Genomic DNA, 121,896 nt, shown 5'->3' with positions numbered 1-121,896 from the left:
AAATATTAGAGAAATGCAAATCAAAACTACGAGGTACCACCTCACACCAGTCAGAATGGCCATCATTAAAAAGTCTACAAATAACAAATGCTGGAGAGGATGTGGAGAAAAGGGAACCTTCCTGCACTGTTGGTGGGAATGTAAGTTGGTGCAGCCACTGTGGAAAACAGTATGGAGGTTCCTCAGAAAACTAAAAATATAATTACCATATGATCCAGCAGTCCCACTCCTGAGCATATATTTGGACAAAACTATAATTCAAAAAGATACATGTACCCCTATGTTCATAGCAGCACTATTCACAATAGCCAAGACATGGAAACAACCTAAATGTCCATCAACAGATAAATGGATAAAAAGATGTGGTACATATATACAAAGGAATACTACTCAGCCATAACAAAGAATGAAATAATGCCATTTGCAGCAACATGGATGCAACCAGAGATTATCATACTAAGTGAAGTAAGTCAGAAAGAGAAAGACAAATACCATATGGTATCACTTATATGTGGAATCTAAAGTATGACACAAATGAACCCATCTATGAAACAATCATGGACATACACAACAGACTCTGCCAAGGGGGAGGGGGTGTGTGGGAGGTTGGGGTGAGCAGATGTAAGCTTTTATGTATAGAATGGATAAACAACAAGGTTCTGCTGTATAGCACAGGGAACTATATTCTATATCCTATGATAAACCATAGTGGAAAAGAATATTTTTAAAAAGAATGTATATATATGTATAACTGAATCACTTTGCTGTACAGCAGTAATTATCACATTGTCAATCAACTATACTTCAAAAAAAAAGATGTTATTATTGGGGGGAAAGTAGTAAAGGGTACACAAGGAGTTTTCTGGATTATTTTTTACTGCTTGTCAATCTACAATCATCTCAAAATAAAAGGTTACTCCGTAAAAGGTACACACACCATTGTTCCAGCCCCAGCCCCAGGGATTCTCATTTCATTGGTCTATGGTGGAGCCTGGGCACAGGCAGTTTTTTGGGGTCCCCAGGTGAGTACAGTGGGCAGCCAGGGCAGAGAGCTGCTGTCGACTTTGGCTCCAGGGTAGATGGGGCTGGATGAGCCCTGATCAGGCCAACCTGCGGGTTGCTGTGTCCTCTTGGGTCTGGGGTGATCGGGCATTTTCTCCTCCCAGAGAGCAGAGGGGGGTCTAAACTCAATTCCACGTGGCCACTGATGACCCCGGGTCACTGTGTCTCCAGGGCCTGGCAGACTCTCCGGGTTGGTGGGGAGGGAGGAGGATCCAGGGGCTGGGCTCAGACCAGGCCTGATTCCTGCGCCAGCCTGTAAAACAGGCCCCTCTGGGCCAGCAGCTGGGCCGGGCTGCCGCTCTCTGCCACCTGCCCCTCGTCCATGACCAGCACCCTGCAAGGGAGAGGGACACAGCCAGCTCTTTGGATCCCAGCCCAGGGTCTTGGCTGCTCTGAATGCCCAGCGTGTCTGCTCTGAGCGAGTCTGGCCTTCCACGCGGTTTCCTGACCCTGACAGCCCAGTTGGAAGCATCTGCTGGGCATGTGTCTTCGGGTTTATCCTTCCCCTGTGGGCATCAGTCTTGCCACCTGTACAACGGGCACTTCATAATCTATTCCAGTGCCCTTCCAGCTCTAAACCCTGATGCCTTCCTCTGCCTGCAGGGGTGCCCTGGGGGCCAGCTGCGTGAGGTGGGGTAGGGGGGCTTACCTGGCACAGTCCAGCACGGAGCGCAGGCGGTGGGCGATGAGTAGTACCGTGCACTGCTCAAACCAGCTCCCCAGGGCAGCCTGCATCTGGCGCTCCGTCCCCGGGTCCACAGCAGCCGTGGCCTCATCCAGGATGAGGATCTGGGTTTTCCGGAGAAGGGCACGTGCCAGACACAGGAGCTGCTTCTGGCCCAGGCTGGGAATGAGGGGGACGGGCCAGATGTTTGCACATCAGGACTGACCTGCAGGGGGTGCCCACAAATGTGTCCTCATGGCAGCTGCGGGAGTGGGGGATGTGTGCCTGTGGGTCCCTAGTCTACAGAGCTGGTAGGAATTCCCATCCTGCCATTTTTGAGCAGAGTGACATTAGGCAAGTCATTGAAACCCTCTGGGCCTCAGTTTCCCCATCTGTGCAATGGCTATCTCTGTTTCTATTCTATGGTCTTCACCATGTGCCAGACACATCCTATATGCTTATGTATATTAACTCATCTCATAAAGACCACAAAGGTAGGTATTGTGTCAATGAGTCCTTACTGGGTTGTGAGGATAAGAAAAATCATTTAAAAGCTATTCATGTCACAGAGTAAGCCCTTCTTTTACTCCAGTTACAGATAAGGAAGTTGAGGGTCAAGGTCACACAGTGAGCCCCCAGAACCTGGAGACTCAAGGGTGTTTGGGGCTGTTTCCTGCCATGTCCAGCTTCCTCTCAGAGTAAACCCTTTAGGGAACCAGGACCTACTACGGCCATGTGGGTGTCAGGTGCCTGGGCTTTGCTCCAGACTCGCCACTTATGGGCTGGGTGAGTTGGCAAATCTCAAGCCTCAGATTCCAACTCTGTGAAATGGGATTAGTGAAAGTGCAGCTTTGAGGATTAAAATGAATATTGAAATGAATATTTCTTACATGCCAGGCACTGTTTCAACAACTTTACACATAGCACTCATTTAATCCTTGCACAGATAGGCAGGTTCTAACTATTATTCCCATTTTACAGATAAGGAAACTGAGGCACTGAAGATTAAATAACCTGCCCAAGATCCTACAACTATGTCTATGCTCCTGGCTACCAAGCCCTGCTGCCCCTCTAGTGCCATTACCACCCACGGTCTCTTACCCTAACATCTTCTGGGTCAGGTGGGTTTTAGAATCCAGAATGTCTTGACTTTTAAAAAGGCACACACCTGTACATCTATGTTCACAGCAGCACTATTCACAATAGCCAAAAGGTAGAAACAACCCAAGCATCCATCAATGGATGAACGGATAAGAAAAATGTGGTCTATCCATACAATGGAATATTAGTCAGCCTTAAAAATGGAGGAAATTCTGGCGCATGTTACATCATGGATGAACATGGAGGACATTATGCTGTGTGAGATAAGCCAGTCACAAAAAGACAAATACTATAATATTCCACCTAAATGAAGTACCTAGAGAAACAAAGTGAAATGGGGGCTGGTGGGAGGGAAGAACAGAGAATTATTGTTTAATGGCTACAGAGTTTAGGTCTCACAAAATGAAAAAGTTCTGGAGGTTTATTGCACAATGATGTGAATGTACTTAACACTGTGGAATTGAACACTAAAAAATGGTTAAGATGATATGTGTATTTTACTACAATTTCTTAAAGCTTTTAAAGGCATACACCCTATGTTACTTGACAACCCCAGTGAGCGAGGGGTTAGCGCCCAATATCAAACACAATATTTTTGCAGCAAAATAAATGCTGAGTAAGATAAATACAGACCAGAAGTAGCCTCGTGTCAGTAGAGGTTGAGTTTTGCCACCAAATAAATTTAGAAACAAATTTAGGAAAAAGAATATCTCTTGATATTCAGAGATGGTGTTGGAGTTTGGAATGGATGATGAGGGATGGGATTTGTACTGTGATTAGGAATAGGATGGGGTTGATCATCCTATGTGGGGAGGTGACTTCCAGGGCATATTACCCTGGGGGGGACCTTGGCCACACCTGCCTCTCCCCCAGCACCTCACAGGGTCTGGCTGGGGTGCGGCGACCCTACCTCAGGTTGTCGCCTTGGTCGGCACACTCGTAGTGCAGCTGGCCGGGCAGGCTGGCCACCGCGGCTCTGAGCTGCACCGTCTCCAGGGCCGCCCAGATGGCTTCGTCCGAGTGCTCGTGTAGCATGTCGAGGTTCATTCGCAGAGAGCCGGGGAACAGGATGGGGTCCTGGCCAGGAGGGACAGTGGGTCAGAGCCGGGCCAGCCATGCCTCCCACCTCTCCCCCTCCCTCCACCTCTCCCCCTCCCCCCACCTCTGCCCACCCCTCCCCAGGCCTCACCTGGGGGATGATGGTGATCCTGGACCGAAGTGTGTGCAGCCCCACTTGGGCGATGGGGACCCCGTCGATCCAGATCCCGCCCTCAGCTGCCTCTAGGAGCCGCAGCAGGCCCCCGGCCAGGGAGGACTTTCCTGCCCCTGTCCTGCCAACGATGCCCACCTGCCGGGGGATGGGGAAGTGAGGCCCATTCCGACCAGGCCTGGCCAGAAGAAGGCAGGCCATAGCCCACAGGGTTCCTGGGCATGTCTTTGCTAGGTGTTTCCCCTGCACCCAAGACCCATCCATCTATCCATCATCCTTTGAGCATCCATCCTTCTATCTGTCCATCTGTCCACCTGTCCATATATCCATTCATCAGTCCATCCAACCTTATGTCTGTGCATTCTTCTCTATCGTCCCCTCATCCTGATCCACCTCTCCCATCTTTTCATCCACTTCCCTACCCTTCCTTCTATTCCTTCATCCTTCCCCTTCCTTCCATCCACACCCCCTCCTTCCATCCACACCCCCTCCATCATCCTCATCTTCCCTTCCATCCTGTTTATGTCCCATCCTTCTATTAATCCCCCTTCCTTCTACCCATCCCTCCCTCACACTTCCTTCCATCCCCCTCCTTCCATCCATACCCTCATCCTTCCCTCTGTCCTTCATCCTTCCTTCCACACACCATCCTTCCATCCATATTCCTATCCTGCCTTCCATCTCTCATTCTTTCTTCCACTCCATCCTATCCATCCATTCATCCTTCCATCCATGCCTCTTTCTCCTTTCCATCCAGCCCGCAATCCCAGCCATCCATCCTTCATCCTTCCATCTATCTGCCCATCTTTCTATCCACCCCCCATCCTTCCTTGACACTTGGTGGGGGTTCAACACTCTTTGTTTAATAAGTGAACGAAGCATGTGTGTCGCCCATTGTATGACAGGCACTCTTTTAGGCACCAGGAATACAGAAATTAAGGAGTCCTTGCTCCAAAGGGCTCACCATCTGGTCTTGGAAATAGTGCACCTGATTAAACTTAAATACAGTGTGATGAACAAGCACTCTCTATAATCAGGCTCTGGCCCTGCAGCAATGGAGGTAAGCATGGAGGTGCTGCTGTTCATGTTGCCTGGGATGGGGGTTGATGGGGTAATCAGAGAAGGCTTCATGGAGGAGGAGATACTTGAGTGGAATCTTGAAGGATGACTAGGAGTTCAGGGAGGGGGAAGATTCCAGGTGAACCACACCAACTGCTAGCCTGTAAGCTCTTCGAGGGCAGCACCATGTACCCACCTGGCCCAGAGGCTGCTGCTCCACAAATGTTGGATAAGCCCTGGCAGGGCAATGAATGAAGTGGAGAAAGGGCCTTGAATGCCAAGCTCAGGAGTTTGGGCTTTACCAGAAGGAAGCTGGGAGAGGGAGGAAAGTCTGGAGCAGGGAAATGACATGCTCAAATCAAGATCACAGGAGAATAGATTGGAGGGGTTGAAACAGGAAGCTGAGGGCCTGGAGCAGTGGAGGGGAGGGCAGGGAGGAAGTGTCGCCAGGTGGGGAGGGCAGAGAAGGATTCAATGAAGCAGCCTGACTAATCATCCGTAAATGAGGTGATATTAGGGGTGTTGTCAGAATGAAAATGCAAATAACAATGAATAAAAGCATTGGTGAGCACTTCTGTAGCATTTGCTATGTGCCAGGCACTGTTCCAGGCAGTTTCTATGTATTAACCCAGGTAAACTTCTCAACAACTCTATGAGGTTGACATTATTATTCCCATTTTACAGATGGGAAACTGAGACCAAGGCATGCAGTGACTTGTCCAAGGTCAGCCATGGCAAAGCAAGGAACTGAGCCCATGCAAACTGGATAAGTATGTGGAACATTCAGCACCTCACCCAGCACATAGTAGGTGTTCAACTAATGACAGAGAAAGAAGAAAGAAGTTGGGGTGATGCCTCCCCATCTGGGACACCAAGGTGGGTGGGTTTCACCAAGATGGAAGCAGGTTTGGGGAAGATGATAAGTTCCATTTAGGGTGTGGTGGGTCTGAAGACTGGGGGACCTGAGGTAAGGACGTGGAGCAGGCAGCTGTGCTCAGGATCCGGACCCTGGGTGATGCCCAGCCTGGCCATGGCCCTGAGGCCTCTCCAGCCGCCCTGTGCCCTGGCCACCACAAGGAGGAAGTTGTAGGTGAGCCGCTCACCTTCTCTCCCGCGTGGATCTTGAAGGACACTCCCCGCACGGCCAGCGGGAGCTCCGGTCGGTATCTCAGCCCAAAGTCCCGGAACTCGATCTGCCCCCCGCGAGGCCAGGGGGGCTGGGCCGCACAGGTGGCCGGCCTCCAGGGTGCCTAGGGCAGGAGGGGACACTGGGTCAGAGGAGCCTTTCTCCAGGCTTCTCACAAAAGGGCCTGCCTCTCTGACCCTCGGTTTCCTCTTCTGTAAAGTGGGCTTATTTACTGCTATTTTACAGGGTTGTTATGGGGCATGGAATGCAGCAAGGCTAAAAACAAATAATATTTGGTATAGTGAAAATAAAAAAATAATGGTGTTGGCTACTCTTTATCTATTGTTGTTAGCCATTATTAATTTTCAAATAACATTCTCTCTTTCGCTAGAGGTAGACACTCTCCTTCTAGTGAAAAGGGCAAGTCTGTGCAGTGGGGAGACCAATGCTGCCATTTGCTATTCCTGTGACCTTGAACAGGTCACTCCACTCCCTTGAGCCTTGGTTTCCCCATCTGGGAAATGGGGCTAATTAGAGTGGTGGACATGTGTTGAGTGTTTGTGGTGTGCCAGACACTGTATGAAGTCCTTTATTGTGGGATGACCTCCTAGTACACCCCGCACTGTTATGTTGCCGCTATGTTTCTCTGCTGTTCCTGCTATTATGTTTCAGTAGTGCTATCATGTTACTGTTGTGCTGCTGTTATGTTTCTATAATGTTGCTATCAAGCTGCTGTTATGTTACCGTCATGTTGCTGTTACTCATGGTCCCCTGTCACTCAGAGTGCCCTGCCTTGCCATTCAGAGGAACCAGGATTTGACCTCGTCTCAGACCCTACCCCTTAACCATTACTGCCACCTTGGCTGTGACTCCAGTCTGCAGTGGTGGGGACTCTAAAGCTGGTGGCAGATGTCAACATGGGTCCACCGTCCTCTGCTGTAAGTCCTGGATGGTGCCCGCCCCCCCTCCATCTCTTGCCCATCACCTCCTTGGGCGTCTGGGCGTAGTCCTTCAATCGTTCCACCGACACGATGCTGCTCTCCAGGTCTGTCCAGCTGCGAACAGCCCACTGCAGTGTCTGGGTCACCTGGTTCGAGAAGACACCTCAGGACAGCTTCAGCAAGGCCACCCCACAGGTGAGGCAGGGGCTGGGAGGCGGGACCCGGGCAGCAGACAAGGGGGCAGAATTTGGCTGTAGCCACAAGGATCCCTCTTTTCTTTTAGTTGAACTGGAGTACATGGACCAGAAAGGAGCCCTCGGACATCAGCTTATCCAGCCCTTCTTGAAACAGGTAGGGAGACAGGACCAGAGAAGGTGTGTGGCCCTCTCAAGGACACCCAGCAGGATCCAGCCCAATGACGTCCATTCAGAGAGGTTTCCCTCCACTTAACACTGATTTCCCACTTGGAGCCACGCCAAGCTCCTCCCCAGGGCCTGCCCGGCCTGCCTGCTCCAGCCCTGCCCCCACCCCTTCCCAACCTCATTTCCCTCCAGTTTTGTCCTCACACTCTCTACAGCCACACCGCTTTCTTGTTGTTCCTCTAACACACCAGTCGCGCCCCTCCCGCCATCCCAGGGCCTTTCCTCCTGCTGTGCCCTCCACCAGGACTGCTCCTCCCCTTCCCCTCCCCTATTCCCCCACTTCCTTTAGGCCACAGATCTCAAGCCCCTTCTCAGAGAGGTCTTCCGGGCCATGCGAAAGAAAAGCACCCTCCCCTCAATCATGTTCCATCCTGTTACTTGCTTTATTCTTAAGCTTAGTTGGCTCAACAGTAAAATGAGGACAGTAATAGTACCCCTGGTGGGGTTGTGGGCAGGATTAAATGAGCTAATATTTATAAAGCTCTTAGAACAATGTCTCATTCATAATGAATGCTACTTACATATATGTATATATATATTTTTTTCCTTTACAGATGTCATAACCTGACGTTAAATAGTTATTAATAGTTAACAAAACGTTAACAATGCACTGGAAATGGACTCTGTCTACTTCATCTCAGTGAGTCTTTATAGTATCCGAAGTGAAGGGATTACTGCCCATTTTTCAGAGAAGGACACCGAGGCTCCGAGAGGGAAGAAGAGTCTCGCCCGAGGGCCAGCCCAGGCTCTTGCAGAGCCGTGTCTTCCTCACTGGTTGGTAGTTTGGACTCAGGTCCTTGAAGGTCCCACTGGCAGAGGTCTGTGTCCATTCTGCCCGCACCCCAGAGCCCAGGTTGGGGTGTCGGAAGTACCTGCAGGGCGGCCGAGACAGAGAAGCCCACGAGGCCGGGGCTGAGGTGGGCCTTGCTCAGGACTGCACATAGGGCGGCCGCGAACACCAGCCCGTTCCCCACGAGCTCCAGGTTGGAAGCGAGCCACCTGCGAGGGGACAAGTAAGAGTTGGATCAGTGGGGCCTCTGCGGTACCTGCTTCCCTGGGCACAAGGCCTGGACAGCATGCCGGCTCGAGTGACCTTGGGGTCCCGGCAACGGTCTCCTCCACACCCAGGCCCCACCTGAGCTCGGAGGGGTGGGGAGGGCGCCGACGCTGTCCCGTCTCACCTGTGCCCAGCTCAGGGCCTGGCACACAGTAGGTGCTCAAGTAAGCTCTGCTGTGCTGCCACTTTTCTGTCCCCAGGCTATGCCAAGCCATGTCCCCTGTGTTCCCCCTGCCTGAATCTGACCTCCATCTTCACGTGGCCAACATCTTACCCTCACACAAGGCAGCTCAAGCATCACCTCCTCAGAGAGCCCTCAGGACGACTCCTCCCTTTTATCACTCTGTATAACTAAACTAGTTAATCAGTCCTTGACTGTCGGTCTCCATCAGCAGGCTCATGAGCTCCATGAGTGCAGCAACTTTGTCTTTTTTTTTTTATTAATTAATATTTCATTTTTGGCTGCGTTGGGTCTTCGTTGCTGTGCTCGGGCTTTCTCTAGTTGCAGCGAGTGGGTCCCACTCTTCATTGCGATGCTCGGGCTTCTCATTGCGGTGGCTTCTCTTGTTGCGGAGCACGGGCTCTAGGCACACGGGCTTCAGTAGTTGTGGTGCACGGGCTTCAGTAGTTGTGGCTCGCGGGCTCTAGAGCACAGGCTCAGTAGTTGTGGTGCATGGGCTTAGCTGGTCTGCGGCATGTGGGATCTTCCCGGACCAGGGCTCGAACCTGTGTCCCCTGCACTGGCATGCGGATTCTTAACTACTGCGCCACCAGGGAAGTCCAGCAACTTTCTTTGTCTTGTTCATGGCTCTGTCCCTAGGACCCAGCATAGGACTGAGCACGTAGTAGGTTCTCAAGAAATATATATTGAATGGATGAGGACATTGAATTCCTACTTCTTTTTCCTTTTATTGAATTCCTACTTGACCACTCATTCATGCATTCATTCAGCAGCTATGTATTCAGCACCTACTGTGTGCCATGCATGCTGGAGATGCTGGGGACACAGCCGCAAACCTAACAGATAAAAATCCCTGTCTTCAGGGAACTCTGGGCTTCACTGCATATGACACCTAGTCCTCTTAACAACCCCACGATGGGAGGACTGTTGTCCCCATTTGACAGATGAGGACACCGGGACTCAGAAGGGTTAGGTACTTGCCCAAGTCCACACACATAACAAACGCCGGGATTTGAAGCCACATCTGCCTGACTGAGGGTCTGCCACTTCCTAGATGGCTGACCTTGCGGGAGTCCCTTCACTTCTCCGAACCCCAGTTTACCCATCTGTGGGATGAAGTAACGTCTGGCTCATTAGAGTTGTGAGGATTAAATGAGATACACCCACCATATATGGCGCAGAAATCATTGACCCTTCCACAAAGTAGGTGCTTCCTAAATGTTTGTAAGGTCCCTCCTCCCTAGGCTAGGACCCCAGGAAGGGGCAGGGCAGGTCACCCAGAAGGCATATGGCGTTGAGACACTGCCCACAGCTACAGGGCCTCATAGCCCCAGCTGGCTGGGGATCTGGGCAGAAAGAAGGAAGGAATTGACATTTATTGAATTCACACCTACTGTGTGCTTGACCCTCTCCATCCTCTGGCACCAGACTGACTGGATTCAAATCCTCACTCCACCATGTATTTGCAGTGTGGCCCTGGGCAAGTTCCTAAATCTCTCTGTGCCTAAGATTCATCATCTATAAGAGTCTCTGCCTGGTGGAGTTGTTAGTAGGATTAAATAAATTAATCCACAGAGGATGCTGAGGACTGTGCTGGGCATGTGGTAAGCACATTACAAGGATTAGCTATGAGTGTATTTGTTTAATCTCAGCAGCCACTCCATGAGCGCAAACTCACTTTGACAAATGAGGCTCAGAGAGGTTATGTGACTTGCCCAAGATCATCCAGCTAGTTAAGTTGCAGAGCTGGGATTTGCACCTGTGTCTGTCTGTGCTCAAAGCTTGTGTTCTTATTCTTGCTTAGTACCGAAAGGAGGCTGAGGATGCTTATGTAGCTCCTTTGTCACCAAGGCAACAGAGGCTGGTCTAGTGGCCTGGCAACAGAGGCTTCTTCCCTTTTGCTGACACCTGTACTTCCTGCCCACCTGCTGTTGGGGATCCCTCAGGCCAAGTTCCATCTGCTCACAGTGTGAGCCATGTGCACCCGTGGGATCTAGGCTCTGCTTTACCCTCGACTCACTGTGTGACCTTGAGCAGGCCACTTGACCTCTCTGACCACACAGTATGACCTTAGGTCTCATCCTCTGGGGACGCAGATGGATTATAGGTTCTCCTCTGCCCCCTTCCTACCTGTCAGCCACCAGCCGCGGGAAACTGACTCTCTGACTTTCATCCATGTGTGCGTCGTTCTGAGCCACAAAGCGGCCCTGGACCTGGAAGGCCCTGACCACTGCTCCGCCCTGGAACGTCTCGGCCACATGGGAACACACGGATGAGTACCTGGCTGATTCCAGGCGTCTGAGCTGGCATGAGCTGGCCACATACAGGCTCTGAAGTGGGACAGTGGGGAGCAGAGAGATTACAAACACAGAGAGACAGTTTGAGAAGCATTGACATTTACCAAACTATTCCTTTGGTCACAGTGATGAGCTCAGGGATGACACATGCCTCATGAATGGCCAATCAGAATCTTCCCTGGGATGGATGTATGAATGCTGAGCTGGAGAAAAGGTTGCTTTGTGTTGGGGGTTGCTGAGGTGGGAGGCTGTGAGTACAGGGTTGCAAGGGGGCCATCAGACCTGCCCCCTGGAAAAGGAGTGTGTGCAAAATTAAGCCAAGCAGAGCTGAGCCAGTGATTCTTAAATGTCAGCATGGATCAGAATTACCTGGAAGGTTCATTAAAACCCAGATTTCTGGGCCTCAGCTCCATAGTATCTGAGTCAGTAGGTCTTGAATTGGGCCTGAGAATATGCATTTCTAACTAGTTCCCAGGTGAAACTGATGCTGCTGGTCTGATACCACACTTCAAGAACCACTGAGGGAAGATATGGAAAGAGTGGCAGCGTCCTAGTCAGAGCTGACCCCCTGCACCCTGGAAGCATAAGCCATTAAATTCTGTTCTTGTGTTTAAGCTAATTTAAGTTGGTCTCTGGTTCTGGCAACTGAAAGAGTCGAGCCTAATACAATGGTCTTTGAGAGCTTGCAATGCCTTCTTGGTTTCCAGATCATTGGAGAAGAGAAAGCTGATTTCAGCAACAGCAGTAGGATAAACTGTTAGATGTTAAGAACTTTGATGTGAACATTTGGGAGACAGAGATGAGAGTAAGTGTTAGAAACAGACTGTGGTGTCTCTGTCTCTGAGAATTCTTCTAGGGGCAGCTCTTAGATATCCAGCTGGGCAGAACCTCTTACACTGAGTCCTGCCCAGGGACAGGGGACTGGTGGAGGTGACCTCGGCTGGCCCCAGGAGCCTCTCCAACCTCCCCTTACCTGAAACCCGGCATAGAGGAACAGCAGCGGCAGGATGGCCACGACAGCCAGCGGGGTGGTCACCGTCACCACCAGGCCAACTTCCAGGAGTCCGAAGGCGTACATCAGCAGAGACCGGACTTTGTCTGGGATGTCCACATCTACTATGTCTGTCTCTTTGGAGAAGCGGTTCAGCAGGTTCCCAATGGGCGTCCGCTCAAAGAAGCCAATAGGAGACTGTGCTACGTCCCACAGGAGCCCCCGGAAGAGCAGGCTGGATGCCCGGATCCCGCCTAGGAGCACTGTGGCCATGGAGGCAAAGAGCCCGATTGCTGGGGAGAGAGAAGGGGGTCAGGGCATAAGGGCTGGAGACCCCCATCACCCTGTGGTGGCTATCTTATGAACTGGCCACCCTGATTTATCCTTTGATGGGACCACCATGCAGTGGGTTGAATAGTGTCTCCCCCCAAATTCGTGTCCACCAGGAACCTCAAAATGTGACCTTATTTGGAAAGAGGGCCTTTGAAGATGTTATTAGTGAAAGAGCTTGAGGTGAAATCCTGGATTTAGGGCGGCTTCTAAATCCAATAACTAGTGTCCTTATAAGGAGAGGAGAGGACACACAGAGACACAGAGAAGAAGATGATGTGAAGATGGAGACAGAGACTGAAGTGATACACCACAAGCCCAGGAATGCCAAGGATGGCTGGCAACCAGCAGAAGCTAGGAGAAAGGCATGGGACAGTTTCTCCTTCAGAGCCTCCAAGAGGGACCAATTTTTGCTGACACCTTGATTTTGGACTTCTGGCTTCAGAACTGTGAGAGAATAAAAATTTCTGTTGTTCTAAGCTACCAAGTTTGTGGTAATCCGTTTTATGGCAGCCCTAGGAAACTAGTACACCCCCTTCCTCCCAGTGCCAATCTGTGTGCTTGGAATGGAGCTAACTTCACTCTCTGTTTCTGGGGTGGGGCAAATTTCATCCCTAGCCAATCCGAACCACTGCAGTTGGTTCAGGGGTGAACACATGACCCAAGTCAGGCCAATGAGACCTGGGACTTTGCTGGGACTTTTGGGAAGAGGTACTCACTTTGTGGGATACTATGTTAGCACCAGGGGAAGTAGCCTGCCTGGGCAGGAAGCTATCATAGAGGAAGAAAATGAAGCTAATCTTCCAGCATTTGCTGGACCCCTGGATCCAGCCATACCTCAAGCTAGTTACCTATGGATTCCAGTCCCACAAGCCAATAAATTCTCTTGTTGCTTAAGCTAGTTTGAGACATATAGTTTTAAATAGTATATTATACCTATATAGTTTGTAGTTATATTAACCTCAAATAGAGCAGACTTTAGAGTAAGCAAAGTTATCAGGGATAAAGAGGGGCATTACATAATGATAAAGGGGTCAGTTACTCAAGAAGACATAACAATCCTTAATGTGTATTGCCTAACAACAGGGCATCAAAATATGTGAGGCAAAAACTGATAGAACTGCAAGGAGAAATAAATGAATCCATTATCATAGTTGGAGACTTCAACACCCCTCTATCAGAAAAGGCAGAAAATCCAGCAGGCAGAAAATCAGTAAGGACAGAGATGAACTCAACAACACCATCAATCAACTGGATATAATGGACATCAACAGACCACTTCATCCAACAGCAGCAGAACACAAATTCCTAAGCTCACATGAAACATTCACTAAGATAGACCACATTCTGGACTATAGAATACACCGTAACAAATTTAAAAGAAGAGAAATTATACAATGTCTGTTCTCAGACCACAGTGGAATTATACTAGAAATAACAAATACCTGGAAAATCCCCAATACTTGAATATTAACACATTTCTAAGTAACACGTGGGTCAAAGAAGAAACCTCATGAGAAATTTTAAAATATTTTGAACTAAATGAAAATAAAAACACAACTTACCAAATTTTGGGCATGTAGTGAAAGCAGTACTTAGAGGGAAATGTATTGCATTGAATAAATATATATTAGAAAAAAGAAAGCTCTAAAATCCATCGTCTAAGATTCTACTTTAGGAAACTAGAAAAAGAAGAGAAAATTGAATCCAAAGTGAGCAGAAGAAAAGAAACAATAAAAATTACAGTAGAAATCAGTGAAATTGAAAACAGGAAATCAATGAAACCAAAGCTTAGTTCTTTGAAAAGATCAAAAAATTGATAAGCTTCTAGCCAGGCTAAGAAGAAAGAGAGAAGACACAAATTACTAATATCTGAAAAATTTTTTAAAGGAACATCACTACAGATCCCATGGATATTAAAAGTATAAAAAAGGAATACCACGAACAACTCTATGCCCATAAATTTGATAACCTAGGAGAAATGGACCAGTTCCTTGATAGACACAATCTACTAAAACTTATGCAAGAAGAAATAGACAATCTGAATAGGCCTATAACTATTAAAGAAATTGAATTGACAATTAATAACTTTCCAAAACAGGAACTGCCAGGCCCAGATGAGTTCACTAACAAATATTTAAGGAGAAATTATACCAATTCTCTACACTCTCTTTCAGAGGGTTGAAGCAGAGGGAATACTTCCTAACTTATTCTATGAGGGCAACATTCCCTAATACCAAAATCAGACAGACAGTACAAGAAAACTGTATAGACCAATATCTCTCAAGAACGTACATGTAAAAATCTTCAACAAAATATTAGCAAATTAAATCCAACAATGTATGAAAAGAATCATACATCATGACCAAGTGGAATTTATCCCAGATATGCAAGGCTGCTTCAACATTTGAAAAATTGGGACTTCCCTGGTGGTCCAGTTGTTAAGACTCTGCACTCCCAATGCAGGGGGCCTGGGTTTGATCCCTGGTCAGGGAACTAGATCCTGCATGCCACAGCTAAAGATCCTGCATGCCACAACTAAAGATCCCACATGCGACAATGAAGATCTTGCACGCGGCAATGAAGATCCTGCGTGTGACAACTAAGACCCAGTGCAGCCAAATAAATAAATAAATATTTTAAAAATCTGAAAAATCAATTAATGTAATCTATCACATCAATAGGCTAAAAAAGAAAAATCACCTGATCATATCAATAGATGCAGAAAAAGATTAGACAAAATCCAGTACCTATTCATGATAAAACAAATAAATAAACAAAAACAACCCCCCCCCCAAACAAAACCCAAAACCTCTCTCAGTAAAATAGGAATAGAGAACTTCCTCAACTTGATAAAGAATATCTATTAAAAACCTAATGGTGAGAAGCTAACTTAATGGTGAGAAGCTTGGTGCTTTCCCAATAAGATCTGGAACAAGGCAAGAATGTCCCCTCTTACCACTCGTCTTCAACACCCTGCTAGGAGTCCTAGTTAATGCAATAAGATAAGGAAATAAAAGGTATGCAGATTGCCAAGGAAGAAATAAAGCTGTATTTGTTTGCAGATCACATGATCATCTATGCAGAAAATCTGAAAGAACTGACCAAAACCTCCTGAAACTCATAGGTGATTATAGCAACATTCCAGGATGCAAGGTTAGTATGAAAAATTCAATCACTTTCCTATATGCCAGCAATGACCAAGTGGAATTTGAAGTTAAAAACACAATACCATTTACCGCAATACCAATTAGCACCCCCTAAAATGAAATATCGAGGTACAAATCTAACAAAATAAGTATAAGATCTATATGAGGAAAACTCCAAAACTCCAATGAACAAATTCAAAGAACTAAATAGAGGTATATTCCATGTTCATAGACAGGAAGAGTCACTATTGTCAAGATGTCAGTTCTTCCCAACTTGATCTAAAATTCAAAGCAATCTCTATCAAAATCCCAGCAAGTTATTTTGTGGACATTGAAAAATTAATTATAAAGTTTATTTGGAGAGGCAAAAGATCCAGAATAGTCAACTCCATATTGAAGGAGAAGAATACAGTTGGAAGACTGACACTATCTAAATTCCAGACTCTGCTAAAAAAATAAAAACCACAATAATCAAGACTGTGGGGTATATTATGGGGGTAGTAGCCAAGATGGTGGAGTAGGAAGACCCTGAGCTCACCTCCTCCCACAGGCACACCAAAATTAAAACTATTTACACAGCAACCACTGATGAGAAAAACCAGAAGACTAGCAGAAAGATCTTCTGGAACTAAAGATATAAAGAATGAACCACAATGAGATGGGTAGGAGGGGCAGAGACGCAGTATAGTCAAGACCCACACCCCTGGGTGGGTGACTCATAAATGGGTCAATTGCAGAGATTCTCCCCAAAGAGCATGCTGTCTGAGCCCCACATAAGGCTCCCCAGGAAGATGAGCTCTTATGGGAAGATGAGCCCCAGAACATTCGGTTTTGAAGACTAGACTTTCAGGAAAGCCAGGGGGCTGTAGGAAATAAAAACTGCATTCTTAAAGGGTGCATAAAAAAAATGAATGTTCCGAGACCCAGGGCAGAAGCAGTAACTTGAAAGGAGCCTGGGTCAGACATACCTGTTGATCTTGGAGAGATCCTGGAGAGCCTTCTGGATAGGCAGGAGGCAACTGGAGTTCACCCTGGGGATACAGATGCCGGCAGCAGCCACTTTGGGTAGCTTGTTTTACCACAAGGACACTGGTGCTGCCAAGTGCCATTTTGGAACACTTCCTTGAGCTTATTAGCCTTGGGACCTGGCCCTGCCCACTAGCCTGTCATCACCAGTAGTGGGATGCCTCAGGCCAAGCAGCTATCCAGGTGAGGACAGCAGGCTGGCTGCCTTAGGACTGCCTGAGTGTCCAGCCACCCCAGGACCCAGCCCCACATACCAGTGCACTGGCACTAGCCCTAGGAACCCTGGGACCCTTCAGTCAGCTGTTAGGACCCAGCCCCACCCACTGGCAGGCCAACACCAACTCTGAGACACCCAGGTCCCTGAATCCAGAGATCCCAGGACCCAGCTCCACCCACAAGCAGTCTCACAGCAGCTTTGGGATACCCCGGACCCCACAGCCAGTCCTGTCAGCAACTGACCTCACCCAGCAGCAGGCCAACATTAGATCTGGGACACCAGCCCTGCAACCAGCCACCCTGGGACCCAGCTCCACCCACCAGTGGGCCAGCACTGCCCTTGGAACCCCTGGGGCTCTGCAGCCAGCTACCTTGTGACCTGGCCCCACCACCAGTGGCTAGTAGCCTCTGCACAAGGCAGGGCCTGGCAACCAACCAGACTAGGGATCAGCCATGACTATCAGACCACCCACAGTAGTCAGCCCACTACAACAGAAGGGCCCATGCAACCCACATAGGGGCAGTCCTAGAGCATATAGCTCTGGTGACAAGAGGGGAGTGTGCAGCTGGGAAATATAGGATGTCTCCTACAAAAAAGCCACTTCTCCAAGATTGGGAAACATAACCAACCTACCAAATACATAGATATAAAAAGAGTGAATTAGGCAAAATGAGGTGACAGAGGAATATGTTCTTAATGAAAGAACAAGATAAAACCCCAGAAGAAGAACTAAGTGAAGTGGAGATAAGCCCCAGTAAAGAGTTCAAGGTAATGATCATAAAGATGCTCAAAGAACTTGGGAGAAGAATAGATGAACACAGTGGGAAGCTAGAAGTTTTTAACAAAGAGTTAGAAAATAAAAAGAAGAACCAAACAGAGCTGAAAAATACAATAACCAAAATAAAAAATTCACTAGGAGGAATCAACAGTAGATTAGATGATACAGAGGAATAGATCAGTGAACTGGAAGACAGAGTAGTGGAAATCACTCAAACTGAACAGGAAAAAGGAAAAAAAAATTATTTAGGAGATCTTTGGAACAACAACCAAGGGTACAAACACTCACATTATAGGGGTCGCAGGAGGAGAAGAGAGAGAAAGGGGCAGGGAACATATTTGAAGACATAAGAGCTGAAAACTTCCCTTACCTGGGAATAAAAGCAGACATCCAGGTCCAGGAGTACAGACAGTCACAATAGGATCAACCCAAAGAGGACCACACCAAGACACATTGTAATTAAAATGGCAAAAAATAATGATAAAGAGACAATATTAAAAGCAGCGAGGGAAAAGCTACAAATTATGTGTGAGGGAACTCCCATAAGGCTATCAGCTGACTTTTCAGCAGAAACTGTGCAGGTCAGAAGGGAGTGGCACAATATATTAAAGTAATGAAAGGAAAAAAACTACAACCACTTTCATTCAGATTTGAAGGAGAGATCAAATGTTTTACATACAAGCAAAAGCTAAAAGAGTTCAGCACCAAAAAAACAGCTTGACAAGAAATGTTAAAGGTAATTCACTAAGCAAAAAAGGAAAGCCCACAACTAGAAATACAAACAGTACAAAAGGAAAAATCTCATTGGTAAAAGAAAATATACAGTAAAAGTGCTAAACCAACCACATATAACGCTAATAGAAAGATTAAAAGATGAAAGTCATAAAATCATCTATATCTACAATAAGTAGTTAAGGGATACACAAAACAAAAAGATGTAAAATATGATGTCAAAAACAGTAAATGTGGCAGGGAGAGAGAAAAAAAAGCAAGGTTGTTAAATGCATTCGAACTTAAGATATCAACAACTTAAAAAAACCACACATATATGGATTGCTATATTTACACCACATGCTAACCACAAACCAAAAATCTATAATAGACACACACACAAAAAAAGAGAAATTCAAAAATAACACCAAAGATAGTCATCAAATCACATGGGAAGAGAACAAAAGAAGAAGAAAGGAACAGAAAAGAACTATAAAAACAACCCCAAAATAATGAACAAAATGGCAGTAAGTACATTAAATGTAAATGGACTAAATGCTCCAATCAAAAGACATAGAGTGGCTGAATGGATATAAAAAAAAGGCCCACATGTATGCTGCCTACAAGAGACTCATTTTAGACCTAAAGACACACAGAGATTGAAAGTGAGGGGATGGAAAAAGCTACTCCATGCAAATGGAAATGATTATGATAGATGACTATGAACAATTATATGCCAATAAAATGGCCAACCTAGAAGAAATGGACAAATTCCTGGAAACATACAACCTCCCAAGACTGAACAGGAAGAAATAGAAAATATGAACAGACCAATTACCAGGAATGAAATTGAATAAGTAATAAAAAAAAAAAACCGCAACAAACAAAAGTCCAGGACCAGATGGTCCAGACTCTTTAGAGACGAGTTAACATATATCCTTATCAAACTATTCAAAAAATTGCAGAGGAAGGAACACTTCCAAAATCATTCTACAAGGCCAGCATCATCCAGATACCAAAATCAGATAAAGATAAAACAAAAAAAGAAAATTACAGACCAATATCACTGGTGAACATAAATGCAAAAATTCTCAACAAAATATTCACAAACCAAATTCAACAATACATTAAAAGGACCATACACCATGATCAAGTGGGATTTATCCCAGGGATGCAAAGATGGTTTAATATTCACAAAGCAAGCAATGTGATACACCACATTAACAAACTGAAGAATAAAAATCACACGATCATCTCAATAGATATGGAAAAACCATTTGACAAACTACAACATCCATTTATGATAAAAATTCTCAACAAAGCAGAGGGAATACACCTCAACATAATAAAGGCCATATACAACAAGCCCACAGCTAACATCATACACAGTGGTGAAAAGCTCAAAGCATTTACTCTAGGGTCAGGAACAAGACAAGGATGCCCATTATCACCATTTTTATTCAATATAATATTGGAAGTCTTAACCACAGCAATCAGACAAGAAAAAGAAATAAAAGGAGTCCAAATTGGAAAGGAAGAAGTAAAACTCACCATTTAGAGATGACATGATACTATACATAGAAAATCCTAAAGATGCCACCAAAAAACTACTAGAACCCAACAATGAATTCAGTAAATTTGCAGAATACAAACTTAATATACAGAAATATGTTGCATTTCTATACACTAACAGTGAACTATTAGAAAGGAACTTAACAATCCCATTTACAGTTGCATCAAAAAGAATAAAATATCTTGGAATAAATCTAGCTAAGGAGGTAAAAGACCTTTACTTGGAAAACTGTAAGACACTGTTGAAAGAAATTGAAGATGACACAGATGGAAAGATATACCATACTCATGGATTGGAAGAATTAATATTGTTAAAATCCTCATACTACCCAAGGTAATCAACAGGTTCAGTGCAATCCCTATCAAAATACCAATGGCATTTTTCACAGAATTAGAAAAAAATAATTCTAAAATTTGTATGGAAACACAGAAGATCCTCAATGGCCAAAACAATCTTGAGAAAGAAGAACAAAGCTGGAGGTATCACACTCCCTGATTTCAAACTATACTATGAAGCTACAGTCATCAAAACAGTATGGTACTGGCACAAAAACAGACACACAGATCAATGGAACAGAATAGAGAGTCCAGAAATAAACCCACATTATATGGGCAATTAATCTACAAAAAAATATGCAAGAATATACAATGGGGAAAAGACAGCCTCTTCAATATTACTCAGCCCTAAAAAGGAAGGAAACTGGGTCATTTGTAGAGACATGGATGGACCTAGAGGCTGTCATACAGAGTGAAGTAAGACAGAAAGAGAAAAACAAATATCGTATATTAACACATATATGTGGAATCTAGAAAAATGGTACAGGTGAACTGGTTTGCAAGGCAGAAATAGAGACACAGATGTAGAGAACAAACGTATGGACACCAAGGGGGGAAAGCGGGGGGTGGGGGTGGGATGAATTGGGAGATTGGGATTGACATATATACACTAATATGTATAAAATAGATAACTAATAAGAACTTGCTGTATAGCACAGGGAACTCCACTTCATTGTACAGGAGAAACTAACACAACATTGTAAAACAACTATACCCCAAGTTAAAAAAAAAAAAAAAAAAAAAAAAAGACATAAGGTTGGATTGGATTAAAAAAAAAAAAAAAGACAGCCTCTTCAATAAATGGTACTGGGAAACGTGGACACTACATGCAAAAGAATCAAACTGGTACATGCAAAAAAATCAAACTGGACTACTTTCTTATACCATATACAAAAATAAATTCAAAATGGATTAAAGGCTTAAACATAAGACCTGAAACCGTAAAACTTTTAGAAGAAAACAGGCAGTATGCTCTTTGACATTGGCCTTAGTGATATTTTTTTGGATATTTTCCCTCAGGCAAGAAAACAAAAGCAAAAATAAATAAATGGGACTACATTAAACTAAAAGGCTTTTGCACAGTGACGTAAACTATCAAGAAAATGAAAAAATCAGCCTACTGAATGGGAGAAGTTATTTGCAAATGATATATCTGATAAGGGGTTAATATCCAAAATATACAAATAACTCATACAACTCAACATCCAAAAATCAAACAACCCAATTAAAAAATGGGCAGAGGGGGCTTCCCTGGTGGCACAGTGGTTAAGAATCTGCCTGCCAATGCAGGGGACACAGGTTCGAGCCCTGGCCTGGGAAGATCCCACATGCCGCGGAGCAACTAAGCCCGTGAGCCACAACTACTGAGCCTGCGCGTCTGGAGCCTGTGCTCCGCAACGGGTGAGGCCGCAACAGTGAGAGACCCGCGCACCGCGATGAAGAGTGGCCCTCGCTTGCCGCAACGAGAGAAAGCCCTCACACAGAAACGAAGACCCAACACAGCCAAAAATAAATAAATTAATTTAAAAAAAAATGGGCAGAGGATCTGAATGGACATTTTTTCAAAGATGACATACAGATGGTCAACAGGTACATGAAAGGATACTCGACATCACTAGTCATCAGGGAAATGTAAATCAAACCACAATGAGATATCATCTCACACCTGTCAGAATGGCTATTATCAAAAAGACAACAAATAACAAGTGTTGGTGAGGATGTGGAGAAAAGAGAACCCTCGTGCACTGTTGGTGAGAATGTAAACTAGGGCAGCCACTATGGAAAGCTGTATGGGGATTCCTCAAAAAATTAAAAATAGAACTACCATACAATCCAGCAATTCCACTTCTGGATATTTATCCAAAGAAAATGAAAACACTAACTTGAAAAGATATATGCACCCGTATGTTCATTGCAGCAGTATTTACAGTAGCTAAAATATGGAAGAAACATAAGTGCCCACTGACAGATAAATGGATATAGAAGAGGTGGTATATATACAATGGAATATTCCTCAGCCATAAAAAAGAAATGAAATATTGCCATTTGTGACAACATGGGTGGACCTAGAAGGTATTATGCTAAGTGAAATAAGTCAGAGAAACACAAATACTGTATAATTTCACTTATACGTAGAATCTAAAAAACAAATGAACAAGCATAACTAAACAGAAACAGAGTCATAGATACAGAGAAAAAACATGTGGTTGCCAGAGGGGAGGAGCAAAATAGGTGAGGGAGACTAAAAGGTACAAATTTCCATTTGCAAAATAAATGGGTCAGATGTATGAAATATATAGTGTGGGGGAATATAGTGAGTAATTATATAATATCTTTTCATGGTGACAGATCGTAACTAGACTTAGGTGGTCATCATCTTGAAATGTAGAGAAATATCGAATTGCTATGTTGTGTAACAGGAACTAACATTGTGTTGTATGTCAATTATACTTCAAAAACAAACAAACTCATAGATCAGATTTGTGATTACCAGAAGCGGGGGAATGGGGCGAGGGGGAACTGGATGAAGGCTGTCAAAAGGTACAAACTTGCAGTTATAAGATAACTAAGCACTAGGGGTGTAATGCATAACATGATAAATATAATAAACACTGCTGTGTGTTATGTATGAAAGTTGTTAAGAGAGTAAATCCTAAGAGTTCTCATCACAAGGAAATGTTTTTTCTGTTTCTTTAATTTGGTATTTATATGAGATGACGGATGTTCACTAAACTCACTGTGGTCGTCATTTCATGATGTGTGTAAGCCAAATCATTATGCTCTACATCTTAAACTTACACAGTGCTGTAAGTCAACTACATCAACAAAACTGGGAAAAAATATTATGGTATAGAACTCAGGAAAAAAAGACTCTGTGGTATTGGTGAAAGAATAGACAACTAGATCAATGAGACGGAGATGAACAGGTGGAGTACAGAGAATTTTAGGGCAGTGAAACTATTCTGTATGATACTGTAACAGTGGATATATTATACATTGGTCCATCCCATGGAATGTACAACACCAAGAGTGAACCCTGATGAAAACTGCAGACTTTGGCTAACTAGGATGTGTGGATATAGGTTCATTTGTAACAAAGGCACCTCTCTGGTGGGGGGATGTTGGTAATGACGGAGGTTATAGATGAGTGGGGAAGTCTCTGTACCTTCTGCTCAATTTTGCTGTGTATGTAAAACTGCTCTAAAAAAATAAATCTATTTTTTAAAAAGGAAGAGAAGATGGGAGGAGATGATGGTGGGGATGTGATGCAGGGCTCTACCTCCTCTGGGGGATGGGGGTGGGGCAGTGGCAGCAGCGTGGGATTGGGGTGGGGTGCTGGAAGTCACCAGCAGTCAGACCTTGGGACTGTCCTCAGCTTGGGAGAGGGGCAGAGTCCAGCGGACCTGCTGCCCCACCTAAGTGCTCAGCTGCCCCAGCACCTGGAGGCCAAGATTCTGCCTTTGCTGATGAGGCTGGGAGAGACTCTGAGGCTTCTGTAAAAGTAGGGATGTGCCCTGTCCCCCACTCCCCCAGCCCCATCTTAAGGAGGCAGGTCTGTGCTTGGACCCAGGACGTTTGCACAGATGTTCAGGAAGGACAGGGTGAGCCAGGGAGGTGTGGGCAAAGGAGCCCTGAGAAACCCTCGGGTGGAGCTGGAGGATGGAGAGTGAGGAAGGCTGGCAGGGGTACCTTGGAGGCAGCCCAGGAGCCCAAAGACCCAGCCCCGCAGGGCTGCGTGAGTCTGCCGTCCGTCCACGGTGGGGTCATCTGCCCACAGGCTCAGCCAGTAGCCACGGCAGAAGGAGGCCACTTGCTGGCAGAAGAAGAGGAAAAGTGCGTGGAGGCAGAGTGGGGTGCCCACAGCTCGTAGGTAGGTCAGGTACATAGTAGCCTTCACCTGTAGCACACGTAGGAGAGATGGGGGCAGAGAGACACACCAGGGGGAGAGAGGAAAGGCCAGGTGGGGCTCCCCAAACTTGCCAGTGGGGCAGATGGAACCAGTACCTCCCACCTGGAGCATCCTCTCCCCTCCAGGCCCGCCCAGCCTCAGGACCCCCTTCCTCTATGGCTCCCAGATGGCAGTGGGAGCCTTAAAGGGGACAGGCTGTGGCACTTCCTGAGTTTGGAGTGATTTATTGAACACCTACTATGGGACAAGCATGTGTCTCCATTCTCATCATAATTCCCACCTGACACATAGGGAAACTGAGGCACAGAGAGGTTAAGCCACTTGTTTAAAGTCTGGTTCCTACAAATCTGAAATTCTCCATGCAGCTGCAGCCAGAGTGAACTTTTGAAAACATCCACTTGCTGTTGAAAACATCTTGCTGTTGCTAACCTGCCCTGGACTTTCTCTTACTCTGAGAAGAAATTCTAAACTTCTTGTACACTCTTTCACCTTACCTTCTACGCACTATCCGCTGGTCTCATGGGATCCCTTTCTTTTCTCTGGCACCCTAAGCTCCTTCTCACCTCAGAGTCTCTGCCCCTGCTGTTCCCTCTGCCTGGAATGCTCCTCCCCCTGCTCTTTCCATGGCTACTTCCTTCGCATCCTTCAGGGACGTCAAATGTCACTCCTCAGAGCATCCTATCCAAGCAGGTCCCTGATCCTTGGTCGGTCCCTGTCTCATCACTTTCTTTATTTTGTTTATAGCATTTATCACTACCTGATATCACCTTGCTTATTAGCATAATTGTTTTCTGACTCTCTCCCCTGCCCCCCACAACTAGCCTGCAAGCTCCACCAAGGCAGAAACTTTGTCTGGCACACGGTGGGGGTTCTGTAAATGTCTTCTGGACGGATGAGTAGGTGGATGGTTGAGTGGGCGAATGGGTGAGTAAATGGGTAGATGGGTGGGTGGATGAATAAATGAGTGGGTCTGTAGGAGGGTGGGTGGATAAATGAGCAGATGGATGGATGGATGGATGGATGGCAGGGTGGCAGATGGGTGGATGGTTGGGTGAGATGGATAGAAGAGTGAGTAGATGGGTAGGTGGATGGATGGGTGAGTGGGATGGATGGGTGAATAGGTGGAAAGGTAAATGGATGGATGAATGAATGAGTAGGTAGGTGGGTGAATGGGTGGACAAAGCAGCATAGGAGAGAAGAAGTAGTACAAGTTTCAGATTCATACTGTCCTAGGTTTGAGTCCCAAGTTGGTCACTTGCTAGCTGTAAGAACACAAACAAATGTCTAAACTCTTTAAGAACCCAGTTTCTTCATCTCTAAAATGGAGCTATCACCATCTGATTTTAGGGTGGTTGTGGGCATTAAGAAGTATGAAGTATCTAGAATCTTACGTGGCACATAGTAGGTGTTCAATAAAGGTGAGTCGTTCCCCCCAGCCCCATCCCCCCACCCCAGTGCTGTATCTCTTGGTAGGTCCTGAGTCCCCGGGGGCAGCAGTGGCAGTGGATGTGGAGGGGGGAGGGAACAGCGGGTGGTTGGTTACCCTGCCATATTGCATGCTGTCCTCTCCTTTTGGCTGTCCTGCCCCCTCAGGATCATCTAGGGGAACCGCTGTCTGGGCCTCTGAAGTGGCGCTGTCCTTCTCAGGGACTAACTTCATGGATCTGTCATTTAGAGGAAATGAGGACAAATCAGTGTCTCTCTTCGTGGGGGTGTATATGCCTAACCCTCATGGCCACTGGAAGCCACTGAGCCACTCACTCTCTCATTCATTCATTCAACTAACGTACTGAGCACCAACTAGGTGCCATGCCCCTGTGCTCCCTCTGTGGTGCCCAGCTAGATGCCACCTATCACCCCAGAGTCAGGCAAGCCTGTTCTTCCGATGCCATCTCACTGAATGAACTTATTTGCCAACTTTGGAACTTGGTTTTCATTTTGGTCTAAGCTTTGCTGCAATCATTTTGCACCTGCTGTTTATTCTCAGATTTGTCAGTCCAGGTTTGCAGGAAGTCAACTTGGCACAATTCAGATGCTGAAGACTTCTTGAATGTTCCTTTTATCTGTGGCTGAGTAGGCTGACAACCTTAAATGTGAATTACCATCTGCTAACTGTGAAACCATGGGCAGCTGACAATCCCTCTGTGCCTCAGTTTCCTCAGGTGTAAAATGGGGATAATCTATGTCTCTCTGTCTGCCTATCTATCTGTCTATCTATCCATAAATCAATCTATTTATTCACCTATCCATCTTTGTGATATTGTGGTTTATGTTAAATATATATTTGGTCTTTGACCCCATCCCTGGCACAGAGTTCCTAAAACCCTTGTAAATTCCTAAGTGATAAGAGCCCTAGGAGCACCTTTTGTTCTACTGAGGTGACTCTGGGTGGGCTCCTGGATGGCTCCTGGATGGGCGCTGGTCACCAGAAAGACTAAGCCATGATTAGAAGCTTGGAATCTGCAGCCCCAGCCCCCATTCTCCAGAGAGGGAAGAGGGGCTGGAAATGGAGTTAATAATGGATCATGCCCACACGAGGAAGCCTCCATAAAACCCCAACAGTATGGGATTTGGGGTGCTTCCAGGTTAGTGGACACATCCACATACCCTGAGGTTGATACACCAAGCTCCACGGGGACAGAAGCTCCTGCATGTGGGACCCTCCCAGACCTTGTCCTGTGAATCTCTTCATCTGGCTGTTCGGTCTCCTTTGTCACATCCTTTAATAAACTGCTAAATGTACGTGTTTCCCTGAGTTCTGTGAGCTGTTCTAGCAAATTACTTGAACTCGAGGAGGGGGTGATGCAAACCCCCAATTTGTCCCCAAGTAGGACAGAAGTTGTGGGAACCCTGGGGACCTACTACTTGCAATTGGCATCTGAAGTGGGGGGAGCAGACTTGAGGGACTGAGCCCTTAACCTGTGGGATTTGACATCTCCAGATAGACAGTGTCAGAACTGAGTTGTGGAGAATTGCTGGGTGTGAAGGTTTGTGGGCGGACAGGGGGTACCCATCTGGTGTCAGAGTGAATGTTGTAGTTGTGTGAGAGTAATGGAGAGAAAGAGGGAAGACTAGCAGGTTTTTCCAATACAATATTTATCTACCTACATCTATCTGTCTGTCTGTCTGTCTATGAACTCTACCTATCATCTATCTATCTATCTGTCTGTCTATTCATCCATTCATCATCTACCTGTTTGTCTATCTGTCACCCTATTTGTCTACCTACCTACTTACCTCTCTACCTATCATCTACCTATCTGGTCTTACTTAGGATACTGTGCACTATGAAGACGGCGGGCCGATCCAGTGTGTGGCCCAGGAGTACTCTGGCTGGCTAGCTGGGATGGGAGGAACTGGGGCCCAACCTCAGGGACCGAGGGCCCTCCAGCTCTGCCTGTAGTTCCCTAACAAGCTGGCACTTAAGCTCACACTCTCTGGCTCCCAGTGGTCTGTTGTTCTGTTTCACAAGGTCACTTTCCATAAAAAGGGAGAGCACAGGAGTCCAGCTATGGCCTGGCTAAAGGGGGCTTGAGAAAAGGGGACAGCAGGCCTCCTCCTGGTGACCCCCACCAGCACCAAGTGATGCTGATGTCCTTCAAAGCATGAATGACAGGGCCTAGCACGGACATTAACAGCTATGGCGTGGATCCTTCTTTGGAGCTGGCCCTGCCCCACTCCAGCCATGAGACAACTCTGACAAACTTTAGGGGATTCATCACATCTGAGGGCAAACTGGTCATCCTGTGAACAGAACATGTGGGGACTTAATCACTGTGGCTAATTGATTGTCAGATAATCTCTGGTGAGTTATCCCACAGCTGAGCCCCATGGTGGGCTTAAGCAGATGTTCAATCCAGAATGGTTGTGGCCGCCCCCTACCTGCCTGAGATGCAGGTGGTGACACAGCCGCCTTGCTTCAGCCTCGGCTTTTGTGCCCTCCCCAAGCTCTGCACCAGAGCAAACTCACCTCTCTGGTCCACCCTCGGGCCTCCCACCTCCAGCAGAGCCTCTGCGGTCCTTGGCACTGGCCGGGGGTTCTGCTTCTGCAGGGTCAAGGGAGCTATGTCACTCGATGGGGGTCGGTACCTCGGGGTCCGGATGCCAGCTTGGACACCCACTGGCTGTGCAGCTTTCACTCGCTGAGCATCCATTTTCTCCCATCTGGCTCCTTCTCCCTCTCTCCATCCTCCCTGGGTTCTTCCAGGAACATTATTCATTCGTTCACTTATTCACTTGGCAAATATAATCAAGCATCTGCTATGAACTTGGGGCTGGCAAACAGCAGTAAACACTGCACATAGACCAACAGCTCGGGACTCCCCAATACCCTTGCATAAGCAATTCATTGTGTCTGCAATGTTCTTTTCCAGGTAGCTCTCACCCAACCTCAGGTGTCATCTCCCCCAGGGAAGGACCCTCCTGCCCACCATCCCCCAAGCCGGGAGGGTTCCATCTTCAAGCTGCAGGAGGTTGACACCGTGAACCAACACTTAGGGTTTTTACCAGGGTGAGCCAGGGCTCAACAGAGGAGGCAGAGCCTGGGACGGGGGACCTGGCTGTGAGACCCCCTCTGTCATGCAGGGGCAGCACACAGCCTGCAGTTGGAGGTTCAAAGCCCAACACTGCCACTTATGAGCCAGGTAGACTTGGATGAGTTCCTTAACTTCTGGGCCTCAGTCCTCATCTATAAAATGGAGCTAAGTACAGTACTGACCTCATAGGGGCTAAGTGGTGATTAAATGAGTGAATGGAGGGGCCCCTGGCTGTTCTTTATCACTCACTGTGGCTGCGCTTGGATCACTGACTTCACTTCCAGAACACTGTCATTTTTCTAGTGGGCACCGTGTGCTCTGGATTAGTAGAAGCCCTAGCTGGCATGTTGGGGGCCTCTGGCCTCAAGGCACCAAATGACCTCTTTGCTCAGTCTCTGTAGCAGTTTCAAGCACAGACCCTGGAGTTGAACACAGCCAAGTTCTAATCTGGTGACCTTGGGCAAATTATTTAACTCTCTTTGGCCTGAGTTGCTCATCTGAAAAGTGGCAGTCATAATTGCAGGTGTCTCCCAGGGGTGTTGTGGAGACCAAATGAGACAATGCATGTTTGCAGAAGCACTTAGTATAGCCCCTGGCTCATAGAAGGTGCCACTGGCTCTTACAGGGGGATGGGTGGCCTTGTGGGAGAGGCATCTGCCTTCAGGCCTGGGCCTGCAGGGAGGGTGTGGCCAGAGTGCTCCACTCTGGCCAGTGGGATCTGTGGAACCTTCTCCCCAAGGGTGGCAGAAGCCAGGCACAGAGAACCAGCAAAGCCCAGCCAGTACCTCCTTCTCCTCCATCTCCTGGCTGTCTGGCTCCATCCAGAAGGCCCGCCAGGGTCCCCTTCCTGTGCAGAAGCTCCTGGAAGGAACCCATCTCTGCAATGGCCCCATCTTCCAGCACTACGATCCAATCAGCCTGGGGCAGGACGTGGAGCGCATGGGTGACGAGAATCCGTGTCTGGGCAGGAAGGGATGGAATTTACACTCGTGCGCTTGACCACTGTTCCAGCCAGAGCTGGGGGAATGGGCTGGGAGTGTCCTGGGGTTCAGAGTGGGGAAAGCTCTCCTTCTTGTGCTCCTGCCCTTTTTCTCAAAAATAGCACATCCCAACAGTGAAATAAAGGGACTCCTTCAACCTATCTCGAAACCAGAAGACACGGAGTTCAACTGAACCTGGCCATTGACCTGAGGCAGAGCTGTTGTAGTTTAACCACAGACCCAGAAGCAAGAAATGACTGCTCGGACTTCCCTGGTGGCGCAGTGGTTAAGAATCCGCCTGCCAATGCAGGGGACACGGGTTTGATCCCTGGTCTGGGAAGATCCCACATGCCACGGAGCAACAAAGCCCATGTGCCACAACTACTGAGCCTGCGCTCTAGGACCCATGTGCCATAACTACTGAAGCCTGTGCACCTAGAGCCTGTGCTCCGCAACAAGAGAAGCCACCACAATGAGAAGCCCATGCACTGCAACGAAGAGTAGCCCCACTCACTGCAACTAGAGAAAGCCCGCGCAGCAATGAAGACCCAGCGCAGCCAAAAAAAAAAAAAGAAATGACTGCTGCTGTGAGCCACTGACATTTGGGGGGTTGTTTGTTATGCAGCATTGTCACAGCAAAAGCTGACCATTACAAAGAGGAACATTGGATTCATGGAGGATGGTGGTGAGCAGACTTGGGTTAGGACTTTCTCTGCCTTTGCTTTATGCCCTCTGAGACATTTTCTCAAACTTACCGTTCCCTGGAGCAGCCCATCAGGCCCGATGACCTGGTTGAAGACATGCTGGCCGACATGGGCGTCCAGGGCTGCCAGGGGGTCATCCAGCAGGTACACAGCAGCCTTCCTGTACACAGCCCGGGCCAGGCTCAGCCGCTGCTTCTGGCCCCCAGAGAGATTCATGCCCTGTGGCCACAAGAGAGAGACAGGGACCTGCATCTATGCCTGCTGGGTGAAGCCAGTGTGACGGGGGCCAGGTCTGCTCATCAGAGTGAGCTATGGCTCATGGTGCCTGTCCTCTAGGGCCACCTCCAGCTTGAAACACTTGCTCTCAAGCCAACATCCCCCCAGCTTTCACCCTGCCTGGCTTCTCCCCTTTCCAGACAAGCTTCCTGCACTCACTGCTCCCTCCACTTGAGTCTGGCTTCTGTTCCCATTTCTCCACTGATACAGCCTTCCTCAAGGACACTGGTCACTCCCCTGTTGCCTGATCCTGCGGTAACTTTTCAGTCCTTATGTTCTTATTTTCTTTCTTTCTTTTCTTTCTTTCTTTCTTTCTTCCTTCCTTCCTTTCTCTCTTTCTTTCTTTCTCTCTCTCTCTCTCCCTCCCTCTCTCTTTCTTTCTTTCATTTCCTTCCTCCCTTCCTCTCTTCTTTCCTTTTGTTCTTTCACTTATTCATTCATTCCACTCATATTTACTGCATGGCTATTATGTACCCAGCAGTGTTCTAGGCTCTGGGGAAACAGCAATGAACAAAACCTCATCCCTGCTTTCATGGATCCTTCACTCTAATGAGGGTGGGGTGGGAGAGAGATAATCAATAAACACATAAAATATTATCACCTATCAGATGGTGTTATACACCATGAAGAATAATAGATCAGGGGAAGGGTGTAGGGTGTACTGGTGTGAGCAGGGTTGCTGTGCTGGGTAAGGTGGTCAGGGAAAGCCACTCTCCACTAAGAGACTTGACGGGATGAACCATGTGAACTCCTGAGAAACAGCTTTACAAGCAGACAGAACAGCAGGTGCAAAGGCCCTGAGGTAGGAGCATACTTTGGGTGTTTGAGGAACATCGTGGAGATCCATGTGGCTGGAGAGAAGCAGGAAAAAGAGAGCATGATGGGAGATGAAGTTGGAGATAACTGGGGTCAGATCGTGGGGGCGCGCCTTGTCAGTGATGGTCAGCACTGTGGCTATGACTCTGAGGGGATGGGGAGACCTGGAGGGTTCTGAGCAGACAAAGGACATGAACTGACAGGTCTGAAAAGAATCCCTTTGGCTGCTGCACTGGGATTAGCCTATTAGGGGTGAGGACAGAAGCAAGGAGGGCAGCCAGGGGCTCCTGCAGCAATGTGGGGAGAGCTGATGTGGGGACCGGAACATTCTGGATCTGCCTCAAAGGTGGATCCAACAGGATTTGCTGATGAATTAGATATGGGTGTAAGAAAAAGAGAGGAATCGAGGAGGACACCAAGGTTTTGGATCTGAGCTCTGGAAGGACGGAGCTTCCATCACCCAGGATGGGGTGAGCTTCGGGGGAGGAGGTAACGGGAAATCATGTTTGGTTTAGGATGTGACACAGCTGGACAGACGTAGCTGGCAGCAGGCACACCCCTCCTTCTGAATCCCCCTTCCCTTGGCTGCACGATGCCTCATCCTCCTCCCTAGATGTTCCTTCTCAGCTGATCTCTCTGGCTCCTCCAGACCCTTTCCAGGGCCCTCTCCTCTTCCCTAGAGGAAACCTCACCCGTTTACTTAACTTAAACTTTCACTTTTCCACTCTCAATTCCCTAATCTGGGGGTCAGCAAGTGTTTTCTGTAAAGGACCAGAAAGTAACTATTTAAAGCTTTGTGGGCACACCGCGCCACCCCCACTGCCCTGGTCTCTGTCACAACTGCTCATCTCTGCCCTTATCGTGAAAGAGCAGCCATGGACCACAGGTAAATGAATGTGCATGGCTGGGTCCCAATAAAACTTTATTTACAAACCCAGACGGTGGGCCAGATTCGACCTGTGGGTCATAAGTTGCCAATCCCCGCCCAACCCATAGCTCTGGATGCATACATCCTGTTTATTGGACATCTCTGCCCAGACCCTTTGGTGAGGTCCAGAGAGGGGAAGCAATTTGACCAGTGTCACCCAGAGAGGCAAGGCAGAAGCCTGGGTCACCTCATTCCCAGTTGTTGGAGAGCCCCTCACCACCAAGCCCTGCCACGTCTCCCAGCCTCTCCTCGGTCTCTATTTTCAACCATTCACTCATTAATAACTATTTATTGAGCACCTGCTATGTGCTTGGCTCTGAGCTGGGCCCCTTTTCTCCCCTACCTCCCTTCCCCCACCCCCCCAGTGACCCTCCCACCACACCGCCCACAGGTCAGGGTGGCAAATGGCCCTCAGCCACCATGCCTCCCCTGGCCCAAGAAGGCCCTGAGACCCTCACCTGCTCCCCAGTTTGGGTGTGGACTCCTGCAGGGAAGCTGCCCACGTCTGGCCACAGGGCACAGGCCTCCAGGACCCTCTCCAGCCACGGCAAGTCCAGCTCCTGCCCGAAGCACACGTTGTCTACCACGGACATGTTCTGGACCCAGGCCTCCTGCGGCACGTAAGCCACCGGACCCTAAAACACAAGGAGGCTGATGGGGACGGAGGAGGAACAGTGGGAGCTGGGCTCTTGGTGGTGGTGGAAGGCGGCAGGGAGCTTAGCTGTGAGACAGGGAACAGGGAGGAGCAGAGACGGGGACATTCCAGCAGACAGGCAGGGGTGCGGCCTCACCTTGATGCTCACGGACCCCTCCACCTTTGACAGCTCCCCAAGGAGGGCGGAGAGCAGGGAGGACTTTCCTGCCCCCACTGGACCAACGACAGCCAGCAGGCAGCCCTGGGGCACCGTGAGGTTGATCCTGGCAACACAGAAGGGGTGACATGTCCCTGGGTAGGGTTCAGCCCGAGTCTGCGCAGAATTGGTGAACCCCAGACAGAGCCAGCCTTGGCTGCTGATGACACACCTGGGGTGGGGGGGTCACTAAGAGGATGTCTGGGGGCCATCCTTCCCTCTCCTGATCCCTGTCTGGCCATGCGAGCAGCCATCCTGCATGTGATCGTACATGTGCCCACATACATGCACGCACACGTGTATGTGCACACTCACTGCACCACACATGCATGCATGTACACAGATGCACACATGCAAGCACACATAGGGCACATGTGTCTGTGCACACATATACTACATACACAGAGTGCACACACACAGATACACACCCTCACACAAGTGCACATACGCACACCATACGTGTGTACAGACATATGCACACAACATATACACAATCCATGCACACACAAGTGCATGCACACACACAAACATGCTCTCAAACACGCCCATGCACACACACATCTGCACGCACGCATGTATACCCGTGTGTACACATGTACCCGCACTCACACAGGGTTTATTGGGCAGGAGGTTTAACCAGCATCTCCTCTTGCCCAGGTCATTGCTACAAGCTCCTCACTGCTCTTCCTGTTTCTGCCCTCGCTCCCCGCCCCTTTCTGTGTCTTGCAGTCTGTCCTCCATGCAGGGGCCCAAGGGACCTGTTCAAACCCAAGCCGGCTCATGACACTCTCCCGCTGAAGCCCCCGGCGGTTCCTGTTTTACTTAGGGTGAAAGCTGAGGTCCTAACAATCATGAAGGACACCCAGCATCCCATTGCTGCGGCCATGCTGACTTCCTGCTTCCCAAACACACCTGGGGGGATTGTGCCCTGCAGGTGACACGTGACAATGTCTAGACACACTTTCAGTTGTTATACCTGGCGTGGCTGCTGCTGGAATCTAGTGGGTAGATACTGGGGGTTCTGCTAATCATGCTACAGTGCACAGGACAGCCCCCATGACAGAAGTATCCAGCCCTGAACATCAGTAGTGCTGAGGTGGAGAATCCTGGGTCCAGGCATACTCCTGCCTCAGGACCTTTGCACTTGCTGTTCCCACTGCTTAGAAAGCTCCTCTCCCAGACAAGTGCAAGGCTCATTCCTTCCCCTCATTTGACCTCTGTTTAAATGCCAAGCCTTCCCTCACCGCACCCTTGACATCGTGCTCTGCCTCCCGACCCTGGTTTCTCATTTGTGCTCCACCCCACCCCCGATCAGAACATCAGCCCCAAGAGCACAGGGTTCTTGTCTGTTTTCTTCACTCTATTCCCAGTTCCTAGAACAAGGCCTGGCACATAGCAAGTGCTCAATAAATACAATGAAATGAGCAAATGACAAGAAACACAAATACGGCCCCAGGTGTTTTCTTTCCCTTCACAGGGAGTTTTGGGGTTGGCTGGGGTTTTCTGCCACAGAGACCCAGTCAAATAGTTGGGGGCTGGAGGTGACAATGACCAGTCTGACACAGGAGGCACAGACGCGCCCACAGCTGACTGGGCCGGGCCTTGGGGCTGTTCTTGGCCAGGCCTCCCTTGGCATCATCGTGACCAGCCTGGGGACCAGAGAGCCATCTCCTCCCTGTTGGGCGAGGCTCAGATGCCCTGTTCCCCCTCCGTGGGCAGGAGCTCTCCCTTTCCCAGCTTTCCCATCCTCTCCCACTTCGTCAACGGCAACAGGAAAACCACCTGTACCAGGGAAACCACCTGTACCTGTGCAGGCAGGGAGGGCTTTCCAGGGACCAAGCGAAGGTGCCTTCCTGTATTCTGATGTAATCCTCTCCAGTGGCTGCAGGGCATAAAAGACCAGTTATAAGAGATGCTCCCAGCTGGCCCCTCCTCTAAGAGACCCCCAGGCAACAGGAAATCTCTTCCACTAAACAAACTGTCCCTCCACTCACTGGCTTGTGTGTGACCCTGTGGTGGTCATATTCTCTCCCTGCCGGATGGTTATACAACTCAGGGGTCGGCAAACCATGGCCCAGGGGCCAGATCCTGTCTGCTGCCTATTTTTATAAAGTTTTATTGGAACACAACCATGCCCATTCATTTACGTAGTGCTATGGCTGCTTTCACACTACAAAGGCAAAGGTGAGCAGTTACAATAGAGAACAAAGGGCCTTGGAAAGCCTAAACTATGTACAATTGGGTCCTTCACAGAAAAGGTTAGTGGGCTTCTGATACAATTTATCACCTGATCCGGGACTCTGGAGAGTGAAGGGAGTGTTATTAATTTCACTGGGACCACAGATGTAACCAGGGACATACGGTCTCCCTATGTCCCTGGGTCTCAGATATTTTATCTATATAATGAGGGAGGAGCCAGATTAGTGGTTTTGGACACTGAATACACATTTAGAATCACCTGGAAAGATTTTTTAAAACACAAAGCTCTCCATGGCTCAGCCCAAACCAATAAATGAGAATCTCCATGGGGGTGGGGCCTGAGAATCTTACATCTAATGAGCGGTTGACACCCGTTGACACCCCCTGGACTGGATGGTCTCTAGGGGAGGGTTGCAGACAAAATGCAGGACGCCCAGTTACATCTGAATTTTGGATAAACAATGAGTACTTTTTTAGGATAATTATGCTGCCACATATTGCATGGGAGCTACTGAGACTAAAAAAACCTATTTTCTGAGTATGTGAAATTCAAATTTAACTGGGAGTCCTATGTTTTTCTTTGTGAATCTGGCCACCCAACTCTGGGGTCTTGTCCTTTCTTAATGGTCTGGGGTGTGGGGATGCTTCTCCATTTTCCCATCTGTAAAATGGGTGGGTCGTAGAGGTATCCACCCCATAGTGCTGTGGTGAGGAGAGAGGGGGTCACCACTAAGTAAAGCACTTTGAATGTGCTGGCTCGTGGTAAACACTTGGCCAACATTAGCTGTCGGTGTCTGTGTTAATCTCACTGTCACACACCTTTGGGGGAACAGCAGGGACTGAGACTGCGGGGGGCGGTATGAAGCTCTGGCCGCAGGCAGGTGACCAGGTGTGTCAAAGTCATGACTCAGATAACCCTCAGGGGTCTCTGGTCCAGGGTCTGTGGGGCCCTCCTGTGGGGATAAAGGCACGATATCACGGACCCTAAGCTATTTATTGAACAGCTCCTGAGACCGGGGACCTCCTATCTTTTGGTGGCCCTCAGGATGATCCTGATGGAGGTGGGGTGACACAGTGGGGAACAGAGCTGGCAGTGGGGGAGTTACTGCCCAGGGCCACACAGCTGGGCGAGGCAGACCTGGGATTTGAGTGCAGAGCCCACCTCTGAATGCCCGCATCACACTGATTTGGCTGAACAAAGCTTTGCCCAGCTGAAAACGTGCCCAGAGCTGTGAGGAGCCTCAGAAACAGCAATTTTGGGTTATTTAGAGGCCTCTTTGCTGACTTCTGTGGGGGTTTTTCCTAATAATAATTCTAACTAAAATGCACTGAATGCTGACTTTGTGCAGGGCCCTGCTCTAACTGCGATGCTTCAAAGGACTCATTTAACCCTCACAACAATCCTATGCAGAGGTGCTGTGATGATCATCATGTCCATTTTGCAGATGGGAACACTGAGGCTCAGAGAGATTAATCACTGGCCAAGGTCACCCATGTTGGGGTCAGTGCTGGAGCCTGAATTTGGATTCAGGCACCAATGTCACAGGATATACTTCTAATCACCATGTGGGTGATTTCTAGGTAAGCAGCTTGATGCTTTCTTAGGTACAAGGGGAGAGTCCTTACATGGCATCTGTTTCCTAGTCACACGGCCGATGGCCTGGTCTGCACATGCCAGCACATGCCGGCAGCCCCTCAGCTGGGATCCTGGCATTCCATCTGTGGGAAGGGAGAGCCCTGCTGGTTCCCTCATCCCTCCCACCCCCTTCCTGCTGAACTCAGCTCTCACCACATCTGCAGGACCTTGAGTCCACGGCCTCAGGGTCAATTTCTTCCAGGCAGAGGAAGGCAGCCAGACGGTCAAAGGACACCCGGGCCTGGAAAAACCAAAGCCCTAGGTCAACTGTGCCATAAGGGCAAAAAAAGAACTCAGATGTCGGGTGTCGGGTGCCTCAAGATGGTGGGAAAGCTTCCGGACTACCGAGTCCTACACATTTGCAAGGCATCAACACAAAGCTTTCTAGGTCACGGAAAACGATGCACATGAGGTTGACACAATGAGGTAGTGGTGACCTCCCACCTCCTTGCTTCCATTCTGCAGACCAGACCCGGGAAGAGGATGGTGGCTTTTCCAGTTGGCCGCCATCAGGAATGATTGCAAACTTTGTCCACCTGGAGGCACCCTCTCCACTCCCAGCCCCAACCCCATCTTCCCGTGATGAAAGGATAGTTAAATAGGGATGGCTCAGCTGGACCAATTTTCTCATTTTCATCACACAGTGTGAGTGCAGACAGTAGAGGAAGAGAAATGAAGTGAAATTGCTTTGTATAAAAAGGGAACCAGACTGAATTCTTGCATGTGGAGTTGCTGGAAAGGTGAGGCTGCCTATTTTGAGGATGTTTGCTGGCATCTTCCCGCTGTTCCCTGTGCCCTCCCGTCTCTTTCCCTGCTTCGTTTCCTTGCCCCGGCACAGCCTGCCACACCCCTACAAGGCTCCTCCAAGACGGCCTCCCCTCCCTGCCACCTCACCTGGACGACGGAGTGGATGGAGAAGGGCAGGAAAGCCTGGGCCTTGTTGAGAATGTTGAGAACCGTGAGTGTCACGAAGGCCTTCTCAGCGTCCATGGCATTCTCCTCGGCCACCAGAGTATGGATAGCAAACACAACCAGTGCCACCTGGGTGGGAGACACAGGAGGTGACATTGAGCTGCTACACGTGGCCAGGAAAGGCAGGCCAGCTGTGGTATCTCCAGGGGTCCTTGTGGCCACACCTGCCATGTGGGAATGGGTTCCCCTCCACCCAGATCTCCCCCCAAATCTTCTACTGATGAAAGGAGTTGCGTGCGTGTGACCCCTGTTCTAAGAATCAGAAACTCTTGGTTCCAGGCTTTGGGGGACACCACAGTTTTCCATCTTGGTGGCAGTTTCGTGGTTCTAGACATGGGTGGAACTTGTGACTCTAGACTCTCTGGGAAGATGACTCTGAAGTTGCAGGTACCAACAACCATGGAGGGCTCTAGGTCCTGGTGGCATTTGTAGTTCCGGATGTCACTAGGGTGTGGTTCTGTTCCAGGGGTTGGTGGTGTTTTGGTTCCAGGTGTTGTTGATATGATGATCACACTAGGTGCTGGTCAGTTGGTGTGATGGTGACCCTGTGATCCTATATGGGGAGCCCTTATCCCCACCCCCAGCACTCCCTCCTCCAGTCCATGCTCTGCAGGGAGACCACAGTGACATCACCAGAAACGTGGACACTTGGAAGGACACCAGAGACACAGAGAAGAGGAGGCTGGAGGTCCTCAAGGCGCCCAGCTCCTGGGCCCGGATGCGCAGGACTCTGTCCAGAAAGGCTCCCTCCCAGCCGTGGTACTTGACCGTCCTCACGTTCCTGAGGATGCAGCTGGTGAGCCGCGCCCGAGAGTCCTTCTGCCTCATTTGCTCTTCCTGGGACCAGAGGCAAGAAGAGAGGAGGGGACAGGGACAAGTCTGGGATTTTCCTTCTCTGCAACCGCCGCAAGCCGCCACCACGCCCACCCGACACCTGTCTCCTCCCCACTGCCCTGCACCAGTGCAGGACCCAGGACCTGCAGGCTTCCCGCCCCCTTCCTGCCTGGAGTGTCCCTTCTTCCAAATGCCAAACCTGATGGTGGTTCCTCTTCTTGGTGATGAAGAAATTCAGAGGCAGGAGGCTCAGGAAGACAGCGATGGCGGTGAGGGCAGAGGGTCCTAGAAGCTGGAGACAAAGGGCAGGATGTCACGAGACAATTCCAGAAGCCCAGCTGTCAGTACAGGGGTGGGGGGAGGCTCAGACTTGGGCTCTAAGGCAGGGAGGTGTCAGACAGTCCAATGAGGGCAGCCACAGGGTCATAGAGACCAGGACTCATGGGCTCCTTAGAAGGAAATACCTGTGGAAGATGGAGTCCATCTTCGTTAGGGAGGGGAGAGAGGGGGAAATGACGCACCTCACAGGATGGAGTGGGGGCAGGGTCATAGTCAAGATGGGTCATGCACCTAGATGGGCAGGGCAAGGGCGGCGCCTGGCTAGAACGGTGAAGACAAGACTCTGAAATCGGGATCTGGGTTCAAATCCTGACTTTACACATACTGGTGTGGCCTTGGGCAAGTTACTGACCCTCCCTAAGCTGCAGTTTCTCACATTAAATGGAAATGGAGCTGTTCCCACTGCCTGTAGTGAGTGCTGGTGTCATACAATCAATGATTATCCCCTGACAAGGGTTGCCAGATTTAGCAAATTAATATATTTAACTGCCTGCCCACTGAAATCTGAATTTCAGATAAACAGCAAATAAGTTTTTAGTATAAGTATATCCCATGTCATGTTTGGGATATCCTTATAATAAGAAATTCTTCTGTTTATCTGAAATTCATCTTTAACTGGACGTCCCGTATTTTGTCTGGCAGCCCTACCCCCCAGCTTTGTGACTTGGGACAGTTATCTTCCCTTCCTCTTTCGTTTCTCTATCTGGAAAATGTGGAGGTGGTGAGAAGGGTAAATGATTTTTAAGTGGCTGTGATGTGAGATTCCTCCTGAGGTCATTTGGGTCCATTCTCTAGACAAGCCCCACCCCCCTCTTCAGTCTGTGGGTCTCATTTTCCCCTCTCAGCACCTAAGAATGTTTACTTTCCAATCTTGACGTTCTAGCAAGCCAGTGTTTCATTTATGCAGCAATTGCGCCTCCCAATGGCCAAATGGAGAGATGCCCAGAAGGCAAACACCTGCCTACAGCCAGGGCTGGGAGAATATTCAAAGGAATGTGAACAGAAGGTTAAATAAACTCTCTCTGGCAAAAATGCTACAAATGCTAACAGTAGCAACCCCGATTCCTACCCCTCCCCCTTTACCAGGGTCTCTTGGTGATTTTCTGACATTAGGACCACCTGCCAAGAGTCAGGGAAAGTGACGGGTGTGTTGTCTGCAGTTTCACTTGAGTCATGGGTCGGCCTGCTTAACTGCCCTGCATTTTCCCCAGCGTCCTTCCTCCCTTTCTCTCTAATAATAACAGCTAACGTTTATGCACTTGCTGAGCACCCTCTGTATGCTAGGTCCTAGACTGCAAGGTAGCAAGTCAAAAAGTATCCAGGCCCCAAGCCCTTATGGTGGGGGCACTGGAGGCAGTGGCAGAGGTACAGTAATGATGATAACACACAGCTGGTATTCTGGAGCATTCCACACTCACTAACAATCAATATGCCGTTGATACACCCACCCAGGGGCCTGTGAAACACAGCACATGGGCCAGATCTCTCCACCTGTTTATATGCCGACCTCAAGCCGTACAAAGATTGTTAATCGTTCTTACATTTTAAAATGACTGAAGAAAATCAAACGAAGATGATTTCATGATATGTGTAAATTACATGAAATTCAAACTTCAGTGTCCGTAAGTAATTTTATTGGAACACCACCAAGCCTGTTTGATTAGTATTGTCTGTGGCTGCTTGCGCACTAGAAGGGCAGAGTTAAATAGTTTTGAGAGAGACCCTATGGCCCCTAACGTCTAAAATATCTACAATCTGCTCCTTTACAGAAAAGTCTGTGAGCCTGGCACCAGCCCACATGGAGCAGAGCTGAAGAAGATCTTCAAATGAACTGCCCCACCCCCATGCATAACCAACAAGACAATTAAACACCTATAGGGTATAGCTGTGTCCCAGATGCTATAAAAGTGCTTCATAGGTATTAGCTCATTTAATTCCTCAACAATTCAAGGGCTGGGGCACTTTGGTTAATTACAATCCTCACTTTGCCAATGAGAAAATGAGGCACGGAGAGGCTAAGTTACTTACCGGGAGGTTTCACAACTAGCAAGTGGTGAAAGCAGGATTCGAACCCAGGCAGTCCCACTACAAAGTCTGTGATTTTAATTAAAAATAAAAAAGAAAATCCTGCACCACGAAATAGATGTAAGAAAGTTAGAAAAAGTTCTGATTTTTTTTTTTTTTCCTGGTTGGCTACTTTATGCTTTTTGAAAACCAAGTAGTAAATTCTTTCTCCTAAATTTTCTTTCCATGTTTTTTGTTGTTGGTAGTGGTGGTGGTGATGGTGCCCTACCATTACTGGTAACTTCAAAACGTGCCTAATCTGCCCACTTGGTACCCTGATATCACACCCAAAAAGTGCCAGTGTCATCACCATCATCATCATATAGACGAGGAAACTGAGGCCCCGAGAGGTGAGCATCCTGCCCAAGGTGAAGTGAAGGTCATCCTCGTCTAAGACTTTGCTCATTACATCAGCCCGCAGTGTGCAGATGGAGATAGGATTAAGGAGGAGAGGAAGGAGGAGGATTCAACTCAAATCCCAGCTCCCCCTGCCCCAGCACACCTGCCAGAGGTAGAGAAAGCAGATGACGATCCAGATGAGCGGCAGCCACAGCCCGTTGAGGTAGGTGATGCTCTCGGTCAGCCGCTGCACGTCCACAGACACCAGGTTGACCACGTCCCCCACTGCGCTGGCCTTTCTGGAGCTGCTGGACAGAGCCAGGACCTGGGAGGGGCAGAAGATGGAGACCTGAGTCAGGAAGGAGGGAAGGAGGGGGTGAGGGGCAGTTAGGGAGGACCATGGAGGCAGGGAGACCCACGGAGGGAGGAACGGCCCAGGAGGGAGGGAGGCCCACGGCTTGGACTGAGCAAGAGAACAGCCACCCAGCAGGCCAGGGTCTAAGCTGTGCTGCCCCTGCTGCCTGAGGCAGATTTCTTTACCATCTGAGCCTCAGTTCACTCATCTGTAAAATGGGCTAATAAAATCTCCTCAGCTAACCTCCCACTGTGAGACTCCAGGGAGAAGACAAAAATGAAAATACCCTGAAACCCCCAAAGCACTGGACTAATAACAATTAATAACATACTACATAAAAACCTTGGATTTATGCTGATAATGGTGGTCATCTGCTGAGCGCTATATCCTAGGCACTGTGCTAAATAAATGAACAGTTTCACCATTTTCCGTGATGGGGCACATCAGACAACTGTATGGAGCAGGTACTGCCATATTTCATTCAGTCTAAAACACTGTGGATAAAGTACTCTCTATTTTTGTATCACTATGGGAAAAAAATCAATGCCAACTAAATTAAAACATCTTGATTTCAGAAGTTAAAAAGAGAAAAAAAAGTGAGCCTAGAATCAATGAGATGCGGAATTATTAACCCCATTTCACAGCTAAGGAAACTGAGGCACAGAGCAATTGACCAATTTGCCCAAAGCCAGAGGGCTCGTAAGTGGCTGGGGCCAGGATTGGAATCCAGGGTGACAGAGGCAGGACATGGGCTAGACAGGGTGTTAGACTGACCCCTGCAGGCATTCAGTGTGCCTCTCAGACACCAAGCTGGTTTTCTGGCAGCCCCAAATTTGCCCTAACTCTGGGGTCACAGTGGACCCCTTCCAGCCTGTTGAATGCTACGTTCTACTTGCAATCCTCTCTCTGCTGAGTGTGTCAGGGAAGAAGTGAGGGGGTGAAGTGGTGAGCTGGAAATGATTGAGTGTAGAAATTCTGAAAAAAAATCTTCAACTCTTTACTGAGCACCTGCTCTGGGCCTCACTCTGAGGTGAGTACTGTGATCAACAGAGGCAGGGCACTTGCTCTCTTCAGAGTGGAGTTTGAGCTGGGGAACAAAATTAAATAAAGATTTACATAGTTCATCCTTTAATAGTAATTATGATGAGTGCCATGAAGGAGTGTTTTAAAATATAGGTTTTATCATTATTCAGGCATGGCAAGCCCACAGTTCAGAGAAGACTGCCCTTGACAAGAGGGTTTATTATACTCACAGATCTCAAGAGGAGGGGGCACCCCACGCTATGAGGGGGACACTTGGGGAAGCACCAGGATGCTGCAGGGTTGGGGGGACCACAGGCAACAGCTTGTTGTGGTTTTCATGGGAAGGTCAGGCAGGGTAAGCAGGCTTAGGATTGGTTAGTCTGAATAATTCCACCAGGCTCTGGGCATAGGAGCTGGGCCTCATTGTCTGGTACCCTGCCCTGGGGCGATTAGGGCAGGGGAGAGTGGCCTAGAGTGTTAGGGCCCAAAAAGGAGGCAGTTGGGGTGTGAGCTCTGGATTGGTTGGCTTGCATGTGAAAGAGATGCTTTCAGATGAGTCACTTAGCATCTCTGGGAACTGGCTGACCCTGGGAGGGACAGAGGGGCAGTCCCTCCAGGGTCAGCAAGACCCCAGATGTCAAAGCACCAGATACAGAAAATAAGAAGACACAGTTAAAACAGAAGCAGCCCAGAGGGCAGAGTGGAGGGGTATGACCTCATCAGGTGATGAAGGCGGCTGCCCCAAGGGTGGGGATGGGAAGAGCAAAGCCTTCGGGTCATCTTCCTGCAGCCTCAGCTCCACGTGTGGACTCCCAAGACTGGACAGGCCACACCAGCTCCAGTGTGCTCAGGGGGATGTGGCCTGAAACTCAGGAGCCACTCACACGGCCCTTTGCCCCCTTCTTTCCCAAGTGACAGCTCAGGTGTGAGAGAAAGGGGCTTACACAGGACTGGGTTGCCCTTGCTCAGATGCTCCAGACCCCAGAGGGGCCAACATCTCTTAGAGCAGCAGCCTCACGGGTTTCAGTTCCAAGGTCCCCCAAGGGGACAAGAATCACTGCAGAGAGAGAAGCCCAATGCTATGGCTTACCTCCGGGTATCACAGTTCATTGGCAGAACTTCCAGCCCAGATGCAATTTACCAGTGGGTCAGGGGTCATTTTAATTGCAAGCAGTGTTACCTGGTAAAATAGCTGACAGTCCACCTTTATCCAGTTTCCACACAGCCCGAAGGTTAGCCCTTTATCCTCGGGGGTGGGGTGAGTGTTCACTACATGAAGAGTTGTGGAAAGGGTGCCCAGGCAGTGGGAACAGCAAGTGCAAAGGCCCTGAGGTGGGAGGTTGTTTGGTGTGCTTGAGGAACTGAAAGAAGACCTGTGGGGCTGGAGGAAAGTGAAAGAAGTGTGAAGGAAGTGTGTGATGTAATCAGATAGGAGAGGTCCCAGGGTCAGATCATGCAAGGCCTTACAGAAATAGCCAAGAAGGTGAGGGTGTAGTGTGAGCAACTATGAGTAAAGTGATGAATGAGTGTGGTTTTAGGCACTGATGACAGTAACGGTTCAGGGACATTCCTCTTCTTGGCTGGAACATTTGTCTGTAAATTGGGACAGGATGGAGAGAGAGGAAAGGCCACGCCTCTCCCCTGGGGCTCACCTTTCTGTACACCAGGCCCGTGATGGCAATTCGCAGCCTCATCTGTAGCACCTTGAGTCTGTACATGTGCTGCTGCTCGAACAGTGTTTGCAGGCAGGCGGAGAGGAACATCAGCATGGCGAGAAGATAGCCCTTCCAGGCCGGGGTCTTGGCGTCACCAATAAACTCCAGGAAGAGGCTGGTGAGAAAGGGCACCCATGGCTATTGCCTCTGTCTAAGCCTGGCCAGGTCTGGAGGACCAGACAGTATGGGTTTTTTTTTCGTTTTCTACAAAAATGGTTGCAATCATTTCCCCCACTGTCCACACTCATTTTCAGTGTGACTTGTGTCTCCTCCAGTCAACAGGTGGAGTTTTTACCCCCACCTGTTATGGGCTGAACAAAATTTATATGTTAAAGTCCTAACCCCCAGTACCTCAGAATATGACTGTGTATTTGAAAATAGGACCTTTAAAGAGGTGATTCAGTTAAAATGAGGCCGTTAGGCTGGGCCTTAATCCAATACAACTGGTGTCCCTGTAAGAAGAGGAAATTTGGACACACAGGGAGACACCAGGGGTGCATGTGCTCAGAGGAAGGACCACGTGAGGACACAGCGAGAAGGCAGCTGTCTGCAGGGCAAGGAGAGAGGCCTCAGAAGAAACAACATTGATCTTGGACATCTAGCCTCCAGTAACGTGAGGACAAAAACTTCTGTTGTTTAAATGGGACCTTATTAAACTTCAAAGCTTTTGCACAGCAAAGGAAACCATAAACAAAACGAAAAGACAACCTACAGAATGGGAGAAAATATTTGCAAACGATGTGACCGAGAAGGGAATTAATCTCCAAAACATACAAACAGCTCATACAGCTCAATATCAAAAAAACAAACAACCCAATCAAAAAATGGGCAGAAGATCTAAATAGACATTTCTTCAAAGAAGACATACAGATGGCCAAAACGCACACGAAAAGATGCTCAATATCACTAATTATTAGAGAAATGCAAATCAAAACTATAATGAGGTATCACCTCACACCGGTCAGAACAGCCATCATCAGAAAGTCTAAAAATAATAAATGCTGGAGAGGGTGTGGAGAAAAGGGAACCCTCCTACACTGTTGGTGGGAATGTAAATTGGTGCAGCCACTATGGAGAACAGTACGGAGGTTCCTTAAACAACTAAAAATAGAGTTGACCTATGATCCAGCAATCCCACTCCTGGGCATATATCTGGAGAAAACTCTAATTTGAAAAGAAACGTGCATCCCAATGTTCACTGCAGCTCTATTTACAATAATAGCCAAGACATGGAAACAACCTAAATGTCCATTGAATGGATAAAGAAGATGTGGTATAGATATACAATGGAATATTACTCAGCCATAAGAAAGAATGAAATAGTGCCATTTGCAGCAACATGGATGGACCTAGAGATTATCATACTAAGTGAAGTAAGTCAGAGAAAGACAAATATCATATGTCACTTATACATGGAATCTAAAAAAAATAATACAAATGAACTTATATACAAAACAGAGATAGACCCATAGACATAGAAGAGAAACTCATCGTTACCAAAGGGAAAAGGGGTGGGGATAAATTAGGAGTTTGGGATTAACATATATACACTACTATTATAAAATAGATAACCAACAAGGACCTACTCTATAGCACAGGGAGCTATACTCAATATTTTGTAATAAGCTGTAAGGGAAAAGAACCTGAAAAAGAATATATTTACATATGTATGTACAATATAACTAAATCGCTTTGCTGTACACCTGAAACTAACACAACATTGTAAATCAACTGTACTTCAATAAAAAAAGAAAAGAAAGAAATAACAGTAGAAAAGATAAGCACCAGAAAAAAAATTTCTGCTGTTTAAGTCACCCAGTTTGTAGTACTTTGTTATGGCAGCCCTAACAAACTAACATGCCACCTCTTGAATCTGGGCTGGCTGTGCAACCAGCTTTGGCCTCACAAGAAAATGCAACTTTTGCTTTGTCTTGGAACCCTGCCAAATGGCCCTGTGAACAAGCTGGAATTAGCCTTTTGAGGATGAGACCACCGGAGCAGAGACAAGATGTCCCAGCTGGGACTGTCTTGGACCAGCCAGTCCCCAGCCAGCCCCACAGGTGACTGCAGACAGATGAGTGAACCCAGCCAAGAAAAGAAGAATCGCCCAGCTGAACCCAGCTTGAATTGCTGACCCACAGGATCATGAGCTAAAGAAGTGGCTTTAAGCCCCTCACTTTTGAGGGGCTTTGTTGTATAGTAAAAGCAAACTGATACAGTCAGGCTAGAATTCACTTGTTTTCCCTCCCCAAGGTCAGTTACTTTCTCGTTTAATTGGTCCTTCCTGAGTATCCTTTTCACCCACCCTCAGTGCCCTGAACACCAGAGGTCTAGGCAGAGGCAGAAGAAGGGCTGAAGGTCCCCTGGACCTGGAAGGATGCCGTTAAAGGGACCACCAGCCTCAGCGAGGCACCCAAGGCCTGGACCTACCTGAGGAGCTTGGGCACCGTGAACCTGAAGACATCACTGATGATGAGGCTGAGGGTCCCCAGGAGGAAGGTGGAGCGGCCCACCTGCCAGATGGCCCTCAGCAGTGGGCCCCTCTTGCCCCCTTGTTGCTGTAGGAGGGTCTCCATCTCTGGGGTCTCCACACCATGGTTTCCTTTCCTTTTAAATGCTGTCGCCTTGGTGTGCCTTAAGGGAGAGGAGAAATCAGCTCTGGGTCCTTGTAATAGACTGAATGTTTGGGTCTTCCCCACCCCCACCTCACCACCACCCAAATTCACGTTGAAACTAATCCCCAGTGTGATGGTATTAGGAGGTGAGACCTTTGGGAGGTGATTAGGTCATGCAGGTGCAGCCCTCATGAATGGGATTAGTGCCCTTATAAGAAAAACCCTGGAGAGTGCCCTCAGGTGTAACCCCGTTTCATACATGAGGAAACTGAGGTTCAGAAGGTAAACTTGTCCAAAGGCACACAGCTGAGAAGTGTAAGAACTGGGATTCGATCCCAACCTTCAGAGCCCAGCACTTTTTGATCCCTTACGCAGCCCTCCCCTTCTTCCACAACCAGCCAGCCCTGAGGTAGTTTAGAACTGGTTCAGAATGGGTTTAGAATCACAGATGAGGTCTGTGGGCCTGGCACACCTGGTCTGAATGAAACCACAGAGGGAAGCTCAGGCAGCCATGATGCCTAAGATCCCTGGCCCGTGATCATCATCAGAGGCCACAGGGAGAGGAAGGGGGAAGGAGGGAGAAGGGAGAAGAGGAGGGGAGGAAGCCAGAGGGCCTTTCTGGAAGCAGGCTGCTCCTAGGCCATAGTGAGAGGCTGGCAGTGATGCAGCTACTGACAGCGCAGTTGCTGTGTGGCCTTGGGCAGGCTGCTCCCCTCTCTGTCTTCATATGCAAAAGGATGGAGCTGGCCCCACTCTCTGAGTCCCTTCCAGCTCTGACAACCTACGGGGTTATCAGAAGTTCAGTGCTGTTTTCAGAGCTGGGACCCAGGGCCAGGCACTGGGATCAGCCCTTTACACACACAAGCTCATCAACTCCTCTCGACCTCCCTGCCCCATGGGTGTCATGGGGTCCCCATTTTACCTCGGAGGAGACTGAGGCTCTGAGAGGTGGTGACAGGTGCCCGAGATCACACATCGAGGATGGAGCAGGGATTTGAGCCCAGATCTTGACTCACGATTCACATGGAGCCTCTTTGTGAGCCCCACACCCCCCACCCAAAAATTAAAAAGAAAAGAAAAAGAAAAAAAAACCCTTGATGAGTGCAGGTACCCAGGCCCTCATTAACAAGGTCAAGGTCTCGCCCCTCACCCCTTGACCCGGCTTGTTGTTTAGTTTGGCATCTCTGGAGAGCTGTGGCTTGGCCTCCGTCATGAGCTGGGCATGCCTGCCGCTCATGTCTTGGTATTTGGGTCTTGAATGCCAAAAGGATGTTACCTTCTTATAAAGGCCACCCCTGACCACCCCTCCCCATCGGATCCCATCATTTAATTTATTGCCTTCATAGCCATGTTCACTGTCTCCAACTCTCTCCTTTTCTTATCTGTTCTGTTAGAACTCCAGGTGGGTGGACTTTTTTTTTTTTTCTTCATAAAACCCTTCAATGGTTTAAAAAATCTCTCCATTCCTAGACACAGTCTTGCATGGCCTGGCCCCTGCCCACCTCCCCACTTCATCCTGGTCCTCTCTGGTTTTCTTTATTCTTTCTTTGTTTTTAAATTAATTAATTAATTTATTTATATTTGGCTGCGTTGGGTCTTCGTTGCGGTGCGCGGGCTTCTCATTGCCGTGGCTTCTCTTGTTGCAGAGCACGGGCTCTAGGAGCACGGGCTTCAGAAGTTGTGGCACTCGGGCTCAGTAGTTGTGGCACACGGGCTTAGTTGCTCTGCGGCATGTGGGATCTTCCCGGACCAGGGCTCGAACCCGTGTCCCCTGCATTGGCAGGCGGATTCTTAACCACTGTGCCACCAGGGAAGTCCCTCTCTGGTTTTCTTTCAGCTCCTTGACACATCCACATCTTACCTTTCTCAGGACTTCAGCACAAACTGTCCATGGTCTGGAATGTCTCTGCCCTGCTCTTCCCAACGCTTGACTTCAGTTTCAACATCACCTCCTCAAAGACACTTTCCCTGCTGGCTCCAACTAAAGTAGCTCTGGTCCTCTATCCCAGTCCCTTGTTTTTTGTCCCAGCATTTACTTCAACTTGCAATTATCTGTCTTCTCCACCAAAAATCAGCTTTCTGGAACAAGAGGCCACAGCTGTCTTGTTTACTGCTGTATCCCCAGAATCAAAACAGGGCCTGGCACAGATCAGGCACTGAATCAAGCACTCACTACCTGGGAATAGACTGAACTTTTCAAGACCTCCTCGTGACACTGGACTTAACCTGTTGGTTGCTTTTACTAGAACCGAGTGCAACTAGTCTCTTGGCCCAGTTTTAACAGATACGAGTTTCCTGTTGTCCAGCAAAGTAAACCGCCTAGCCCCACTCCACCTGAATGAGTTGAAGGATCAGTGGTGTGCCTGGGCCTCATTTTTCAGAGAGGTGGGTTGAGACCCCGGAAGTCAGCCTTTTTACCCCCAAGGCCCAGCCAGCAGTGTGAATACCCCTCCACCACAAGCCGGACGTCCAGTCCCTCCCTCCCTCCCCCTCAAGAATCCTCTCAGCATCTCCTCAGGATGGAGGGGAGGGACAAATCTCAGCAGGCAGTCCAAAGGAAAAGTGGTATTTTTAGCACAAGAGGCTATAAGGAACCAGTCTTTACCACCCGGTTTGCTAAGAAATAAGCAAATGTTAATTTTCTACCCTTGTCTTGAAGCCTACCCCTGCCCCCCAGCCTCCCCTTCCGGTATATTGCAATTCAGCCATTTTTCTAACCCTGCGCTCACCTCTCTCCCTTGTCACCTCTGTAGCCCTGAGATGTGGCCTCTCCTTGGCGCCCACAATTTGCCTGGGGTTGGGCCGGGTCGGAGGCAAGGCCAGCATGGCGTCCACGCCGCGCACCTCGATGCCAAATGTTGGGTGCTGGTCCTGACTCGGCTGGGGCCGCACACCCACTGGGCTGGGCGACCACTGGGCAAGTGCCAACCAGGGCCACCTCTGCCTCCGGCCCCGCCCAAAGTGGGACCCAGGTGGGTAGGCTTTCTGCTTGTATTTTCTTTTTACTTGTATTTCCCCCAGCACCTAGTTCAGCACCTGAATGCATAGGTGCTCAATAAATACTTGTCCAGTGAATGGGAAAAAACAGATGGAGTGATGTGTGCCAAGGGCCTACTGCTTGATATTAATAAGGATTTGTGGAAGGAAGGAAGGAAGGGAAGGAGGGAGGGAGGGAGCAAGGAAATGATTTGGTTTGGTTGATAGAACCTGGCCTTTGAGCAGGAAAACCGAGGTCCAAATGCCCTTCCCTCTGAGCCTCAGTGTTCCCATCCATAAAATGGGGTGGGTGAAGAGACCACTGTGAAAGCCTCTTTCCAGCTGGATGTTTTGCTCTGTTCTGTTCTAGCTGCTCACCCCAAAATTCTGAGTCACTGTGTTCAGCCTGCAGGCTTGGGAACAAACTTCTTCCTTTCTAGCTGGTCTCACTTTCCATCAGGGAAGGTCTCTAGACTGGTGGCTGGTCTTTGGTCTGTGGTTCCAAAGCCACTTAGTGCAGGACCCAAAAATGACCACAGGCCAAGGCAAGGGGTGTGAGTGAGTGGCCAGGTGTAAGCTGGGGGATATAAAAGGGAGTGGTGGCGACTGCAGCTCACATGCCCTGTTCAGTGGGGAAGCTGCTACCCAGATCCACCCTCCTGTTGCCATGCAGGGATGTGGCCCAGTACTGCCATTCTACTTTAAGAGAGGCCAAAGTTCCAGATTTTCATGTGACATCTCCAACATTTTAAATGTTGGCAACTTATTAAAAAACAAAACAAAGAAAAAACCTTAAACAACAAGAACAACAAGACACCATGCTGGCCAAACACACCTGTGACCGACTTGGCCAGCAGACAGATTGGTCTGTGACCTCTTAAGATGACGTCCTCTCCCTTCCCCCGAAGGTTGCAAAATATTTTAGAAATAAAACCAAAGTTCTCTTGGTGTGTAATCAGTCAGCTTAGAAAATGCCTGAGCCAGATCTCTGTATAACCCTGCCATCCTCCTCTCTTTCTGTCAATTGTTCACGGATTCTCAAACTGTTCTGGAGAATGTTTCTATGTGCTAGCTCTAACACTGGGTGACTATCATTCCCAGGATGGCAGGGGAGGCCAGAGCTGGGAGAGGGTGGACAAGACCTCCAGGGTCCTTTTGAATTAATTCTGCCACTCAAAACTCACTTAAGCTGTACTTAAACTCACAGTACAGCAAGATATGCCTGGGGTGAGAGCGAGAGCTGCTGTTTTGATTTGCTCATATTACTTACCCCTTTTGGAAAACATACTCCCTTCCTTTGGGGAGCAGCTCCTCCCCTCCCTGTGTGGCTCTGAAGGGACCACCAATTACAGGGCCTGCTTTCCAGCCATGGGATTGGCCCCTGAGAGGCACATGATTCAAGCCAGCCAATAAAAGGCCTTCCTTGGGAGTTTCTATGTGGATGGTAGTAGGGGTTGCTGAGTTGGCATGATACAGGACAGGCCTTATGGAGAGACCAGTGCCCAGACAACAGCTGAGTTGAGAGATGGAGAGAAAGAATTTGGACATCATGCAAGTCCTGGATCCAGCCACACCTGAGGCCAGACCTACCTTCTCAGCTATGTGAGCCAGCAGACTCTGTCTCTCTCTGGCTCCTTCTAATTTGTGGGATTTAGCCACCTATAACAACCACCACAAAATTATAGAGTATGCAGGGGAACCCTGTAACTCTTCCCACAGAGCTACTTTTGTCTGTGCCCTGAAATACCTGGCTCCAGGGAGGTCAAGCGACTTGTCCAAGGTCATCAACCACTCGATGGCAGGGCTACATTTAACCCGGGTTTAATTAATCCTATTTGAGAGCTGATTTCTCTAGACCAAAGTTTCACAAACCAGGTTCCTCAGGCTCTGAGCACTTCACAGAAGTTTCCGGAGATGCCAGAGAGGGCAAGAGTGAGGCAGAGTGGGCAGGACTAGAAAGAGATTGAAATCCTCTGGATAACTGATATTGCTGGAACTTTTACCATTTTTAAGAAATTCGCTAAGTTCTTTTCTATAAATCTTTTTTTTTTTTTTTTCATCTGCCACAAGCTATGAGCTAGGGCTAATGGCATCCCCCTTGAACAGATAAGAAAACTAAAGGCCAGGAAACTAATCACTCAGGTTAAGTAATAAGTGAGTAGTGGCCTGCATGTTATGGACCATACCTACTTCTCCACCCCCAGTCTTAAAATAGTCCTTCTGTTCCCTGCCTCCATCCCACCATCTGAGCTTCCTTCTGGGAGCCTAGAGAGGCTCCCCCTCTGTCAATATCCTTTTGGAACCTGCAAAGCACTCTGGGAGGAAAAGCATCTTGAACCCGACCTGCTAATGCTTAGTGAGGTCAGCTGACAGGGAGGGGACCATGGCGTTGGAGCCTGGAGTAGGGGTGTGGTTGTATTTGGGGTCAAGTGATTTGCTGACCGAGCTTCAGGCTGAGCTCCCATCTTCCACACACTCACCGCTGGGCTGCACTGCGGTTCCTTGTCCATTGCTTTTCAAGCTGGGAAACAAGTTCTTCTGAGGAGTTTTCTCTCCCAAGCGACCAGAGGTCTTTTGGTCCCAGCGGCCTCCAGTAGCCCCTCCAAACTAACCTGTAAAAGAGGATCACCAGAGCAAGCTCCTCCTGTGTCCACCCCTGAAGGGTCTGGCTTGGTAGCTGTGTGACCCTAGGTAAGTCCCTTTACCTCTCTGCACCTCTGCTAGCCCCTCGGTACAAGGAAAGCAATTTACCTAACTGCACTAACACTGGAGGGCACTTCTCAGTCTACAAAGAACATCTCATTTAATTCTCACGTGAGCCTATACAGTAGATTACTAATGATCCATTTTACAGAAAAGAAAGAAAACAGAGGCTCAGAGAGATAAAGTGACTTAACCAAAGGGTGACCTGTGACAGGGGAAATAAACCTCCCTAGGACTCAGAAGTCCAGAGTTGAAAACTATTACTGTGGAGGAAACCTGAACTCCTCCCTCAGCTTTAAATGTACCCATTCTCCTCCTCTGTCACTGCTCCAGCCACCTGGCCTCAGGACCTTTGCACATGCACGTCACTCTGCTTAAAACTTTTTCCCTGCCACTTCTTACTTGTCCTTCACCTCTGGCCTAGATGTGATTTCCTTAAAAGCCCACTTGATGACCCCCCACACCCAAGTCCAGGTAGATTCTCCCATTGCAAGATCCTCTAGCTTCCAGAGCTTTTTCTTTATAATGCTTGCTGCAGTTATCATTATTTAATTTTTCAGTCTGATTATTTATTTAGTCTTTCTCCTCCACCAGACAGTAAGCTCCATAGGGGCAAAGACAGTACTTGCCTTGATTCTCCCTCTTCTGTATCCTCACATCCTGGCTCAGGGCACAAGATTTGTCAAATAAAAATCACTACTTTTCAGCCCTGTGACCTTGGGCAAGTCACTGCCCAGCAACGGACCTCAATTTTCTCATCTTAAAATAAGAGTGTTTCCCAGCGCTTGGGACTGGTATATGAGATGACTGTAGTTGGTGCATTGTTGGAGGAGGTCATCGAGAGGATGTGACCACTTGTGGACCCGTGACCTGGACCCAGGCAATCTGAGGCTCCTCCCTCCCCTGTCCTTGGAATGTACATTCCATTCCGCCCACTGGTCTCACACTAGGAGCTACTTCAAGGATGCAGTAGTTAAGTGTTATACCATCTGGATGGTGTATGTGTCTGAACCTTGTTAAGGCCTCTGTAAACTGTTGAGATTCTGATGGGCAGGTGCGGAGAGCTACTCATATTGCGGCGCCCAAGACAAGCCTCATATGTAAGTTCTCTTGCTTGTTAGCCCTGCCTCCTACCAGTCTGGAGTGGCTGCCTCTTTCTTCCGTCTCTCCAAGCCTACCGTCTATTGGGGACAGTTTTCAAACCAACACGCACACACAAGAAATTAACGACTGCAGACTTCCACAGCAGGAGTGTTCTTATTTTTTAGGTCTCTTTCATCTTTCTCGTGACACCAAGGAGAAGGTTTTGTTTGGAGCTGGTCTTGAGCTCCTCTTTGAGACTTGAGCTCCTCTTTATACAAACTCAGGTAAGCAACAGTTTGGATCCAGAAATTCTTCACAATACTTGGTTTTCACTAAAATTATTTTTGGTGTTCTACATGGCAAGGGATTCTAGATTTTTCTGATTTTGGTAGAGATAGAAAGTTTCCTTTTTAAAAGATTATTAAAGTAGAAAAAGTGAGTTGATTTAAAGAAAATTCATTAAGTAAATAGAGTAAGAGTGATACCCCAATAAGGCAAAAAGCTTGAAGAATGGTCCATAAGTGCCTACATTTGGGAAACAGAGGGCTAGATTCTCTCTAGAGATGTTTAGCAGATTTCTATGCTCTTTTCACCAATTCCACACCCTCAGAGTATCCTATTCCTCATTTATTTAACAACCACTTTATATAATACTCATTATGGGCCAGATCCTGTTCTAAGTGTTTCACAAACCTTATCTCATTTAATCCTCAAAGCCCTATGAGGTAGATGCTATTATGATCCTCATTCTACAGGTACAGAGACTGAGGCACAGAGAGGTTAAGTAGCTTGCCCAAGGTCACACAGCCAGGAAGTGGTGGGGCTGGGATTCAAATCTGGGTGCGACTGTGATCTGACTGTGGTGTGGTCAGGAGAGGGCCCAGTAGGTGGGCGCATCCTCAGTATCTGGTGTGCTGACCCTGGGGAAACACCTGTCTTCTCCACCAGCCTGGGAGCCTCTAGTGAGTAAAGAATTGGTGTTTTATGTCCTCATCCTCGGTGCTTAGCACATAATAGGTGCTTATTAAATGTTGGTGGAATGACTAGATAGATAGAGATATGATTTTATTGAGTGCCTTCCATGTACAAGCACTAAGCACTTTACATTTAATGAAGGTAGTGCTGTTCCCATTTTACAGAGGGGAAAACTGAGACTCCGAATGCTTGTGATATGGCCAGCTAAGAGACAGAGCCAGGATTCAAACTCAGATCTCACTCCAGTGAGTGAGTGGGAATGGGATGTGGATGGTGGACACACTAAAATCTGAGAAGGAAGCATGGAGGCTGGGATGGAGAAAGCCTGGCTGACCTTGGTAGGCTTTGGAGGAAACCTCCTGGGGCAAAAGCTGTGATGACAAATAAGAGCAGCAAATGCAGGTGGGTGGGAGCACCACCCCAGCCCCTTCCCTGCTACTTTACTTACCCAGAAACCCACCAGAACATGGCCTTGGAGGGGAAGGAGGCCCCAGCCTTTGGACATGGATTCTGCAAAGACAAATGATTTAGAAGGGGGAGGACTTGGTCTCATAATCCATGGCCATATGTGGTAAGGAGAACCAAGGGCAGGAAGACAGGATAAACTGACCACAAGCTTAATACTGAAAGCACAGACTGAGATGTCCTGCCTACTTATCTACAGTAGATACCAAAGGGCATGGTGCTTCCTAGCAGGCAAGCCAAAAAGGGATTCGGCCACAGGACTGAACGTGCCTACAAGGTAAGAATGAGCAGTTGCTCAGAACAACTTTAGTAATACTGAGACCAAGAAGTTCTCAAAGCAAGGACCATGCATGACACAGACAAGAATGTCCTCAACAATATCCTTCAGTGAATGTGGAAAGGAGGTGAAGAGGAAGTGAGATTTTACCAGCAGCTCCAGGAAGACTGCATAGATTTATACTCTTCATCAATAGGGCATGAGAGTGCCCATTTTACCACATCTTTGCCATCGCAGCTTGTTATCAATTTTTAATTTTTTTTCTGCTACTCTCATTGGAAAAAGTCCTATTACAGTTTTAACTTAATTATTCAAACCGTTGAGCATCTTTTTAGATGATTTCTCAGCTCAGCTGTCTTTTTCTCAGAGAATTCTTTCCTGATCTCACAGACTTATTCAGTGTTACCTGTTGTAAACTCTCATGGACCATGGACTTCTCCCGCAGAGCATTTCTGCTGGGCAAGTCACTTTAATCTTGAATCTTTACAACCAGTCCCAGTTGCAATTTTCCACACGTTTGTGTAATTGTGTGATTAACGTCTAGTTCCCCTACTTGGGTGTTAGCTGCATGAGGACAGAGACATCGCTTGTTCACCATAGATCCTCAGTACCGAGCTGGGGCATAGAGCATGTTGGCAAACTGCAGCGCCCAGGCCAAATCCGGCCCACTGCCTGTCTCTGTGAATAAAATTTTATTGGAACACAGCCATGCTCCTTTGTTGACATAGTGTCTGTGTCTGCTTTTGTGCTATGAAAGCAGGCTTGAGTAGTTGCCATATAGACACTGTATGGCCCACAAAGCCTAAAATATTTTCTATCTTGGACAGAAAGAGTTGGCCAACCCATGGAATAGAGTAAACATGTAATATGCTTTTGGCTGAATGAATAAAAAAATTAAAGGCCTGTGCTCTAGTTTAACTTCCTTCCATCACTTGGGGGGGCTGAGATGGAACAGAAGAGGGACAGGGACAAGCAAGGCACTGGGTTGGAGATGTGGTGACTTACAGGCTGCGGGGGCCTTTTAGGGAAGAAGGGCGGTTGATCGGCGAAGCAAGACAGCGCAAACTCTGCCACCACCAGAGACAAGTACAGGTAGGTTGACAGGTGGCGGAAGGGGTCACTCTGGAAATCCTGTGGGAGAGAAAGCAGAAGACCCACTGAGTCTGGGCTCTTGAGGAGCAGAGATTGGGGAGGGTGTGGGGAAGAGGAGAAGGGGTGGAGGCTGAACAGGGTTTCTGATGCTGGGAGCAGTGCCCAGGCAGGGGCCCGGAGCCGCCAGGTTTGAAAGTCAGAACCCCCAGCATTCCTGGGCTTCTCGAAAACACCTGGCTTATGCATATTCTGTCCATACAAATGGCAGGCGGGGTGTTTGCCCTTAGCCAGGTGAAAACTGGCTTTAGGCACCAGGACATGAGTTGAAGGGACACTTTGCCTTTCTCCTTGTGCAATAAAGGACCCCCTTCCCCTCCCGCCACAATCTCCTTTCCCACTCCCTTGTGGCTAGTGTTCTCTGGTTTAAGAAGGGAGCTGGTTTCATGGAGCATTTACTGTGCCTCGGGCACATGCTGGAGTCTTTACATGCACTGTCTCATCAAGTTCCTCCCGACCCTGACCCCAGCTGTGGTTTACCTGCTCTGTGTTACTCGTTGGGAAACCAAAGCTCAGGGGAGTGATAGCACCTTGATCAAGGCCACACAGATGATCTGATCCAGATCATGAGCTTTTGCTGCCGTGCCATGATTGCTTTCGCATCCGTTGCCCCTTCTGGCCAGAGAACCCTAATTTTTTCCCCCATGCTCAGGTATGGGGTTTATGCAGAACTGATTCCATCCCAGGGGGTGGGCAGGTGATGGGCAGGTAATGGAGGCCTGACTAATGGGTACCATCTAGTCCCCTGGCTACTGATGGAACATAAGTCTGGAGCAACTGGGGCTCTTCTTGCCATCCCACTGGAAAATGAAGCAGAGCCAAGGGACAGAGAGAAATGGAGATCTGGTGGTGTTATCTAAATGTCTGGACCCTCTATGCCTGGCAGGTCCCATGTCTATGAGCTAATAGATTCCCTTGGACTTTTTTTCCCTAAGCTAGTATGAGTTGAGTTTTTGTGGCTTAAAACAAGAGCCCTAGCTTCAAATCACAATTTTTCTACTAAATTTTTATACTTCTTTGTTTTTATTTTTGTTTTTTTGGGGCAGATAGTAGACAGTCTGATATTCCAACTACATTATTCCCCATAGTGTCATTTTTACCATCGTTTCTACTGGAAAGTTTGTTCTGAATTTGGGTAAGATGGACTTGGCTCTGCAGACCTGAGCTGCATGACCTTGAGGAAGTCACTCACTTCTCTCAGCCTTAGTCTCCTCATCTTTAAAACAGGACGATTAGAATCTTCACTGGATTCCTGATGTCAAGTGCTTGCCACAGGGCCTGGCACATGGAGCTCCAGAGCGTAGGTGATCCCAATAGTATTATTTCTATGCTGTGTTCCAAGCAGCTAAATGATAAGTCAACTGTGGGAACCCATTCTTTCATAAATCAGTGGCTGGCCTGTGGAATTTTCCCATTAGTTACAAAAATTGCTTTGTAAAGAAATCTGTCCTTAAGGACAGAAGGTGTTTCTCTGCCTTCTACTTTTATGAGCAGGACAGAGTAACCATTTGGCTCTTGAAATGATGACCAGCAGCCTCTGATTGGTTTCCTTATCCGACGTCTTGGGTGAGTGCGCCAGCTATGCAAGTGGTTGTCAACTGGGGAGATTTTGCCCCCAGGGGACATTTGCCATTGTCTGTAGACACAGGTTACCGTAATGGGGTGGTACTACTGGCATCTAGTGGGTGGAAGCCAGGGATGCTGTGCAACATCCCACAGTGCACAGGACACCTCCCCCACTGCCCCCACCCCAAAGAGAATTACATAAAGGGTGCTGAGGTTGAGAAACCCTTGCTGAGGTTATACATTTTTCTCTGTGCAGCTCATGCCCTCTAACACGGAAACGCTGCCTCCCAGGTAGGGAAACAAATATGGGTGAGTGTGCAAAATGAGTGTGTAAATATGGATGTATGGGAGCACGGGTGAGGGTGAGAATAGGTGAGAATGAAGGGAAACGTGCACGTACATGGAGTCAGAGTGAGTGCAGGTGTGTGCTGGAGGAGGCCATCCAGAGGACGTGACCGCTGGCTGACCTGTGAGCTGGACCCAGCAATTGGAGGCGCCTCACCCCTCCCCTGTCCTTGAAATGTGCATTGTGGCCACACTGTTCCTGCACTAGGAACTACTTCAACGATGCAGCCTTCCTTGAAAGAGCAATGTGTTGATGAGACCCTCTGGACAGTACATGTGACTGAACCCTGTTAAATCTTCTATAAACTGTTAAGATTCTGGCAGGTGGGTGCAGAGATCAACTTCTCTTGCATCGCCCGAGACAAGCCTCGTAGGTAAGTTCCCCTGCTCGTTAAAATCGTCACCTACTGATCTGCAGTGGCTGCCTCTTTCTTTGGCCTCTCCTGGCCCTCCGTGTATGGGGCCGGTTTCTAATTTCACCCGGGAACCCCTGAGGTTTCAAACCAACAGTGTTTCAGTGCCTATGCAGTGTGTGCGAGTGTGTGCATGTGGGATATTTGTGCCTGAGTCCTGTAGGAGCTTGAAGGCATAGCCACACCTGGGTGGCAGCAAGTGTGAGTGGACGTGTGCAGGCGAGTGTGTGTGTCTGTGTGTTTGTGTGTGATGTTTCAGAGTCTGTGGTTGTGTGACGCGTGAATGGGTTCATACAAGTGTGTGCAAGTGAAGTGTGTGACTTGAGTGTGTAAGACAATGGGAATTTGTGTTGCCAAAAAGGTATGGGATGATGGGAACTTCTATGAGAAATGTGTTTGTGTGTCACCTGAGTTTAAGCACTTGTGGTGTGTGTGTCTCTGTGTAGAGAATAAGCCATGGGTGGAAGGGCGAGGAGGAAGGATGGGACCCAAGGCCTGAAACTGCCCTACTGGTTCCCAGGTGGCCCAGGCCCCCACTTACCCCTTGCGAGGCCTGCTGGGCGGTGCTGGTGGCTGGGAAGAGAAGGCAGAGCAGCCAGTACCCAAAGAGCACCCCGGACGCCTGGACCCCCTTCTTCCTCTCAGCGTGGATCAGGAACATGGCGAAGCTCTGGACCAGAGAGTCAGGTGGGAGGTGGACAGAGGCAGGGAAGGGTGGGGGAAGAGAGGGTAGGGAAGGAGCCCTGCTCTGCCCCATGCCTTCCACCAGGGCAGGAAAAGCAGCAGCTAGGAACAAGCCAGCAGGTCTGGGGATGTCATTTACCACTGTGGTGAGCCACACGGTGGGGTGTATGAGGAACTCTAGGGCCTGGGGTGTTCCCTGCCGGATTCTCCAAAGAGTCACAGACACGCTGGAGGTACACAGGATTATGAGGGCGAAGCCAAGCACCTGGGGAAACAAATTTGGATAAGGCTGGGGCGGGGGGAAAGAAAGATGGCGGCCAATTGGACAGTGGCTCTGGATGGGGCACTGTAACATACCAGTGTGATCATTGAACAGTGCTGACGTGAAAGAAAAAGCTGTAAGGGGTGATGCAGCTCAATCTTGACCTGTAACTGTCATATAAATAATGCACCACAAGGGCCCAAGTCAACTCGGTGGGATCCAAAATGCCAGCGGTGCTCCCATAATGCACGGGAGGATGCTTTAGGGCTGAAGGAACAGCATGAAATGAAATTTACTCTCTAGGTGAAAAAGTTATACCCTCTTTAAGTCTCTTTCCCTCCCTACTATTAAATCAAGGAGGAACTCTCTGTTGGGACTGGTATGTCTCCAGGCCTGCTCTAAGACGCGTTGGTCTCTCTTTTGAACAAGAGAAATCAAGAAAGTGGGCAGACCTGGGCACACTGGAGAAACTATTGAACATTTCAGTTAGTCTCAAGCAGGGGTCAAACTACCACCTGCAGGCTGAGTTTGGCCTCCTGCCTGTTTTGGTATCACCTCTGAGCTAAGAATGGTTTTGACATTTTTCAATCACTGAACAAAACTTTAAGAAGTCTAATATGTCATGATGTGAAAATTACATGAAATGCAAATTGTAGTGACTATAAATAAACTTTTATTGAAACACGGTCACATCTATTTGTTTACTGTTGTCTGTGGCTGCTTTCCTGCTGCAAGAGCAGAATTGAGTAGTGGGGACAGAGACCACATGATCCTCAAAGCCTCAGACATGTACTATCTGGCCCTTTAAGGAAGAGTGTGCCAGCCCTGGATAGGTGGTCGGCAACAGGTCAAAAATTTACAAGGTATTATGGGAATAAATGAACCTTGGAGGGCATTCTTGTAGAAGTCTGGAGAACGGGAGGATGAGCAGAAAAGCTCATACTTGCAATGCCAGTGTTTTTCTAACACTGTCAAATAAATACATAACAATTTTAAGAACTGTTCTTTAGTACCGCCAGTGGGGAAACACAAAAATCAATGCATAGCTGTTAAACATTTAAAAGGTTCATCCTAGCATGGCCCTAGAATCACCTTGTGTATCCCAGGAGTGTACACTGCACACTTTGGGGAATGCTGGGCTGTGATGGCCATAAACTGGATGTGTGGGTGTCCGGGGGTGTGTTTGTGGATGTATGGTTTTTATTATTACCAGATCTGTTTGGGAGAATCTATTCCACTGAGTTTCCCTCTGTAGCCTCTGGGGTATTGCTCTGTTTGATTAACAGGGTCCCTTCTTGTCCCCACGCTGTGTGCTCCTTGATAGAAGAAGTGTCTACTTAGGGGTCTCTGCCAGGTTCCAGCCTGTTTCCCCCAACCCCCTACCATTGTCTGGTTACAGACTCCCAGGGGCAGTGGCTACCATTTTGGCCTTGAAGAGGCGGGACATCTGGAGGTAGCCCTTGTCATGGCGGTGGATGTAGAGGAGGTGGATGGGGCCAAGGACCCAGAGGTACATGGGGGGCACCCAGACCCCTGCCGTTTTCAGGAAGCACAGGCTCAGCAGGCGGGCAGCGGCGGGCTGGGGCTCCGTCTGGTTCCAGACCTGAGGGAACACCAGGGTGACTCTTATGATGGTACAATGCAGGGGTCCCAAACTCACCTGCTTAGGGGGCCAGGCAACTCTCTGGACTCCTAACATTTACATGAAAATGTGCTAAGCACTCTTTAGAGTACTTCATAATTCTCAACTTCTTTAGCCCTAACCCCAATCTTATGAAGTAGATGCAGTCATACTGATTTTGCAGATGAGGCAGCTGAGGCCCAGAGAGGTTGAGTGAGTTGGCTGATGTCACCCAGTTGGACAGTGGTGGTGCTGGGATCTGAACCAAGGCAGTCCACTCCTAGAATCTAGGAGACCTGGGCTCTCTGATGAGTGTTGGGCACAGACTTATAACCACTATAGGAGGTAGGTATTACTGTCCCCATTTCATAGACCAGAAACTGAGGCACGGGGCTGGGGGGTGGCGGAACAGACTCCTTCAGGCCCACACAAATAGGAAATGGCAGAGCTGAGTCCATGCTGGCCTGTCTGACCCCGAAGCTTGTTCTACTGGAGGTGGCCATCTGTAGTTCTTATCTCAGACCTTCTGCTGGCCTTTCCTTATCTGAGAAGTGTGAATGTGAGTTTAGAAGACACGGCTGCTTTAATTCTCCCCGTACTGCATCACTGCCACCCTCCCACTAGAACCCTTTGATGAGACAGGAACCAGAGAGGGGTGGGGCGGGTCTAGTAGGCCCCTTTAACATGGCTGGGTTCTTTGGGGGACCAGCTTGGTTAAGGGGGTCGCCCCGCCCTGCGGTTAGGCTGGCAGGTCTCCTCCCCTCCCGGCCAGGAGTTTGGAGGTCTCTCTCCTCCCCTGCCCGAGAGATTTCTCGAGCCCGAAAAGGAGAGTGGGGCGGGATGAAGACACTCACCTCCGGGCCCGCGCAGGGCTCGCCAGGCGCGGCCATCGGGCGCCGTGCGTCCGTCAGTCAGTCTGTCAGACTGTCGGTGGGTCCCTGGACAGCTTCCTTGGCCGCGCTCCGCCGTGCAAGGGGCGGGGATTCGAGCGCCGGGATTGCGAGGCCCCGGGCAAGGTCCGGCCGCGCGGCGGGGGTGGGGCGCGAAGGGGTGAAAGGAGGCGAGGTGGAGGGGCGCTAAGGGAGGCCCCAGCAGGCAGCGGGGAGGGAATTCCGGAGCCCCAGAAAGTGCAGCGGCATCCCCATATAACCCCCCTTCCCCCTGGAACAAATGTCATCGCAAGCTTCACGAATACTGTGGACCAACAATTCCAGGAATTTATCCTGATAAGTGAACCCAACAGGTGTGCACATGTCCAACAACCGGCATGGGGGATGGGGGCACCGCCTGGTTAGTAAGAGCCGCAGTCTCCTCACCTGTGGGATGGACATTGTCTGCCTCTAGGGTGGGGGGAAGATTTTAAGATGACCAACAAAGTGTCTAGCACAGTGCCAGGCACACAGTAAACGCGCAAGTGGAGTTAGCTCTTATTAGCATTAGTAGTATTATTTCATCCCTAGGTTACTAAGCCGTGGTTCAAAGCGCCATTGCAGAAATACATTTAATACAGAAATATGGTTGCTAAATGCTAAGTGGAAAAAAGAGATTATAATACAAAATAGCCTGTGATATGTTTCCAAAGGAAAAAAGTATGTGCTTAAGTTGGGGAAAGTGGGGAAGGAAGTCAAGTCATTTACCTTCTTCTTCTGGGTCTTAAAGCAAGGTGTGTCCCCAGCCACGAGTTCTTTTGGGAGATGACTCTATGTAACATATATGCATAGATAAAAAGATGGAAATGCTCTAAAGCAGTAGTCATGGGAATCCTAATTTTTCTTTTTCCTCGCTTTCCCTTTTCTATTTTCTTTCCTTCTGCAATGACCATGTATTCCTTTCAAGATAGGAAGGAAAGACTCAGCTTTTTCAGACCGACAAGCACAGGTGCTCAGTTTGAGTGAAGAATTCAAATCCTTTGCACTCTCCATGCTGCCCTGTTACTTCTTGTCCTTTTTCCCCGCCTCCGGCAGGGCTTCCACAGCATGGGTTCCCTGGCCTTTTCCCCTTTTCTTTTCTGAGTTTCTCCAACCCTGGTCTGGGACCTAGGCAGTATGCCTTCAGCTTTCCTCCTGCCTGGGAGTTCTGGGAGAGCAGCGACACAGAAACTCAGGGATCTGTCTTGAGGCTGAGTGTGGATGGTCTGCTGTTTACATTCAGATCGTGTCTGTTTATTTGAGGTGGTTTTGGTGGCGGCTGATGGAAATTATGGGGAGGCTTGAGCCCCCTCTGCCCGAAACCCCTGCTCCAGCTGGCATTGCCACAGTCCTAGTGCTTTATTTCTTTATATACCGAAGATGAATTTGAGGGGAATGGTGAAAGTTTGAGGGAGAATGGTTAGGAAGGCAGGAAGAACACAGAGGAAATCAGCAGTTGAGCCAAGAACAGAACTCGGGCATCCCAAAGCCTACTTTCCAGCTCTCTGAACAGCACATGGCTGTGTGCGGAGCCCTAGATAAGTCCCTTTCCCTCTCTGGGCCTCGGTTTACCATTCTGTAAGATAAGAGGATTCCATAGGCCAGCATTTCCTAATCGATGGCTTTCACCCCCCTGGTGATTTGCTAAGACAAACCAGGGATTTATGTTAGGGAGAGTAAAGGGCATCTGTTTCAATTGTAATGATAAATAATGAACCTCAGAAAATAAAACCATTATTTAAATAGTTTCTCTTTATAATTGAACAGTTGAGAATCTTACTGTATTTGGAGTGAGAATGCAGAGTGAGAAGCAGAAATCTGATGCACTCATGATTGAAATCCTCAGTGGGTGTATCGTTGCATTGTAGCCATGGTGAAGGTTTTGACCATTGTGTAGTTTAAAATCACTGTGATTCATAATTGTATTATATTGCTTGAGTTTTAGCCACAATGGCAAATTTCAGTGGGAAATCTTCTCTTTTACCTCATCATTTAGAAACAAAGTATTAAAAACTATCCAAATAAAGCACTTGATGTTTTCAGGAGTAAAATGGAAGACTTTCAAATATCAGGTCAGAAAAGCAATTTTTGTCTATTTTGATGTGGTGACTTGTAGTTCATCTACACTACGTTATACACTCAGTCTTAGGACAAAATATAACGTGCTGATTTTTGAACTTATTTGCAGACAAATCATGCATCGTCTCACAGAGCTAGTTCAAAGTGAATCAAACTGCATGCATCTCTTGCTTACTGGGGGAAAACCCTCAAAGTTTGTTTCTATACAAATGTTATTAGAGCTGGGATTAAATAAAATTTAAATACCTTTTAAATATTATGCTGAACTTAAATGACATGTTTTTCTTTAAAAAAAAAACTATTTCATCATTTGTCGTGGAAAAATACACCAGTTGACACAAATCCCTTAAAGGGGTTTGAGATTATACTTGTGAAATTTACGGTCAAAAAGATTCGGGAAAGTTGTTGGATACTTCGATCAACAGTCTCTCGTCCTTTCCAATTTCAGTGCTACTGAATTCCAAAGTAGGATTTAGCTTTGTAGTTTATGACTGTACACACACACCTTGCAACTGCACCTGCCAGACGGTGCGCGGAGTCCTCCAGGCCTCCAGAGGGCACAAATGGTCTCGTTTTATTGCTGAGCATGCGCCATAATTCTTTTGCCTCGGGGCGTGGGTGTGGGGCCGGATCGCGCACGCGCGGCCGGGTCGGGGCGGGGACTGGGCTGTCAGCCGCCCGCGGAGGAGGAAGCCGCGGGCCGCGTGCGGTTTGAGGGGCGGGACCTGGAGGCCTGCGGAGGGTCTGGCAGCAGAGGGTCTGGCAGCAGAGGCAGGGCCATGCGGGAGCGCCGGGGCGTGGGGCCGCCGGGGTCGGTGGTGGTGGTCGCCACCGTGGTGCTGCTGCTGAGCGGCGTGGGGCCGGCGCGCGGCTCCGAGGACATCGTGGTGGGCTGCGGGGGCTTCGTCAAGTCGGACGTGGAGATCAACTACTCGCTCATCGAGGTGAGCGCCCGCCCCGCGGCCCGGAGCTCGCTGTGTGACCCCGGGCCAATCGCTCAACCTCTCTGAGCCGTGGTGGCCTCGCCTCTGACACCAGGCAGTTGCCACCAGCCCCCCACTCTGGGAGTCCTTTCCTTTTTAAAGGCGCCGCTCTCCGCGGGTTTCCACTATCTCCTCCCCAGTCGCGCTGGAGTGGGGGTTCTTATCTTGGGGTCAGCTATGGAGTGGGGCCGGGGGCGGGGCCCCGAAGGTATGTGCACATGGGTGTGAGGGACATTTTTGGTGACGATGATGGTGGTCAAAACTTTTATTAGGTCACGCAAAACTAAGGATCCTGCAGATCAAGACCCCAGATTCTTCAAAACCTAAACTGCAGATCCCCAGAATCCAGGCCCCAGATCTCTTAAAACCCAGTCTCAGCAGGACCCAGACCCCTTAGGTCTGATAACCCCAGATGCTCAAACCCCCAGGAACCCAGACCTCCTGAAACTCAGATTTCTGAAACCTATATTCCAGAACCTAGAGACAGCAAGTCTTACCCACACAACAGAGAGTCCCCGCAAAGTTCTAATCCACTGCTCCTCCAACCCCCCTGGGGAGCTTTTAAAGAGCATGGATTCCCATCCCAGAGATCCTGACCCAGTAGATCTCTCTTGGCATCTCTGGGGCTGGGAAACTATTTTTAATTTCCCTGGTTTCCCCCATGGGACCCCTTTTCCTCTGAAAATGGAGAGTTGTCAGCTGCCCGTACTGGGTAGTTATTGGAATTACACTAGACATTTGTGCAGAAGTCTTTTTATTAAGTTGCAAAGCCCTGTTCAGTTAAATGATTATTAGCCTAGTGGAATTATGACCCAGAAAGCTTGTGAAGAAGAAGGGAGATAGATGGAGGTAGGGATAGAAAGTCACTTACAGGACAGATGGGAAGGGACCCGAGGGAGGGTTGGCTTCTGTTTCAGGAGGGTACTGATGATGGGGCAGAAAAGGGAATTTGAAAGAGAAAAAAGGAAGTGGCTGAAAAAGAGAAGGGAGTGGGGACTAAGACCCCAAAGGCTGTCTGTCTGAAAGCGCATTGAGCTGCTTCTGTGCTGGTAGCTGGAGGGCTGTGGTGAAGGGTTGGACCAGTGTGTTCTACAAAGTAGGTTACTGAGGATTGGGGGAGGGGGAGGAAGTAGATTCACATCCCACTAGCTCTTTGACCTGGCCTTGCTCCAAGTCCCAATTTTTATTCCTGTAAGATGGTGTTGGGTGAGAGGCAGCAGAACCCAGCATCATGTATTTTCTAAAGAAGTTAATCAATCGTCACCTTCAAGACGATTGGTCTTAAAAAGTCAGGCGTTTAATGAATCTACCCACTGACAGTGGCAGGGCTCCTAGGATCTCTGGGTGCCCATGCCACCTCTCGGGTTGTGGGCACAGGACATTCCAGAAGCTGCCTGGAAAGGCTTTGCAACTTGTAGTTTCCTGGGGCTCCAGGAGGAAAGTGAAGGCAGTAAGGGGCACTCCCACCCCAAACACTAATAGTGACCTTGAGAGCAGAGGGCGGGTTTTGTGACCTAGTATGAAATGTGTTCCCTGAGCCCCAGGGCTGCCTGTCCAGGTGGTCTGAGACACTCGTTCTTTCTTAATTTCTGATTGTGAAATGAGGTGTTTCATATGCGTAATGTATATTGCCATTCTGTGCCCTGACCTGTGCTTTATGAAAGAAATGTAAATAAGATATTTCACAATCATTTCTTGATTGTGTTTTCTGTGTCCCAGTAAAACTACCTTCACTCTTCTCCAGCTCTCTTCCCTTCTGGGTGTTTTTCCATCATATTCATTCAGTCAGTAACTGTTGAGTGAGCCCCGGCATGTGCAGAAGCCTTGTGTCTGGTGGGGATATTCAGTTCAGTCAACAGAGCAGACAGAAATCCCTAAAAAAGAAAAACTATATTGGTTGCTAATTCTTTTAACAATCAGGAGATTTCACATTAAAAACTGCATTCCTGATTTCTCTGGAAAACCAGCTGATCTTTGGGCTGCAAAACTTGGCTTGGGTTAAGTAGCGATCTGTCTGTCTTTAGGTGAATACCCCTTGATAGGACTTCCATGGCCCCTCTGGACAGCCGAATTTTCACTCCCTGCTTTAAGTGCATGCATCTGAATTTCTTTATGGCCCGTGAACAAGTTTGAGTATTTATTGAGTACTTACACTAAATAAGACACTGACCCAGGCGCCATGGAATGTAAGCCGTGGTCACTGCCCACGGGGAGCCTGCAGTCTGTACGGAATTTCACTGTGTTCCTTTCCTAAGTGCGTGCGTTCTGAGTCTGCTGTTTTATACATCTTCTTAGCTGGTGTGACCCAATTCTGTTATCATAGTTACAGATTATTAACATTAAAAGTTTCTAGATGGATGTTACTCCAAGCACTGGGACTCTTTGGGGTAAATAATACAGATCCCTGGCCCTCACCTCAGACCTTCTATTTTAGAAACAGACGTGGGGCTCAGAAATTGCATTTTTTTTTAAGGTACTTTACAAAAAATTGAAGTATAGTAGATTTACAGTGTTGTGTTTAGTTCCTGGTGTACAGCAAAGTGATTCAGTTATACATATATATATATATATATATATATATATATATATTCTTTTTCATATTCTTTTCCATTAAGGTTTATTACAGGATATTGAAAATAGATCCCTGTGCTATACAGTAGGACCTGTTGTTTATCCATTCTATATATAATAGCTTGCATCTGCTAGTCCCAAACTTCCAATCCAACCCACCCCAGGAATTGCATTTTAACAAGCCCCTTACTAACAGCAAAATTTGAAAATTTGTTTTAGACCCAGAAACAACGTAGAGACAGACACTAAAATAAACTGAAAAGCATTTAAAAAATATGACTTTGGGAGGTAGTTTCTAACCTGAAAAATATCAAATCACATTATTTTAGGGATACTTGTCTTCTTTCCCTCTGTCCTGATGCCCAGTGTTAGTAGCTTCATATGGTAGGTCCTCAGCAAATGCATTTTGACTGAATGCATTCAGGTGCATTATATGTAGCTAATTCTCAACAGTGATATTATGACTTCTCTTTTCTTTCCTTCCTTTCTAGATAAAGTTGTACACCAAGCATGGGACTTTGAAATACCAGACAGACTGTGCCCCTAACAATGGTTACTTTATGATCCCCTTGTATGATAAGGTAAGAGGGGAGAGTACTTTAGTCTTTTACGATGGGAAGTTGTCAGTGTGACCCACAGGGCTGCGCTAACTGGGAGAGTGGCTTTCCCACATGTGCAAATACTCATGTTTTGTAAGTTGTAAGTGGAGTATGGTAATTCTGGCCAAATTCTGGCCAAGCTTATGAACTGGTTTGATTGAATGCAGTGATTCTCAATGTCTCCAGGGACATTTGGCAACGTCTGGAGACATTTTTGGTTGTTACAACTGTGAGGGAGGGAGAGTGGTGCAGTTATCTCGTCAGTGGAGGCCAGGAATGGAGCTAAACATCCTGCCATGCTGTACGGGACAGACCAAATGTCACCAGTGCCAAGGCTGAGAAACCCTGATTTAATAGAACCCTTTACTTGCAAGCAGCTTAAAATATCGTTAAAAAGAATTATACAAGTAATATGTGAATTCATGATCTTTGTGGAAAAATATCAAGGTGTTTAGAAGTATATGAAGTAAATTTTATCTTTTATCCCCCAAACCCCCGTCCCTCAATAGTGATAACCTCTGATAAAAGTTTCAGTGTGTATCCTAGCAGATGGCTTTCTCTGTATTTAGAGTTGTACAGATATCCATGAATATACATGCATGTACATATATGCAGATACAGAAACACATGTGCACATAGATGGGTATCCCTGCATACCCGTTCTCCCACCCCTCATCCTCCCCACATTTCAACTTTTTATTTGGAAATATAGATTCACAGGAAGTTGCAAAAGTAGTTAATATACTGTGTAGTTTTGCTTTTGATTAAAAAAAAACAAATGGACTCAAACACTAGGCTTTGTTCTGCAATGTGATTTTTTTCCCCTGTGGTGACGTTTTGGCACACTTTGGACATCGGCATGTATGGACCTTCCTTTTAACGGCAGCACACATGTCAGAGGCAGGCCAAACTAATTTATTCCCAATTTCTCTATAGACACAGAGGCTTTTTCCCAGTTTTTAAAATTATTATTACTAACCACACAGCAATAAATATTCTTGAACTTACATCTTTATGCACAATCCATAAGATTGATTTCTAGAGGTAGACTAGTTGGGTCTTGAAATCTGTTTTTTTTTTTTTTTTTTTTTAAACTATTAAAACATTCTCAAGGAACCCTTCACTCAAGGGTGTATGTAAAATCTAGTTTTAAGAAATGACTTTAGTTCCTGAAGATCTGGCTGACCCTGGCAACCTTAGTCATATGAGGGGTTAACAGGAGACTGGATTAATAGAATGTTTGGACTCAAAAAACCAAGAGCGGCTGAATACAGAGTCTTTGTAACTCTTTGATGGGTTAAATGGGAGGTTCGGGGGTTGAGATTGCAGCACATGAAGGAAATCAAGAGCTCACTACCATTTACAAGTACAAAGTTTATGCTTGGAATTCCATTTCAGGTGTGAAAATTCTAGATAATAGGCTAGCACTAAACTAAATTAAACTAGTTGAATAGTCATCAGTTCTTAGTCCTTTGCAGTGATTTTTTTTTTCTCCTTGTAGGGAGATTTCATTCTGAAGATTGAGCCTCCTCTAGGGTGGAGTTTTGGTAAGTTAACAAATAACCAGGTATACTCTGTAAAGGATTAGGTTATATGCTGAATATTAATTTAAATTGACAGAGTGCATAGATTGTTAAAATATTAAGGATTCCTTTCTAGTGTGGAAGAGGGTTTTTTTGTTCTTTTTTTAACCGCCTCGCCCCTATTACTTTAGAGTAGATTGGATTTACTTTAGATCTACCTTAAGATTTTCTGTCATGTTTCTTAAAGTAGGCATCTTTTCTTGTACCTCTCAGAAAACTCCACTTTAGCAGCTTCGTTCATTAAGTGCCAGTAGAACTTGATGAATATAGAGGTCAGGAGTGGGGACGTTGTTCCTCTTCCAGGATGGCTTCTTTCTTAGCCCCCTCAGTGTTTTTAAAAAAATTTTTTCAGAGAATTAATGGCAACATTAAACATTGTGAGACTTGACATAAAAATCCAGATTTACTTCTCTTAAGAGATCAGAAGATCTGACAACCTTGGGCCTTACCAGCCCTGTGACGACCTTGGACTAGTTACTTCCGCTGGGTCAGCGTCCGTCTTCTCACTAGGGGTCAGGAGAGTAGTAGTACCTGCCTCACAGGCTACTGGAGGGTTAATGGACCAGTGTATTTATGCGTTCAGAATCGCTGGCACATAATTGGCAATTAATTAGTAAACACTTAAAAGCAATCTTTCTGCACACGTACAAGCAAAAGCTCCAGACTTTTTCCTGAGGTGGCTGTCTTTTAGCAAAGTCGGAGGAGCGGGAGTGGGCTGGATCAGAAGAAGGGGTTCTGCTGCGACGTGGCTGGTGTTTTTGGAGGGCCGAGCCTTGACGTTTGGTAGAGGGTGTGTGACCCCAGTTCCGTAGCTTGGGGGGAGACGTGGAGGGCCCAGTTGTTCCTACCAGGCCTGCCTGTGAGTTGGGGAAGAACTGAGTCCCTGCTGTCACAGCGGCAGCGACAGCCAACTCACATCTGGGCGACAAGCTCTTTCTCAGTTCACAGCCGGGGGTGCCTGGCTGGTGTGCTCCAGAAAAGCGGAGGGGAGTCAAAGCCAACCCACGGCCAGGGAGACGACAAATCGGCCAGCGAGGTCACAGATCAGTGGCTTGCAGGAGTGTTTTGTTTGAGTCCCCTCCCTTCTTGTCAGTTCTTTTTCTTTTAATAAGCTTTTTAATTAAATTATACCATACTTTCCGAAAATTGTACTCATCACAGGGATATCAGGCGATGAATTTTCACAAAATGAACACACTCACGTAACCACCACCTAGATGACAAGACAGAACCTGACCAGCACCCAGAAGTGCCCCATCCCAGGCACTTGCTAATTGCACCGCCCGACCTAAAATTATAGATTATTTTGTCTGTTTTGAACTTCATGTAAATAGAAACACACAGGGTACGTTTTTGTGCCTGGTTTCTCTCTCTTGACAGTTTTCACAGAATTCATCCTTATTATGTGTTATTATGTGTTAGTATATTAGTTCATTCTACTGCTGTGTGAATATCAAGTGATTTACCCCCTCTACTGTTGGTGGACCTTTGGGTTGCACCCCAGTTTTGGCCACTAGGAGCAGTGCTCCTGCGAAATCCTTGTACATATCTTGTGGTGCACACATGTCTACATTTCTGTTGAGTATATAACAGGGTGGAATTGCTGGGCGATAGACTTTTTACATGTTCAGCCCTAGTAGAGATTGCTGGACAGCCAACGTAGATGTCACAAAACTTTGCTCTACCAGCCGTGTGTAAGAGTTCAGACCTCCACATCCTCACCAGCACTGGCTGTCAGACTCTTTCATCTTAGCCGTCCTGGTGGTGGAGTGGTGGCCTCTCACTGTGCTTTCGATTTGCGTTTCCTGATGGTCCATGAGATTGAGCACTTTTTCATATGTTTCCTGGCCAGTTGGATATCCTCTTTTTGTGAGCTGCCTGTTCAAGGTTTTGTCCGTTTTTCACTGGTGCTTTCCCCTGTATATGCGCATCATTCTTCATTTTACCAGAAATTCTCTTGACTGGTCCATTTTTTCCTCTGCTTCTCACTTCACGGTCTTCCGAACCTTTTAAAAACTCAACTTTAACCCCTATTATGATGAACTCTTCAGCTTTTTTAAAAATTTGACTTAGTTGCTAATATTGAAAAATCAGGACACGGCACATAAAATCCAGATTTCCAGTTGTTCTTGAGAAGGTGGAAACTTGGGCAGCACTGGGTCACGTGGCAGTAGTTGGTAGAAGCTGTCCCCCTTTTTCCATTTGCTGCAGTCCACACTTGGCCAGTCTGCTGACTTCTAATCCACCATGTTACTATGGACATTGGAGCTTATAGTCCTGGTATAATGTGGCCGAACTCCTGTACTTGGTCAGGAGACAGATGTGGAGCCAGACTTTTGGGTTGAATTTGGGCTCTGTCCCTCACAAGCTCTGTGATTTTAGGAGATTCTTTAACCTTCCTGTGCCCCACTTTACCCCTCAATCGGCTGCAGATGTTACTACCTACCTCTAAGATAGTTGTCAGGATTAAGTGTACTTAGCTCAGTGCCTGGTCTGTGGTGGGCATTCGGTAATAAAACTCTTTGGCACTCACTGGATTTTCCATGGGACTCTGAGATACAGCTCAGCTGCAAGACTGTTACAAAAGTATATTATACTCTAAACTCTGGTTCCCTTTGGGATGGGGAAGTGGGTGTCAGGATGTAGGGGTGGGAAGGAGACTTTTCCCTGTGTACCTCCTTGTGCCTTCGGATTTCAAGCCATGTGAGTGGCTCAAAAGTGAATACAGTGAAAGTTAAGCAGTTCAGTGTGTTTTACGCAGACAGTTTCATCCTGTCCGAGAACTCAGCTTGCTCTTGTGCCCTGTACCCTGTTCCCCCCTCCCCCTGTCATTGGGCAGAGCCAACCACCGTGGAGCTCTACGTGGATGGTGTGAGCGACATCTGCACGAAGGGCGGGGACGTCAACTTCGTGTTCACGGGCTTCTCCGTGAATGGAAAGGTTTGGCATTTGTCACGTTTGCTCTGTGGTACATACTGGGTCTTCTCTTACCTTTAAAAAAGCAAGACGTTTTTAAACTGGGGGCTTTGAGCCCACAGGGACCCACAGATAAGCTTCAAGAGGGCCTGGGAGCTCAATGACATTGCATGTAAAACGTAGCGGGTGTTTTTAGGGGCCGGGTCTAGGTTGCTGGTCACTCCCCTGTCCAAGTATAGATGCCAGGATGGCTTTTTAGAGGGACAGGTTCTCAGGGGAGAGTTCCCCCTCCCTGCACCCAGCACCAGTGGTTGAGATGCGCATATTTATTGCCTTCCTTTTCTTCATGGTGGGTTCATTCTCCTTTCCCTTGACCCTGAGAGTGAGGGCCTTTGGTTCTGGCTTTTTGTGTGGGTTTCTTGTTAGAGATGGGGACCCTGGGTATTTATTCTTTCGCAGTGGTTTGTAAAATAATTGTGCATCTTTAATTGAAGGTGTCTTAGAGTCAATGAAACAAAGTGTCATTTTACTGTTGCTGTTGCCTCTCCCTGTCCCCAAGCCTCCCTGGGAAGGGTATCCACAATCTCTACCATCTTTTCCAAGGAAACTTGACCCAGAGAAGGTCATGGGCTTCGTGTGGGGAGCAGGAGCAGGATGGACAGTGCGGCTGGGAGGAGAACGTTGCTGCTGGGCGGCTCCTAACTCCTCCTTCTCCACGGCAGGTTCTCAGCAAAGGGCAGCCCCTGGGGCCCGCAGGAGTTCAGGTGTCTCTAAGAAACACAGGCACAGAAGCAAAGATCCAGTCCACAGTCACACAGCCTGGCGGAAAGTGAGTCATGCATGTTACACCCCGCCCCAAGGCTAGAGCCGGGCCCTGACTGGGGGGAGCTTTGGATTTAGGGAGACCTGGGTTCAAATCCTGTTTCGGCCTCTTAACTTCAGACAGGTTCCTGCCCCTCAGGGCCTCAAGTTCCTCATCTGTAAAATGGAAGTCATTTGACCCATTACATCTAGCGTTGATGCAATGATTAAGTATGAGATAAATAAAGCACCTGCTGCAGGGCCTGGCACATGGTAGGCCTTCATTTAATGGTTGGGACTGGCTCTGGAGCCCGACAGCCTGGGTTTGAATCCTGGTTCCCCCATTTGCTACCTGTCTGCCCCAGAGCAAGTTACTTAACGCCTCTGTGCCTTGGTTTCCTCATTTATAAATGAGGATAATCATGGAACCTACCTCTTAAGGTTATTGAGAAGATTAAATTACGATATTATCGTTTCAAACTGTCTGGCATAGAATAGGTGCTTAATAACTTAGCTCAATACAAATTAGCTCAATTACGATTTTTAAAAATCATTTTATCACGATTACATCACAATCATTTTGTAGTTGGAACTAATGACTATTTAATTAACCTTGCTGAGTCAAATTTAAAGCATTTATGTAACAGATTTATATTGTTGAGTTGTAAATGTTAATAGAAGTGCCAAGATTAATATCAGAATAGTTCCACCTGGTAATGTTGAAAGCACGCAAATCACCACTATTTCAATACACAAATCTGACTAAACTGCAAAATAGAAGTTTGTAATGAGTCTGTCAGGACATCATCCAATTTTTAAATGATGATTGTTGAAATTATATGTCAGTTTTGAAAAATACTTACTGATGCCTCTCCAACCCCCTCCCCTGATCTGTAGGGGATCAGAGGAGGGGGTTGAATGTGGGACTTTCATTTTCTCTAGTTTCAGTAATTTGCTGCTGACCGTGCTGGGAAAAGTGACTTGAACTTTCCGAATCACTTTCCAAATCTCTTTCCTGCGCACTAACTAAACTGACAGTAGCGTGCAGAACTGGGATGCTATGAACGTGAAGTAGAGGCTGAATCTTACCCAGACCAAAATCCAGTGGCAGTGTCAACTCTTTTGTAGCAAAGTGATTTCCAAGCTCTATCCAGTTATTACAGGCAACATTAGATGTAGTAAAATACCACCACAGAAGAAGAAATTGCGTGAAATTTTTGGAGTTCCTGTCGCTGGAATTAGCCCTTTCATGGTCCGATGCTTTGCAAATCTAAAGGGCTAAATGTGTCAGAATCCTGGTGGTAGTGCTTCCATCCTCAGCTCATCCCACTCTGGTCTTGGTTTGTTCACAGCTGCTAGAATCATCTTTGTCAGCTTCTGGTTTCATCGCAGTTGCTTTGTGCAAGAACCCAGATTGGCTTCTATTTGTGTCTGATAACAGGTCTTAATAAACTCTGGGGTAGGAGTCAAGCTCATTGTCACCTGCCCTCCCCTAACGCTTAGTGTCATCTTGTGTAAGCGTCCGTCTCAGCCTATCGGGTCTGTCCTCCTTTCTTTACCCACCTCTCGTCCCTTCCTACTTCTTCTGCTTTGGATGCTTCCCTTCTCTCCTGTTCATGCCTCTCGCTCTGTCAACACACACTTGAATGTTCTGTGACTGATCCTTGCTGAACCACAGGGACTGGTTTTTAGGCCAGAAATTTCTGGGGTTAAGGGAAACATCAGCCTTCCTTCCCATTAGCACACGAACCCCTCTCCTTGCACACAGCCAGTGCCCAATAAGTGTTGTCTGATGAGGATTTGTACAGCGAAGGATTGAATTTCATTTATGCTCATTTAACTGGCTAAGGGCAAGTTCGTGATAACTCAAACATTATTTTCTTATGCTTCCAATAGTTGTCCTAAAATTAGAAGTGTTCGGGTTGTTGGGAGAAAGTGAAGTAGTATTTTGTATTTCTTAGGTTTGCATTTTTTAAAGTTCTTCCTGGAGATTACGAAATCCTTGCAACTCATCCAACCTGGCCATTGAAAGAGGTGAGCATTTATTTCAGTTATGTTGATGGCCGTGCCAACAGTGTGCTGGATTGGGGACAAATGTAGAGGTTTTCAATTCCAGATATGAAATGATTTTATGGTCTTTCTAGAAGTCGATGGAGAAAAACAGTGGTGCTGCTGATTAGTTTGGTGGTACTTATACAGGAGAACTCCCTCCGTGTAGCAGATGTTGCTTATATTGGTTTCAGTTTTAGGTAACAACATTGTCATCCTGCTGTGAAATTGGTCTGTTATTAACAGTAGCTATTTTAAGCTAAATCAACACCAGAAGGACCTGATGAGATTATTTTATTGTTCTTTTTTTAGTCTGTAACAACAATCTATAAATATACTTAACAATTTAGAAACTCTTGTACATGTGCCCAAGGAGAATGTATAAGAATGTTTATTGCAGCTTTGTTTGTAGTAGCAGAATACTGTAAACAACCTAAATGTTCATTAAGAGGAGAATGGATTGTGGTTTCATCACACAATAGAATTCTGTATGTCAGCTATAATGAATGAACCAGAGCTACGCATATCAATATGACTTGCTTAAAAGCATAAAGTTGAAGGGAAAAGGCAAATTGCTGAAGGATAAGGAAATATGATACCGTTTATATAGTCATTAAAAACACTTATGATAATACCACTTATGGATACATTCACATGTAGAAAATTATAAAGACGTGAATGGGAATGGCAAACAGTATATTCATTATGGTACTGATGTTTGTAGAGGGAGGGAGGAAGGGGACGTGGGCATCTGCAAGGGTCTAGAATTGTATTTCTTCTCTTTTATTCTTTAGCTGGTTGGAACTTATATAGGTGTTCTTTGGTATAGATCCCTATATCTATTTTTTGTTTGACTGAAATAGTTTATAATAAAAGATCAAAAAAGGAAGAAAAATACTAAGCGAGGTTCTGTAATAACTGTGAAGAAACAAATTGAAGTTAAGACTTAAAGAGCATTTTGACAGGTTAGTTTTTATATTAGTTTTGAGGCTGCGTCTCATTTTTTTGCTAAAGAAGCATCAGTATTTCAGTTTTTACCTTGTAAGTTTTACGCATTTATAATTGATGATATAGTTTCACACCTAGATATGTCTGTATTCTGTTTATGACTTTGTTTTCAGGATTTTTCTCTTCTGGGCAACATTGAAAAAGATTTCATTTAAAATTCCATAGCTTACACATTATAAATAGAATACATTTTAAGGTTTGCATTGTTTGTTAATTGTATACATAAAGGAATATGAGTTTATTCATGTAAAATTGTGTTTTAAAGTAAAGCAGGCTGTTAAAAGTCAGGATAATGGTTGCCCTTTGGGGGAGTAGTGACTGGAAACGAGCACGAGGGGGGCTTCTAGGGTGCCGGTTCTGTTCTGTTTCTGGGGTGCCGGTTCTGTTCTGTGTCTGGATGTTGGATGCATGGTGAGTTTGGGAAAGTCACTGTGCTGGACGCTGAGACTGTGTGCAGTGTTCCCCATGTGAATTATACTTTGACAAAGAGTTTAAAAATACACACATACATACTGTTAAACATGGAAGAAAATAAAGCATGTTCATTAAAAAAAATTGGAACATACAGAAGAGCATAAACGAGTGGAAGTGGAAAATCTGGAAGGTGGAAAACTGTAAAAGAGGTACATTGTTACCATCTAGACGAAATCACCATCATCTCCATTTTGCCACAGTTCCCTTCACTTCATTTTGCGAATTAAAGAACAGTTGTTATGGTACTACACATGCAGTTTTGTATGTTGCTTCCCCCCAGTTAATATTTTAGTGTCAGCATGTCCTCGTGTTGTTAAACGCTGTGTGAGTGTTTATTCTTTTGGAAGTTGACGTCTTCTCTTGTAGGCGAGCACCACTGTACGAGTAACGACCTCCAACGCCAATGCCGCGGGCCCCCTCATAGTGGCTGGCTACAACGTGTCTGGCTCTGTCCGCAGTGATGGGGAACCCATGAAAGGGGTGAAGTTTCTTCTCTTCTCTTCTTTAGTAACCAAAGAGGTACGCAAAGAAGAGTGAAGAACGAGAGAGGTTGTGGGCAGGGCTGGGGACACGGGGGATCACAGACTAAGAATACACGGTTTAAAATGCAGGTCACTCACAGACTAGAAGACAAACATATGGTTACCAGAGGGGAAAGCGGGAGGTGGGGAGGGATAAATTAGGAGCTTGGGATTAACAGATACACACACCACTACATATAAAATAGATAAACAGCAAGGTCCTACTGTGTAGCACAGGGCACTGTATTCAATATCTCGTAATAAGCTATAATGGTAAAAGAATCTGAAAAAGAATATATATATGTGTAACTGAATCACTTTGCTGTATACCAGAAACTAACTCAACCTTGTAAACCAACTATACTTCAATTAAAAAAAAATTAAATAAAAAATAAAATGCAGATCAAGGTTGATTTATAGTTTCAGCATTTAAGAACCTTGTGTTTCTCTGTTGACTCACAAGAAATTGAATGTCTGCACTGGGAGGCAGTGGAATTCAGTGGAAAGTGCACTGGCTTTGAAATCAAACAGACCCAAGTTCAGACAAATCCCAGCTCTGCCTCTGAGCAGCTGTGTGAACTTGGACCACTCCGGTTTCTTACCTGGAGGATGGTGACCATTTTTAACTTTTCAAACTTGAATGTAAAGATTTTACATTCTGTTATGTCCTCTGCTATGTCCTAGGTTTCAGAAATATATATTTTGTGAAATAAAACTTATACAAGTATTTTTAAAGCGTGGCTATTTGATAATAATCAGAACTTGTAAGTGGAAAAGGAAGTCATTTTGGCTTTTTTCTCCTGGCATAGGATGTCCTGGGCTGCAACATCTCCCCAGTGCCTGGGTTCCAACCCCAAGATGAGAGTCTGGTGTATTTGTGCCACGCGGTCTCCAAAGAAGATGGCTCCTTCTCCTTCTATTCGTTGCCGAGTGGGGGCTATACTGTGGTGAGTGAAGCCGACTTCCGTTCTGTTTATGTTTGGGACACTTATATCACAGGAAGAGTCAGTGCCATTTGGATATCAAAGGACTGAATGGTTGGCCTGCAGTTCAACGAACATTTTATTTAGCAGTTACTGAAGATGTAACTCTGTCCCCTCAGTAACAGCTGGGAATAGTGCAAGTCTTTCTCTTTTAAATCCGAAACAGTTATGATTAATAGTGTCTCTTTGCCTGCTTTGAACCCCTGGTTATTTGTGGGCTGCTGGATTGAGTATTAATATTGATGGTTGAATCATGTTATTGGCTCTTGGTAATTAACCGACTTTTCCTTCCAGATTCCATTCTATAGAGGGGAGAGGATTACCTTTGACGTTGCTCCTTCCAGACTTGACTTTACAGTGGAACATGACAGCCTGAAAATTGAGGTAAGCCCTCTCTGTTGGAGTTCCCATCCCTGGGCACAGGTGTTGCAAACGTGTTAAAAAAAAAAAAAAATCAGTTTATCTAGAAGTACTGTTGGAAAAAACTGAATGTTGTACTCTCTTCCACTTCGTTCTGGGATCCACTAGATCCTTCACCTCTCTTACATAATGTCTTTATCTTAGAGAATCAGAGCCCTATTTACATCTACTTCATTCAATGAAATATATTTACCGAGTGTCAGTGACATATATTTTAGGTACTATTCTAGTGATGGGCATATAGCAGTGACCCAAAGAGGCAAAAGTTCCTGTTTTTGTGGAATTCATGTTCTAATGGCAGAAAGAGACAATATACTTACAAATAAGTAAATAAGAAAGTATATGAGAAAGTCTTTGTTCTTTAGAAACATAAAGCAAGAAAGGAGATTATATAGTTTCAAGGTTAAGATAGGGTTGAGGTCTCATAGGTTGTTCTTGGGAGGGCCTTAGGGTGAAGGTGACTTCTGAGTAACAACCTGAAGGGGAAGAGGCAACGAAGTGTACTTACATTTGTGGGAAGAGTGTTTAAGACAGGGAATGGCAGGTGCAAAAGTCCTGAGGCAGGAGTGTGGCCAGAAGGTTTAGGGAACCCCAGAAAGGCCAGGGTGGCTGGAATGGAGTGAGTGAAGAAGGGAGGAAGAGGAGAGAGTGTCAGAGAGATGGTGGGGTAGGTTGTGCAGGTCCTGGTGGGCCATTCTGGTGGGACAGTTGGCACCACTGAAAGGTTCTAAGCGGAAGAAGAGGTGTGTCCCCTCCAGCTGCCATGTTGAGAAGAGTCTGCAGGGGGCAAGGTGGAAGTGAGGGACCGGTTGAGTGAGAGCTGACAGAGCTTGGACCGCAGTGGAATGACAGGTGGGGTGATGGATGGGGTGATACAGGCCCTAAAATAGACGGTAAGTGTGTTTTTCATCACAGTTCTATCTTTAATTACAGACGTAGAAAATGTTTACTGTAGAAAATTTTCTAGATAGAGCAAATCCCCAAAGAAAACAGCAGTCTTTCATAAGTGGACCACCCAGTGTTACAGTTATTGAAAAAATTAAATTTAATCGTTTTCTTTTAATGTTACATTAGAAAGTACTGCGTTAAAGTAGCTTAAACTGGTGGGAGCTAGCTTTTAGGTCACATTCTCAGTGGGGTTCTGACTCTGCCTTTTAAGATTCAGTAAAGCATTTGACTGTAGCACTGTGCCCTGGAGTGGGGATGGAAGGGTGAAGGTCAAGTCCTTAGTGCTTCAAGGGACTTGCACAGAAGGATGGGGGCAGGCGAGTGGGGAAAGACATTTCCCAGATCACAACCAATGCAAGGTTTTAAACAGACATGAATGGAATTTCAGGGACTGGCTTGTAAGCTGTATGAGGTCGGGACCATTGAGTCTTATACTTTTTTTTCTTTTTTTTTTTAATTTATTTATCCTTGGCTGTGTTGGGTCTTCGTTTCTGTGCGAGGGCTTTCTCCAGTTGTGGCGAGCGGGGGCCACTCTTCATCGCGGTGCGCGGGCCTTTCACTGTCTTGGCCTCTCCCGTTGCGGAGCACAGGCTCCAGACGCGCAGGCTCAGTAGTTGTGGCTCACGGGCCCAGCTGCTCCGCGGCATGTGGGATCTTCCCAGACCAGGGCGCAAACCCGTGTCCCCTGCATTGGCAGGCGGATTCTCAACTACTGCGCCACCAGGGGAGCCCGAGTCTTATTCTTTACTGTATTCCTAACACGTGATTTAGTGCCAGGTACGTGGTAGGTGCCTAATAAAAGTGATTGTTGAGTGAATATATAATTTAATAAGTGGGTTAACCATGTCTTTTTAGAAGGATCAAGAAGAGCTACCTGACTAAAGAGGAAGCCATTTTATTTTTTTAGAGCTCAAAATGCTGTTGCATATATGCATGCATGCATGCATCCGTCCATTCATTCAGGAGTCATTTATTGAGTGCCTACTGTGTACCAGGTGACTAAGACAGAAAAGGTCCCTATCTTCACGAAGCTCACATTCTAGTGGGAGGTAGACAAACTAGAAGAAGTCAAACAAGGACATACCAGATACTGGGGAGGTTTTTGCTGAAGCCTAGAGAGTAGGTTAGTGTGATGGACAGCAACTGGCTGGGGCGTGAGGCAGGGGCTCCCGAGAGAGGGTAGTGAGAGCATCTCAGAGGTGGTGACAGTTTGAGCTAAACCTGAAGGACGAGAAGGGGCGGCCTCTCCCCCATCCTCTGCAGGTGTGGGAGGAGATCCAGGCTGAGGGAACAGCTGGTGTGAAAGCCCCTCGGGAAAGCATGCAGGAACCCAAGATCAGGGTGGCTGGAGCCCAGCTGAGTGCAGAGAGCCAAGCCCTGGCCCTCACAAGTGAGGAGGGCCCAGACACATAAACCAAGCGGAAGACAAGACGTGGGAAAGGGCTGCGGGTGGGTGAGCTGGGAGGGAGCTGGCTGGCACGGGGCACCAGGAGAAGCCAGCGTAGGCAGGGGTGCTGAGCGACGGCGTGAGGGGCATGAGGGGGGCTTCTGCGGCTCAAGCACATGACAGCCTCCTCCCTGTTCTTGATCTTCTAGCCGGTGTTCCACGTCATGGGATTCTCTGTCACTGGGAGGGTCTTGAACGGACCTGAAGGAGAGGGTGTCCCGGACGCGGTGGTCACCCTGAACAACCAGATCAAAGGTGGGCAGACATGTTGGGCCCTGGCCTGTTTGCCTGGGCTGGGTTTTGCTCACAGAGAGGAATGGAAAGGAAAGAAAATCTTAACGACTCTATGAAAACATGCCAGCTTTTGGTCTCGAGTATCCCTGTGTAGATGAGGGCTACACAGTTGTTTTTGTCCCATCCTTTGTCGGCCTGTTTTTGTTTTACAGTCAGAACAAAAGCCGATGGCTCGTTCCGTCTGGAGAACATAACAACCGGGACGTACACCATCCACGCCCAGAAGGAGCACCTCTACTTTGAAACCGTCTCAATCAAAATCGCACCCAACACGCCTCAGCTGGCTGACATCATCGCCACAGGGTAAGGCGGACGTGCGGGGCCTGGAAGGGCCGGTGCTTACGTTGGTGGCCAGCGGAGAACAAGACCACCTTCGATCTGACCATGCATTTCTGCCAAGGGTCCACATCCAGTCTCAGACAGCTATGGAGAAGCTCAGGCTGGCTTCTTTAGAAAGATCAGAGCTAAGTGTTATAAACTGAAGGTGCTTAACTGTTAGCTGCTTCAAGAAAATCGTCTTGCTTCAAAGTTAAAACGGGTTCAAGTTAGAAGAAGATCTGTTGTGCCTGACTTCACATCTGTGAGGCCTGCCTTGGCTTCACTAGAAGATAATGTAGTCGGTTGAGAACGTTTGCTGTAAGATGCTTTGGGTCGTTGTCACAGTTCTTCCCACTTTGTTGTACTTATTGTGAGTTGTGAGGGGATAGCCCGTGGTTGAATTCCTATAGTTTCATCAAGTAGTGACACCGTCTAGTGCAGAGAACCCTGGCCTTGGAGTCAGATTTTGGGTCTTTCTCTTATCCGTGTGTCACCTATAGAATGGGGAGAGGCTGCCATCCCTCCTTGGCAATAGGTGCTCACTAAACAGTAACTTAACGGGGTGGCGGGTGGTGAGCAGGGTCTGCGTGGAAAGAGGCCTCTCAGAGCAGCGCGGTGCGGATGGGGGCATAGCACTTGGTGTTGCTGGAGTGTAAAGTGCTGGGTGGATGAAGGGAGCAGATGTCAGAGGGCCTCCTCACTCCCCATTGGAAGGCGAGGATTTTCTCCACCAGGGAGAAAAGTCAAGGGGCCGGTGAACGGTGTGAGCACGGAGGTAACGTGGTTAGATTTTTGTCTTCAGTGAGACACTGTGGTGCCATGGCTGGGGGGAGGCCTCGAAGGGGACAGAAGAGAGGGTGCGGGAGGCCTGAAAGCAGAGTTAACGAGGGCCTGTCTTATGGGGAAGTCAGGGACAGATCGGGAAGATGTCTTGGGCTTCCCAGCCTGAGAGGCAGGATGGCCGTGGACGGGGAGAGGAGCCGGTTGGGGATGAGGCGTCAGTTTTGGCCGCGGCGGTCCATAGGCCCACTAGGTGGCGCCCTCCACCAGGTGCTTGGACAGATCGTAAATCGGGAAGACTCGGTGGCAGGTGGCAGCCAGAACCTCGAATGTGTAAGAGCAGGTAGAAGTGGATCAGTGGACCGGAAATGGAACGTTGGCCTTCGAGGGGCGGCCTCAGGAGAACCTGGGGCGGGGGTTTAGGTGTGACCTCCCGATGGTCCCAGAGGTCCAGGAGCTGAGCCCTGAAGACACGCTTTATTGGCTTGGTCGTTGAGGAGGTGACCGTTGTCTGTAGGCAGGTGGGGGGTCCGGGTCCGGGGTTCAGTGTTGAAAGGCAGGTGAGGAAGCAGAGCACCCGTGGAGCCTGCTGCCGTGTGTGTCGTGGTGGAGCCTCAGGAAGTGACTGCTGGGCTGCAGTTCTCCCTGCTTCCCTCATAAACAGTTCTGAGCAGCGACTCCAGGTGAGTCACCGTGATAAGTGCTGGGTGTGTACAGGGAACCAGGCTAACGTCACAAAGGCAGGGGTCCAGGAGACAGACTGACGACGAGGAGTCAGTGATGGTAAGTTGGGGTGGGTGTGCAGGAAGAGCTCGGGGACCCTGAGGGGACTTCGTTTAGGTGGGGCGCTGTGGAAGCCGAGACCTTCAGGAGGACTGAAAGGTAGCTGAGTGGAGGGCTTGGCAGGCAGAGGGGAGAGCCTGTGCCGGGGCCTGGAGGGGACAGGGGAGCTCTGGGGTCGGGCTGGGGACAGCCAGCGTGGCTGGGGACGGTGGTGAGGCTGGAGGGCCATGTGGCCTTGTAGCCATCTTGTGGGGATGGGCTTCTCCCCAAGTGCAGCGGGAAACCATTGACGAGTTTTCATCAAGGGAGCCGTGTGGATCAGGGCATTTGGGAAAGTTTTTTTTTTTTTTTTGTCTTTTTTTTCTCCTGACTGCTATGTGGAGAGTGGATTGGAGGAAAGCCAGAGTATAAGTGGAGGGCGTAGATGGGAGGTGTGACAGTTGTCTGGAGGAGATGGTGACCGGTGGGACCTGGGATCCTGCTGGCGGGGGAGGGAGGAGGCGTAGGTGGATTTGATGAGTGATATGGAGGCTTTGTGCATCAGAGCCCAGGTTTCCTATTTGAGCATCTGGGTAGATGGAGGAGGTGCCATTCATGGAGATGAGGAAACGTAATTTAATTTTACATTTATTTTCTTCTTTAAAGTGGAATATTCGGGTCAAAGAAAGTGAAACAACATCTGTTGAGCATCATTGGAAAAATTCATCATTTTCCTTTTGGCCCGTTTGCCTTTTAATTCATTGATATTTCTTACTCTTTCTGTTTCTCCCTTTTAAAAAAATTATTTGCTAATTTATTTGAAAATCAAACTCTGACTTCTGTCTAAATGGCAATGAGAATATAGTTGTCTCACGATGCACCAAAATTACTGGTTTCTCTTCATTAATGTATTAAATCCTGATGAAATAATTTATTGACACATCAATTTTTAAGAGCTTCAGTATAACAAAACACTGTCTTACTGGCTTTTTAGTTCTTTTTCTAAACTAAACCAGTATATATTTGAGGTTTAGGGTAATTGGACACTTGTCTTTAATTGAGAATATGAGCTAAAACTGATTGTATGGTTAAAATATTTAAAACTTAGGCAAAGAGGTTCAACTTGGAATGAATAAGGGGACTTCCCCCCTCCCCAACATGGACACAAATGAAGGGAATATGGAAGGTCCTTGAGAATAATTCCATCAGTAGTCCCTTCCTATCCATTTTCTCTGATAGTACACAGTTGGGAACCAAAAGGCAAACCTTTGAATCTAGATCAGGGGCTGGCATATTTTGTCTGTCAAGGACCAGAGAATAAATCTTTCAGACTTCACGGGCTGATAAGGTCTCTGTGACGAAACCCGCTACAGACAGTTCATAAATGAACGGGCTTGGCTGTGTTCCAGGAAAACTTTATGTGTGGACACTGATATCGTAGTAGCATGTCGTTTATTATGTCATGAAATAATCTTTTGATTTTTTTTTCCCCCTTTAAAAGTGTGAAAACCATCTGAGCTCATGGTCCCTCCTGAAACAGGTGGCTGGTGTGACTTGGCCCGTGGGCTGTGGCGCCTTGCCCCTCACTGTCCAGCCTGAGCCCCCGTGGCCGGGCTGGTCACATCCCTTTAGGGAGACGGCTGTGCTTTCCTTCGCTCCCGGACTTCACACACACAGCGTTCCGCCGCCTTCTTGTTCCTTCTGCTGTTTTTTCTTTGCAGCAGAGTGGGTGTGCCAGCATTTAGTGCACCCCATAATTATCCAACACTGAATCCGGCATTTTTTGTTCTCCTGTCAAAAGGCGCAACTGATTTTTTATCTAAAGTGATTCTCTTTAAGATTAGAAAATATAACCTTTAGGCAGTTGAAGAAGGGATTGTGGCCTCCAGCTGTGGGACATTATTACACTTAAACACACCAACTGACTAAAAATGAAGACGGTCACTCCACGGACGCCGGGCTTCATTGGTGTTTATTAGCGAGCGGATGTGCCTTTCGTGTGCTTCTGGAGGGGCGCCTTGTAGCACTTTACACACTGCTCATTGCAGTCTCCAGTCTGAGCCATTACCTTAATAGGGCTTTTCACTTATAAGTTGCTTCTGTGGCTCCTAGCTCCTAAGGAGTTCAGTTTTAGCTCTGCATTTTTGTTTAACTTAATTACCTTTCCTATTCAGATCTCTCAGATTGCTTTTATCTGTGCATCATATATAATCACAGGCGAGGAAGGCGTCTTTGATAACCCTGCCTTGTTTTATCCCCTGGGTAATAACACACTTTCATAGGCAGCTTACAGCTCTTGCTCTTAAGGACTAGTGCACATTCTCAGTTCGAGGCAGCTCCACCGTCAACGACCCAATTATCTGAAGCATTTTTATCATCCACAGATTGTTTGAAAATTGCTTCTGCAGTGGGGGATGGCCAGATGTCACCCAGAACATACAAACAGCCCCACCCCGGGCCCTCACTCTGCCTTTTCCTTATGCAGAAAGAGGTCCAATCTTCTTTCTAAAGGTTGCTTTTAAAACTGGAGTCATTTGGGCTGCATTCCTGTCTCTTCATTAAGATGATACTAGTCTTAGGGACGAGGGCTGTAAGAGGGATGCATAGTTTGGGTTGCTAAGCACCTTTCCTGTGATAATTGAGTTCTCATGCTGGAATGAATGGCCCCCTTGTTGCAGGTTCAGTGTCTGTGGCCAGATATCAATCATTCGCTTCCCCGACACTGTCAAGCAGATGAGTAAATACAAAGTTGTCTTGTCCTCTCAAGACAAGGACAAGTCTTTGGTCACCGTGGAGATGGATGCTCAGGGATCATTCTGTTTTAAAGCAAAACCAGGGACCTACAAAGTCCAGGTATGATGAGTTTTGTTCTATTTAAGATATTTGAAAAAACACCAATGATTTAAAAAGGGTTATCTTAAAATGGGGTTAGAGAAGGAGCATTTCCATTCCCAACTTCTTATTTTGAAATTTTTACATTCCTGCATGTCACAGTTAGTAGAGCAGACAGGCAACTGGTTTGAAGGTGATGCAACAGGCCTTTCTCTTTTCCAGTCCTGATGTTTATTAGGGGTTAGTATCAGGCTGCCAGTCACGCCTCCACCTTCTCAGGCTTCTGGCTGCTGTTGAATATCCATGGGTCCCCAAAGGAGATCACAGTGAACTCTTTATTAATGGCAGCTCAGTAACATCCACAGAGCATGGCTTCTGGACCGTGAGGCCAAGCAGAGCTTCCCTTTTCCTGCCTTGCTGTAAATTGAAGACGCTGGGCAGGCACCACCTGATTTCTCCATCCAGGCAGGTGGAGAAGCAGGGGAGACCCTGGCTTGTAGTCTCACCGCCAGGGTGAAGGCCTGAGCACTGGTGGGGGCAGTGGGCAAGAGATGAGACAGAAGTGGAGGTCAGGCCACCGGCCCCGTGGGGTCTCAGGCTCTCACCCATCAAGTCAGGTGCTCCCTGGGGAAGAGCAGGGGAGGGGACTGGGAAGGGTCCTTCTAAGACTTTGCTCTCCTGTAGGGCCAGTGGGATCCGCCCCCCCCCCCCCCCCCCCGCTAAGGAGATGGGGTGGGGGCACAGCTTTGCCCCTGCTTCCACGAACAGCATACTGTGTGGGTTGGCAGCTCCTTTACCAGCCAGCCAGCGTCTTGTGACGTTGGACACAGGGACAAGCCTTTAGAGGCCCTTTCAGAGGCATGATCAGGCACTTTTCCAGGGAAGAGCAATTCCAGAATGTGATCTCTACCAGGGATGAAGAAGGCGAGCACCGCCTCCTCTCCCAGTCCCTCTGTGAGCTTGAGAAAGGCACACAGAAGTGAGGGAAGAAGAAATGGCCCACTTCCACTGTTGGTCATCCACGTGGCATCCACAAGTTCACAGCTCATGTCACGAGTGACCTCAAGCCAGGATCAGGTTCTGGGATTTAGTATGGTTTCCAGCTGGGTGCACACGATCAATGACAGCTTTGCGTGCCCTGATACGCTTTTGTGTACACCCTGGCACTGCTGAAGGCTAGTGTTTTATGTTTGCTTAGAAATATGTTTTCTTCACACCGGCTGTATGCAGATTTGTTGTGATTATAAAACTAGGCCTAGGAATGAACCTTCGTCCTACAGAATCCGTTTAGCCTTGGGCCCAGGTGGATGTTCTGGTGCCATGTCGGCCAGGGAGTAGCGGCCCTGATGCAGCTGCTGACCTTGTTCTGTGTGTCCTACAGGTAATGGTTCCTGAGGCGGAGACCAGAGCGGGGCTGATGTTGAAGCCTCAGACGCTGCTTCTGGCTGTGACTGACAGGCCCGTGATGGACGTGGCCTTCGTGCAGTTTTTGGCATCGGTTTCGGGGAAAGTCTCTTGTTTGGGTAAGATGTCAATTGAAAGCAAGAACAGATAGATTAAAAGAAGTAGGTGGGGAGAGGTGGGATTTTGGTGAGCTTTTCCTCATTGGGCGGCATTGAAGGTAAAAGCAGAAGCTGCTCCAGGGGAGTGGTGTCTGAGAGTCTGTGTCGTGTGCAGTTCTTTCTGAATAATTGCCACAATCACCATAACATTTCTCTTTGAGTAATGCTGCTTTGGCTTCCAAAAGAACATGTGGGTTTCTTTTTATTCCCCTCTGACTCTGAAAGGAAGATGGTAGTTGGGCCCAGGTTTCCATCCCAGCTCTGTCACTTACCAGTATGAGACTGTAAGCATGTACTTGCCCAGCCTCAGTTTTTCTTCTGTAAAATGGGAATACTACTGCTCTCAGGGGGTTTTAATGAGGCTTAAATGCGGTCATGTCAAGAGGCAGTGTAGCACAGTGGTTAAGATCATAGACTGTGGAACCAGACCACATGGGCTTGAACCTTCGCTGTGTGACCTGGGGTAAGTTACTTAACCTCTCTGTGCTTTGAGTCCCTCATCTGTAATGTGGAGATGTTAATAGTACCTACCTCACAGGGTAGTTGTGAGGATCAAATGAGTTACTGTATGTATAGTCGTTGGAAATACCTGGAACACAGCGAGAGCCATATAAATCTTTGCCATTATTAGTAATATTATTATGATGATGGTAAAGGGCCCAGTTCTATACCTGGTATGAAGTGGATTTTCAATAAAGTTTCATCACCTTTGTCTATTTTTCTCTGGCTCCTGTTGATGCTCCATAGATATTACTTCCCCTGATGCAATAATTGCTGGGTGGCTTCATTGTTTGGTACCAATGACAAGCATAGGGGGAGACTTCCTAGAATCAAGTAGATGCATGTTAGCTTTGAAGGAACCTCCTGGCACTGTCCTTCAGGAGCTAAGGGGTGGGAAGCAGCACACAGAGATTGAGGGTTCGAACGGGTGCTATGGTTCACAAGGCAGTCGAGTGAGACCCCCGCATCTTTTCTCTGCAGACACCTGCGGTGACCTGCTGGTGACCCTGCAGTCCCTGAGCCGCCAGGGCGAGAAGCGGAGCCTCCAGCTCTCCGGCAAGGTCAACTCGATGACTTTCACGTTTGACAACGTGCTGCCCGGAAAATACAAAAGTAAGAACCGAAGGCAGCACTTCCTGTCTTTCTACACTTTCTAGAAACCTGCTCTCAAGTTGCTTCCCAGCTGTACAGTTGTACTCGTTTAACTCTTCTTTGCCCCTTGACCTTGAATGTGCATTATTTAGCCTTGGGCAGTAATGCAGGAGTTGAGGCTTTATGAACTAACGGCCACCTCATCAGGATGACCCACACACTTCTTCTCGTGCCATTTTATTTCTAAATGCCGGAAAAGAGTGTGAAATAATTAAACTGACGTGTTCTACCACTTAGCACCTGTGTGAGCGAGACAGCTTACTTGATCTCCCTGAGACTCAGTTTCCCCTTCTGAAATAGGCGTCATAGAACCTTTCTGCAGAATGTAGGACTCATGAAATCCAGTATGTGAAGCCCCTTGCACAGGGCCTGGGAAGCAGAAGGTGCTGGCGAATGTTGTTTCTCTTTTCTCCGCCTTTCTTGAGAAGCTCCCATTGCTTGTATTTTTGCTCTGTCAGAGTTTAGCTGGGAGCTGCTGGCAGTGAATGGCTTATAAAGTAGGCTGATTTTTCTGGGGAATTATATTTTCTATTATGTCAGGTGTTGGCAAACTGAGCTGAGGGTGACTGCCTGTTTTTATGAATAAAGTTTTATTGGAACACAGCCACGCCCACTTGTTTGTTTATCATCTGTGGCTGCTTGTGTGCTGCAGAGGCAGAGTTGAATAGTTGAGACCATGTGGCCCGCAAAGGTGAAAATATTTTCTCTCTGGCGCCTTACAGGAAAAAGTTTGCCAATCCCTGAATGTCTTACTCGTAGCCTGCTCTTAGGCCCAGTTGAATTTCTTTCTTGGTGATTTTAGTGGCCATTGGTTTCAGTTTTTCTTTAGCAGTTACTTATTCCCAGTGTGACCAGCTCTATGTGTATACTGACACACACACACACATATTTGTTGGTATGTATGTGTATAGAGGCTCACACATAGAATTCATTAGCACTGTTTTTCTGGGGGCATTCAGGGAGGCGGTGTGCTCTGTTCCCACGTGGGTGTGTGTTGTGTCCTTTGCAGTCAGCATCCTGCATGAAGATTGGTGCTGGAAGAACAAGAGTCTGGAGGTGGAGGTTCTGGAGGATGACGTGTCAGCGATTGAGTTCAGGCAGACAGGCTATATGCTGAGATGCTCCCTTTCTCACGCCATCACTCTGGTAAGCGGGGCTTCTGAGGATTCTCTTATGTGGAAGGACACTCGCCTTTTGGAGAGCGAGAAGGTCTAGCATGCTAAGAGTATTAGCAGCATAGATAGTCAAGGCGGATTCCCTTTTCTGCCCCTCGACTCACCCGCCTATTATGGAAAGCACCATGAGGAAGTATTTTGAGTCCCTTAGTGGAAAGATGCCTTTGTTTGGGAGATTTCCTTGTCCTGGCTCCACATTAAATTCTAACTTTGACTAGTGATTTGGGGAAGCCGTTGACGTAGTGCAAAGCATGTGGGCTTTGTAGCGTCGGGCAAGTTCATTTAGTGTTTGTGAGCCTCCGTTTTCTCCTCTAAAATTGAGATCATAATACTCACTCACCAGGGGCATCGTAAGGTTTAAGTAAACCTCTTACGTATTTGAAATTTTCCTGGCCGTATACTGCTATTATTTATGAATAGGTGCAGCTGAGGACAGAGTCGGTTATTCTGTTGTAGTCTCTGCAGCTGGATTGGCAGTGTATGCAGTGGGTTTCAGGAAAGGGAGCACCTGTGTTACACCTATGTAGACCCATTCATGAACTTTATATAATTTGTTGACTTCCAGCAATGGCAGATGTCACTGTCAGGTCCCAGTGGAGAAATGGAGGCAAATGGCAATTAAGTGGCCGCTTATATTAGACACCAGAGGCAGTGAGACTGGTGTCTCCAACGCCAGTTGAATGCTCTAACCACTTAACTACAAGTGCTCAACAAACAGCTTTGTTACGAGAGATGGGTTGATTAATATCCAGTTGAGAATAAGTAACAGACGTTTAGGAAACCGTTCCTTCCCTTAAACCCTCCAGTGGATTTCCATTTCCCTTAGATTGAGATCCATCTTCCTTAACCATGGCCAGCCCTTCGCTAACTCGTACCTTACCCCTTACCCCTCTCCCCCTCGCTCACTGGGCCGCGGCATATGGCTGCCTCGGCCAGTTCCACACCAAGCTCGGTCCCTTCTCCGGGCCTTTGCACATACTCTTCTCTGCCTGGAATGACGTGTCTTCTCCACAACTGAGCGTAGTTGCTTTTTCTCATCACTCAGGCTGCAGCCCCAATGTTACCTGCTCAGGAGGGGTCTGATCTGAGGCCAAGCTGAACAGGCCTCTGTGGTGGTCCCTCTCTATCCTGCTCCCTGTTTATTTCTCTGTAAGCTCTGTTCCTTCCTAGCTGAAGTCTACTGACTTCTTTGTTGACTACCTGGGTTTTCTCTCTTCCCATATTAGAATGTAAGCCTCCCTGAAAACAAGAGCCAGGGCAGCAACCAAGGCCCAGCCTGAGTCTGCCGCATAGCAGGTGCTCAATAAATATTAGTTGATTGAATGAAAAAGATCACGTTTTTGTTGGAAGTTTTGGAAGCTTTTTGATTTTCCTGTGGCACCCAGCTGCTCACATGATTAATGGGCAAAACAGATGACTGGTTCAGAAACAGAAATATTATTAATCATCGCTGTGTCTCCATCTCCCCTAGTAAGTCATTGTATTGGCTTTGGTCCCTTAGGAATTTTATCAGGATGGAAATGGACCTGAGAACGTGGGGATTTATAACCTCTCCAAAGGCGTCAACCGATTCTGCCTGTCTAAGCCCGGTGAGTCTGGAAGGATTGATGTGCTATGAGTGAGAGAAATGGAAAGGCCCCAGAGGGTGGTTTTAAAGGCGTTTTTCCCTATCTCGGTTCAGTTTGCATCAAGCTGTCAACTTTGGTCGTGGTTAGCTCCTCTGGAGGCAGCAGCGTTTTTTCCCAAAGAAATAGAGGTGGGGGCTGGCACGTGTTCCCGGGCTCTCGGGTTGGAGTTGGGGCCAGACCACTGGGCCCTTTTCACTTCTAAAAGCGTTGTACCATCAGCCCATGACCTCTCCTGGTGAGTGATCTTTCTAAGATAAAGATTGGATCATCTCCTGCCTTGCTTAAAGTCCTTCAGTGGCTTCTCTGTCTGTTAATGGCTTTATTGAGATGCAATTTGCAGACCATAAAATTCACCCATTTAAAATGTGTACAGTACAGTGATGTTTAGTAACTATACCTAGCTTTACAACCATCATTTTAATCCAGTTCAGAACATTTGCATCACGTCAGTAATATCCTTCCTGCATGTTTACATTTAATCTCTATTCCCAGCTCTAGGCAGCCACTAATTTATTTTCTGTCTCTATGGATTTGCCTTTTTTGGACATTTCATATAATGAAATCATACAATACTGTTGTTTTTTAGGCTTCTTTCACTTAGCATAATGTTTTTGAAGTTCACCCAGGTTGTAGCAGGTATTAATAATTTGTTCCTCTTTATTGGTGAATAGTATTCCATTGCGTGGATATATCACAGTTTGTGTATCCATTCACTAGTTGGTGGGTTTCTGAACTGTTTGCAGCTTGGGGCTATCATGAATAATGTTGCTATGAACATTTGTGTACGAGTCTTTGTTTGGACATTTGTTGGGTAGATACCTAGGAATGGAATCATAATAAATTTATGTTTAATTTTTAAAGAAACTGCCAAATTGTTTTCTGAAAAGGCTGTATTTGCCATTTGATATTCCTACCAGCCATGCCTGAGGGTTCATGTTTTTCCACATCTTTACCAATATTTGTTACTATCTTTTTGATTTTTAGCCATCCTGGTGGGTGTAAAGTAGTATCTCATTGTGGTTTTATTTTGCATTTTCCTAATGAGTAATTCAGTGACTTCTCTTGGTTCTCAAGGTAAAATCCCCACTCACCCATGGTTTCACTTTCCACAGTTTCAGTTACCTGTGGTCAACTGTGGTCCAAAAATATTAAATGGGAAATTCCAGAAATAAACAGTTCATAAGTTTTAAATTGCATGCCATTTGAGTAGTGTGATGAAATCTCTCACCATCCTGCTCCCGTCCAGCCCGGAGATGTGAATCGGCCCTTTGTCTGGCACGTCCACCCTGTATACATTGCCCACCCATTAGTGTACGTAAAAACATAACATGTAGAGGGTTTGGTACCGTCTGCGGTTTCAGGCATCCACTGGGGGGTCTTAGAATGTATACCCCACAGATAGGGGGTACTCTTGTACAGAACCCTTAATCAGACCTTGAGCTCCTGTGTAATCTAGCTCTACCTGTCACACTCTGCTCCAGCCACTCTGTCCTGTGTTTTAATCAGGATGCCGTTGGCTGCAGGTAACAAAATCTATACGACAACCCCCAACAAGTGGGGTTAATTTGGCTCAGTAACAAAGTCTGGCAGCATCAGGCATGGGTTCAGCAGCTGGTAGATGTTAGGGTTGGTGTCTTCGTGATTCTTTTAGCTCTTTCCCTGGTATTTCTTACCTTGTGTTTTCAAGGTGCCTACTTGTTGCCCCAGAAAACTTATGTTTAAGGCAGGAAGGTGGGGAGAGGGGCGGGCAAACATTTTCCATGCTGCATCCTCCAGGAAACTTCATGTCCTACCGGCCAGAACTGTGTCACAAGGCCACTTTTAGCTGCAAGGGAGCCTGGGGAGGTTGGATTTGCTGCCTGAGGCTGGGCGCATTTTCACCCTAAACGTAAGCAAGAAGGACAGCTGTTAGGGAGACAGCCAACAAGCCTGTGGTTCAGATGCTGTGCTCCGCCCCAGTGCTTTCCCTGCCCCACCCCCTCTTCACCCAGCTCTGCCTGCCTGCCCATCACTTCTTGGTTCCGATGTTACTCCCCAGGGAGACTGGCCCTACAGTGTCGTTGGGAGCTCCCTGCTGTGCTCGTGTCCACAGTGCCCAGTTCCTCCCCTGCCCATACCCGTCACACCTGGTATGCACGTGGCTGTCGAATGCTCTCTCTCTGTAGATGGCAAGCCCCACGAAGGCAGGGACTGTGTCTGTTCCCACCGTGTACCAACACCTGGCACACTGCCCGGCCCGAGTTGCCCTGTCAGTGTTTGTCAAATGAAAGAACAAACAAAATGAATGGAGAAACCTAGTCATTTTTTTTCTACTCGTAACTGCATTGAGGCTTGATCAGTGTGACAGAAACAGCAGAGGTGATTTGAACTAATTTCATGTTTTGGTCAGTCATATGGCCAAAATGTTGGTTAAAGACCATTTGGGAGAATCCGTTGTTACACTTTGCTCCTTCCTGAAACTATTCTTCTGGCAAATGACATCCTATGCCCCTAATCTGAGTGTACCCCGCGTGAGCTCATGGCGTGAAAGTGTTTTTGCAGTTGTTCCGTAATTTTCTGGGCCTTCCCCTGCCCCATGCCCCCTCTTAGGAATATTTATAGGAAGGAGTCCAGGCTGTGGCTGTCTTTTGGGTCTTTAACAGAATCTGTTAAGTAGAAAATTCTCAGTCTGATTCGCAGTAGAAATGTACTTCCTGTTCCTCCTTGTGCACGTGTCTGTTAGCTTGGTCTGTGTAGACTAAAGTGCTGTGACTTGTTAAATTATGCAAAATGAAAATCCTTGCTTTGTGAGTGGGCCTTTAAGTGGATCAGGTCATTGGTAAGAAGCCATCGTAGGCAGCGGAAAAGGCATTTCTGATCCCGTGTTGCACATCCATGATAGGTTGTGAGTGAGAGGCACCGCCTTTGGATTTCGGATGTTGGAATTGCTCAGCATAATAGACGCTCTTCTCTGAAAATTACTTTTGATTTCCTGGCTGCAGGCGTGTACAAGGTGACCCCTCGCTCCTGCCACCGGTTCGAGCAAGCGTTCTACACCTATGACACGTAAGCCGGGCGCCGACTGCTCCGGGGTGTCTGTGTGTCTCCTGTGGAGGAGAGTGAGTGTGACTCTCTTCTTCACTCATTGCTGAGAACACGGGAGTTTTTTGTATTTTTTCTGGAAGCGGTAAGGTTAGGCATGGAAAAGAATTTCTAGACAAGGATTTTAAGACAGTTGGATAAATTACTGAGGAAATGAAGGTAAGCTCTCTTTCCCAAGAATTCTGTAAACCCAGGACGGAAGGCTGTGGTTTGGAAGTGGCTTAAATACAATGTTTGTTGAATCTTCCAGCCTCACTGATGAGAATTTCTCAAGCTCAAGTCTACCATTTTTCTATTTTTACAAATGCTTGTGGGTTTCACAGGGAATTGGAGGTGTAAAGTTATGGCGTGGAGAATCAGTTTACTCTTAAAGACACTTGTATGTATTTTAGGAGTTCTGATGCGCTAAGAGCAGTGTCACAGAGTATATTTCAGGGTCAGGAAGGTCGCCCATAAAGGATGTTGTTTGTGATCCTTTGAGAACCATGAGGTGATGTGGTGTTTTCTTTCCACTTCTCTGATTTATAGGTCTTCACCCAGTATCTTGACGTTGACAGCCATTCGCCACCACGTCCTTGGAACTATCACTACTGACAAAATGATGGATGTCACCGTGACTATCAAGTAAGACTAGTGTTCTGTGCTGGGCTGAGCACGGGAGGGTGGTGGACCAGACCTTTTCTAATGGACGCTCTGAAAATTATTCTTGATTTGTTATCTCTAGGCGTATGTACAAACGGTCTTCGCTCTTATACTTATGTGACATAGCTGTAAATTCACAACAGCCTTGTTCCTTTCCTTTTATGACTCAGGAATTAACTGTGGATGAGGAAGAGTCTCCTGACAGCTCGTTTCAGTGTCTTAAATTTCTGTTTGAACTCGTTACACTTCCTGTCTTTGCTAAGGGAAAAAAAAATGTCTGGTTTGTTCACTGTATTTCAAGTGTTTTAGCAAATTCAAAAAAAATTGCCTATTTTTCTTTAGATCCTTTTTCTAAGGCTTGGGAAATAGAGATGACACCTTATATGAGAAGGGTCATGAGAGAAAGTGTATGAAAGGCAGTGCCTCACTGAGGGTCAGGTTTGTGTGAATGTCACCTTTGAGAGGAATTTTTGCTGTGTGGTGGGTGCATCTGACACCCTAATTTTCTCAAGAAAGGAAAGAGTTTTGACAATATAACCATCTTTGTCAAATAGAATGGAAATCTGAGTAACTTTCTCCCAGCTTGCCTTATTTGAAGTTGCCTTTCCAGCCGTGTCTCCATCTTTCTGTCCACCCGTCCGTCCGTGAAGAAAATATGTATGGAGAACCCTCAGTGGTTAGGCACTGGACGTAGGCGATAGCCCCTGCCCTCGTGGAACTTACAGTCTCATGGGGGCAGCAGACAGTAGGCCAAGAGTCAACATACAGAACTGTAAAATTACAGCTGTGATAAGTGCTTTGACTTTGACCTTGTCAGGGGATTGAGGTCCATGCAGGAGAGGTGGGCTTCTGGGGGCCAGCCATGTGAAGGGTCTTAGCTGTGTCCTGTGGACACTCTGACATATTTCAAGTAGAGGGATCACTTTCTTTTTGTTTCAAGAAGGTCCCCCTGGCGGCTGAGTGGAGAACAGATAGAAGAGGCGCAAGAGTGGAAGTCGATCGAGGTGGGGGCAGAGGCTCTTGTAGGAGTCCAGGTGAGGGAGGATGGGGGCTTCAGCCAGGTGGATGGCGGTGGGGATGGAGAGAAGTGGATGGGTTGGAGAGTTGTCAGGGAGATTGAGTTGAAGGGACGCGGCAGCAGGCTGACCACGTGGGGTCAGGGAGGGAGGAGTGTCAGGGGCAGCCCGTGGTCTCTGACTGAATTGATGGGATACCTATTTACCAGGGTGACATGGTTTCTAGGAGAAGGCCTTGCTACGTTTGTCTTGTGGGCCTGGCACTTTGCCTGGTGCTGGAGCAATGTCTTTTAGTATTTTCCTGCTTGGAAAGTATAAATTACTGGTATGACTAGAAAGTCATATTTTTACCAGTAGTGACTCCATGTTACATTGTTTTCAGTCTTTATTAAGTTTATTTTTGTAACCTCAGAAGGGTTTTTGTTTGGTTTGGTTTTGCTGAAAATTATGTGAAATGCATCTTCCAGCTGGACATGGCCGGGGGCGGGGTCCCTAATGGGGGTCTTGTGCTTCCCAATCCAAAACCAGATTCCTGGTGGTCGCCCTCCACAGACCTCCTCTGTAGCCTTCCCTGTTTCAGAAATGGCAGCTTCGTCTTTCTCGTTGGTCCTTGACTCTTCTTTCTCTTGCATCCCATACCCAACCGATCCATCTGCAAATCCTCAACTGTACAATCCTCGGTATCCAGGGGGTTTGGTTCCAGGACCCCCTCATGGTTACCAGAATCCACAGATGCTCAAGTCCCTTATAAAATGAAGTTGTATTTGCATATAATCTATGCACATTCTCCTGTATACTTTAAATATACTTTAAGTCATCTCTAGATTACTTATAATATCCAGTGCGATGTAAATGCAATGTAAATAGTTGTAAATACAATGTAAATGCTATGTAAATAGTTGCCAGCATGTGACAAAATCAAGGTTTACTTTTTGGAACTTTCTGGAATATCTTTTCCCCCAAATATTTTCCATCTGCGGTTGGTTGAATCCTCGGATGCGGAACCCGCGGAAATGGAGGGCCAACTGTATATCCGTCATCCAGTCCTTTCTTAGCGCCTGGCCTCTATACTTTGGTTCCACCCACCCTTGTCTCTTGCTGGGATCGTTGCCGCAGCTTCCTGTCTGGCTTCCGAGTTTTGGCTGTTGCTTTCTAACAGTGTGTTGTTCATGGGGAAGTCCAAGTGATCTTTAAAAGTGGAGACCCTGTCATTCCTCTGTTTAAAACTCCATCCCCCCAGGGTCCACACCAAGGTTTGCCAAGCCCTAGTCTGACACCTGATCTGGCTCTACCTGATCTGGCTCTGCCTGGGTCCCTCTGGCCAGGCCTCCCTGGTCTCCTCCTTGCTGTCCCTTGAGCATGGCAGGGAGCTGCCTCCAAGGCTCCGAGAGACTTTGCACTCGACACCTCCTTGCCTGAGGCCTCCTCACCCAGAGCCGAGTGGTTTGCTCTCTGCCACCCTTCCTTCAGGTCGGCGTGGTGTCACCTTATCGGAAGGGACTTGGCTGAGCCCCTAATAAAAAGTAGCGCCCCTCGCCTCCCACCAGCTCTTTTATCTTTCCACGCTGCTTTATTTTTCTTTATTGTACTTATCACCTGACAACATTTTTCTGTTGATTGTCTACCTCTTCCCACTAGAATGTAGATTCCACGAGGTTGGGGAATGTTGTCTGTCCTGTGTACAGTCTCCCCAGTGCCTGGTTCTCTTGCAGAGTATGTTCTCAGTAAAGGTTGAAAGAGAGAAGATGGTGGTGTGGAAAGGACTCCATGTTCTACGGGAAATCTGATAAGTTTCCTTCAAGTCATAAAGTCAGTGGTATTTCATCCCAGCCCAGATCTATCAGATACGTCCACCATGGCAAAGAAGTTCAGCTTTTTGTTTTTAAAAAGCTATTAGTTTATTCAAAACAGGAGAAGACTGTGTTGGTGGCTTTATGAGGTGCTTGGGTTTTTTTTACTGCTGGATCTCTGCTTGCAGAAATGTCTGATTCCCACTGACTACAGGGATGCGTGACTTTGTCTTCTGGACTGCTCCTTCCTTTCTTCCAGATCTTCCATCGACAGTGAACCCGCCCTGGTCCTCGGCCCTCTGAGGTCCGTGCAGGAGCTGCGGAGGGAGCAGCAGCTGGCCGAGATCGAGAGCCGCAGGCAGGAGAGGGAGAAGACCGGTGGAGAGGAGGGGGTTGAGGGAAGGACCAAGCCCCCTGTGCAGGAGATGGTGGACGAGTTACAGGGCCCCTTCTCCTACGACTTCTCCTACTGGGCACGGTGAGCGCTCTCCGGCTTTCCCTGCAGGGTCCTCTGTTCTGATGTCCTTCCTCATGGGGGGACAGACCAGCCACATTGAAGTATCTTACTTATTTTAGGTCTGGAGAGAAAATCACTGTCACACCCTCGTCTAAAGAGCTGCTCTTTTATCCTCCTTCCATGGAAGCCACCGTCAGTGGAGGTAAATGTCAGCTCAGCGAGCCGATGACACACCTTTGCAAGTGTTTCTTTCCCTGCAATTAAAATATTATTCTGTGCTGCTGTTATAGTGAAACCATCTTTGTAAGGTACCTTCAATCCCCTTTGGCACATAGATCTTACTACTTGATGAGTGAGTGAATGAACGAAAGGTCTAAATCAGTAAATGTGACTTTCACTATTAGAATTGGGGGATCTTTTTGGAAAAGGACTCAGTTTTCCTTGATGTTATCAGGTTGACACCAGAAGGGAGATAAAAAGCAAAAGCATCAGTTGTTGAAACGTCTGAAATGTCTTTGTGTGTCCGAACTGTTTGTGATGTTTACGTTTTTTGGTCGGGGTTATGGGAGGGTCTTTTGGGGACTGGATAACCAGAAGTGATTGCTGGTGGAATATTTAGGCTACCAATAGCTTTTCCCAGCATCGTGGGTTCATTAAACCCTGGACGTTTCTGTGTTTGGAAGGAGAGTATTGAAGGGCGTGGCTGTCCAGCAGGCAGCCTGTCCGGGGCAGCCTTCCATACCGGTCCTCTGAGGTCCAGCCGCACAGGCTCTGACCTGCAGTAACGGCTTCTCTCCCCACCTGTGGCCTGTGAGAGCCAAGGGAGAGGAGCAGGGGAAAGCCAGCTTTGTTGGCTGTACCTGCTAACATTCCTGGCAGTTGAACAAGGCCATTCATCAATGGTGAGAGGCTTGGGCCACTTGCAGTCACTGAGGATTCTGGTACAGTCAGCAACCTCATTGGAGCTGGCTTCCAATATCTCAGTTTTAGGCCCTTCTTTAATGGGAAGCCCCAACCTAATCTTCTTTATCTCTTCCCTTTTTAGAAAGCTGCCCAGGGAAGTTGATTGAGATCCAAGGGAAAGCAGGCTTATTTCTGGAAGGCCAGATCCACCCAGAGTTGGAAGGAGTGGAGATTGTCATCAGTGAAAAGGGGGCGAGTTCACCCCTAATCACAGTCTTCACTGACGACAAAGGTGCCTATAGGTAAGGCCGTGACTAAGAAACATTTGCTTGGGATCAGTCGGGGAGCCTAGAAAGAAACTGGGGAGCCAGGTTTCCTTGGGGCAGGTGATGCTTCTTCCAGGATTTGAAGCAGAGCCATCTCCAGTGTTTCTTTTTTATTCAGTGTTGGGCCACTGCACAGTGACCTGGAGTATACCGTGTCCTCGCAGAAGGAGGGCTACGTTTTGACTGCGGTGGAAGGAACCGTAGGAGACTTTAAGGCTTACGCCTTGGCAGGCGTGAGCTTTGAGGTAACACTGTGTGCTTTTAAAAAGCAGCTTTATGGGGTATAATAGACATACAGTAAGCTGCACGTAAAGTGTATAATTTGACAGTTTTGACATATGATGACCCGCATGAAAACACTACCACAATCAAAATGGTGGCCACATCCGTCACCCTCCAAAATTTCCTCATACCCTTGGCAACCCCTCTCTCCTGCCCCTCCCCACTGCCTCTGATCTGCCTTCTTTCACTATGGGTCACTTCGCATTTCCTAGAGTTTTATATAAATGGAATCATTCAGGATGTACTCTTTTTTGGTCTGGCTTCTTTCACTTGTAATTAGGAGATCTGTTGACTTTAGCTTGTGTGCATACCTTTTGGGAAGTATTTTAAGCTTTCATCCTTGAGTCTGTTCTCTGTCGAAGGACGCAGAATATCTTTCTCTCTTGCCTCAGTCCTTCTTGGGAAGAAGCATGCTGTGTGATGGACAGAGTGAGTCTGGAGATCCTTGAGGCTGAATATTTTCAACATAGAGGCCAAATAAATTAAAATTCTATATTGCAGAATGCGTTTTAAACCAAACTGAAAGATAGTCAAACTGGGAAGAAATATCTGTACCATAAATAACATTCCCCGTTTACCAGGGACTCCTAAAATCTATAAGAAAAAGACAACCCAACATGGGACTCCCGTGGTGGCACAGTGGGTTCAGAATCTGCCTGCCAATGCAGGGGACACGGGTTCGAGCCCTAGTGCAGGAAGATCCCACATGCCGCGGAGCAACTAAGCCTGTGCTCCACAACTACTGAGCCTGCGTTCTAGAGCCCGTGTACCACAGCTAACGAACCCTGTGTGCCTAGAGCCTGTGCTCTTCAACAAGAGAAAGCCCGCGCTCGCCGCAACTAGGGAAAGCCCGTGCGTAGAAACAAAGACCCAACACAGCCAAAAATAAATAAATAAATAAATAAATTTTTTTTAAAAAGACAACCCAACAGAGAAAAGATAAACCAAGGACATGAAAGGCAGTTCACAGAAGTCATCCAAGTCACTCATAAACATACAGGAAACACTTGACTTCGGTAGTGACTGGGGAAATGCAAAGGAAGTTACCATCGAAACACTGGGTCTGGGGTGAGATTTGCAATAATCAAGACAATATCCATCTTCTTGGCGAGCACGCATTTTCCCACACATAGGTAATTTGTTGGAGCTGGAAATGGTTACAGGCGCCATGGAGGGCAGTTTGGGGGTTTCTTTCTGAATTTCGAGTGCACACATCCAACAATTCTACTCCTAGGAATTGACTGTTCGGAAAAAGAAAAACTTAAAAAACTTAAGTGCACAAAGATACACACGCTCGGGGACATTCAGATCGTCTCTCCTTTTCCATCACAAAACTCGGTGGCTAGCCTGTGTGCCGTGGTTGGCCGACCTCTGCTTTAGAACGATATGCAGCTGTTCTGAAGCAGCGAGGCTGATCGGTGGGGACTGGTGGATGAGGGCAGCCGGGAAAGTGGCTGAGGGCAGAGAAAGCAACTTGCAGTTACAGAACCGTACAGTTTAGGGGCCCCCCCCGCCCAGCCCCACCAGATCACTTATGAAGTCCATCAACAGCAGCCATAATGCTGATAAGATTTGTGTGGGCAGAGTTCTGGAAGGCTGCACACCAAACTATTAACATTGGTTACCCTGGGGATGAATAGGAGACCTTTTGTCTCCCCCAATGAATAACCCATTAAGGATTACCTCTTGACTTGTTCATGGCTAATATGAGTTAACCTTGCTCTGGGGTTCCTTTTTCCACCCCCAGATAAAAGCTGAAGACGACCAGCCCCTCCCTGGGGTCCTCCTATCCCTCAGCGGTGGTGTGTTTCGTTCCAACCTCTTGACTCAGGACAACGGCATTCTGACCTTCTCAAACCTGGTAAGGTGTCTGGTAGTTTACTGCCTGCCTGACTTCCCCCATGAGAGTGCCGGGACACGGCGGCCTTGACTTGTGTGTTGCTTGACAACGTGAGAACAGAAAACCAGCCTGGAGTGTTGTACGTTTCTTTGGGGACCAGACGTAATTAGAGGATTGCTCTCACTAGAACTTAATGCTGCTGATTCGTGTTCCCTTCTGCACAGACTTCTTGTTTTCTGGTCGCCCCCTTGTCACTGAGACAGTGTAATTAATTACCCCGGCCACAGCGGCTCCTGTCTTAAACATCCCTTTGTTTTACCACAGGATCGCGCTGTTTATAATGCCGAGTCTTGTTCGGGGGGTGAGCTTGTGTTTCTTCGGCAAAGCACACTCCCCGTGGTGAGTGGATAGCACCCAGTTTTCACTGGGGATGTAGAATGAGGCCCTGAGTGGTAGGCACTCAGGAGTGCACGTCAGTTGGCCATCTTGTCAGTCCTGGGAATAAAGTGACTGTTACAGGGATGTTGCAAACAGGCAGTGAGGTGTATCTGAATGATCACATGCTGTGCAGTGATGCACACCCAGCTTCAAATCTTCCATCTGCTACTTACTTGCTGGGTCATCTCAGGCAAGTTACTTGACCTCTCTGACCTCCGTTGCTTCCTTCATAAAATTCAAATATGATTTCTACCTCACAGAGTTCTTGTAGGCGCACCATGATGACAGCTGCTGTTAGAATTGTAATTGCTGTCACTGTAATGATTTATTGTAGAGTTAGAGTTACCATTTCTGTGTGTCTAGGAAGCCATGGAGCTCTTGGGCCTAATTCTGGTCCATCATGACTTCAGCCGCCCCCTTTGAAGCCATACCTAGATTTGCAGCAGAGGCTCAGTTTGTGGTTGTCTCTCGGCAGAGCCCCGGCCAGTATTACTTCAAGCCCATGATGAAAGAATTCCGGTTTGAGCCATCCTCGCAGATGATCGAGGTGCAGGAGGGGCAGAACTTGAAGATCACCATCACCGGCTACCGCACGGCCTACAGGTGGGCAGCCCCACCTGCGCCCCTCTCTCCCAAGCCCGGGCTATGGGATCACACTCACGCTTCTGTTCTCTGGAAACTCATCCCAGTCTTCATACTGATTTTATTTGGAAGACAAGGGACATAAGATACGAGGTCCACAGGCTCCTGACTGCTGCCGTTTTCTTCTAATATCTCCAACGAGTGTCCCCGTTTTTTTTTTTTTTTTTTTTTAATTTTAATTTTGGGCATGCCAGGCAGCTTGCAGGATCTCAGTTCCCTGACTAGGGATCGAGCCCGGGCCGTAGCAGTGACAGTGCTGAATCCTAACAACTAGGCCAACAGGGAACTCCCTTCAGACGAGTGATTCAGTCACAAAGTTCCTATTTTGAAATTGGCCTGAGAGACCCTATTTAGTTCCTAAAAATTTTCATTTTTTTAAAAAGTTTGAAACTTGAGTTAACATTTTGAAAAGGAGGAAATGCATTCACTTGAGTGAAACTTGGAAATCCTGGAAAGAGTCTGTACAATGTGAAGTTTCCCTCCTATCCTGGTCTCCGAGCTACCTGGGTTTTCCAGTATTTCTGAATACTTCCAGAGACGGTTTATACAAATATTAGTAAATATATTTATACACACGCACACATATTATACACATTTACAAAAGCACTCGAGGCAAAGATCGATTAATCAGGAGTGGGTTTAGAAAAACGGACCATTTTCAATCGAACATAAAAATGGAATGACTTATTTTCATTTTATTGGATGCTTCATTATTTAAAGCTTAACAAAAAAATACAATAAAGTGGAATAAAATAAAGCTTAACCTTTTTTAATTACAAGTTTCTGGAGTATCCCTTAGAATGTACAAGAAGAGAAATTGATGACAGCCTTCTGGCTGGCCTGAGCCCTCCGGCAGGAAGGCTCGATTTGCAAGTGACACAGCTAGAACTGACTTGTCTGGGTCATTTGGGGCACAGTTCTCCATTGAAATATTTTGCACCGTAAATTGTTAGTAAATGCAGGACACTTTCCCTGAAATCTTTTGTGTGCTTCAGAAAACCCCAAGAACGTCATGTTCTGTTTCTTCTCTCGTACCTCTAGTTGCTATGGTACAGTTTCTTCCTTAAACGGAGAACCAGAACAGGGTGTTGCCGTGGAAGCAGTGGGCCAGAACGACTGCAGTATTTATGGAGAAGACACCGTGACGGACGAAGAAGGGAAGTTCAGGTTACGTGGATTGCTGGTGAGCCTTTGGATGTGTTTCATTAGTGGCTTTTTTCATACCGGGTTCAGCGGTGCCTTGTGGTGCCCCCAAGACTGCTAGGAATGGGGTCAAGAGCATTGCCAGGGCAGCGTAGGGTTCTGGAGCTCTTCCCAATCCCTATTGTAGCTGACATACTTACCTTTTATGTAGCTGATGTACTGGGTTGGGGGTTTTGTAGCGAAATAAAGGTGGAAAACCATGGGTTTGGTGCACCTTTTGCCTAGCATGGGTAGTGTGGCTCAGGCCAGGGCTCTCAAACCAGATGCCAGTGGCGCCAGAAGACAAGTGTGAAAGGCTGGAGGATGCTGGGTGCCTGGTAGGGAACGGTGTGGACTGCGGGGCCCTGGAGAGGGTCTGGCCCACGAGAAGGGGGCAGCTGCCACTCAGCTCCAGCTCTACACAGCTGTGTGGGAAGACAGACTCAGAGTTGCCAGTTCGTTTTGAGTTTGTAAAAACATGAAAACTTCTGATTTTTAGATGTTAACAACCAATTAAAAAAAAAAACCCCACAACTTTGTGCAGGCCAAATAACCGACTTATTTGTCCTTTTGGCTGCTCAATTGCAACATTTGGTTCAGAATTTTTGGTGCCTTTTCCCTCACTTTTACTTGCGCATCCATACATTCATTTGCTCGTTCAGCAGACACTAAGTGGGGTCACCGAACGAGAATGTGGGTTGATGGCACCCACTGGACAGGGCCACTTGGATCCAGGGTTTGGTCCTCAGCCTTTCAGATTCACAAACTGGATGTTCTTAGTTGACCCCAGGGATAGTCGTACACATGTTGGCAACTGACTGATGTTTTCCTGAATCGTGTGAGCTGAGATGCAGATCCGTTTGCCAGTTTACTTAGGTATGTTGGGGCGATGCTGTCCTCTCCCAAAGGTAAGAACATCCACGTCCATTGTCCGCCCATCCCCACTCGCAGATATGGGGAAGTCAGGTCAGGAGGTTGCTTGGTGAGTGAGGAGGGTTCAAAAAGCTGAAGGAGGAAGATGGGCTTGGGGAGGACTGGAGAGCGTGTGTTCTGATGGCCCAGCCGGATGCACACCCACGGGTGGGCTCCCTGTGCCCTCTGCCCACCACTCCCCGTCTTCAGTCTCTTCTCATCAGACTCGGCGAGACAACGGCGCTCTTGCTCCCGCAGGAGTCTGGATGGCCTGACTGCGACGCTCCCTTCTCACTCTCCTCTGCCCTTGGAGAGGCCCACCCTCTGAGGAGCGTGCTGCCACCGGGACACTGCTCCCTGCTGTCCCCCAGGCCTGCTTTCCTCCCTCGTAGCAGTGGTTCCAGAGAGCACAGAGTGGTGGCGGCAGCATGGATGTCCCCCGCCGCCGGGCTGGCTGTAACCAGGGCCCTCGGAGGGGCGACAGATCCTTAGAGCCAGCTTCTCTGTCTCCTGCGTTCAGTGCAGGCCCAGCCTTTGAAATTTTGTCCTTCGTGGGCTGCACTAATGCCTTTCTCCCTGGGTTTGAATCCTGCCTCTGTCATTTCTTAGCTGTGTAAGTTCAGGCAAGTGTCTTGTGCTTTTTATGTGTTTCATCGTCCGTAAAGTGAGGATGAGAATAATGTCTACCTTCCAGGATGGCTGTGAGTATTAAGTGAGTTAATACACGTAAAACACATGGAGCAGTGCGTGACACACTGACTCCGTAAGTGGTAAAAGCAAGAACAGACAGCACCTTCCCCTGAGGTGGTCCTCACCAGAACTGCCAGCTTAGGTGTTTGTTTGCAGCTTTTCTTGGTCTAAGTTAGCAGCAGGAGGAGGGCCTGGCCAGCGCCTGTGCACTTCAGTCTGCCTTCCCCTGGCCGGAGCTGGGGGACTCGGTGTTCCACGCCACCTCCCTCTTACGGTTGCAGGAATGCAGATTCTGCATCACCATGTTGGTTCTTCCCAGGGTCTTACTGGCCCAGACATGTTTCTCTAAACTCACCAACTTAACACATTTTATTTAACTAAACCAAATATAGTTTTCTTCTCCACGACAATAGATTTCCGTTTTAAATGATGCTGCCCCACACCCTCCTCGTAATAGGTGTTAATTCATTAGCGCTTTCAGCGTTGCTTAGAGTCGCCCCCTTGTGGCAGCCCACTCCTTTTTTACATGCCAGGCCTTGGATTCTGGAGGAATAGCCTAAGGCTAGACTTCAGTTTGCCAGTCTCCCAGAGGACGCCAGGCTGGAGAGCCCTTGTTGAAGATCTCCTAAGCATTTCAACCCCCATTAGAATTCATTTCCCCAGTTGATCTTTCCGGGCAGTGTACTTGTCAAGGCATCTTGGGTGAGAAGCTGCATCCCTAGATGTTGCTGCCAGAGGCTGAAGGTGAATCCCAGAGTCAGCCGGCCAGGAGCGAGGAGTCGGGCCGGTTAGGATGGGAGCAGCTGCCCGATGGACTCCTGCCCGGCCGGGCATGGGCATGAGGGGGCAGTGCCCGTTCTTCCCAGCTTCAGCATTGCCCGTCCCTTCTTTTCTTTACAAATTGCTATGCATGTCTTTCCTTTCTGAGGTGCAGGTAGATATTTCGAACCAAACCCAATGTTGCTAGTCCTCACTGAGCTATAAAGTGAATTAGTACAGTCACTATTGGTGATCATAAATTTGATTGTTCTTGTTTTTTTAATAATAGCTTTTTGTCTCTGTAAAGGTACCGTGTGCTCATTATAAAATAGTTCAAGCAACATACCAAAAAGGATAAAATTTTGAAAGGGGGAAAAAAAAATCACCCTTAAGCTACCACCTGGAAGGGCCCCTGGTTAATGTAGAGCAAATGCCGTTTCGGACACTGCTCTGCCCGCACACAGAGAAGAAGGTCACAGTGCACACGATTTTAGGAGACCAGGGCCATGTTATCCTAGCTAACATATAGATCAACAGTTACGATCTCAGGGTTGTCCCCTCTTGGATGCACACGGTCAGCTTTGAACTTGGCCCCAGCTCTAGATCCTAATGTGTCATCGGTCCAGTGTGCAGTTGATGATCAGCAATTGGTTGTTTTAAAAGTTTTTAAAACCCCGCTAGTATAAGTGATCTGTCATCCTTTGCAGAAAGATGCAGATCTTTTCTTTTAATAAGTGTGTAAGAAAAAAAGTAGTTCAGAAGTTGACAAACAATGGGTTCTTTTATACTCTTAAAGCTGAATTTTGTCTGATTTGCAGCCTTCCGAGAAGGCTCATATCTTGAACTCATATCTTTCTTTATCAGAGTTGCAACTAGCCCATACAGCAATGTAAGAAACAAACAAAAAACTTCATTTCTTCAAGGCAGTTTACTTCCCTCTATTGGAAAATTGTCATAGTGTGCTGGCTTTCTTAGAACAAAATACTTTACTGCTATCTGCCAAAAAATTATCTAAGTAAATAATATACATCATTCATGTGTGCAGTGTCAACAAAAAAGTTTTTTTAGAAAAGTGTGGGTTGTTTTTTTTTGATAAACATCATATATGCCTATACATTTGAGGAATAGAATAAAATGTATAAACAAGAAATTTGTTTTAAAAAAGGAAAAACCTCAAATCCCACTTCCCAGAAATAATACCCCTTTGAGAATGTCATTCCAGACACCATTCAGTGCACATACACAGCTAGAGGGGCGGGCTGGGCAGCGAGGAAAGAATAATTTTATCAGAATAAGCATATCATGCTTGCAGTTTTGGAATCGGAAACCACATTTAATTTCCCTTGGGTAGGAGAAACTGAATGGGGTTTGAAGGAATTGTAGAACTTCAGGAAAATGTTTCTGCATCAGGGTGCTTTTTCAAGGAACTCTTAAGAGGGTTAACAGGCCACATCCTAGGAACTGAGGTGGAACAGGAAGGCGCCCGTCTGATGGGGGCCTGCAGGCAGAGCAGGCTCAGATCAGGTCTCGTGACAAGCCCCTTTCCAAAGAAGTGACTCCTGCGTTTGTTTGCAGCCGGGATGCGTATACCACGTTCAGCTCAAGGCAGAAGGCAACGACCACATTGAACGGGCCCTGCCTCACCACCGGGTCATCGCGGTATGACATGAACTTCTTCAGTGGAATCGTGGCATGATTGCTTCCCTCATCAAAAATCCTTCAGCACTCCTCTGGCTGTCTGCCTTTCATCTGTTTCGGCCAGGGTGGGGTGTGGGGGTGCTCTTTAAATCTTAATTAAGGGCCCTCTTGGAATAATGTCATCTTCACAAGCAGCATTTTCTTGGGCTTTTAATGAACAGCATGGCTGTCGTGCACCCAGAGAAGAAATCCGAGCTGTTGTTTCCCCACTTCCCCCGCAAGTTCGGATCATTATTCTGCAAGTTAAGGATCTTAAGGGCTAAGTAGCATTTCAAATCAAGGGAGGGTAATACAGAGAACATGAGCTTAATTGGTGACGGGGCTGCCCACTTTTCTTATGTTTAGATGACCTTGTTTTCCCACCAAGGAGAGCCTCTTGATCTTTAAGATCACGACTTAGCTAATTGATCCCTAAAGAGGCAGCCCCCCAGGTCACAGGAAGTGGCCTTGTAATCATTTGCAGTGAGGTTTTCTTCCATGGAATAGGTCTTGTTCGCTAGAGTAGAGGGCTTGGGTGGACGAGAGGGCCTGCCTCTTGCTGGCTTTATTAGGTGGCTTTAGGCATAAAGATTATGAGGGGTTAGGAGGCCGGTGGGGCATTTAGAACTTTTTGGCCTAGAAAGTGACTTTTCTTGATGTCTTTATGGCATCTGGCATTTTAAATGGTTGTGATGGCTACGTCTTGTAATTTTGTATTTCCCTGCCATGGGGACTTAGACCAGGATCACAGGCAGTCATGTGGACTATGGTCCCACATATGAAAAGGTCACGAACGGGGGCACACACCCACCCAGAGGGGGCAGCTGGAGCTTGGCTCCTGCCAATCCCTGCCAGGCAAGAACATCTTTCCCCTTTTTCAAGAGAAGCTGGGAAATCTGGCTTTTTTTATATGAAATTTCTTTTTTTGAATGTTGACAAGTCATTAAAAGTTAGAAAGAAAAAAAAACTGCTTGTCAAACAAAATGTGCCCATGGGCCAGGTGTCGCCCATCTCCTGTCAGTTTGGGACCATAGACTCAGGCTGCTGGAACGGCAAGCTTTGCTCTCTGAATACAAAGTGAAATCAGCTAGGAAATAGCTCCTAGGAGATCCCCCGGCTGGAGTAGAAGTCCCCCTTCCAGCGTCCTCAACCCCAGCCTTCCTTCTCTCTTCCCAGGTTGGGAATAACGACATCGATGATGTGAACATCATAGTTTTCCGGCAGATAAATCAGTTTGACTTGAGTGGAAATGTGATCACTTCATCCGAGTATCTTCCTACATTATGGGTAAGGCCAGATTTTTAAGGTTCAAGTGCTCTGTTCTTTCTGGCTTCAAGATGAGAGGGAGCAGGATATCCGGGCCTGTCTAGCGCTTGCTTTAGCTGAGGGTTGAGGTTGAGATTTAAGAATCTTCAATCCCAGCATGCCTGTGGGGGAATGATTCCTGATTGCTGGAGAGAAACGTGGTGCAGTTTCAGATCACTGTTTTGCCAGCCGTGTGTGTCTTTGGAAGCATCATAGTAGAAACCTAATGAACGAACAATACAATCTGGAGTCTAAAACAGAAAGATGGTTTTAGGGCAAAGCACCTCGTCACTTTCTAGATTCTGTGCAGGGTTGGGGTGATAGGCAGTGGACCTGGAGTCAGACAGTCCGGGCTGGCTCCTGTCCCACAGTTACTCACCTGGCTGCCTCGGGCACCCCCTCATTCCCATGGGCCTCTGTCCCCTGCTCTGTGAAACCACGGAGTTGGACTCAGTGGCCTCTTAAGGCCTGCTGGAGCTCTTAACAGAACCCGCATGTCTGCAGTTAATGAAGAAGTGTCTATACAGTACCCTGTGATGCCTGGAAGGATGTTAATGAATCGCCATGGGGATGTATTTTTCAGAGGCACACGTAATATATACAGTGAAGCATTTGACTTGAGTGAGAACATGTGCTTAAGTTAACTCACCTCAGCTGCCCTTCAGGGGCTGCGGGCATGTTGCCTATGGGCCTGGTGGGTGATGCCTGAGTGTGAAGAGGGCTGGGCAGGGATGGGGAAACTGGAGGGAGGGGATGGCGCCAGGGCTGTACCTCCCGTGTCTCACGCCCCATTGCAGATGGTGGTGGGAACAGGCAGTGAACCTGGGCTGGAGAGAAAGAAAGGCCACCAACAAAGCACTGAACTGCTTCTGGAAGCAGCCAGAGAACCAGACGCAAAATGGGAATGCGTTTCAAGTTTAAGGAATACCTGTGGGGTTGAGGTTACGGCACGTGGGAGGCCACGCCAGGTGGGCGAGGCCGGCACTGAGGAGGGCTGGGTCCCAGGCTCTACCAGGCGATAACTGTGCGACCTTAGGTGACGCAGGCTCTCTGAGTCTCCATGGGGATGACTACCATGCCTGTTTAATAGCCAGGATTGGTGACGATGTATGTGAAGTGCCTGTAGCAGGCCTGGCATGTTATAGACACGTTAGAAGCTATTCTCTTTAATATTATCACTACACTATTTTGAGTGTTAATGTAAGTTGTCAGAATCTATTTTAAAATCTTAACATCTCGACACGTGTCACGTCACTGGCATCTCAGATGCGTTAGGAATGGCCTGTCGGGGGTGGATGGTAGCTCTTTCAAAGATCCATGTCTCCAGAGAGCCTCTCCCCACAAGAGATATGCTGACCCGAGGGTGTCTGAAATGCAATGTTTATCGTGTATTCAGTTTCAAAAGCACGCCCTCTTTGTCTCTGCTCTCCAGGTAAAGCTTTACAAAAGTGACAACCTGGACAACCCGATCCAGACGGTCTCCCTGGGCCAGTCCCTCTTCTTCCACTTCCCGCCCCTGCTCAGAGATGGCCAGGTGATGCCCGTTCCACTCTGCTTTCCGTTTTTGTCATAGTGGTTGCACTTTTCAGCTAAGGAAACACAGTTCTCCCATTTTCCGCCCTTATACCACCTTGCTGGCACAGTTGATGTTGTGCTTTCTGAATCAGAGGTGGTGGGGCTCTCTAAGGATTATTTTTTCAGAATTAGCTCTTTTTCTGTTTACAAAAATAATACACATTCATGGCAGGAGATTGGGGAGGGGGGTGGAAATCAGACATAATCCCGTCATCCAGAAGTAACCACTGTTAATGTGCTGATAGGTTTCCTTTTGGTCTTTTTTTGATGCATGTGCATATGTGTGTATAAATATACATGCACATATATATTTATTTATTTTGATAATGCAAAGCTGGGACTGTTTTGTACATTGTTTTGTAGTCTTTGCTTGTACATTGTTTTGTAGTCTTTGCTTTTCAATGAAAACTATATCACAAATGTTTTCCCCATCGTTAAATCTTCCATAGCATGATATTTAACGGTTGCACGGTAGTCCATGATAGAGGAAATACCATAATCTATTTAACCAAGGCCTTAACGTTCATCACTTACTGATTATAGGATGTTTCCTATCCATTTTAATTGGGCAGAGCAAGCTATCGTGGCTGGCGCGGTGGCAGCAAACTTTGCAGAGAACTTGGTCCCTTTCCGGGGGACTTAGCCTGAGGGTGTGAGTAGCGAGCCTGTGTGTGTGTGGTCCCTCCCCCGGCTTCTTACCACTTGCCACGGGGATGATACTCTATGGCCTTTTTCGGCGTGAAATGGCTGTGAAATAACGAAGCAGGTTGTGACGGAGTTTGGGGCCTCCTCCCCACTTCTCCAGGTGCCCTTTGTAATCGAGCCACTTTCGGCAGCACAGCACCGTGGACACAGACTCCCCTGGGCTCACAGCCTGCTCGGTACCCTACAGCTGAGAGACCCTGGGCACGTCATGCTTCACTTCTTCAGGCCTTGCTCTCCCCATCTGTGAAACGGGGGCAATGATCCTGATCTTGTCAGTGGCTGAGAGCAGGACAGGCATTTGCCTAATGTGCTCATGGCACCGGGTCCCTGGTCGGGGCTCAGCACACCAGGACCACGACCGCCACTGGAACCACTGCAGAGATGCTGCGTCTTAGAACTCGCCAGCTAATGAGCCACTTAAGAATCATCCCTTGAAAGTCAACCTCGTTTTAGATTAAAAACAGTCTGCCTCAGTTTGATCATGTGCCCCCCTCATCAGAATTGACTCATCAGAACTGTATGTGTTTCATAAAGTCAGATTCTCCAAGGACCACCGTGGGTGCAGTGGTTGGATATGCTTGTAAAAACGAGCTCTTCAGAGATGTCGGGGACGCACGGCTGTCACTGCGGGAATAGCCCGCTGAGGCCGCCCCTTGGGAGTTAGCAACCTAGGCTTGGAGGTGTAAACTTGGGGATTTCTTTAGAAACATAAAGTCCTTTACATCACAGTCATACGTTAGGAGTTAGTTTTCTTTTGCTTTGCCCCAGCTGTCCTTTATGAAAACAACAACTTCTTCCCTGTGCACAGAACTACGTGGTGCTTCTGGACTCCACGCTGCCCAGGTCCCAGTATGACTACGTCCTGCCGCAAGTGTCCTTCACGGCAGTGGGCTATCATAAACACATCACCTTGATCTTTAATCCCACGGTAAGGAGGAGGGAGTTTCTGGGTGTCGGGTGTGAAGAATGGTTCCAGGTACCACTGAGTGCTTTTCAGAGCCCGTCCCGTGTGGGAAGTTGGTGGGAGTCATCATCCCTGATGCGAAGAGAAGGCTGGGGGCCCGTGCGTAGCAGAGCCCGGACTCGAACGTGGCTCTTCTGCTGGTTTCTGGCTCTTGCTCGGTGACCTGGCCCGTGATCTTACCTGAATAGGGGGTTCCTCCTAGTTCCGCTCAGCGGAGACTCGGTCAGAAAGTGCCAAAGAGACGAGCACGTAGGGGAACCATTTGTCTCCGAGTGGAGGTGCACGGTGACCCTAGGGGAGGGAGAGGGCCTCTGCGGAGGGCGCTGGGGCTGCAGCCTGGGACACCTACCAGGGCTCGCCAGGACACTCCCTCGGTCCAGGGAGCCACGTGGGCGGCCTGGGCAGGACAGAGGTGCCGCTTGGTGGGGGCTGAGCAACCAGGCCTCGTGGCTGCTGCCAGGAGTGTGGTCCCACTTCTGAGACGGTGAGAGCAGGGCCATGTGCCAGGGAAGGGATGGCCTGGCAGGGTGTCCTGCTGGTCCTCACGACAGTCCTTCCATGGGGAGGTGCCATTCTTCCATTTTTTATGGAGGCTCAGAGAGGCTGAGTGACTTACCTGGGGGTGGTCAGCAGATCCGGGTTTTACCACGTTCCAGCCGTCCGCTGGACAGCTCAGCGCCATACGCTTATGAGGGCCGTAAGGGCACTTCGCTTTATCCCGTGTTGAATGTCAGTACCGACAGCCACGCTGTTGATGCTTGACCCAGTATTTCATGCACTGCTGACCACTCTACCACGCACCTCATCTTGTTGAACTTTCACAACATTCGCCTGCAGTAGGTGCTGTCTGTATTATCCCCATTTTATAGTTGAATCAACTTAGTCTTAAAGTGACTGCCCGAGGTTACACGGGAAGACCTGGCCTGGAGCCTGGACCGCAGTCCTCAGGGCTTCTTCTCGTAATCACTCTACTACTTCCCGCTGACTTCAACTTCTCCTTAAGGATTTACTTTAATGGAAAACGGTTTGGGATCTAAGACATGTCAAAAAATGTTGGAGTAGGCAGTTAGGGATGGAAATCTGTTCCTGCCCTTCTGTTTATTAAGGGACCATCTCACTCTGCCTCACTCATCTCAGGTCAAAAGGCCCCTCAGTCATTCTCCAGCCTACGTGTTCTCAGATATTTTGGTCTTGGGACCCCTTTATACTGTTAAAAATTGTTGCGAATCTCAAAGAGCTTTGATTTATATGGGTTATATATATATTTATCATATTAGAAATTAAAACTGAGAAATGCTGAAAACACAAGAATCCATAAGCCACACGTCCCATTACCTGTCAGAGTCATGACATCATCACATTTGCAACCTCTGGGAAAGTCCACTGTACACTTGTAAGAGCATGAAAATGGCACGTAATATCTTAATAGTATTATGAGAATAGTTTGGACCGTGCAGATCTCCTGAAAGGGAGGCCCCTGGGCTGTATCTTGAGAACCAGTGCTCTGGCTCGTTAACCTGGTTTATCGTCAACCGAAAGTTATCTTTTAATTTATTTGTTTCTGTTGTCAGGGTGGAGTGGGCTAGTTAGGATATAGGTTCATTTGCTATTACAGAGACCCAGCATTTCAGGGGCTTTAGCAAGAGGGAAGGTTCTGTCTTATGTCAGCACCAGGAGTGAGCAGTCCAGGGGTCATATGGCAGCTCCAAGGTGCCGGGGCCCCCAGCTCCTTCTCTCCCGTGGCTCTGCCATCCTCCAGCACGTCGCCAACCTTCCGAAATGGCGCACTTGGCTGGAGGCTGTCTGGCCAGCAAGGAGGGAGGGCACACCACTTCTCTCCGAGGGTACAGCCTGGGTGTTGCGCCGTCACTTCTCTTCCCGTGCCGTTGGCCAGAGCTGGTTCCAGGGCCCTACCTGGCTGCGAGGGAGGCTGGGGAATGTGGTCTGTTCTGACTGGCCCAGATGAAAGTCAGTCCTTCCACTGGAAGGAAGCGTGAATGGCCCCTGGGACCCAAGCGCTGCCTCTCCTCCTCACTGGGTATGACCTCTGGGACTAGCTTGCTGCCCACTGTGTCCCCAAGCCTGGAACAGTGGGTTCTCGATGCCTCCTTGTAGGAAAGAGTCCCTGTGTGCGGCTGGGACTCAACAAAATGAGACCCTTCTACTTTCCAACCACAGGGGTCCCCTGCGGCCTGCAGCTGTTTGTCCTGTCAGTTTAGACAGTGAAGGGTGCGGGGGTGAGTAGCACCTTGTTATCGGAATCTGGTTATTCCGGAGCTTCAGAGAGTAAGTGAGGAGAGTTTGTGCAGCAGAAGATTCACTTGAGATTTATCTGCGTCGCTTCGGCTCCTTACTTTGGGTACTGAGTGTGCCGGGGGTCCCAGGGGAGCCGGCTCAGAAGCCGGGCAGATCAGGGCTGTGGATGGAGCACTGGTGTCTGGGGGTGACGGTGCTCTCGGTGTTTGCAGAGGAAGCTGCCCGAGCAGGACATCGCGCAGGGATCCTACATCGCCCTGCCTCTGACGCTGCTCATCCTGCTGGCTGGCTACAACCACGACAAGGTAGGGGGTCCCGAGACCTCATGGGCAGCAGATGTGTCGGAGGGAGGGATCCCTCATGACTGGGGCGTGGCAGTGGAAGAACGTCCACTGTTACAGAGGTTACAGCATTTTAGGTCATGTCCAATCCCTAAGGCCTCCTTGCAAGGCCATAAACCTCTCGTAACAGCTCTCCTAACCCTTAAACCTGGGGTACTTCTGGGTTTCTGGTGACCGTCTCTAGTACAAAGACCTGCCCTGGTCTGAACTGAGATCTGCCTGAGAGCACAGAGCAGGTGGTGACGGGGCCTGGGGAGGGAGGGGCGCGGGGGAGGGTCTCTGATGTCCCACTGGACGGAAGTCTTCTCCTGGCATCCCCCTCTCTCATACTCTCTCTCTTTCCAGCTCATTCCCTTGCTGTTGCAGCTGACTAGTCGCCTGCAGGGAGTCCGAGCTCTCGGCCAGGCAGCCTCTGACGGTAGCGGCTCGGAAGACGCTAAGAGACAAGCCAAGAAACAGAAGACGAGGCGGACGTGAGGGGAAGAGCCCGGGAAGGCTCCCTCGGGACAGGCCCCTGGCGTGGAGGACACGCTGCCTGTCCCACCCGCCCCTCGCCCGGCCCCGGTGCCGTGCCGTGAATGGACCCTCCTGTCACTCTGCTGAGCACAATTGATTTTCTGAGTTGAAGATAATTTATTATTATTATTTTTATCAAAGAAGTATTTAAGCTGCGCCGGTGGTGTGCGAATGTAATCCTCAGTCTTCTGCTTCATTTGCAAGAAGACTTCTAGTAAATGGGGGCTCTGGCCCCCTAATCAAGCACCTGTTGCATTGACCTTCCCCTTAACTTCCCTGTGCATTTGAGGTCCCTGCTAGAAACCACACAGCCCGTGTCTGCTACTGGGAGGGTGTGTTAGGAGGTAAAACTCAATAAAGTTGCCCGTTTGTTTGTGTTGTAGGTCATCTCAGGTGTAGTCCTTGGATGACATGGGCCTAATGCTGGGGTCACCGACAAAGCCGCCTGGAGGGGCACGTGGGTCCTGAGTGAAGGCGAGATGACACACGGCAGCTGGCTTTTGGCCTCAGCGGTAGGAAGACAGGGGAGGAGGGGTTGTGGCACAGCGAAGAGCCCCACCCCTACCTGATCTAAAGGAGCCTGAGGTTCTCGGGGGCTCTGGCTCCCCGGTGCCCTGCGGGAACATGCCTTCATTTTTCTAGAGAAGCCAGGAAGACAAGAGTTTTATGTGAACTCTTCCACGTTTTAAATGTTAGAGACAGACAAAATGCATACGTAGGATGTGTGAAGCTGGAAGGCTGCGGGTTTGCATAAGGGATCCACAGGAATGCTCACCATTTGAACAGCATTAGTTTAATTCTTATAGGAAGTAATTAAGTTAATAAGTTATATTGGAAGCAGGGACATCCATCCATCCAATGTTTATTGAGTCCCATGTGTGACAGGCACCGGGGTACGAGATGAGCTGAGTAGACGACGGTATAAACGGAGCTGGACGAGGACAGGGCCCCTCTGCTTTGTTCCTCATCGTGTCCCCAGCGCTTGGTGTGGAGTGGGCATTCTAAAAGGAACGAATGAGTGAATGTGTGTGTGCCTGCAGGAATGAACAAGCACACGGGCACGGGGCCCCGCTCCCCGAGCGCACGACCCAGCCATCGTTGGGTGGAAGACAAGCCAGCAGGTGGATGAGGGCCGTGCGGAGAGCTGAAGGCCTCCTGGTGGAGGAGGCTCACGTGGCCGAGGGGTCACAGAGCAGAGGTCCGATCCCACCTGAGAGCTTAGGGAAGCTTCCCAGGCATGATGTTTAGGCCAAGTCTGGAAGGACCCAGAACGGAAAGAGGAAAAATAAGGCAGAAGGTCTTGTTGGGTGCCACGACCAGTGCAGACAGTCAGCTGGAGGGTCCCCGGCCCCTTGGTGGCCACCAAAGGGCGGCTGTGTTTCCAACCAGCGGCTGTTGAGTGTTGGCCATTTCACGGGTGTTACTTTTTCACCGTGAAAGGAAATAAACTCTTAGAGATCCAGGACAGCTGAGATACATAATCCATTTCTTGGAGTGTGTTCTAACTCTTATTCCAAGTGGACACCCAGAAACATCCCTTTTAAATGTTAATGGGGCTTTTTATTGACACAGTGTAAAGGTTAAGAGCTCGTGAAAGATACGACTAAATGTCAATATGTTCCATCCAGTTCCAGGCGCTGCCATTAAGTGGCAGTCTTCCCCTGTCACTGCTATATGTCACCCTTGGTGGTGGTGGGTCTTCTAAAGGGCTCCGTTCCTGGAAAAGGCTGCTGTCTTTCTCGGTCCATTTGGAAGTTGGGCCTACTCTGTTGCCTGTAGTTGTCTTCATTTGCTGGCAATCTCAGGACAGCTCCCCTGATCCCCCTGTGAGGTGTAAGTATGAATAGTTAGAGGCTTTTGAATGGGGCAAAAGTTATATGAGACAGATTTTTTTTTCCCTGAGAAATTAAAAATGTCTAAAATGGCGGGTCCCTGAAGACCTCCATTGCTTGCACATTTTTTTGCTTATTAAAGTAGCCCCAACCTCAGTGAGGACACCCCGAAGACCGATAGAGAAGTGCCCTTCTAAGGTGCTGGCTTCACCTCAGTCTTTCCTGGTTTACTTGTTTGGAGTGTTATCAACCAACCAGCAAGGATGGTTGGAGTGGGGGGTGGGAAGGGGTGGGTGTGAGGAATGTGTAGTGGGGAGGGGCTGGTGGCTGCAAGAGAGGTGGAGGGAAGAGGAGGTCCTTGTGCCCAACTCTCAGTGGTCTGTAAGGAAAGAAGATTCGTGAAAGTAGGGAAAAGTGAATGATTACCTCCCTGAGTTAAGAGCACTCGCGGAAAGACTAGCCTTTCTCAAGTGGTGACCATGTGCCAGGTGCCATGCTGAGTTTCGTGCATGAACTGCAGGGTCCACATGACCTTATGACACAGGTATGTTTTCAACCCTACTTTACAGAGGAGGAAACTGAGACTTAAAGATCTTGCAGCTACCAAGTAGCAGAGGTGGGATTTGAACCCAGGTGCAAGAGTTCTTGACCACTGTGCTCTCTAACTCCTGCTGTACAAAATGAGTCTGTGCATTTGTGTGCCAGGTTGTCTGGGAATAATTCAGGGGTTTAGAAAGTGAATGTCGTCTGCCAGAGATGTGGGCATAAGCTGTGATAAATTTAGTCAAGGCACAGTGACATGCAGCCATGTGTGCAATGGAGCGTTGGGCCATAGGACCTTTTAATTGTTCCGTCAGCATTGTTTCTAGAACCAGAGTTATGTGACTAAATGCTTAAATCCAATTCCCTAAACACAAATCCAAATCCAGTGGGTGAGATTCCCCTTTCCTCAAAAGCTGGAGCAACCTGACGAGGAGAGTTGGGAAGGATTTTGGGGACAAAGTTTGCATAGTTGCATTCCGTTCTGTCTAGGCTGAGTGTTCATTGGGAGTGAGGACTGTGTCTCAATCACCTGCATTTCCAGTCCCTCACACATGGCGGGTGCCTGAGGTAGGGAGCCAGCCTCAAGATCATCCCCCCGATGATCCCCACTGCCTTTGTGTGTGGTCCCCTTGCACACTGAGTCAGGGCTGGCACTCAGACGTGGGTGATGATGTGTGCCTTCTCAGGCAGGGTCATAAAGGGCATTGCACAAACATGGAAACAACCTAAATGTCCATCAACAGATGATAGAGAAGATGTGGTGTATATATACAATGGAATACTACTCAGCCATAAAAAAGAATGAAATAATGCCATTTGCAGCAACATGGCTGCAACTACAGATTATCATACTAAGTGAAGTACGTCAGAAAGAGAAAGACAAATACCATATGATATCACTTATATGTGGAATCTAAAATATGACACAAATGAACCTATCTATGAAACAGAAACAGAATCACGGACATAGAGAACAGACTGGTGGTTGCCAAGCGGTGGGGGAGGGAGACAGATGCACTGGGAGTTTGGGGTTGGTAGATGCAAACTATTCCATTTAGAATGGATGAACAACAAGGTCCTACTGTGTAGCACAGGGAACTATACTCAGTATCCTGTGGTAAACCATAATGGAAAAGAATATAAAAAAAGAATGTATATGTGTATAACTGAGTCACTTTGCTGTACAGCAGAGATTGGCACAACATTGTAGATCAACTCTACTTCAATAAAAAAAAAATTAAAGGGCACTGCACTTCCCACTGTGGCCCTGGGGGAAGCCAGCCACCTTGAGTGAGGGTACACAGGCAGCCCCTGGAGAGCTGAGGCCCCTGGACAGCAGCCAGTCCAGCTTGCCAGCCATGCACTTCAGGGGCCCTGGACATGGATCCTCCAGCCCCAGTCAAGCCTTCGGTTGACTGCAGCCCCAGCTGACGTCTAACTGCTTTTGCTTCAGAGACCCCCAGATGACACTGCCCGGCTGAGCTCTTCCCAAATTCCTGACTCACAGAATCTGTGAACATGATACATGATGGTATTAGGCCTCTGAGTTTGGGGGTAACTTGCTATGCAACATTAGGTAACTGGAACAGTACTCACTAAAGGTCTGTCATGAATGGACAGTGACTGAGAGACTCCCAGTAAATCGATGCATTTCTACTTGTATTAGTCAAGGCTCTTTTGGTCTCAAGTGACAGGAGCCCAACTCCAACTAGCTTAAGCAAAATGGGGCAATTCACTGCCCATGTAGTTGAGAAACCCATGAGTGTCTGGCTCCGTGCATGGCTGGATCCAGGGTATGTCTTAGCCTCCCGGCTCTGCTTCCCTTTATGTGTTGACTATGCTCTTCCCTCCATCAAGGCTCTACGCCAGCTCTCAGTGATTACCTCTGAAAGACCCCTTTGCTGGAAACTGACAGACATTGAAACCGGGTCCTTGGCTATTTGTTCAGTCACTGCCCTGCCTGAAGCAGTGGCAGGGGCAGGTGTGGAATGGACTCCACTGTGAGTAGAGTTTGGGAAAACTGGCTTTTGACTTCTGATTTTTTCTGCTTCTGTGGAAGATGGTCACCCAGCACCGTTGGGCTATGTCATCCCAATTTGCAGACCCAACAGAAAGAGAACTTCCATCTCACAGACCCTGTGTCCATCTGGGGAAGGTGAAGGAGTGATGGGCAAACTGCTCATGGGGCCCTGGCCAGCCCTGAGCCACACCTCTGTCCATGCCACATGAAGCTCCTGCAGGGGGTCGCTGTGTTTCCCAGAGAAACGAGGGATCCCAGGTGGGCAAAACCAATAGAAGTCAGCTCCACTCCCTTCAAAACTTGATGACAAGGCCTGGTCGAAGTCACCCACCATTTTTGGCTTTATCTTTTCATTAGTAAATAACCATGACCTGATCATGACATGCCTAGGGGAGGGGAGAAACTCATCTTCTTGTGGGCCTACTGTGTGGAGTGGGGGAAGGTATGAGGGGACCCCCTCCCTCCCCCCTTCTCAGTGGGAGCGTTTATGCTTCATGATACAGTGGTAGGATCGTGGATGGATCATGGCCATTGTCACTACAGCCCTTCTGCTGTCCCCACACCTGGGG

General features: G+C 47.7%; 2 protein-coding genes across 3 annotated transcripts; one reads left to right on the top strand and one right to left on the bottom strand.

Moving 5' to 3' along the window:
* Positions 1 to 857: 857 nt before the first annotated feature.
* On the bottom strand, positions 858 to 62,810 carry ABCC6 (ATP binding cassette subfamily C member 6). 2 transcript variants are annotated; one of them, XM_057528352.1, is made up of 31 exons: positions 62,695 to 62,810; positions 61,640 to 61,822; positions 60,097 to 60,222; positions 59,815 to 59,943; positions 56,806 to 56,931; positions 55,507 to 55,568; positions 52,778 to 52,909; positions 47,137 to 47,340; positions 44,644 to 44,821; positions 41,777 to 41,938; positions 39,071 to 39,163; positions 38,671 to 38,874; positions 37,960 to 38,106; positions 37,219 to 37,306; positions 35,037 to 35,112; positions 33,171 to 33,297; positions 32,838 to 33,014; positions 30,411 to 30,578; positions 29,461 to 29,635; positions 28,111 to 28,186; positions 25,684 to 25,804; positions 23,921 to 24,128; positions 12,094 to 12,404; positions 10,954 to 11,153; positions 8,458 to 8,584; positions 7,208 to 7,309; positions 6,200 to 6,346; positions 4,017 to 4,175; positions 3,738 to 3,904; positions 1,712 to 1,906; positions 858 to 1,396 (listed from the first exon to the last, which is right to left on the bottom strand). In XM_057528352.1, exons 1-31 carry the CDS (start codon positions 62,728 to 62,730, stop codon positions 1,288 to 1,290), a joined length of 4,515 nt encoding a protein of 1,504 aa, XP_057384335.1. In that variant the 5' UTR covers positions 62,731 to 62,810; the 3' UTR covers positions 858 to 1,287. The 2 variants fall into 2 exon arrangements, with proteins under 2 accessions (XP_057384335.1, XP_057384336.1); XM_057528353.1 differs by lacking the exon at positions 61,640 to 61,822 and having other exon boundaries at positions 62,695 to 62,809.
* A 2,667-nt stretch (positions 62,811 to 65,477) lies between these two features.
* On the top strand, positions 65,478 to 117,314 carry LOC103016371 (BOS complex subunit NOMO1). The gene is made up of 31 exons (XM_007188436.3): positions 65,478 to 65,771; positions 68,873 to 68,962; positions 70,482 to 70,527; positions 73,403 to 73,503; positions 74,202 to 74,308; positions 76,242 to 76,314; positions 78,178 to 78,330; positions 79,142 to 79,279; positions 79,610 to 79,699; positions 82,280 to 82,385; positions 82,577 to 82,727; positions 86,963 to 87,137; positions 88,498 to 88,639; positions 89,660 to 89,791; positions 90,840 to 90,976; positions 92,507 to 92,594; positions 95,615 to 95,678; positions 96,243 to 96,338; positions 99,422 to 99,640; positions 99,739 to 99,821; positions 100,665 to 100,824; positions 100,967 to 101,093; positions 102,878 to 102,991; positions 103,884 to 104,011; positions 105,092 to 105,233; positions 109,169 to 109,252; positions 110,447 to 110,557; positions 112,008 to 112,109; positions 113,664 to 113,783; positions 116,288 to 116,380; positions 116,762 to 117,314. Exons 1-31 carry the CDS (start codon positions 65,607 to 65,609, stop codon positions 116,891 to 116,893), a joined length of 3,669 nt encoding a protein of 1,222 aa, XP_007188498.3. The 5' UTR covers positions 65,478 to 65,606; the 3' UTR covers positions 116,894 to 117,314.
* The last annotated feature ends 4,582 nt before the right edge of the window (positions 117,315 to 121,896 follow it).

Source organism: Balaenoptera acutorostrata, chromosome 15 (assembly GCF_949987535.1).
Source record: "Balaenoptera acutorostrata chromosome 15, mBalAcu1.1, whole genome shotgun sequence".
Taxonomy (NCBI): Eukaryota; Metazoa; Chordata; class Mammalia; order Artiodactyla; family Balaenopteridae; genus Balaenoptera; species Balaenoptera acutorostrata.
The sequence above is the reverse complement of the archived record's forward strand: the minus strand, read 5'-3'. Positions and strand labels throughout refer to the sequence as shown.

What these genes read in the sequence shown, in the direction of transcription:
- ABCC6 (XM_057528352.1), bottom strand. Translation starts at nt 62,730, where the DNA reads ATGGCCGCGCCTGGCGAGCCCTGCGCGGGCCCGGAG. An exon ending in CCCAGCAGGCCTCGCAAGGG is followed by an intron (nt 56,932 to 59,814) that starts GTAAGTGGGGGC and finishes TCTCTCCCACAG; the next exon opens with GATTTCCAGAGTGACCCCTT. An exon ending in CTGTCTCGGCCGCCCTGCAG is followed by an intron (nt 7,310 to 8,457) that starts GTACTTCCGACA and finishes TTCTCGAACCAG; the next exon opens with GTGACCCAGACACTGCAGTG.
- LOC103016371 (XM_007188436.3), top strand. Translation starts at nt 65,607, where the DNA reads ATGCGGGAGCGCCGGGGCGTGGGGCCGCCGGGGTCGGTGGTGGTGGTC. An exon ending in ATTCTGCCTGTCTAAGCCCG is followed by an intron (nt 92,595 to 95,614) that starts GTGAGTCTGGAA and finishes TCCTGGCTGCAG; the next exon opens with GCGTGTACAAGGTGACCCCT. An exon ending in CCTTGATCTTTAATCCCACG is followed by an intron (nt 113,784 to 116,287) that starts GTAAGGAGGAGG and finishes CGGTGTTTGCAG; the next exon opens with AGGAAGCTGCCCGAGCAGGA.